Source organism: Cyprinodon tularosa, unplaced genomic scaffold (assembly GCF_016077235.1).
Source record: "Cyprinodon tularosa strain WSP-4 unplaced genomic scaffold, ASM1607723v1 ctg428, whole genome shotgun sequence".
Taxonomy (NCBI): Eukaryota; Metazoa; Chordata; class Actinopteri; order Cyprinodontiformes; family Cyprinodontidae; genus Cyprinodon; species Cyprinodon tularosa.
Genome location: NW_024039150.1, coordinates 702,501 through 832,500, shown reverse-complemented (window position 1 = coordinate 832,500; position 130,000 = coordinate 702,501). Strand labels below are relative to the sequence as shown.

Genomic DNA, 130,000 nt, shown 5'->3' with positions numbered 1-130,000 from the left:
TCTACAACATGAAAGCATGGATCCATCCTGCCTTGTATCAACGGTTCAGGCTGGTGGTGGTGGTGTCATGGTGTGGGGAATATTTTCTTGGCACTCTTTGGGCCCCTGGGTACCAATTGAGCATCGTTGCAACGCCACAGCCTACCTGAGTATTGTTGCTGACCATGTCCATCCCTTTATGACCACAATGTACCCAACTTCTGATGGCTACTTTCAGCAGGATAATGCGCCATGTCATAAAGCTGGAATCATCTCAGACTGGTTTCTTGAACATGACAATGAGTTCACTGTACTCAAATGGCCTCCACAGTCACCAGATCTCAATCCAATAGAGCATCTTTGGGGTGTGGTGGAACATCATGGATGTGCAGCCGACAAATCTGTGGTAACTGTGTGATGCCAGCATGTCAATATGGACCAAACTCCCTGAGGAATGCTTCCAGCACCTTGTTGAATCTATGCCACGAAGAATTGAGGCAGTTCTGAAGGCAAAAGGGGGTCCAACCCGTTACTAGCATGGGATACCTAATAAAGTGGCCGGTGAGTGTACAACAAAACACACAAAATTATATAAATATATACACGTATAACTCTTCTAGAGATTGATGGTCACAGGTAGGAATGATTTCCTTTGGCGCTCTGTGGTGCATCTGGGTAGAAGGAGTCTTCTGCTGAAGGAGCACGTCTGCTGGACCAGTGTGTCATGGAGAGGATGTGAGTCATTGTCTAAGATGGACTGAAACCAGGACAGCATCCTCCTCTCTGCCACGGTGGTCAGGGTGTCCAGCTGCTCCCCAACAACATTACCGGCCCTCCTGATCAATTTGTTTAGTCTGTTGTTGACAGCGACCCTCAGCCCACTGCCCCCAGCATGTGACAAGAAAGAAAAGCATGCTAGCAACAACATTCATAAAACATCCTCACAGGTGTTTTTGTCCTCCTTAAAGATGATAAATACAGAATTCATGCTCTTTTCAGAACTAGATGTTGTGTTTTATTGGGTAAAGAGAAAAATGTGTGTCTCTGCAAGTCATCTAGCAGTCTTCAATAAAATCATAGATAAATAACTATTTTAATGAAAGCATATTAAATAACCAATTCATGTAGATATTAGTACATGTAAATATCAATTTAATGCATAATAATTACTGATAAAAGTGGGTAAGTAATGACAATGGAAAAGATGTTCGCCCAAAACACAAACCTGAAAGAATTTTATCCACTATACGTTTTATGTAGAAAACACGGATATTTGAATATATTCCTCTATTTGTCAGCAAAGGCTGTGGGAAAGTATAGTTTGTCTTTATTTAGAAAATATGGATGTTTTGCTCGTTCATTTTCTGGTTGGAACAGTGTAGATTGACCGTGAGGTTTTGGTGCCTGTCTACTTATGTCCACCCCTCAGTGTACATTGGTTATTGCCTGGCCACCCTTATAATTTTTTTTCCGGCTATGCCTCTCCATTGTAAGTGTGCAGTGGTGTCAAAGGTACACACATTTGTTACTTAAGTAGAAGTATAGATACTGTAGTTTAAAAACACTCTGATAAAAGTTGAAGTATTAACTTGACCTCTTTACTCAATTACAAGTGAAAAAGTATGTCCTCCAAAGACTACTTAAAGTATCAGAGTATGAAGTAACCTTCAGCCAGATGCCACTACATGAATTGAAAGCATAATTTTTTGACTATTTCGGAAAACTCCTGTGAGGTAGGGCCAAGGATGAGGGAGGTCTTGTTGGTCTCCATCACCCGATACGGTCTCGCCTGTGTCCGACCTTTCAGACATTTCAACATCTTTTTCTGAATCTGACATTGTAGCCAGGGGCGGAGTTAGATGGGGGGCCAGAGATGGCAATGGCCCTCCTTAGCCAATCATTGGCCACCCCCTACCATTTTTTCCCCTTCTAATACAGATGGTGGCAGCAGTAATACTCTCAAGTGGAATATTCAAAACATTTTAATTTTTCATACATTAACAATTACTTCACACAAAAAAAAACACTGTTATTAATTATGCACATCAATGTACTAATGTTAAAGACGATAAGTACAGAATTCATGATCTTTCAGAACTAGATTTTGTTTTATGTGGGGTAAAGAGAAAATTGTGCGTGTCTGCAAATTGTCTAGGAGTCTTCAGTGAAATTATAGATAACTATTATAGTAAAAACGTATTAAATAATCAATTTATATAGATATTAGTACTTGTAAATGTTAATTTTATGCATAATGATTATTAATAAAAGTAGATAAGTAAAGACAATGGAAAAGATGTTCGCTCCAGAACTCAAACCTGAAAGGATTTTATCCACTATACCTTTAATCTAGAAAGCACGGATGTTGAAATATATGTGTCAATTTGTTAGAAAAAGGCTGTAGGAAAGTAAAGTTAGTCTTTATTTAGTGAATATGGATGTTGTGCTTGTTATTTTTCATTGTTGGAACAGTGTTGATTGACCCTGAGGCTCTGGCGCCTATGCGCTTACGGCCACCCCTCAGTGTACATTGGTAATTGCCTGGCCACCCTTATAAAATTTTTCTAGCTACGCCTCTGATTGTAGCATGGCATAGACAATTCACGTTTACAGTTTAAAGAACACCTGCTTGCTTCTGATGATTTCCTTTAGCTAACCAATGTGTGTTTGCGTTAAATTACTCATCAAATCACACTAGTTTTCACTAGATGTGGATGGAGCCAATGATCTGCATTGGATGGCGCACATGACGTGAAATAAATATTTATAAACATTAAACCCAAGCGAAGAATAATGAGTAACGTTTGTTTTAAAAAATAAAGGACTAGAAAGTACAGACACTTGTGTGAAAATGTAATAAGTAGAAGTCAGAAGTAGGTAATAAGTAATAAGTAATGGAGTAAAGCCCAGATGATCAGAATCAGAATCAGAAATACTTTAATAATCCCAGAGGGAAATTACTTTTGTTACACGCTTTAGTTACAGTTTTACATGATACATACACACATCCATCTATACAATATAATAAAGATAAAAAATAAGAATAAAAAGAGATAAAATATATATACACATATAGCTCTTCTGTATATATATCTGTACACAAACACACAAAATTATATAAATATATACACGTATAACTCTTCTAGAGATTAATGACCACAGGTAGGAATGATTTCCTGTGGCGCTCTGTGGTGCATCTGGGTAGGAGGAGTCTTCTGCTGAAGGAGCTCGTCTGCTGGACCAGTGTGTCATGGAGAGGATGTGAGTCATTGTCTAAGATGGACTGAAACCAGGACAGCATCCTCCTCTCTGCCACAGTGCTCAGGGTGTCCAGCTGCTCCCCCACAACACCACCGGCCCTCTTGATCAGTTTGTTCAGTCTGTTGTTTTCAGCGACCCTCAGCCCTCTCTGCTGTTCTCACCACTTTTCTCACTTTCTTCCAGTCTGAGGCGCTGCAGCCTCCACCCCACACAGTGAGACAGCTGGTCAGAACGCTCTCTCTCTCTCTCGCTGTAGAAGGTGGTGAGGATGGGTGGGGCTCTCCTCATCCTCACAGGAAGTACATGCGCTTTTGTGTTTACAGTCCAGGTGAGGGTGTCTGTGATGTGCACCATCAGGAATTTAGTGCTGCTGACCACCTCTACAGCTGAGCTGTTGATGACCAGTGGAGGGTGGTTAGGCTGGTTCTTCCTGAAGTCCAAGATGATCTCCACGTTCAGGATCAGGCTGTTTGCACCTGCCCACCGGCTGCTTCACCTCCTCGCTGTAGTTCTGATCGTTTTCGTCTCTTATAAGGCCCTCCACCGTGGTGTTGTCTGAAGTTTTCAGACAACACCACGGTGGAGAGCAGCAGAGATGGCGTCCTTGGTGGAGTGGTTCTATCGGTAGGCAAATTGGAATCGGTCAAATGTTGGGGGGAGACTTTATAAGTGGGGGGGGGTGCAATATATTTTTTTTTATTATAACTAACTTCAGCGTGTTTGACTGTCCAATCATAGACCCCAATTCAGTGGCGCATCAGATGTTTGTAAGGTGAGCTTCTCAGGAGTGACGGCGATGACAGCCAATCACAAAAGAAGTCACAGTGAGCCAATCGGGAGCTTTGGGGTGGTCTTAACTCAGGGAAGTGGGCTTCAGCTTGAACTGTGATTTTCCGCATGGTCCGAATGCTCAACGATCGTCTGTGCACTTTAGTGTACCATTGATTTTGGACAGTAAAATGTGCATGGGACCAAAACGGAGGATTGATAAAGTGCAGGGGACATGACCCCCCCCAATCCCACCCCCAAAACTACGTCCATGGTCCATCTATTTATATAAATTAAGCTATAATATAAATCCAATTTTTAATCTTGTTGCTCTGAATCTACATTTTGATTTAAACATTTTATGATTCCTAACAGGTTGTTAAAATAAAATAAAATAAATAAATACGTACATTTTTAACTGTCTAAGAAAAGAACAACAACGGCCAAGTTAATGGTAAAAACTTTCAAAGATATAAGTTCCCTACAGTTAATTAAATTTTGTCGTATAAACTCAATATTAGAAAAAGGAAGTTTTATTTTGAAAAGCATCCACATGTTCTGCTTTCATTGCCTGCTCGGAAATCAGAGTTCCAGGTGTCATTTTTCAGAAGGAAATACCCCCTAGATTTTTTTTTGTTTGTTTATGTTGTTGTTGAACTTGCTTAATCTTGTATATTCATTAATTGAAATAAATAATAAAGAAGAAGTAAGGAAGGTGGGACCTCAAAACGGAACACGCCGCGCACGCAGCCCTGCGTAATCAATCACGTCTTTTCATAGTTGAATGTTTTTCTGGTCTGTTATGGTACCTTTTATACTGTAAGAATGTTAAATGAGGTTAAAGAAAAATCTAACTACAGTAGTTTAACTTGAACGACCAGTCCGAAGTTATGGGATTTCTGAGGTACATTGAACGCAGCACCGGTTTTGCTTCCGGGTGTTTGGGGTTACTGCTCGCGCTGCTCACGTTTCGAAGAACGCTGGTGGACTTCTCCATCTCTGAGCTGAGAAACTGTTGTCCTGGAGCCCGGTGCCGTTTCCATGGTGAAAGGAACGTAGCTTTTTCGGAAAGTTCGGGAACCAACAGGAACCCCGCGTGGTTCTGTTCAGTAAAAAAGTGTGAGTACAACCGGGGCGTGTTGAGAGGGTCCAGCAGGAGGAGCAGCAGAGGTTCTGACTAGACCTGCAGTTCTGCAGGATTCTGGTCCTTTGGGTTTTCTACTAGAACATTTTAGAGAACTTTCCGCCTCCTTCTTTTGAGGAGTTTCATAGAGATGCTAAGTTTATTTCCCGCAGCTTTCGGTACCGACCCAGTCCGCCAGAGGTACCGAAAACTGCTTTCGTCACTATGGTAACAGAGTAAATTGGACCGAGACAGAACCCGACAGAGAAAGTGTTGATCAAACAGTGTGGGCTCAGTATCCGAGTCCAGATTCTGTTCAGTAGAACCACATTTCTATCAGAGTCCAGATTCTGTTCAGTAGAACCACATTTCTACCCAAGTCTAGATTCTGCTCAGTAGAACCACATTTCTATCCAAGTCCAGATTCTATTCAGTAGAACCACATTTCTATCCAAGTCCAGATTCTGTTCAGTAGAACCACATTTCTATCAGAGTCCAGATTCTGTTCAGTAGAACCACATTTCTATCAGAGTCCAGATTCTGTTCAGTAGAACCACATTTCTATCCAAGTCCAGATTCTATTCAGTAGAACCACATTTCTATCAGAGTCCAGATTCTGTTCAGTAGAACCACATTTCTATCAGAGTCCAGATTCTGTTCAGTAGAACCACATTTCTATCCAAGTCCAGATTCTGATCAGTAGAACCACATTTCTATCCAAGTCCAGATTCTGATCAGTAGAACCACATTTCTATCCAAGTCCAGATTCTGTTCAGTAGAACCACATTTCTACCCGAGTACAGATTCTATTCATTAGAACCACATTTCTACCCGAGTACAGATTCTATTCATTAGAACCACATTTCTACCCGAGTACAGATTCTATTCATTAGAACCACATTTCTACCCGAGTACAGATTCTATTCATTAGAACCACATTTCTACCCGAGTACAGATTCTATTCATTAGAACCACATTTCTACCCGAGTACAGATTCTATTCATTAGAACCACATTTCTACCCGAGTACAGATTCTATTCATTAGAACCACATTTCTACCCGAGTACAGATTCTATTCATTAGAACCACATTTCTATCCAAGTCCAGATTCTGTTCAGTAGAACCACATTTCTATCAGAGTAGATATTCTAGAACCACATTTTTGGGTTTGCTGTCAGTCCAGATGCTCAGAAGTGGATAAATCTCAGTAAACGATTGATAAGCTGATGAATGACCTCTGATGATGGTTGATAGATTCTTCTTCTTCTTCCTCAGTTTGTCCTCATCCAGATGAAGAACAGAGGAGGAGGAGGCTGGATGGACACTCGCCTGAAGCAACGAGTGGAGCAGGTCTGAACATTAGCAAAAAAGAGATGATGTGTTCTCCAGGAGTTCGCTGGTTTAGAGCGGCAAGGTGTATGGAATGTGTCCCTGTTAAAAGACACGGAGGCAGATGTCTGGTTTTGTGGTGGATTTACTGTGGCTATACAAAGGAATACAAATAACAGTCAGTGCAGAACACACCATTCATAATATAAATAAAATATTTATATCTGAACATAAAAGACTGTATTTAGCAATGACACATATATGACTCTATTGTGAATGAGAATACAGCACACTTCGAACATGGTGAAAATAAGCTTAGTAGCTGAACATCTGCAGCATAGAATGCTTAACATTAGACATATAATCTAATTTTTATACAATATAAAAATATGCACATAACACCATACAGCACAATAAAATACCATTAAACTACACATATAAAGGAAGGATGTAATGAGCTACACACTGCTGCATCAGTAGGAAAAACTCAGCCATCTCACATGCAGGTATGGTGCGTTCAATGGAGTTTCGAACGTCTATGGTGCGTTCATGAGCGTCAGCCATCTGACATCTCACCAAAAACACAATATAAAGGAACAGTTTCCAATGGAAAACATCTAAACAACATGGGCTTTCTAACACTTAGAAACGGTCGATCCGATGCTAGATAGAAAAATCCATCCTAGAAGAAAAATCAGTTCTGGCAGAATCTCACCTGTCTGATTAAACACTATCTATATTTATGGTGACAGATCAGTTCTGATAAAACGATCTGTAATTCCCCAGAACTAGCAGAGGAAACCTTTCACAGGGTTAGTGTAGGATAAAGGGTTAGTGTTAAATAATGGTGGATACTGAGTAATAGGGAAAGCTTTATGGTGATACGTTATTCAGACGCATCGCACTGCCCTAGATCACCGTTTATTTGTTTATCAGTGAAGCCAAACAGCATGAGATTAAATGTTGCTATCAGCTATGGAAATGATTAAGCTGATGGAGAACAGGAAGTCTAAATCAGTGGCATCCAGATTCAGTCCTAAGGGTTGCTTTCTGCCATGATGGATGAAAAACAGGATTATAAAGAAAAATTAATCATAATAAAAAAGTAGTTAAGTACAGTAATTATGTAAATGTATTTGGTTATTTTCCACTACTGCTAAAAACTGAAGACGTTTTCTCAGAATGGTACCAGAGATGCGGTTTATGACCACCTAGAAGAATCAAAGCCATCAAGATGTTCCTGCAGCTGGTTCTGACCGTGCTCCATGTTGACTTTGCTTTCAGTATATGGCCTCCAGCAGCAGCGAATATGTGGACCTTGCAGAAATGGCCGTGGACCTTCAGAGACAGTTCAGGTAATGATTCTCAGGTAGTCTCATCTGGACCCCGCTGGCCGTCTCTGGTCCATCAATTATCTGTGGATACATCTTTAGCAGCACTCCCTGCCTCCTGAGTGGGTCAGCCGGTCCACTCCCTGCTGCCTCAGTGGGTCAGCCGCTGAACACTTCTGTGGTTCTGCCCTCAGGATGGACTACGGACGGAGAAACAAGACGGCCTTTAGGATCCAGGTGGAGAAAGGTAAGAACCGGACCAACATGGTGGGCCGTGTCCAATGTGAGGCTTATGAGAATCTAGACCCAGGAGGATCAGTTCTGTGACAGGGACTTAACTGCTGCTGTCCATCTGCATGTTGAAGTTTTCAAGGCCGTCAAAGAGGAGGTGGAGCTGAACGACCTGGAAAGCAAACATCTGGCCAAGAGAGCCCGGAGCAGCTGCAATGAGACCCGGTGAGCGGCCCTCCGTGACCCGCTGAAGCTCTAAAACCATTCATAGCAAAGAACACATTCGAAAAACTTCTCAATCCAAAAAGATTTTTCTCAGGTTTTCTTTTTGTTAAAAGCTTCTCAGATTTCTATTTTTCACTTTTTGTTTAAATCTGAGTTTTCTGAATTCCCATCACGGTCGCGGTGGGGCCTAAAGGCACCTAAAGTCCATGCACAAAGGCCCCGGGCCGGGAATTGAACCCAGATCCTTCTTGCTGCAAGGCAACAGTGCTAAGAACTGCTCTATTCTGCAGATATTATGAATTTAATATCTTTGAAATCCCGCTTTTACAGATTCCCCTCTCTGCACTTCTGGCTGGTCTGTGTGCAGACCGATAGAAATGAGTCTTTACTATAGTCATTCTTATTGGTCGATACACAGACCAATCAGAAGAGGAGAGCGGGAAATCTGTAAAAGCAGGATTTGAAAAAAAAAAAACTGAAGGTACTCCAGCTTCCTTCCACAGTCCAAAAACATGACCGTTAGGTTAATTGGCTTCTCTAAATTCTCCTTAGGTGTGAGTGTGTGAATGAATGGTTGTTTGTCCTGTGTGTCTGTGTTTTGCCCTGCGATGGACTGGAGACCTGTCCAGGGTGTACCCTGCCTCTCGCCCATTGACAGCTGGAGATAGGCACCAGCACCCCTTGCCACCCCAGCTGAGGTAAAGCGTGATGGAATATGGATGGATGAAAACAATGCAAGTAATCTTAAACTTTTTTGATTGAGAAGTTGATCAAATGTGCTTTCTTGAAATAGGGGTTTTTGTTTTATCAATATTGGGATAAAGTTCTTTCCATACTGCCGTGGTCCATATTAACAGCATTCTGCAGGACAGGTTTAGCTCTGAGATTAGCTGCTTTCCAGAACTTCATGAAGTCTCCTAGATCAGGGTCTGAAACCTCTGAGCTGCTCTCCTCAGTGCAGGGAAACCAAAGCAGCAGCAAACATTAGCGGACCCGTTGGAACAGACGTTCTGATAGGAGTTTCCAATCAGTGGTCAAACATGCACTGTTAAAAGTAGCCATAAACCACAGGCGTAGGTTTCTGAGGGATTGTTTTGGACATATCCCTAAACAACTTTGGCCTGTTTGAGACATGTCCCCACCAATAAGTTAGCCTTTTTCCCCCTTTCCACTCATTTACTTTAGCCAAAGGTAACAGAGGTTGGGTGCTGCTGTCTTCATTCAGAGCGTTTTGAGTCAGTGTTTTTTTTCCTCTCTTGTGCTGGTCCTGTGTTCTGCCTCTCGGTGTAACATCATCGGATCTGTCACTTTGAGACACCTGATTTGCGGCCGCATATCACTGCGTACAGAGTAGCTACGTGGTTGAAGGAGAGACACACAGCAGCACTCAGTGAATATTAACCAGCAGCTACTTCGATTCTTAGTAAGTAAAAGTTAGGAGACGGGTTGGTTAAAAAAGTTAGAGATCATACCACAGAAAAATCTGTTCGACAGACATACGGAGCTTTTTCAGCCAAAACTGCAACAGATTATAAGTTTATACAAGTTAATATTATAATGCAAGAAGCTTGAGAAAACAGTTAAACTACAGGTTAAAATTAACATGTTTTCTTATTGTGTTGAGAGAAATAGACTGCAGAGCTTCTACACATCTTGAAATGTCATTTCTGGCATCATTATATTAGTAAAGAGGTTCATAAATCTTAAACAGCACAGAGAGAGGTAGGGAGAGCTGCAGATTTAAAAGCGAAACAGATCCACTGGGACATGCAATAAAATAAATCTCCAAGTTTACCAGAAAGTTTTAAAATAAAAATAAAAAGCTATTCTATATTTATAATGCAGCATATCTATATTTTTCTGGATGGCTGGATGGAATTGAAATTGTTCTTCTAGGGATGCATGATATATCGGTTTTAGCATCGGAATCGACTGATATTTGTTTTTTTTTGTTTTTTTATAAAGTAATGTTTTAGGGCCCTATATATGTAATGCACTAAAAGGCATCTCTCTTACTATCTATTAATAGAAATATCAGTGTATAATGGTTCTCTTGTGTTCTCAACAATAGAAAAGCATTCAATAAATATATGTTTGAGCTAATTTTTGGAAACTACAAAAACCTAATGAATGCGTTCGGGTCTAGTAACTGTAGCTCCATCAGCCACTACCCGAGTGTCCCCACAAACGTTCGTCACAAAGTTACACCCTTGCCATAAACTTAACATTTATTATGTGCTAAAATAAGCTGCTGCAGTATTTTCAGACAGAGGGGAGGATTTCCTCATCAGACTCGAACCAGAGCAAAATGCGATCATTCAGTCAGAGCCATCTTCTTGTGCTGAACGGTTGCCGTGGTTTCTAGAGTTTATTATTCAAGATTTTCACCTATTCTAGAGATTTAAATGTTACATTTGGATTTAAGTAGCACCTCCCCTATTTCAGAGCAGCAGCCACCTAACCTAATGACTAGGTAAACCACACCACTTTTCTGGTGATTAAAATGATGATCTTTATAGGGCTCTGGTGAGAATCCCTCCATCGCCATCGGGTTTCTGAAGGATCGCAGCTTTTTGCTTTAACCTACTGAGCTAGCACCCAGCTTTATATGCTGTAGATGGGAACAGACTGGGAGAATCAGCTTCTCTACTAGTTGAGAATGTGTTTCTAGTCAGAGTCCAGAGACTGAGCATAAAGCTACCTTCAGTTTCACAGGGATTCAGGACATTAAAACTACAGCTGTCTTCTCTCATTGGTTATCTTCTCTCCCGCTGGACATTAGCTGCTCCTTCAGAAGCCAGGGTTGAGACATAGCAGCTCTCTGGAGGACAGCATAAATTCTTCAAACCTTCAAACCAAAACCATTTTCTGATCCTGTGTTTTCAGGGACAGCAGCAGCAGCTCGGAGGACTCCTCAGACAGCGATGAACAGGTGCTGGGAAACACGGTAAGAGAAGCCAAGACAGTTCATATTCAGAACCGTTCCTCTGCTTTATTGGCCAATGTCTGTCGACACACAATGGCTGTGGGAATCCATAGGATAGGTCTTCAAAGGACGCTGTCTACCTGGACTGGATCCTTCAAAGTCCTCAGCCATTTCTCAATACACTGTGTGCAGAATTATTAGGCAAATGAGTATTTCAACCACATCATCCTTTTCATACATGTTGTCCTACTGAGAAACAGCAGACTGAGAAACGAGAAGCTTCCAATGCAGCGCTCACAGAGCTCAGAGCAATAAGTTAAAAGTTCTCTTTTCTGTTGGTTAATAAAAGTACGTTTTAAGATCATTTGAGGCAAGAACATCATAGTTTAAGTGTTACTGTATGGCCCATTTACCAGCGAAGCTCCGGGGGAAACGGCAGCCATGGCTAATCCTAGCCCATCTGCAGCAGCTATCGCTCGGCATAGCTGTGTGTGAAGGGCTGCTGGGTATGAAGGGCGATTTTTATGTTTTATTTGGCAAAATGTTCTTTTGATTTGTGTTTATCTGACTGTGTTAATTATTATTCCCCCACTAAATGGAAAAAAGTTAGAATTTATTATTATCTAGAGACTATTAATAACAGGAGGAGAAATGCACGTTCTCTTTTTCTCACCACGGAGGCTCTGGCCTTCACTATTTCTGCACGTTGAATCTTTAATCTACTGATATTGAACGGATCCAGGAAGTCATTAAAACAACTCTGATTTAGGCCCCGCCTTCTAGTCATTGCCGATCATTAATCCATCTTTGGAGGAGGAGAGACGTTGGACCACGTGTGAGAAAGCAGAAACCAGGGATTCTATATTTCATATCCAACCCGATATGAGCGCAGTAGAATTTAAACTGTGGTTAGCATCTTAGCAATTAGCAGCTAGCATCATCTCTATGAGTAATTTTTATAGAATGTCAGTGTTAGGCAGTGTTAAGGTTTGACTTTTTAAATCCCTGTAAGATGAAGCAGAATAGGCCCTCCTGGCATCTTCTGACTCTCTTTGACAGCGTCTTCTTCCCTCAGCAGCACCATCCCCACTGAAGGTTTTTTGTGGTGCAACCTGCTTACTTTCAGTTTAATTATGTCCTGTGGCTCTTTGTGAGACAAACAGATCTGGTTCCTATCCTGAAATATATAAGGGGATCAGTCCATAACCAAACGCAGACTGAATCAGAATCAACCATCCTTTTTTAATTTTTTTCTGGAGAAATCTTGTCCTATTTTAGTGAAGATTTAATGTTTTGTGTTTCTTTCCACAGCCCAACAGTTCAGTTACAGCCCTGTACCGTAAGGGCCCTACTGCAGCAGGCAGAGCCAACCCAGCTCAAAATGAAGGCACCGTAGTTTCCCCTGGAGGCTGGTTCATTGACAAAGGCAGAGGCCCCACGACACGACCCGTCTTCATCGACTTTTCGAAAGACGAGTCAGTGGACACACAAGCAAATGTACGTAGTAACTGAGGGCAGCATGTAGCCTGGTTGTACCCTGATGGTAATCTGATGGTAACCCTGTGGTAACCTGATGGTAACCCTGTGGTAACCCGGTGGTAACCTGATGATAATGGTGGTAACCTGATGGTAACCTGGTGGTAACCTGATGGTAACCCTGTGGTAACCCGGTGGTAACCTGATGGTAATGGTGGTAACCTGATGGTAACCTGATGGTAACTCGGTGGTAACCTGATGGTAACCGGGTGGTCACCCTGTGGTAACCTGGTGGAGACCCGGTGGTAACCTGAAGGTAACCCGGTGGTAACCTGGTGGTCATCGGGTGGTAACCATGTGGTAACCCAGTGATAACCTGATGGAAACCCAGTGATAATCTGATGGAAACCCGGTGGTTACTTGATGGAAACCCATTGGTAACCTGATGGTAACCATGTGATAACCTGATGATAACCCAGTGGTAACCCGATGTTCCTGATGGTAACCCGGTGGTAACCTGATGGTAACCATGTGATAACCTGATGGTAACCATGTGATAACCTGATGGAAACCCAGTGAAAATCTGATGGAAACCCATTGGTAACCTGATGGTAACCATGTGATAACCTGATGGTAACCATGTGATAACCTGATGATAACCCAGTGGTAACCCGATGGTAACCCGGTGGTAACCTGATGGTAACCCAGTGGTAACCCGATGGTAACCTGATGGTAAGTAGGTGGTCACCCTGTGGTAACCTGGTGGAGACCCGGTGGTAACCTGAAGGTAACCCGGTGGTAACCTGGTGGTCATCGGGTGGTAACCATGTGGTAACCCAGTGATAACCTGATGGAAACCCAGTGATAATCTGATGGAAACCCGGTGGTTACTTGATGGAAACCCATTGGTAACCTGATGGTAACCATGTGATAACCTGATGATAACCCAGTGGTAACCCGATGTTCCTGATGGTAACCCGGTGGTAACCTGATGGTAACCATGTGATAACCTGATGGTAACCATGTGATAACCTGATGGAAACCCAGTGAAAATCTGATGGAAACCCATTGGTAACCTGATGGTAACCATGTGATAACCTGATGGTAACCATGTGATAACCTGATGATAACCCAGTGGTAACCCGATGGTAACCCGGTGGTAACCTGATGGTAACCCAGTGGTAACCCGATGGTAACCTGATGGTAAGTAGGTGGTAATGCTAACTTGATGGTATTTTCATTTCCATTCAGTTTATTTCTTTAGCTCCAGTCTTCTGAGATCACTTTCTAGATCCAGTTCAATCAGATCTTCCAGAACGATTAAAGGTTCAGTTTCTATCATCATTAATAATAGATCCTCCATCAGTGTTGATTTGGCCTTTGGCAGCGGCAGCTGCTGGTATGGAGGAACCTGTTTGGAACACCTTGGGGATCAGAGAGCAGCAGTTAAACTCCTTCACCTTCTGCTGTCTCAATTTCTACACAGAGAGGTGCATCCCAACTGGAGCCTGAGACCAAGAGGTCAAAGAAGAGGTCAAAGAACTCGGCCCATTCTGCAGACTCCCAGGGAGTGATCAAGAATAAGAAAGGTGAGCATACCCCACTGAGCAGTTTGGACCCGATCCACAGGCAGCATGAACCTGTGTAGGAGGGGGCCAGTTGGCATATTCTGGTTTTATTAATATGTTTTGTGCAAAGTCTATAGGTCTATATTTTGTGTTTTTATGCTGACCCTGTAACACAGTCAGAACCTTTTTTACAAGACTTTTTCAAACTAGTCACAGAGTATGGGAGCAATATTGTTGCAGAATTATTTGCAGATGCGTCAGTTGTATTGTCTGTATCTAGATTTGACTAGTCATACTTAACGTTGAGATATCTTAATTATAATTCCAGATGTGTGAAACTTTCAATGATGAATCAGGCGATGCCATTTAAGATATTTCTAAAGGCATTTTGACTCTCCAAAATGTGATTGATTGATATCTTGAATTTTTATTTTCACTGGTCATAATATAATATCAGATATCTTAAAGTATCATTTACGATGTTCAAAATAATTTTTTTCCAAGTCAAAACTTTTTCTTTGATATCTTAGAAGTAATTACGGATGGTCAGAAAAGCTGATTTTAAACTGCCACAATAAGCCTGCGAGGCTGCGCTCAGGGTAGCAAGTCAGGATATTACACATACAAATCCTCTCTACACATTTGCAGATCTCACACGGCAGAAGTGTAGCAAAAATCACATGTGTAAAGAGAGGCAACAGAGAAACTTCTAAGCAGGCTCGGACTGTTTATCACTAAATACAGATTTGTGGATTATTTTTACACATTTGCAAATAAATTACACACAAGTTATTTTACATATTTGCAGATACTCGTACAGAGAGACAAATCTCCTCACACATTTTCAAACCCCACTGCACACACACATCTAGATACAGACACACAACTTTCCACACACATTTGCAAATAATTTCGCAACAGCATTGCTGCCATAACAAACAACACCAGGTGGCAGCACTGAGGACCACCAAGCTGAGGGTTCCTTGGAGGGCCCAGTTAGAGGTCCTTGTTTCCATGGATACTGTAGCTGAAAGCTTCACGGTCATCTCCTAGATGGTGTTCAGCGTGTTCTCTCGCCTCCTAACTTCTAAAGCACCCCCATTCCCCACCAGGCTGATAGTTCAGAGCATGTTTGGTCAAAACATCAGACTTGTTATGTTGCATCTAAAGATTATATTTCTTTTTTTTTAAGCAAAGTCCAAGTCCCCAGAGCTGCAGTATCCCCACCTGAGGTTTGAGGATGTTGGGGGTAATGAGGAGATCCTAACGGTCAGTGCCTTCACCTTCTGCTGACCTTCTGCAGGGCATGGTCTTTAATTCTGTGTCTGATGTTTTACTGCAGGAGGTGTGCAAGCTGCTGGTTCATATGCGCCACCCAGAGGTCTACCAGCACCTCGGGATGGTTCCTCCCAGGGGCTTCCTGCTGCACGGACCTCCTGGCTGTGGGAAGACCCTGCTGGCCCAGGCTGTGGCTGGGGTGAGCCGGGCTGCAGAAAAGCGATGTGTCCGTCTGGTAGCTGGGTTCATTTAGCAGAGAATGAGAGGCTGTGGATGTGTGTTTCAGGAGCTGCAGATCCCCATGCTGAAGGTGTCTGCTCCAGAGCTGGTATCTGGGGTGTCAGGAGAGTCGGAACAGAAGCTCAGAGAGCTGTTTGAGCTGGCTATGGTAGCGCTGCTTCTTCTTCTGTTCATGATCTGAAATGGTGAGAGTCAAACTGGTGACCTCTGACCCTTCCTCTGCAGACCTCCAGTCCATGCATTGTGTTCATCGATGAGATAGATGCCATCACGCCTAAGAGAGAGGTGGCCTCCAAAGACATGGAGAGGAGGATCGTGGCCCAGCTGCTGACCTGCATGGACGGTAGGAGAAGGCGTCTTTAGAATGCGCTTCTAGAGAGGAGCCTCATGCAGTGATAAGCAGCCATTTTCTGAAAAAAAAAACAGTTTTCTCTTATATCAAGAAGATGTTTCCAGAACATAAAGGGATAAAAAATGTTTCCATAATGCTGAATATATTAAAAAAAGGATTATTATAACAATTTATTGTTCTAGCTATATTAAATCCTGACTGAATAACCAAAAAGATTTTCTTACACATTATTAAACGTATTTATAAGATAAAACAAAACAGGAACCTTTTAGGTTACGGAATAAAAAAGAAGAATAAAATATGTAAAACATTTATAATTTCCAATGAACAGAGATGTAGAACAATCATTAATAGACTGGGTATGTCGCTCTGATATACTGTCAGACTACTTTTCACTTTCATTAATGAAGTGGACACTAACAGATTTAGCTCTTTGTTTAATCTTAGGCTGCAACTAACGGATTATTTTGCAAATTTATTAATCCGTTGATTATTTTTCTGATTAATAATCAGATAGGCAAAGGTTGCAAGGCAGCAGTGGGTAGCACTGCTGCCTTGCAGCTATAAGGTTTTGGGTTTGATTCCGGGCCCAACATCTTTATGCAAGGAGTTTGCATGTTCTCCCTGAGCATGCGTGGGTTCTCTCTGGGTACTCCAGCTTCCTCCCACAGTCAAAAACATGACTGTTAGGGCTTCTCTAAATTCTCCTTAGGTGTGAGTGGGTGCGTGAATGGTTGTTTGTCTCTGTGTTGCCCTGTGATGGACTGGCAACCTGTCCAGGGTCGACCCCGCCTCTCGCCTGTAGACAGCTGTAGATGGGCACCAGCACAGAAAGAAATTCCCTTTTGATGGACATTAACAGTTATCCAGATGGAACTGATATATGTTTTATTCTAAAGTGCGCATGCGCTGAGTGGACGCTGGCGCGTTTTTGCAGCCGCTGCTCTCCGCTACCTGTTTTTAAGTATTTTTCAACGTTTTTACGACACTTTGGGCCGTGTACTCACATTCAAGTGAGAGCAAAGACACTTGCCTTCGCTTTGATCATCCTAACTCCCGCTGCCATCCCGTTGTTTTTGTGTCTGAGTGTGTTTAACTAACCTCACTCTCCAACTGTTCTCCTGACTCGACGCCGTTGCTGCTGTTGGTTAGCCACCCGCTGCCGTTAACAATGTCAACCTCCAAGTTCTACATCTGGTGTATCCTCCTCTGGACTGTCCTCTCCATTCTACACCGACCTGGGGCTGGTCTGTTCCAGTATTCGGCTGCTGATCTCCTCCTGCTCCGTGGGCTTCTGTCTGCGCCTCCACCGCCAGTTCTCCAGCTACACCCGGAGATCATGCTCCTTCCCCGCCGGAGATACATCCACCGCGGATCCCGTCGGAATTTCCACATCGATGACTCCAATCCAATACCATCATTCTGGTCCACTTCACGCCGCTCTCGCCGATATCCCGGTCGGACCGCTGACTTCAGTTCGCTTGCTAGCCTGGCTAAGGCAGCAAGCCCCGCCTCCGGTCATATCAACTCTCCTGTCAACTTTGGACTCCTGAATATCCGCTCTCTCACAAACAAGGGTCAGCTCATCCAGGATCTCATCAATGACCGTAAGCTGGACTTCCTCTGCCTCACGGAGACGTGGCAACAACCTAAAGACTTCTCCCAGCTCAACGCCTCCTCTCCACCTGGGTTTGTTTACCACTCTCTTCCTCGTGTTTCCGGTCGCGGGGGAGGTCTCGCGTTACTTCATCGCGAGAAGTGGAAGTTGTTGCCTGTTTCTATTCCTGTTTTCCGCTCTATGGAATGCTTTGCATTTGAACTGCCTGGCCCTACTCCAATATTTATTTCCATAGTCTACCGTCCCCCCAAACCACATAGTGACTTTTTAAACGAATTATCCATACTACTTACCCACCTGACTACTCTCTCTCCTAATGTCATTCTCCTCGGTGATTTCAATATCCATATGGACAATGTAAACCTTTCACTCACCAGAGACTTTTCCTCCTGCCTGGACAGTTCTGGATTCCATCAGTATGTTGATTTTCCCACCCATATAAAAGGACATTCACTGGACTTGATTTGCTGCTCTGGTTTAATCCCATCTAACTGTTCTGCTGATGATGTCCATATTTCAGATCACTTTCTTTTATCCTTCAACGTTTCCCTGTCTCTCTCCATAATCAAGCCTGTCCGCCAGATTTCCTTCCGCAATATTAAGAACATAAACACAGACATTTTATCCTCCCACATTGACAATATCCCAATCCCTGCTCTTTCCTCTCCGGACCACCTTGTCACCCACTACAACTCTGGGCTTTCCAATATTCTCAATTCCCTTGCCCCTCTCAAAACCCGGTCTGTATCCTTTTCCCGCTCTGCCCCTTGGTTTACTCCTGAGCTCCGCCTCATGAAAGCCAAAGGTCGGCAACTGGAACGCCTCCACAAAAAAACTGGTCTCTCCATACACAAAGAAATGCATAAAACTCATCTACTTCAATATTCAAATTCAATAGCCATTACTAAATCAAATTACTATTCTGACCTTATCTGTTCCAATGATGGAAATTCCAAGTCTCTCTTTTCCATAATGCATAGGATCTTTGACCCCCCTGACACCCTGCCTTCTTACATGTATTCTACTCAGACCTGTAATTCTTTGTCAACCTTCTTTAATGAAAAAATCTGCTCCATTCACCAGCAATTACATATGACCGCCTTGCCTCCCACTTCCCCTCCGCCCCTCCCCCGTAGCCAGTCATTTTCCTCCTTCCTACTGCCCACTTCTTCTGAAATTTCTGACCTCATTCAAAAATCCAAGTCCTCTACCTGTTCTCTTGACCCCCTCCCCACGGCTCTGGTCAAAATCTGTCTTACCTCCCTCCTCCCCTTCATTACTTCCATTATTCATTCTTCACTCTCTTCTGGTATTGTTCCTTCACTTTTCAAAACTGCATCTGTCTCCCCGATTCTGAAAAAACCTGGTTCTGATCCCACTAACTTTAATAATCTTCGTCCCATTTCTAATCTTCCCTTTATCTCTAAAATACTTGAAAAAACTGTGTCTGCTCAACTCCACACCTTTCTTACCCTCAACAGTCTTTACGAACCTTTCCAGTCTGGTTTTCGCCCCTCTCATAGCACTGAAACTGCCCTAATAAAAATCACAAACGATCTCCTTATAGCTGCTGACTCTGGACTCCTCTCCATCCTCATCCTTCTCGATCTCAGTGCAGCCTTTGATACCATTTCTCATCCCATTCTCCTCAATAGATTATCCTCTCTTGGCATCTCTCACATCCCTCTTGAATGGTTCCGCTCATACAGTATCTCTCCGACCGCACTCAGTTTATTCAGCTCAAATCTTTCACTTCGCACCCTTCCCCTGTCACTTCTGGTGTTCCTCAAGGCTCAGTTCTTGGCCCCCTCCTCTTCATCACCTACCTTCTTCCCCTTGGCAGTATTTTCCGGAAATTCAACATTCACTTTCACTGTTATGCGGATGACACCTAGCTTTATTTATCCAGTAAACCCACTTCCTCTCTCCCCCCCTTGTCCCTTACTAACTGCCTACTTGAAATTAAAGACTGGTTCACCTCAAACTTCCTTAAACTAAACAGTGATAAAACAGAACTCCTCCTCGTTGCCACTAAATCCATCCTATCAAAAATCAAAAGTTTCTCACTACCCATTGACAACTCCTTAGTCTCCCCCTCCCCTCAGGTCAAGAGTCTGGGTGTCATCCTCGACTCTTCCCTCTCCTTTCAGTCTCACATAAATAAAATTACCAGGTCTGCATACTTCCACCTTCGCAACATTAACCGTCTCCGTTCCTCCCTCACCACTCATACTGCCTCTGTCCTTATCCACAGCCTCATCACCTCCCGTATTGATTATTGCAATTCTCTTCTTTTTGGCCTCCCTCATAAATCTCTCCATAAACTTCAACTTCTTCAGAACTCAGCAGCTCGTGTCATCACCAGAACCCCCTCCTTCCATCATATTTCCCCTGTTCTTCACCAACTCCATTGGCTCCCAGTTCAATTCAGAATTCAATTCAAAATCCTTCTCTATACTTTCAAAGCCATCCATAACCTTGCTCCTTCATATCTGTCAGACCTCCTTCACATTGCCACCTCCTCCCGCTCCCTTAGATCCTCCTCCTCCATCCACCTCACTGTACCTCCAGCTCGACTTGTCAACATGGGGAGCAGAGCCTTCAGCCGCTCTGCTCCACAGCTCTGGAACTCACTTCCTCCCGACCTCCGCAGTATTGACACTCTCCCCTTATTCAAAGCCAGACTCAAAACCCATCTGTTCCAGCTCGCTTATCTGTGAATACACTGCTCTTTTCCCTATCCATAATTGTTTTTTTGTTCTCTGTTGTTTTATGTTCCTGTATCTGTATTTTGTATTTTCATCTCTTTTTATTTATTTTTTGTATTATTTGTAAAGTGACCTTGAGTGTCTAGAAAGGCGCTGTTAAATAAAATGTATTATTATTATTATTATTTAATCTTACAGCTAATTGACATTAATTTTAAGTCAATTGTTTGTGTTCTAGTTCTAAGAGTTTGATGAATATCACCGTAGCAACTCAGTGACGTCTCTTCATCTGGGTTGCTTTAGATTTGAACAGTCTCACGGTGACAGCTCAGGTACTGGTGATCGGCGCCACCAACAGGCCGGACTCCCTGGATCCGGCCCTCCGCAGAGCCGGCCGGTTTGACAGAGAAATCTGTCTGGGGATCCCTGATGAGGGCGCTCGGCTCAGGTAAGAATCTGAAAGACAGAGCGACTGGCCAACCTGCTGCTTTGGTTCAGTTTTATTCAGCTTATTGGTTAGTGAATCTGGTTGCCGGTTGGTTTAACCGTGTGGATGATTAAAGCGTCCGGGTTTCCTCTGCCAGGATCTTGAGGACCTTATGTCGGAAGCTGACACTGCCCGCGGATTGCAACTACCAGCAGCTGGCCCGGCTCACTCCAGGCTACGTGGGAGCTGACCTCATGGCTCTGTGCCGGGAAGCTGCTATGGCTGCCGTGAACCGGGTTCTGCTGGAAACCAGGCCATTGGCCCAGACTCCGCCGGACTGCCCTGAACAACCGTCAGGAAGTCCGGAGCAGATGGAGGCTGGGACGGATGTGGTTGTTAGAACTGAGCAGGTCCGTTTGGCTCCGTTCAGCCCGCATGTTTTAGGTCAGAATCTGGTTGCTCTGAGGGATGATGTTCTTTCTTTTAGGAGGGAGAACTTCAGCAGCTCCTTGGCATATTGAAGAACACGGACACGCTGTCAGAGCAGGAGCTGGCTGGACTCTGCATCCTCATGTCCGACTTTCAGGACGCTCTGGGCCGGGTTCAGCCTTCAGCCAAGAGGGAGGGCTTCGCCACAGTACCAGACGTGACCTGGGAGAACGTAGGAGCTCTGCAGGACATCAGGGAGGAGCTCACCATGGCAATACTGGTAAACGCCACCTTTCCCAGATTCCATCTGCTCCACCTGTTCTCTCTGGTTCTGACCCATCTTCTGTCCCCATGGCGGCTGTGTGTCCTGCAGGCTCCTGTCCGATCTCCGGAGCAGTTCAGAGCCCTGGGGCTCAGCGCACCATCTGGGGTTCTGCTGGCCGGGCCTCCAGGCTGTGGGAAGACCCTGCTGGCTAAGGTGAGCATGAGATGGAGCTCAGCAACATGCAGGGACTTCCTTAGTCACACCCCATTAGACTCGTCTCTGGTACCAGAGTATACGCATCGGTTGAAATAGAAAATAAGAATCATTTCCTTTCCCATTGAGTTCCGTCCCAGTGTTCAAAGGGATGGATGTCTGTGTCTACAGCAGGCGTAGAGCTAACAGAACTGGCAGCGTTGCGAGGCAAGGGCTCAAACATGTACGGCTGGAAGCCTTCTACACCAAACCAAGCTTCTGCCGCCCTGGCGTCCTCTTCTACAAATCTTCGTCCCCGCTTTCCTCCTCTAAATAAAAAATGTATGACGGAAGAGACTCATCCACGACCTCCGACACTAAACTCTCCTCCTCTTGCATGTTTCCTCTGTCCATAGCGTTCCTTGACAATGTCGATTCTAAGTCACCAATTTAGTGCTTCTTGGTCCCAATGGAATTTCCCATTGGGAACCTACTAGCACTAAGTTGCTAACTGGTTAGCAAGATGCTTCTAACAAACCGGCCACAAGCAAAAGGCTTGCAAACCTTACGCCACAACAATCCCGCCCTCTTGATAAACGACCATTCACATTCACTTTATTCACTCGTGTAAGTCGTGCACCTATCGGGAGAATTCGAAAATGCAACGGTTGGAACAGCCGTTTCCCTACGACTTTAAGGTCTCACTTTGTTCTCCTCTTCTCTCTCCTGCAGGCGGTGGCAAATGAGTCAGGCCTCAACTTCATCTCCGTCAAAGGTCCAGAGCTGCTAAACATGGTCAGTGAGTGAAGAGCCTTAGAGTTCCTGCCCCGTTCTTGCTCTCCGTTTTTCCCAGAACTAATGCTTCACACCGCACACGATTGAGCAGTAGAAGCAGCTGCTTTACAAAGTCAATGGCTGACACGCATCAATGAGCATCAAAAGGTTCAGCAGTGTCTAGAGCAGCTGAATCATGATGGCAGACCAGCTCCTCTATTTTAGTAGAATAGAGATTTGTAGGATTGCTCTGAGCAGAGGTTTTTAAAAATGATAAAATAATCTGTTTTCTAAATAGCATTATATGTCTCTGTCAGCAACCATGTCTCTGACGTGGTTGCTAACAGCTGGATCTTTGCTGTGTGCAGTATGTGGGGGAGAGCGAGCGAGCGGTCCGCCAGGTCTTCCAGAGAGGACGCAACTCTGCTCCTTGTGTCATCTTCTTCGATGAGATTGACGCCCTGTGTCCTCGCCGTTCAGGCCACGAGGTGAGGAACACGGGTCGGTTCTGCTGCCTCCGCCCTCTTATCAGGCAGCAGGGCGGTAGGTGCTTTATCTGGTTTCTGTCAAATCTCTAAAAACACTGAACTGTTTGAAATGTTTGTGGCTGAACGAGATAACCTCTGTCCTGACTGTCAGGTTAGACGCATTATCATCCCCACAACTTGACCAGCCGGTATCTGAGCGTACATCTCTAACTTGTTTCTGCTTGTCTTCAGTCAGGAGCCAGTGTGCGGGTCGTCAATCAGCTGCTGACAGAGATGGACGGGTTGGAGACGCGAAAACAGGTCTTCATCATGGCTGCAACCAACAGGCCGGGTACACCATCCGTTTTTGTCAATATTTCACGTGCACCTCACTGCTGCAGAACCAGCTCGCTATCTCCAGTCCTAACTCAACTTTATTTATAAAGCATTTTAAAACAACCACAGCTGCCAGAAAGAGCTGTGCATATCAGGTAAAGTTAAAATTGGATAAAAACAAGATAGAGGTTTAAAGGAATAAAACAAATATAATAAAACAAAATCAAATAAAACCATTTAAAAAAAGAACAATAAAACATCAACAATCTAATGCTGTGTTAAAAGCCAAAGAATAAAATTAGGTTTTAAGACGAGTTTTAAAAATAGAAGGTGAAGAAGATTGTCTAATGCGGACAAGGAGCTCATGCCACCATGTTGGAGCAGCAACTGAAAAAGCTGCTCCAAAATTGCCTGAATGGCATAACACGATCTCATGTTAAACCATGCAGGCGTTCAGTCTGCACTGAGGAAGGTTAACTTGTTCTTTGACCACTCTTTTCGACTGCATCTAAAATATTAACATGTCATCTCCAGATAAACAAGGATAATAGAACTTGGGAAGCTGCTGTAGAACCCTATAGTAGAACCCTTGGACTCCCTACAACCTTCATACCCCGACACACACACTGCGTATCACATTACTCCACATACTTTCTCAGTTCTTTCCCTAGCAGACATTTACTAAAGTTTAAATCGAATATTCAGAACCAGATTGGTTGCGTGTAGAACTCTGGTTTAGAGTTTGAGGTTGATCTAAGCTTAGCTTCATTAATCTGATTGGAGAAAGGAAGGACGATGAATAGAACCTTTAAGCTGATTGGCAAAATTACACCGCTCTTTGTAATATTTAAGAGTCAAATCCTGATTAAGAAACCCATTTCAGGTTTAAGTGGGAGGGGAACTAGATGGGTTTCCATGTGTTTGGGAATGCACAAATCCTGTTTGCAGACAGGGTTTTTATGAGCTCACGAAAACGTGCCATTGCAGTGTTTCCATCAAAATAGAAAGCCAAAACAACATGGCATGCCACCATCCTCCTGCTACTTCCTGCAGCCTTCTCCGTGTGTTTAGCCACTAGTATCATCTGGTTGTTGATCGTCGGACTCTTGTGATGTGAAAACGTTTCCTTTGCAGATTTTCCAAATAACGCACTTTTGATTTGACCAAAAAAGGGATGCATCTCAGTTTAGGAAATTAATGTATTTTATTTGTGCAATTTGGTTGTCAATGGAAACACAACTACTGGTGTTCCAAAAAAACATGCTTAATTTAATTTCTTCACATGCAGAGAGTTTAGATGCACCAATAGACAGGTAGGCGGCAGTGGGACTGGGAGCATCAGTCTAGAGAGGTTCTCCCACCGGTTGCTACTCTGGAAGCTTAATTTCCCTCTGTTTGTTTGACCCAAACCATCCCTGATGTTTGTTAGTGAAAGCTCTGTTTTCCCACCTTGAAGCTTTCTCTCTCTGGTTATTTTCCTGAAAAGAGATCACTCAGGACAAACTCTATAAATAACACCTCATAATGTTTATGTATTAAATAACCAGGAGATAGGACAACAGATTCTGACAGAAATTATAATCTTACTCAGATCAGAGAAGTTGCTTAGAGTTACAGAAACCAGCACTTACTGACCGGGGTTAACATCTCATGAAGTGGCCCTGAATCATATTTTATACAACTCCTCTGCCACATCATTGCATCGTCACATTTTAGCAGATGGTTAGTCATCCAAGGCTCCAGCCTTATCAAAATATTACACTTTGTTCTTAGCTGAAGGAAGCCGCTCTCATTCCATTTTCAAACATTTGCCATGTTCATAATGAAGATGATAACTGTATATCCTGACAGAGGAACTGTCCTAATTAGATAAACTTCTTGGGAAAACATTAGTTTTGACTCACATCAGGCAGGTAATATTGGGCAATAAACTCACACATCACCAATGATTATAATCCTAACATGTTGTACAATCTTATCAACTCACATGTTATCGTCTGATCCCCCGGCTTATCATGATGTCGTGACTCTTCACTTATCTAAGTTTGTTTATTTTTTTCCCAGACATTATTGATCCTGCCGTCCTGAGGCCTGGGCGCCTGGATAAAACCCTATATGTCGGGCTGCCGTGTGCCGCAGACCGCCATGCCATCCTGATGACTGTTACTAAGGTAACTAGATCTGCCGTATTTTCTGGAGCCACTCTATTTAAAGCTTTAATGATAAACAATAAATCGTTATATGGATCCTAACATGAACAGGAAGCAAGTCCAAAATTGAAGGCGATAAATTAGTTTTAATTTACGATGTATGGCAGTAGCCTGGGGAGGGTGAAATAAAAGCATCATCCAAATTCTTAAAAGATAAAAGCAGTTTTACTTTGGATAAAAGAGAGTTAATTAAAGTTGTTTTTACCAAGCCTGGCCAGCCAGACTAATTTACACGGTGTTGACGGCATATCAGCCTGGAGAGGAGAAGGAGAGCCCCATTTGAAATGCAGGACTAACAGAGTCAAAAAGGTTAGAATCAGAGGTGTCAAGTAAGACATACTTTTTCACTTTTACTTGAGTAAAGAAGTCAAGTTGATGCTTCAACTTTTTACCAGAGTGTTTTTAGACTACAGTATGTGTGTACTTTTGACACATCTGGTTTGAAGCAATAAGATGAATAGGGATGAGATCAAAAACTGCCCATTGTTGAAATTTTAGCAGATTTCAACTTTTCGGGAGTAATAAAGGGCATCCATAAAATATAGCTCTGTTGGAGCTGCAATCACTGCTATGGTTACAGAAAAACACAGCTGGATCATGGCCCCGCCTCTCGCTCCATGATTGGTTGAGTATTGAGCCCAGCCAGAGTAGGCTTTACCAACAGCATTGATGTGTTTGTGGAGTATAATATCTGCATGGATACTGACACCGAGGAGCTGCCATTCTTCAGCAAACAGTGGGTCCAAGTGGTTCAGCAGGTCCATGAGTCCAAATACTAGAATATACCATTTAAGATTTAGGAATTTCTGAGCTGTCTGAGCCTTGATGTCACCAAGATATTAAATGGCCTGTACTTATGTTGTACCTTTTTTTCAAGTCAGCAGACTTAACCAAAGCGCTTTACACTACATTCACTCACACACTGATGGTGGCAAGCTGCATTGTAGCCACAGCTGCCCTGGGGCTCACTGAGGCTCACTGACAGAAGCGGAGCTGCCATACTCTGGCGCCACCGGGCCCTCTGACCACCATCAGTAGACAATGCAGGTGAAGTGTCTTGCCCAAGGACACAACGACACTGAAAGTCGGAGCCAGGGCTTGAACCGTCAACCCTTCGATTTCAGGGCAAACTCCTACATCCGACGCGACTGTCGCCCCGATATGAGGTCTCAGGGAGCTGTTACAGTCTTTCCTATCAGCTTATACATGTGGCTAGAATAGAATAGAATAGACTATTATCCCTTAAGGGAAATTTATTATGGACTCCAAAGTGTGTAGTGCATAGTAGTACCTGCCATTATAAACATTAAAGACTCATATAAAACAAAGACCAGCTAAGGACTCACACACAGCCTGCATACACACTCAATAATAAAAATATTTTTAAAAATCAGTAAATAATTCTCCTTTTATGCAGATGACTAAGGGATTGGAGATGGGTATAAGAAAGGATAACTGCCAAGTGCCAACAAAGACATAGGTTTAGGTGTCTGGGTTGTGAGTGTGAGTCAGTGTAAATAAATGTAAGATTTGTATTCGTTGCTTGTCGTCACTCGCACATTCATCTGACACCACATGTTCCAAGTTACTAAATTACAATTTTGCATCAATAGAGCATTAATCTAAAACTCATAACTTTGGGATTTGTAAAGTTGTACCGTGTATTCCTGACTTCTAACCTTGTTTTCCTACAGATGAAACATCCGTCTCATGGATTTAAAAGTTGAAAACAGGGAACAAGTCTGACATTTACTGACAATGACATTGAAGCATACATTTTTATTGATGCCACACTGCTGAGAATATAAATGCAAACAGCACAGGTGAAAGAACAGAGCCCTGAGGGACTCCATGGGAAAGATAGAGCTACCCAGATCCTGGAACCAGAAACTGGTGCTACAGTAGCATCGCCTTTCTGTCGGGCCAAACGAGAGCATATCGAGCGCAAGTACATGAGGCGGTGGATTTAACTACAGCGTGAGGAGCGCTACTCTACAAGTGTTTGCAATAACTTTGCTGAATAGTTGCAAATGTCACAACTTTAACCTGGTAAAATCATAAATGCTTGTACGGCAAAAAGAAGCATCCTTGCTACTAGAACTTTGTCCATCTTGGCTGCTTTGCTTGTTTCATGGTCGTCGTCTTCCTCTGCTTTTATTTTCGGTGGACTTTCGTCTCCGTTTGAATAAATCTGACGCACTGACAGAGCTGGGAACTGGCTCCTTGTTCGTTGAAAGCAGCATTTTAAGTTCCAGCTCCTGTGTGGCTGAAAAGGACTAATACCCCTTTCTCACCGGCTGAAAAACCTGTTTAAACTTTGGAACAATGGGCTTTTAGTGGCAGTGGGAACAGCTCACTGATGCGTCTCTACCCGGATCAAACGACTCAGCAAACGACCCGCGATAAAATCTCCTCGGCTCTGATCGCCATGATGTGGGAACACCAGAGCCGGGTTGACCCACTAAATTCCATGATACCATTGAACGCAAGGTACGGACGTCAACACACTCGCTTCTGATCTAACAAGCAGAAACAACTCTGTTATAATTGGATTAACATGGACCAGCGGGATTATTATTTCTGTTATCTGTCAGAGGGATTCAGTCAGATAATAGAGAAACAATAAAGCACACTGATTACGTCCTGGCTTCCTTCCATACTGCTCTCCATTGTTTACTTCCCTGATTTCTGTTGCACTGCTGACATCATCAACGCTAACCTAGCGTGATGATTTCACCAGACACGCAGCAGGGGAAAGGAGGCCATGCAGCTGCCATCGAGGTGTTAGACCAGCTTATTAGCCAGTTGGAAGGAAGCTGATTGTCGGCGGGTCGACCATGTTTGAAAAACATGTGTTAACCCCGATAATTTCAGTGTGAAAGAGGCTTAAAGAGGTTCTGGTCGTTATGAGAGGAAAACAGGAAGGTAAACCAGTTGAGTGTGACAGAACTTTGAGCTCATGACTCAAACCCAGGTGGTGCTGAAAGCCGTTTGAGGTCCAACCTGGGAGGATTTACCAGAGACACTGGGTTTCAGTAAAGTAGCTTAAACTCTCAACTAGATAAGATCCTTGGATGGTTCCTAACATCCAGGTCTAGGTCAGATTCTCCAGGCAGACTTTGGTTCCCTAGGGGTTTTATTTTTTGCACCCACTGCGTCTCAGTCTAATGCTCCACCTGTGTGTTACAGGGTGGGACCAGACCTCAGCTGGAGCAGGACGTCCGCCTTGAGGACATCGCCTTTGATGAACGCTGTAGTTCCTTTTCGTAAGTCCCTGCTGAAAACACCAACAACTTCTAACCAGTCTTTCATTTTAGAAGCGGATCAGAACACTATGTTTACTGCAAATTCAGGCTTTGGTTGAGTGAGCCCATCTCCCATGTTTTCAATGTATGATGCTAGCTTAGTTGTTGGCCTTCATTAGAAGCATATAGGTGAGTTAAGGCCAGAACGCACCCAATCAGATTTTGCATCCGATCTGACAGAAAATTGTGTTGGACAATTTTATGCAAGGTGGCAGCGTAGCTCTGAACCCAGGTCTATTTTAAATTCAGCAGCAATTTCATTGGTCTGACAGGAAGAGAGATGCGTTACAAAGTAAAACACATCCGCTTTGGGGGAAAAAACTAAATCTGTTAATCTCACAGGGAAAGAGTCAGTTTGGAGTCGCACATTGCATTTATAGAAACGTATAAGAAAAACTAGTATAAACTTTGCAGATCTCTCTCTGAGAATTACCTCTCTGCCTCAGTCAGCATAGAAACCGCCCCACAGCGTTTACTGCTGTGTTTTTCGTTTCTTTAGGCGTAGATCTCATTATGTTTTTATTATATAAACACTCTCTATCTGTTCTGGTTCTAGATGCTGCACAGACTCGTTAAGTAGAGCATTGCTTTATAGAATGCACATAAATGATTTTATTAGATGTTGTAAAGTTAACGATTGGGATTAAACTCGTACGTTTTTCCTACAGTATAATAATAAAGTATTACAGCTTTGTCCTGCAGTGTGTTGAACATTAAGATATTTTAGTTTGAAAACCAAAGATTGTGTCCTGCAGTTTTTATTTTCTGTAAGAGTTTCAAATTCTCATTGGCAATATCCCTCCCTCCTTGTTTCTCCTTCCAGAGGAGCTGACCTGACGGCGTTGGTGAGGGAAGCGTCTGTAAACGCCTTGAAGGTCTTCATGAAGTCCCAGCTTTCTGGTAACTTGCTCCTCCTCTGATCAGTAACCTTCCTGATCATTTTATTCCTGTCGTCTTAGAGCATGTTAGAGGCGAACCTTTTTAGAAGGAACTGTTTTATTGTTTTTTAATGTGACTTCCTCATGCGGTCGGCTGCTGACAGATGCTCTGATATCATCAGATGGTTGAAGTTTTTTTCCCCCATCCTACATACAGGATGTTTAAACAGGAAACTGTTTCGTTTCTGAACTTTATGTGTTTAAACCATAATCAAAGCTGCTTGTTGTTGGGATAAGGACTTTACCTTTGCTGCTGTTTCCCTCTGCCTGCAGGTCAGACCCACCCCTCTGGCTCCACAGCCGATATCAAGGTCACCAAACAGAACTTTGAGGACGCCTTCAAGACCATTCAGCCATCCGTGTCCAAAAAGGTGAAAGTGTTTTATCAAATCCTTTGGAGATAAGCTGCTGTTTTTAGAGCCCAGCGGGAAGCTTTCTCTGTGAGGCTCTCAGACCTGGCGGTACTGTGGTGCAGTGGTTAACTCGATGGCCTCACAGTAACAAGCTTCCAGGTTCCAGTCCTGGATTAGGCCTCTCTGTGTGGAGACTGCTTGTTGTGCCCGTTTCTGCGTAGGTTTCTTCTCAGGCTCCTCCAACTGGATGATGACAAATAAAGCATCCCGTGACTTCCCCCACCCTTCCCATAAAAATAAAAAATAAAGTAAATTCAGTTTATTTCTATAGCGCCAATTCAGACATAGAAAAAGAAGCGTAGAAACCAATAGCAACTGTAAAGCTCCACAGGAAACACAGCACAGGAGCTGTGTGTCAGAGGATAAAAGAGAGCACATCCAGTTAGTCACAGTCAGAGAAACAGGACTACACTGAAAAACAGGCCGAGCTCCAACATCTAGAAACAAAGGTGTTGATGGCAGCAGCACAGCTGGTATTTCTCTCCAGGATGGAGTCACAGCCAAACAGGAACAGACCAGATGAAGCTACTATGAGAAAAAAGCAGAGACAGCAGAACATTAGAGATTGAACTAACAGATTCTGCAGAGTGGGAGAATAGAGATAGAATGATCAAATAGGGTCCTCCAGTAGTCTAAGCCTATAGCAGAATAACTATAGAGATAGCTCAGGATAACCTGAGTCACTAACTATAAGTTTTATCAAAAAAGGACGTTTTAAGCCTACCTTTAAAAGTAGACAGGGTGTCTGCCTCCCATTCTATTTTTAGAAATTCTAGGAACCACTAGTAAACCTGCAGATTGAGAGCGAAGTGCTCTGTTAGGAACATGAGGAAGAATCAGATCTCTGATATAAGATGGAGCTTGGTCATTTAAGGCTTTATATGTGAGAAGGAGGATTTTAAATTCTATTCTGGATTTAACAGGAAGCCAATGAAGAGAAGCCAGGATAGGAGAGATATGATCTCTCTTTTTAATTTTCATCAGAACTCTGGCTGCAGCATTTTGGATCAGCTGAAGACTTTTAACTACAGTTTGTGGACTTCCTGATAGTAAAGAATTACAATAGTCCAGCCTTGAAGTAACAAATGCATGGACTAGTTTCTCAGCATCACCCCTGGACAGGAGATTTCGAAAGTTTGCAATATTCCTCAGATGAAAGAAGGAAATTCTAGAAACCTCTTTGATGTGGGATTTAAATGACAGGTCCTGATCAAAAATAACACCAAGAGTTTTTACTTTATTATCTGAGATCAGTTTAATCCCATCCAAATGAAGTGACTGGCTAATCAGCTTCTTTTTCAGAGACTCTGGTCCAAAGACTTTACAGGTGCTGGTCATAAAATTAGAATATCATGAAAAAGTAGATTGATTTCAGTAATTCCATTTAAAAAGTGAAACTTGTATATTATATTCATACATTACATACAAACTCATATATTTCAGATGTTTATTTTGTTTAATTTTGATGATTACAAATGACAACAAATGAAAATCTCAAATTCATCATATCAGAAAATTAGAATATTACTGAAGACCAATAAAAACAAAGGATTTATAGAAATGTTGGCCAACTGAAAAGTATGAACATGAAAAGTATGAGCATGTACAGCACTCAGTATTTAGTTGGGCCTCCTTTGGCCTGTATTACTGCAGCAATGCGGCGTGGCATGGAGTCGATCAGTCTGTGGCACTGCTCAGGTGTTATGATAGCCCAGGTTGCTCTAATAGTGGCTTTTAGCTCTTCTGAATTGTTGGGTCTGGTGTATTGCATCTTCTTCTTCACAATACCCCATAGATTTTCTATGGGGTTAAGGTCAGGAGAGTTTGCTGGCCAATTAAGAACAGGGATACCATGGTCCTTCAACCAGGTACTGGTAGCTTTGGCACTGTGTGCAGGTGCCAAGTCCTGTTGGAAAATGAAATCTGCATCTCCAAAAAGTTGGTCAGCTGCAGGAAGCATGAAGTGCTCTAAAACTTCCTGGTATGTGGCTGCGTTGACCCTGGACCTCAGAAAACACAATGGACCAACACCAGCAGATGACATGGCACCCCAAACCATCACTGACTGTGGAAACTTTACACTGGACTTCAAGCAACGTGGATGAAGTGCCTCTCTTCTTTTCCTCCAGACTCTGGGACCTTGATTTCCAAAGGAAATGCAAAATTTACTTTCATCAGAGAACATGACTTTGGACCACTCACCAGCAGTCCAGTCCTGTTTCTCTTTAGCCCAGGCAAGACGCTTCTGACGCTGTCTGTGGTTCAAGAGTGGCTTGACACAAGGAATGCGACAGCAGAAACCCATGTCTTTCATACGTCTGTGTGTGGTGGTTCTTGAAGCACTCACTCCAGCTGCAGTCCACTCTTTGTGAATCTCCCCCACATTTTTGAAGGGGTTTTGTTTCACAATCCTCTCCAGGGTGCGGTTATCTCTCTTGCTTGTACACTTTTTTTCGACCACATCTTTTCCTTCCCTTCGCCTCTCTATTAATGTGCTTGGACACTGAGCTCTGTGAACAGCCAGCCTCTTTAGCGATGACCTTTTGTGTCTTGCCCTCCTTGTGCAAGGTGTCGATGGTCGTCTTTTGGACAACTGTCAAGTCAGCAGTCTTCCCCATGATTGTGTAGCCTATAGAACTAGACTGAAAGACCATTTAAAGGCTTTTGCAGGTGGTTTGAGTTAATTAGCTGATTAGAGTGTGGCACCAGGGGCCATCAATTTTGAACCTTTTCACAATATTCTAATTTTCTGATATGATGAATTTGAGATTTTCATTTGTTGTCATTTGTAATCATCAAAATTAAACAAAATAAACATCTGAAATATATGAGTTTGTATGTAATGTATGAATATAATATACAAGTTTCACTTTTTAAATGGAATTACTGAAATCAATCTACTTTTTCATGATATTCTAATTTTATGACCAGCACTGTAACTTCTGTTTTGTCTGCATTCAGAAGTAGAAAGTTAAGAGTTATCCAGGTTTTTATGTCTTCAAGACATGCCTGTAATCTATGTAATGGGTTAGCTTCATCTGGATTTATAGACAGATATAGCTGGGTATCATCAGCATAACAGTGGAAATTAATCCTATGCTGTCTAATAATTGTACCGATTGGGAGCATGTATAAAGTAAAGAGAATTGGTCCTAGCACTGATCCCTTTGGTACTGCACATGAAACCCTTGAGCAAGACAAAGATTTATTATTAACATGAACAAACTAAAATCGGTCAGACGGATAAGATTTAAATCAATCCAGTGCTGTTCTTGTTTCCTCCTACAAAATATTCAAGTCTTTCTAAAAGAATATTATGATCAACTGGATCAAAGAGAAGTCCATTATCTGAGGCCATGAAAATATCATTGGTGATTTTCCAGCTTTTTTTATTGTCATTACACTTTCACAAGTACAGACCAACGAAATGAACTCTCTGCATTTAACCCATCCCCTTGGAGAGCAGTGAGCTGCTGTTGTGCAGCGCCCGGGGAGCAGTGTGGGGTTAGGAGTTTTCCTCAGAGACCCAGAGGTGGCAGCCTGTGGGAGTGGAGCTCGAACTCAGAACCTCAGGATTCCAAGCTCTACGCCCTAACCACTAGGCCGCCACTCACCTATCAACAGAGCTGTTTCAGTGCTATCATGAGCTCTGCATTTAACCCATTCTACTCTAATTTTAAAGTTTTTCTTTTTCAAAGGGTCTACGTCCAAGACAGTAATATACAGTAAACTAGTAACCCCATCAACAAAATCAGCAATTTGTAAAGCAGAATAAATTAAATGGCTGCCCTCTGCAGCACTGCTCAGCGACACAGAGGAAAGTGAAACAGATTCTTTAAAATTTATAATTGCATTATCTAATTATCTGCTAAAATTGAACCTTCTTTTAGGGGAGGAGAACTCTGTTAAAGTAATCCTGAAAGTTATTAAAAAGTGGTCAGAGGGGAAAGGGTTGTGAGGAAATACTGTTATTTCTTCACATTTGATGCTATATGTCAGCACAAGATCGAAAGTATGAAGACGAGAATGTGTGGGACTACTCACATTTTGAACAAAGCAGATGGCGTCTAAGATAGCATTAAATGCTGCACTTAAGCTATCGCATTCAATGTCAGCATGGATGTTAAAATCCCCCACTATGATAACACTGTCAGTATTTAACACCAAATCAGAAAGGAACTCTGAAAACTCATCTAAAAATTCATAGTAAGAACCTGGTGGACGATACAAAGTTACAAAAAGAAGAGATTTTCTTTCTTTGCAATTTGGATGAGGGAAACTAAGGGTTCAATGTTTAAAAGAGTTGTAATTATTAACTACCTTTGGAGTAATCAGTAAATTAGACAGTATTTCTGGGTATTTGAAAATTTTAATGACTAGAGGGAGTTGACTCGTTTATGCTCAATTATCCTCTTGCTACATTTGACATTAAAGGTCTTTTAGATCTATGTGACATACATCTAACATGACTGGGTTGGTCATGAGTTGATGAGTGAGTTTCATCTGAACACTACTGTAGTGGAAATGTTTCCCACTCAGTATGGAGCCCTGTGGTCCTCCGTAACCAACTGCTGCAGATTTATCAACCTGGACTGGATCTGTCGACCCAACACGACTTACCAGAACTATCAGGGAAACTTCTACACTCCAGACTCCATGTCTTCAGAGGTTTTCAGTGAATGAACAAATGTCAAGTGCCACTTCTGATGGCAGATCTATGTTGATCTGGTCCAAGATCCCCTTTCTTACGATGCCTTTATGCTCTCTGCAGGACCAGCTGATGTATGAGAGGCTCAGGGAGTCCCTCAGCAGATGACCACTGAACCAGAACCAAATGTTTGCTTTCCCACGGAAGAATCGCTCTTCATGCTGTTTTTTTGGTTTTAAAATAAAATCAGGACTCAAACTTCTCTACCCTGGCTTTGTTTGATCCAAAACTGATAAGTTCTACTATTGGACCTGGCTTTGAGTAACACAACCAGGTGTGTTTTGTTTTGTTTTTATCAGGGTCTCCTCCTCATGAGGGAGGTTCTGTTCCTGTGCGCAGGGGGAGATGGTTTGGTTCTGGTTTAATTCGTGAGCCACATCTAAAATGGTGCTAAAAATTAGGGGGTAAATTACAACAAAATTGTCAAATACCTGTAAAGAGAAGAAGGAAGAAACACGTCAAAGTTAAATTCAACAGCTGGTTTTCTTGCCCAGAGGAACATGTCGCTGGCCTTTTATCCCAGAAACGATTCTGCTGCCTTCTTCAGATCCGTCTCCTGTGTCTGAACTGGTTTCTCATCGTGCTTTGACTAGGCCACCTTAATATGGATCTAAACCTTCCACTACAGCTCTGGATCTGCTGATTCACTCTGGCAGAGGGGGGACCAAGTCATCCTTTAAAATTCAAATTTTTTTTTCTTTCTCATATTTCATACCTAAAATGAAAATGATTAAAAAGGTTGTTTTTTTTTTTAAGTAGAAAAGTCTATTTAGGACCTGATTGCAGAGCATGACCACCATTGCTGTCTAATCCCCTTCAACCTGCAATGAGTCATGGCAGCCAACAGAGCATCAATATGCACCAAATGCTCAATATTAACATTGGATTTATCTGAGATTAGGCTAATAGTTTGGTCAAAGGTTGCTTTTTAATGACTCTAAACACATGACAAAGCCAGCACAGAACCTTTACTTCTAAAAGGGAACTTTTCAAAAGAAAATCACTACGTTTGTTCTTCTTACAATTTCAAATGCCATTCAGTTCTGATTCTCTTCCCTTAAACATTACATTTAATTTTGAGTAGTTTATATAATAAAAAATAAAACAAAAATAAATACTCTGCATGTCCTAATTTAGCCAGGATGAGTTACTGAAGTACAGAATGTGAGCACTCTGACATTAAAGCACATCAAAGTACATAAAATTGGGTTAAAAAACAACAGGATAGACATGAAGTTTTTGCCTTGAATGATAAGAAAAAATTAAAGACTACATTTTAAAACCTATTTATAACAGAAAACAATGTCTCCACAATAAATAGGTTCATTTTCCCCTTTTGCTCCCTATGTTAAAATGTCAGGCAGGATGATATAGATTGAGCTGGACAGAAGTCCTGCAGAAGCAGAGCTCTGCTGTTTTCAGCATTAAAGCTGCAAACAGCTTAAGCATGAAAGTAGAACTTGTAAAGCAATTCACAAGTAAATATAAAAGCCCATAAACAGGTAACAGATAAGGAATGACTGCGTCTCAGAGTCAGCTGCAGCATTTCCAGCCTCTGTCTTCTCTGAACTAACTGGGCTCCAACCGCCCCCATTTCATTACCTAAATGTGAAGACGTTATCAGGAAGGAGCAAAGCGTACTGATTGGAGTTCAAATGTAGATTCCAAAAAAAAAAACCGCTACATGAGTAATTATACTCAGTTATTTTTCACCTTTAATAAATGTTGCGTTGTTATAATAGTTTGTTTTTTTACTCTAGATTTTGGGTTAAAATCTCATCAAAGTCTTAGCCTTCAATTCTTTGAGCCTAAATTAATAAAATAACTGGAGTTCAGGTCGCGTGACCAACATCCCCAGCAAATAGGTTCCTTATTGCTGGCAGAGGGTCTGCATGGTGAGGCTTTAGTCTGTAACGGCGCAGCAGGAGAGGCCTTAAAGAGAAATGATTGTTTTTAGGCTGCTCAAAGGTTGATTTAACGTGTTGAACACATGATAAAGCAGCACAGAACATTTACTGATAGAAGGAATTTCTTAAGTTTGCAAAAGAACCTCGTAGTTTGCGCTTCATTAAATTTAAAGAGATTCTACAAGACAGTTTAGCCTTAAATGATAAACTATTTTAAAATGGATTCTAACAAATCATAATTAAACATCCTGATTTGAACTGTTTTATATTTCTAGGTGTGCAATCATTAATCATTTTTCTTCATTCTACAAAATAGTTTTTCCCTTTGTAAAAATTGTATTTTTATTCTGTTAAAGCAAATGTTTCACTGGGCTTTTAAAAAAAAATAAAATCTAAAATGTGACTGTGAAAGGAAAAGGCTGCAGAGCAAAGTTTGGTCTCATCCCAGGACAGAACCTTCTACCTACCATTCTTCTTGCTTCTCTAATCTGGAGATTAGAGGTCTATCCTGACAGAGATTGTTCTGGAACCAAACCTGTATGTAAATGGACCCAGAGCTTCCTTCCTGAACCGTCTACATGAAGCTTCTCTGGGTTCAGAACCTGAACAGACTTCTGGAGGTTTAGATGTGTGTTATTGGGGGGGTTAAATTAGCATAAAGGGATTAAATGTTAAACCTGATCCTTCTTTTTGGCTCGCTCTGTTCTCACGCTGCTGGACGCGTTCAACATGAAGGAACAAACAAAGACAGAAGCCGTTTCCACTGTAGGAAAATAAGTATTTGTTTTATTGCCTTGAGTTAAAAAGCACAATACTGAGAATAAAATCAAAGTGAACAAGCAGAGCACCGACAGCGGAAGAAGAAATTAAAAACGCGTTCATCTAGAACTTTAACAGGCACAGCGAGGCTTAGTGCAACAAATACATGACCTAGAGTTTAAGTTTGACACGGAGGAAAGCCAACGGCTGGTTCTTAGTACAGACTGGACCGAACCGGAGGACTTACAGCAGCTATCAGACATAAAGAGCGATGGACGTCACCCCCTCAGCTGGGCGGGGGGAGAGCTTATGGAATGCATCAGTAACTGTTGGTGTGTCCCAACATTCCGAACCTTCGGCTCCTGGGTGGCCCCAGGAATACTTCATCATCATGGAGACACGTTTGACCTTCGTCACACCAGCAGGGACAGTTAGGACACCAGGAGCTGCATCAGTGAGGCCTGCAGAGCGTCTGAGCCTTAGGTTAGAGCGGATCGGTTCAGCCAAGAAGCAGATTCCATCCTCAATAAGGCTCCATCTGGCTGGAGGGGCCGCTTCAGAAAGCCGCTTTGTGTCGAGGACCACAGCAATCTCTAACAAGTGGATCCAGAAGCTTCTTTCAGGACACACCCGTTAACATTTAGCGTCATGGCAACCAGCTGTCCAGAAGCTTCTTCAGCCAAGCTGTGGTGGCTGGTTAGAATATGGAGAGAAATAAGTTCCAGTATTACTGAAACCTTTAAAAAATGGAAACGTGAAAATACAAAAGTTTAGCTACATTTTTACAGCTTGCTTGTTTTTTTTCAGATTCCTTTTTCAGGCTTCATAAAAAAAAAAAAAAAAAAATAAATAAAAAAAAATCTTTTTTATAGGAGGTCGGTTCTGATTGGTCTAGGCACAGACTAATAGAAATGCTATCTAACCTAATGGCTCTGGTTTCATCCAGAAAGGTAGAAAATGGGAAAAATTTGAAAAGAAAAGATGCAACTCCAAAAAAAAAATCTCATAATTAAAATCAAAAAGAAACAGCAAACTGTAAAAATATCGGTTAACTTTTGCAAACACCAGATGCATTTAAAACATTATTCTATATGAAGAAAGTTCCTTAATTTCCATTCTTTACCTTCAGGAATTTTGGCCCAAATTTCTCCCAATAAGAAAAGTCTGACTGTAGGATTTAATGTCCAAACAGAAAGGACCAAATATGGCAGTGAGAGAGAAAGGATTCTGATTTTATTTTGCTCATCTGATAGTTAAAAACCAGTACAAGGTAGCTGGGATGTTTACTGCTAAGCTAAGACATAACCCCCATTACCAACCAAGCTGGCCTGAAAGGGAAGAAAGATTTGGTCACATTCCAAACCCTGAAGGTAAAAATCTCAGTAACAAACGTTACCCCCCCCCATGAGCTGAACTTGATGCAGAAAGAGTTAGAAAGTCAGAAATGTGAGAAGGCCTCAGTCATATGGATTCTATAGCTCTGGTTTGGAGAAGCTCTCTGTTACTCCTGCTTGACGTCTCCCTTTAACTTCCTCTTGATCCGAGAGTACGGGCTCAGCTTGTCGTCCATGATGAAGTCGTACAGCACCCTCACCCACGACGAGTACTGAGGCAAGTCATCGTAGTATTCTGAGGCGATTTTCTTCACCTGGAACATAGAGCAAAGGTGGGATCAGCAAAGGAACAGGCCTCCTCCTCTGCAGGCGGAGGTGGCGTGGAGCCGTACTCACCAGAGGAAGCCGTCTCCCAGGGATGCTGGGGAAGTCATGGTGCTCGTTGTGGTAGCCCACGTTGAAGGTGAGGAGGTTGAGGCAGCCGTAGTACGAGTAGGTCTCGTGGCCCTTGAGGAACATGTAGTGCTCAGCGATGAAGTGGCCAGAGATGGGGTGCAGGCCCATCCCCAGCATTGAGCCGGCCAGCATGTAAACCACAGGCTTAGCCCCCCACATCCAGTACAGCAGGAAGTTAAAGCCCACCTGGACCGTCACGTTGATCAGCTCCAGCTGGCTGAGCGGTTTGGGGTTGATGCAGAGGGGCCGCACGGCATAGAACAGCGGCTGCAGGATTATCCAGACGAACTTACGAAAGCGTGTGCAGAAGAACCAGCCCTCAAAGTCTGTGGGAATGTCTACGTCCACGCCGTCGCCGCCCAAGTAGCGGTGGTGGTCCAGGTGGTAGCGCTTGAAGGAGGCGGAGTAGGGCAGTCCGATGGGCAGGTTGGCGAACATGGCGAAGTAGCGGTTCCACGTGGATTTGTTGTTTCCAAAGGCAGTGTTGTGTGAGATCTCGTGGATGGCGAGGGTCATGGAGTGGTTGATGCAGCTGCCGAACGCGTACGTCCAAAACAGGACCCATTTCCAGTCCAAGTCTTTGACCAGGTAGAAGGCTAAGAACTGGGTCACCACCATCATGCACACAATCCATTTCAGCCTGGGGTCAGGACCCATCAGCGACTTGATTTCTGGATATTTAGCTGAAGGGGAAATGAGGCAAAGGTCAGATACTGACAGAGAAACCATGACGACACAAACCTAAGCATCTTCAGCAAATCTGTTCTCACAGCACCTGACATGATGTTATGTAACCTGACGGGACGCCAACCATTCCCTTGGCCTCCACTGGAGCTCATGGCGTCATCATGACTACCTCTGACAGTTGGGTGTCTTATCACATTTTACGAATATTTAGACCAACATTAATTAGTGCTGGGCAATTAGACACAATTTACCAAAACGCAACTTTAAATACACTTTTTAATCTGAAATTACCAAAATTTAGGAGTAAAATAAACAAGGATGTAGAACCATCTCCTCACCAGTAGGAGGCAGTAATGGACCTAAAGGGTGTTCACCAATGGAAAGAAGATGAACACAAAACCATCGTTCAAACTTTATATCAGTGGCTGTTTCTCAATTCAAAAGAACGCCAGTATGGACTTGTGTCCTCGCCAAGTATGTTCTTGAGAAGGACCCAAGAAAATGTGGACTCGGGGAGAACGGCAGCACGCAGCATAAATATGGGTCAATTAGAACCGTACTGATGATATCACATGCCCAGCTCGTCTAGAGCTGCATTTCTCCTCCTGTTATCAATAGTCCAGATAATAATAAATTCTGACTTTTTAATTTAGTGGGGGAAACTGCAATTGCAGTTGTGGGCTGCAATACTTGTGTGTTCTCATGTGCTCGTGAAACATCATCATCCTCAGCACTAGCACTGTTCCATTTCACAAGAATAGAAGACCGAGAACTGACTATGGCTGCGTCTCAATTCGCAGGCTGCGTACTTCCGAGGACGCAGCCTACCTAGCCTCCGGAGGACCCAGACTTGGTAGGCTGCTCCGGAGGATGCTCAGCCGTTGGTAAATGGGACGGTCTAGCCTTTGGAGCACTTCCTGGTTGCGACACGACGTCATCGCGTTTACCCCAAACACAGCGCGAAACAAAATCCGACAGCTCGAGAAATACGGAAAGAAACAACAAAAAAATAGATATGGAAATTTTTATTTTTTTTATTTACTTGTTATTGGAGGAGGAGAGTCGCTTTGACGGCTTCGGCGGCAGCAAAACCTGCGACGGATTTTTCTCAGGCTGGCAGAGCGCAGTGGAGAGGTAAGATCTACCTGCTATTATTCTAACCCACAGGGGCCTGCTAATGATCAGAATATACCAGCTATTAAATAAACGCTTGTCAGCAGATTGATGAATATGTTTAAATATCAAAGTTTTATATTTATTTGTAAGTTTGTGATTTATTTGTTTAGTAATTTGAATTGAATAGTTAAATGTGTACAAACCCTGTAAAGAACTGACTTAAATCACTACTTTCACCATCACTAATGTTGTGTTGAGAAGCCAAACTGTTGAGAAATAAATAATTTTTGTCTAAATTATTATCCCCTTACTGCCTGATTTTATTTGCAATTTTATATATATATATATAAACATAATACGGGGAAAAAAAATCTAAATATAAAAACGAAAAAAATAAGTTAGTGGATCTAGATGAAGTAAAATGGAATTTCTAATAAATCATGTAATAAAGACAAGGAAAAAAAGATAGATGACTGAATAAAAATAAATATTTTTGTCTTTTTTTTTCTACAGGTCATAACAGCCCCAGAGGATGAAGAGCAGGACGACATGCCAGAGGATGAGGAGGGGGAGAACGTGTAGGAGGCAGTCAGTGGTGCTCCATGGCGGGACCAGCTGTCTGCCGAGGTGTCTGCTCTGGAGGAGGGTCTACCTGACCACTTTTACATTTAGATGGCAAGTAGAATCACATTTTAGCTGTTCTCATTTCAGGGTTATAAAAACAGTTTTAGTAAATTCATTATTTTCTGCGTCTTTTTGAACATTTTTAGTAACATGGCAGCCATCGATTGGATCAGCAGTGGAGAGAGGCAACCCCCACCCCCCAGATGATGTCCCACTCGCAGTCAGAAGACTCCAAGCTCATCTGTGTGGCATCCCATCCATTCCAGCACCACCAGGGACTCCTGCTCAGTCACAATTATATATATATATATATATATATGTTCTCTAATAATATTTACTGTATATCTTCTGTAAATGGTTGTAGTAGTTAATTTTAAAATCTAATGTCAATAGTTAAAAATGTTTAATAGTTTATTGTAAATACTTGCTTCTCTAAAAATAAACTGATGTCACTGAGAAGTTGTTCTAAGTTTACTTAAAATACAAAGTGATGAAACAGATAATGTAAAAAGGTTAAAAGACTTTAAGAACACACCGACAGCAATAACTTTTATAAACAATTTAATAATTCAATTTATCCATAACAGCAACACAGAACTTCAACTTGTTAAAAAAAACACCAAAAAAAATAACAACATCTGTCCACCATCCTCTCCAATAAATGAAATAATCTGTCCATCCTTTCCCGCCTCCCTCTGCCATCTGATATCCTCACTGATTAAATCCACCATTACTTCTTCTCTTCCTCCTTTCCCTCCTCCCTCATCCTCATTCTCTTCCTCATCGTCACCCTGATGCTGCTCAGCCTCTGCAGCACCTGGCCCTGCTGTGTCCTCAGGGATGGAGGCAATTAGGACAGGTGGGGTAATAGAGGGCCTCTGTCCTAATACCTCCTCCATGAGGACAAACCAGGGCCAGGTGGCAGCAGTAGGATTCCCACTGACCCGCTGCCCTGTCCAATGATCTTTGCATTCCTAAAGTAGAGGAAAACTATTTTTATCAACAGATGCTATTTTCTATAGTGTTTCTTTAAAGCTAGAAAAAAGGAATGTTTCATGATTTGGACGGATTGATGAAATTCTACAGAAAAAGACTTTGGAATGGTAACCTGGAGATTACTTTTTCAAGCTTACTCAAAGTGTAAATTAACATGAATATAATAAATGAAAGATGTAATTTCCCTACACATACATACATATATAGGTGTGTGTGTGTGTTTCATTACATTATCCAAACCTGAACATACTTTGTATTTTTTTTTTTTAAGTTGTCCCACACAAGGATCACTTCTATCACAAATATGAGATTTACAAAAAGTGGCATCTGAGCATCATTTGATGTGATCAAAAGATTATATTTGTATGTTGGTGTTTGAACAGGACTTCTTTTAACTTGTGTGACTTTTACATAGAAATGCAACATGTAGATGGAATTCTGCCTCAACTCTTCCCTCCATCCGACTGCAGCAGTATTTTTGGCCCCGATGATAAGGTGGTCATTTTATCCACTCCTCTGTCTGCTCCCTGGAACAAAATTACATGTAAAGCATATTTCTGTTAAGTCAACAGGCAAAATAACTGTTCTGTATAATTATGCCTGTATTGTTCTTCAAGCGAATTATACTTTAAACCTTATTATACTGTACTGTAAATAAACTATACGTTATTGAGTATTAAAACAAAACGTTTGCAGTATTAACAGCCCAGTACAGCTGGACTAATGTTATTTCTTCAGCTGCATTAAGCTTTAACAGCTCTAATCCTTTGTAATAAACTGATTGGGAATAAAATGATCTGATTGGTGAGGGACACGGCTATCAGTACAGTAAGATGTAGGTTAAAATAAAAAATAATGACATTTGTATGAAGGCTTTTAATTGTTGATGAACATCACGTATCAACAGGTTAGCTCTTAGCTTTAGCTGCTCCTACATATTCCGGTGGCTCCGTTACCGTCATGTATTTTAATAGATGTTCATTAAAAAAAAACAAAAAAAACACACTACTTACATATAAAGGTGTTCTCCGCACTACTGTCGGCGCTGCTGCTGCTTTCGGTTGTCCGTAACTTGAAGAAAATCCGACTTTCTTCTTCTTCTTCTTCAACTACTAAAAAAAAAAAAGAAGCGCGCAAAGCACCTCGGGAAATCTAGTGGGAGGCTAGGCCACTAAGGACGGTAGCGATGCGTCCTCAGAATTCGGGGAAAAGGAGGACGCATTTTAAGGCTGCATTTTAAGCGTCCTCAGAATTTTTGCCAAATGGGACGGCCTCCGCGCAGCGTTGTGACGTCACCGGCCTCAAAATGCGTCCTACCAAGTACGCAGCCTGCGAATTGAGACGCAGCCAAAGTCCCCGGATGATGTTCTTGCCACTCCCTCTTTACCCAGAATGCATCAGATCAGACATGTCCATTCTTGAGATCGACTAGCAGCCCTCTCTCTGCATAGCCGTGTGTGAAGGACCGCTGGCTCTGATGGCGAGTTTTTTTGTTTTATTTGGAAAAATGTTCATTTGATTAGTGTTCATCAGACTGTGTTAATTATCATTCCCCCAATAAATGAAAAGAGAATTTATTATCATCTGCAGACGAGCAGAAAGTGTGATGACATCACACGTACGCTTCTGTTCCAGTTGAGCCATATGTATGCAGTATGCTCCCGTTCTCCAAGAGTCCACAGAACACGAGTCTGTACTCGCGTTCTAGTGAATTGAGAAACGCCCATAGTTCTGTGTTTAATTAATCAGTTTCCAACCACTTCCCATTTTAAAGGACGGTTCATACAGCCTTTAGGCGCATTACCGCCACCTACTGGTAAGGAGAGTTACTGCCTCGTCACGGCTGGTCTTGGCGTGGTGACATCTGGGTTCTGTGACGCAGCAGAGAATGACCGGGGCGCAGTTATTCCTGTCTCCACCTGATGAATGTGTGATTTCAAAGCAGCCATCTTCCCTCATAACCCGCATTAAGCCTCTCCTGTTGGGGTGTGGTTCAGCCCCCCCTCCCTGTCATTCTGTAGAAATGTTATTCAATTCCTGCGTGACGGACATGAAATAACTCAGCAGCAGCAGCAGGGAGCAGCCATGTTTATTTAACATCCCTCAGGCCACAGACCGTTAGTCTGAGCCGCCCTGTTAGCTTAAACCCTGCGTGATCGGGACCGTTAGCTTTGCTCGCCGGAGCGGAAACCCGGAACTTCCCACTAAACCCGCAGCTTGTTGCATAATAAAACAGAAACCGACGCTACGTATCGTAACGACTTTAAACCTGAATTCAAAACCCTGTAAAGTTTCCTCTCCGGCTGAGAGGTTGCTAACTGGAAGCTAGCTCACCCAGGATCTCCTTCCTCCTGTCCGCGTGCGGCTGGTCCGTATACACCCATTCGTAGTCCTCGCGGCCCACTCGGTTCCCCATCTTCTCTCGCGGCGGCACCAGCAGCGGGCCCAGCCTAATGGTAAGGAGAAGGTCCAAAAGTTCGGCTTGGATTCGGAGCGTCCGGGGCGTCCTTGTCTCCCTACAGCAGCGGTTTAAGCCCCGCCCTCTCGCCGCGTTACGTCAATTGTTGCGTCTCTGTTACCTAACATGGGTTCTGTGCAGCAAGAGAAAATGCAGGAAAGAGAATAACCGCAGCTTCTGAAATTGCTTTAAATCACTTCCTGATAGTCATCTTTACCCAGAGTTCATGTCTGCAGGCTGTTCACTCTTCTGGGTTTTAATAAAAGTTACATAAAGATAATAATCATCAGAACTAAGAGTAGAGTAAAACCTGTGCCAGTCCTGTTCTGGGGGTTTTTCCTCAGAGGTTCAAAGATAGAATCAATCATCAATGAGGAGGGATTAAGTTTCACCAGTGATTACATCACAGGAAGAGTTCTCTCAGTTTCTGATGATTTTAAGAGGTTAAAGGTCAGCATGGTTATCAGTCAGTCTGTGGATAGTGGATTCTGCCTACTGGGTGATGCAAACATCAAGCAGCTGGAGAAAGGTTGCACACCCCCTGGAAGTAGTGTTCAATCCAATCATCCATTAATTTTCTGTCACGCTTTATCCCCGCTGGGATGGCGAGTGTCTACGGGTGAGAGGCGGGGTACACCCTGGACAGGTCGCCAGTCCATTGCAGGGCAACACAGAGACAATAAAAAGATTCACATTCACACCTAATGAGAATTTATAGAAGCCAATTAACCTAACAGTCATGTTTTTGACTGTGGGAGGAAGCCAGAGTACCTGGAGAGAACCAACGCATGCTCAGGGAGAACATGCAGAAAGACCCCTGGCTGGGAATTGAACCCAGAACCTTCTTGTTGCAAGGCAGCAGTGCTGCGCTTCTGAGGTATTTAGTCTTATTGCTGCATAAACAGAACCAGCAGAGAACCAAAATGGAAAAAATAAATTATTGCATAAACTGAGTCTTTTATTTTTTTCTAATTTTTATTTAGCAGTAACATATAAAGTGTGTTTTACACAGAATGTAGAACCAAACTCTTACAGGTCTCTCATCAGTTGATCATCTTTCTATATGATTGTCCAACAACCAGTATCTCTTTTTTTGTTTTTTCTTTCCTATCTAACTCTCTACTCTCCTTTTTCCCATTTCCTTTTGCCCCGTTATTCCCTTTTCTAACTCTCTGCTTTCTTCCTTTTATCCCCTTATCCCTCCTCCCTATTCAATCCCTGCATCTCCTCTCTGAGCTAATCAAAGTAGGCATAGACTGCTAACAAAAGACCTAGATATAAACAAAAGAAAAAATGGGGGGAAAAAACAACATAATAAAAGGAGGAACAGACATATTGAAACATCATTTCAGTAAATTAAAGAAACAGAGTAGCTGTGGGCCTCATGAAGGTCAGCCGTAGAGTCCAGCATCTTATCGTGATCCAGATTCAGTTCTTCCATTTGGATTATCTTCTTCTTGAACAGCGTTAATCCAGGCTTCCAACTTAGATGGTTTATCAGTCATGAACTGAGTTTTACTGATAAACGGAGAACTGCCAGCAGAGGATAAACATTTCCAAGGTTGATAAGGGATAATAAAGGAGTATAAAACCATTCCACTTCTAAATAAGAGGTCAGCAGATTATGTCAGACGATTGGAAAAATAGGCAAACCTTATGATCTCAGAGGAAGTTTGGTTACAGATCTGGAGGAATGTTTTGTCTATTATAAATTCTACAATCAGACTTTCATTTTGTCCCATTTTTATCACCTTAGAAAGAGTTCTGCTTGATGTTCAGTAAAGAACTGCTGTAATCCTGGAAATAAACCTTTCCTTTGTCTCTGTGTACCTTGGTGTGTGGCTGTTCTTTCTTCTGCGCTTAACCTCCTTTGTGTTTTTCCACTTCAGAGCATTAATACAACATCAGTTATATCACTTAAGCTACTTGGTAGGTGTAAACCTCGCCTGTCTGCTCAAATAAAGTAAATAAAACTGCCTGGATTGAATGTTGTGGAGTCGTCTGTTCAGCTGCTGCATGCTGAGATAATGCAAAAGGCAAGAGAAAATGGCAGCTGTATGGAGGCATTTTTATTCCATTATCATAGCAAGCAAAAAAAAACGTTTTTTGTTTTGTTTGTTTTTTACGGAAATATATAATATATGCAATCTAGATATTCAGCTTTTAAAAAACATAATTGTAAAAGGTTTTGAGAGTAACTTTGCTGTTTGTCATTTAATGTTTTAATTAATTTTCAGTTACAGATTCAATTTTAGGAATTGCATTCTTTTTAGATTGGGATTTCCAGATCAGCTTCTCATCTGGGGCGGGGGTCTTTCCTCTGGAGCGCCAAGCAAAGATGGGTTTCTGTTGCCCTGCTGTTAGCAACAACATTTTTATTGGTGAAAAGCGATCATCTGTTTGGGGCTTTAGGGCCATGATTTGAAAATAATGCGATTCCTTAACTTCATTTGAGAAGAACATTAGAAGATAAAAATTTGAATATAAAAACATCAACAATAAAACTAGTGAAAACAGCAAAGTTTCTCTGAAAAATTCTTTTAATTAAGACCTTTTTCAAAGTTTAATTTCTGGGATGTTTCTCTTCAAATTTACATTAAAAAAAAAGGAATCTTTGCTTGCTTCCTTATGAAACATCATGGCTCAGTTTGGTTCAGGCAGTAAAGGACTTAGGTCAAACCAAAGGATACCAACAGCAAATTAACCTCCAGATTATTCTACTATAAAGCTTGACAATTAAGTCTTATCTAAGTAATAAAGCAATAAAAATGAGAGAAGAATTTCCTGTTTGCTTTCTCTTAGAAATCATCCAGTGATTAATACAGGCGCGTGAAAGAAATAAGTAAAGGTTGTAAATCTGAGCGATCTGTCGAGGGAAACGATTAAAAGAAAGAAAGACATTATATTTGAGCACAATAAAGGTTTCTGTTGTTCTCCCAGACGGCAAACTGTCATGTGATGCTCCGTCCTTTCTGTGTGCTTTGCAGGCGGAGGTTTCATGTTGCAGATAACTAGGACACATTCCTGCACACAGAATGAGAACTAGCAGATTCAGATGATTATTAAACCGTGTATAAGGAGCTCCAGAGCTTCCTGCACGCTAACCATCACTCTTCACAGCTGACTGCTGTAATTCATGACTAAATGCATGCAGGCTTGTGTGTTAGTGGCACAGAGGACTTAATAAACCACTAGCTTCCATAGAAATCCACACACACTGATCTTTATGTATGAAATCAGAAAAATTGTTATCTAAAATTTGACATAGTATTAAATTTTTAAATGGCTTTCCGTACTTTGGGTGAGGAAACTGATTCCTTTTTACAGGAAACAAACATTTTCACCTCTGAACCAACAAGCAGTCATAAATACAGAGGAGTTAAACAGTATGATGACCATGACAACAGACTGGCTCAGACCCCCTGAATGGATATCCTCCCCCTCTGTGTGTCTCCTAATGACTCCTAACCTACAGGAGATAAGGCCTCCTGATAAGGTCAGCTGCAGGATCCTGGAATGTAGAAAATGTGCCTCATGTTTTAGATTTGATCAGATGGGCTTCAGGCTGAGAGCCAGCTGGTTGTTTCAGCATGATGACAGATGATCTCAGATCACCAGTTTCTGGTCCATCACAGTGCATATGCACGTATACTAAGGAAGCCTGTGGTGCTCATCTCCTGACGTCAGGTGGAAGGAAGAGTCTGGTCACTGCAGCATCCTGTGGGTTCAGTCATCAGGATCACTTTACAGTAACACTACAGAACCGTTGACCCCAGTGTTGGTTTAACTAGAACTAATTATTTTCCAGCTCAATATTCAGCACTGTGTGTGTATGGAGTGAATGTTGTTCCATTATTGTTGCTGGCAAGCTCTATGTTTTGTAAATTGAATTGGAAAAAATCTGTAAATGAAGTTTTGAAAAGAGAGAAGAGAGAGTAACTTTTCCGTTTTCTCAGATTTCTATCACCAATGCAAGCAGTCACTATCTGTATTTAACCTTTGACCTATTATATTATCAGGCTCCTCTCCTGTGGAACCAACTACCAGTTTTAGTCCGTGAGGCAGACACCCTGTCTACTTTTAAGGGTGGGCTTAAAACTTCCTTTTTGATAAAGCTTAGAGTTAGAGTGGCCCAGGTTATCCTGATCTTTCTATATAGTTATGCTGCTATAGGCTTAGACTGCTGGAGGACATAGGGGCCCCTATTTCGTCATTCTATCTCTATTCTCCCACTCTGCAGATTCTGTTAGTTCAATCTCTAACGTTCTGCTCTCTCTGCTTTTTCTCATAGTAGCTTCATCTGGTCTGTTCCTGTTTGGCTGTGACTCCATCCTGCAGAGAAATATCAGCTGTGCTGCTGCCATCAACACCTTTGTTTATGGATGTTGGAGATCGGCCTGTTTTTCAGTGTAGTCCTGTTTCTCTGACTGTGACTAACTGGATGTGCTCTCTTCATCCTCTGATATGGGAGCTGGCTCGGAGCTCGTCTGCCTGGCTGTGCGTTTCCTGGACAGGGCCGCCTATGGAGCTGGTTGACAGTTGCCTTTCGTATCTCTGCTTCTGTCTCCTTGAACCCCAATATGCTTCAGCAGATGGCCGCTCACACTGAGCCTGGTTTTGGAGGATCTTCCTGGTAAAAATGAGTTTTTCCTCTCCACTGTCGCTAGAAGTACGCTTAGTGTGAGGGATTGCCTAAGAGTCAATGCAATCAACTGTTTTTCGTTAGAAAACTTTGAACCAATCTGACTGGATGATCTGGTTGAATTGTCTCTAAAGCTACCATGATGTGAATTGGCGCTATAGAAATGAACTGACTTGAATTGCATTCAATTAATGCTTAAATAAAAAGCATTAAAGGGGAATTTAAACACAATAAGCTGAATTAACATTAGCAATAGTCATAGGGTGGCCCTGCCGTGGCCAGTGCCCCCCCCTAAATACCAGGTTATGACTCCTTTATAAAGATTACATCTGACTAAAAAATCACACTCAAAACAGACAAACCTGAGCTTCACAGCTGCTGATATTTAATAGGTTTGGTTTAAACATGGAAACAGTAATATGTGCAACAAAACTTCATAGTTGGACTCAAACTTGCCAACTTTAAAGAATATTCTTTGTTTTCCAAACATGAAATAATCAACAATCTACATCTTAAAGTACATGGAGATTACAGTACAATTGCTCTCATTAAGCCACTAGATTACAGCCCAGTGTTACTATAATACACACAAGTGCATTTCCAGAGAGTCATGCCATGAGTGGTTCTGCTCATCCCAACCACACAAATGAATGTTAAGAAGCCAAACAAGCGAGATAAGAGTCCTGGAGGAGCTGAGAGCTTCTCTGCAGACCAATCAGAGCTTCCTGTCACTGAGCCGAGGCCAGGAGGTGCTGCTCAGTTTTAAAAACGGTGAGTTAATAACCTGACCGGCAGCAGGCGGCACCGGCTCTCCTTTAACTAGGCCGTATTTTACTGAAGAGGAACCACAGGTTTTAGGGAAAGAAAGAGAAATTCTTTTTAATGACACTTTGATGCCGAGGCTCAAAATAGAGAAACCTTCCCCACACCTTTCAGATTTACAGCCATCCACTCAGAGCTATGGAGAGAAATTTGTTGCAGAATTATCAACAAAAATACATGTAATAAATCAAACCTAGGAAAACTTTTCATTCTAAAATAGCTTTTGTGATTTATTTATGTGTATTCAAAAGTTTACTTTGTTATTTTATTGTTTTGTTTTTCAGATTTTATTCTATTTTTCAGATTCTTGGAGAGGATCGAAGTCCATCATCTTTCCCATCCAAAAAAAAAACAATCAATAAATAAATCAGTCAAAATAAAATGTGGAAAAAATATAAGAAAACCAGAAATGAATGTAACCTAAAAAAAATCTTTTTTGTTGTTGCAATTATTAGAAACAATTTCTCTCCATATACCTCCAGGCGCAGTATGTTGCAGGCTTGAATCCGGTGGGGGTGGGGGGGGCTATCTGAAAGGTGGTACAGCTCGCCACCATAACCTCCACAGTTCCACAACATCCACAGAAACATGGAAAAATGTCTAACATGACCTGAAATGTAGAAAATCTGGTGTGGACGGTGAGAAGCACCATCTATTCCCACTGCTGCAGCTGCAAAAAAAAAATCTGCCATGTTTGTCTCAGTCCTTCCAGAGAGTAGCTGCTTGTTTAATAGCATCTTAACAAGCCGACAATAGCGGCCTGCAGCCAGCTGATGGTCTGTGTGCAGCAACACGCGGGGGTGGGGCAGCTCTGTTCTCTCTCTTTATGCCAGATTGATCTGGGTTGAACTAACATAACAATGTTTTTAATGCTGGTAACTATAGAAACTATAGAGAGAAATGTTCCAATATTATTGAATGCAAAGAACATTTGAATTAAAAGCCAGAAAATGAAAACAAATTAATTTAACGGAAGTTTGAGAAACTTCTAAAATGAAGAAACGTTTTTTTGAGATTTTTTTTATGCAAAAGCGTGGAGCTTGAAATCTGGATAGAGATTTCAAAATAATGTAAAAAAAAAAGGGAAAAAAAAGAAAATGAAAAAAAAAAATATCGACTGAACTTAGAAATTAGAAATCATTTCTTCACTTTGAAGTTTACTTTTTCCTGTTTAAAACGTTTTCTTTACCTTCAACAATCCTGGAGAAAATGCGTCTCCAAAGCAACCGAGCCATGAACTATACAGAGGTTAAAGGTCAAAGGGCAGAAGGAGCTTCTTGGCGTCCAGCTCAGTCTCCAGGCTCAACAACAAAAATAAAGACTTCATCTTAAAATCAAAGACCGTCTGGATGTCTGCATTCAACAGGGATGAACCTCCCAGACGGAGACCTTGACCTCCATGAATGTTCTCTGATGTCAGCCTTCAACTGTCCACGCTGAGCAGCAGCCAGTTCCAACGGTCCTCTGAGGGACGTCCTGACGTCAACCCTGCAGTCCAAAGTCCAGGCCCGCGGCCTCGGGGCTGCAGCTGTGTAGGTCAGGAAGTATCAGAAGAGGTCAAAAGTCCAAACGCCACAGGAGGTGTCTGTGACACGAGGTGAAGGGCGGGAGGAGGAGGCGGATGGATACGGAGTGTGGAAAACTGACGACTACATCTACATGGTGAGGAAGAGTCATTTCCTGCTGCGCAGCCGCTTGGACTGTCGGGGGAGGTCGGAGCTCTTTCTGCTGCGCTTCAGCGAGGAGCCGCCCTCCGCCTGCGGGGCCGCGCCGCCCGCCGGCGTGCCAGCAGCGGGGGAGGAGGAGGAGGACGGGGCGGAGGCAGAGGTAGTGGAGGAGCTGGGCTCGCCCATGGCGGCGGCGCTGCTGTCCATGAGTTCCCTCAGCTTGTGCTCCAGCTCGGCGAGGCGGGCGTTCTGCTCGCCGATCACCTGGCTCTGCTCCAGCAGCTTCTGCTCCTGGTCCTGAAGCTGCTTCTGCTGCTCCAGCTGCTTCACCCGGATTTCCGTCATCTCCCGCCGCAGCACCGTCATCGACGCGCCGTTCACCTTCACCTGCTGCTGCACCTTGGTCATCTCTGAGCGGGAGGGGGTGTTCTTAGCCAGCAGCGACATGGTGGTCAACGACGTGGAGGGTCCAGCCACTGGGGAGACAGGACGGACGATCAGAACCATTTCATGCCCACTAAAAGCCCTGGATCCTTGGTCCACAGTACTGAGGGGCAGGCGGACGTCAAAATATTTACACCCCCTCAAACTTTGTTCATCACTAACCAGAACATTTCAGAAATTGAAGCGGATCAGAGCAGCAGAACCTGGAGAAACGTCTCCTCCAGCTTCAACCACCTCCAGGCAGAACATTTCTGCTCAATCAGGGGCTCTGAACATGAACTTAGGTTTGGACTTTGACTAGGCCATCCTAAGCCAAGAGTCTGCTGTGATCTCTGGCTGGTTTCCTTCCTTCAAACCGAGCTGCTTCCCTCCAACTGCTGCAGGCAGAAGATGTTGGACCAGCAGAAAGCTGTGAGACTGAAGGACAGACCGGCAGAGGGGAACAGGCCCCTCCCCCAGCCTGCGTTTTACTGGACGGTCCAGTTTTTCTGCCTGGCTCCTCATCAGACGGACTCACCGCTGTAATGCTTTATTTTAGGGAGACAGCCAATAACGTGAGTTCATGTCGGTTTTCTTGTAACTGTTCTGACCCAATCACTGGCTTTGAAATGATGCAACTACTTCTAGATGGTTACATTTATAATGCAGCTACACAAAAAATATGAATATTTTTATAGGAACTGCTTTGTCAATGTCTGGAGAGTGATGCCTGAAGCCAGACGGCTTCCATGTCAAACATCTTTTTTTGGGTTTTAAACCGACCTGGTGCAGATCCAATGAGACGTCCAGACAGATCAGTCCCTGGAAGCTTCTTCTTTAGGATAGGAACGATCTTCTCATCAAAGTACTCCATGGCCATGGAGGAGATGTCCCTCAGCTCCTGCAGGACCTCATGGGCTCGCTGGGGGGCTCTGGTGGAGTTCACGTAGCGCAGCACGCGGTAAATCTCATCGATCACCTAAAGGGAATACAGAGCAGACGGTAACCTGAAGCCTCTCTGATCGCTGCAAGTCCGATCAGGACGTTCCTGCTGACACAGCTCTGCCTGCAGGGGTTCTGCAGAAGTTCTGAATGACGGGCAGCAGCTTCTTCCAGATTCTACAGGAAGCGTTTTCACGCCACTAAATGGACTCTCTGCCTAAAAGAAAGGAACCGAACCATCAGAAAAGGGCCGTCTTTTCTCCCTCTGGGTCCCCTCACAGGTCCCGCGCTAATTTAGCCTGATTAGCTGTTAGCACCTAGGACACATGATGGGTCGGGTCAACAGGGTTTGATTTTTAATAGCAAGACGGACCAACTAAAAAAACGCTTTTATTTCTCAGTTAATTTCGTTTATTTCCAAGAATCCGGTTTATAACATGTTTGGAGAAAATAGTTTTCTAAGGAAAAGCAGCTAATTGTGATCCAGACCTCAGCTTGCAGCAGATGTGGGGACATGCACGCAGTAACAGTGGAGAGGAAAGCTCCTGTTTAACAGGAAGCAACCTCCAGAACCACTGTGCCGAGGCCAGCCAGGGTTCAAATCTGGAGAGAAAAACGTGTTTCAATATTATGCAACTTTTTAAAAGTGGAACTTTAAAACACATTTCAATCCAAAAATAACGCCTTTGTGTCTTTGCAAAATTTTACTACGTATTTTTTTAAATGTTTGATTTTCTTTCAAAAACGTTTTTTGTGAGACTGAACTGAACAAACTTCATTCTGTGTGTGGACCAATAGAAATGCTCTGCTTTAACGATAGCAACAGCGTTCCCGTTGGTTCACTTACAGAAGTATAGAGGGAGGAAAGCTGGAAAAAAAGAAAATTCATAAACATCAGCCTCAGTGATAACGTGTCGAACGTTATTTCAGTTCTACAGGTTATTAATCTGGTCCTTGTTTGATCATGTGCAGTGAGCGAGGTTCAGGTAAATCTCACCAATGCCAACTGAATTTCAAAGGTTTGATTTTCTCCTGACCTAACGATTCGTAATGGAGATGTGGTCATCAGAGGCTGATCGCTCCTCGTTACCTCCTGTACACTACACGATGCACGATGAACCCCAGCCCGGATCCAAAGAAATCCTTACACAAGAAGCGGCCAAAAAAGATAAAAACTCGTAGAGTTTAGCGAAGCTTAGAGAACCTGTGAAAAACCTGTGAATCAGAGGAGCTCTGAAAGAAAATCCATTGAGTCAGGGAAAGCTAAGCCCATGTCTATGAGAGAAACGGGTCCAAACACTTTGCAATACTTGCATGTAAAGTCCACTATTTTTAAAATTCATCCTTATTATTATTATTTTCCAACACCTTGGCAAAACATGTTTTCTTCCAGATTTTTGCAGATTTAACTGGAGCAGAACCAAAGCAATGTTTCATGCTATCTTTGCAGATTGTTTTTGGCGCTCCTTCCCTGGATGCCCTGAGCCTTGACAGCTGCGCTCCATGCGCTGGCTGAGTTCTGCCTTAATGAGGGAGCATAGGCCTCAGGTTTACAGCATCACAGAGGAGGCTTTCATTGGAAACTAGCAGCATCACCATGGCTACCAACCATAAACTCACAACAAGCAGTTTTCCTCCAGAAGTTCTGGTGAAATCTCATCACTGATCCACTGCCGAGACAGAAAGTCCCTGATTTCAGGTGGTGGGAGGCATAAAGGTTTAACATTTTCAAAGCAGCACATTGAATAAAAAACAACTTCTTAAAGATTTCATTTCATTCCTGACATTTTTCACATTTCCAGCTGCAGACAGCAAACATCCGCCCTTTAATATCAGATGTCCCACAGTCGCATGATCACAGGGGCGGAGGACGGAAACAGACCAGTCTGGTTACATTCCAGTAAACTCTGCTTCGTAGCAGACTTTCAATGGTGTTCTTCTACTCTACAGATAACCATCCAGACGGTCGTCTGTAGAGATAACCATCCAGACGGAAGTCTGTAGAGATAACCATCCAGACGGTAGTCTGTAGAGATAACCATCAAGACGGAAGTCTGTAGAGATAACCATCCAGACGGTAGTCTGTAGAGATAACCATCAAGACGGTCGTCTGTAGAGATAACCAACTAGACGGTCGTCTGTAGAGATAACCAACTAGACGGTCATCTGCAGAGATAACCATCAAGACGGTCGTCTGTAGAGATAACCATCCAGACGGTAGTCTGTAGAGATAACCAACTAGACCGTCATCTGCAGAGATCACCATCAAGACGGTCGTCTGTAGAGATAACCATCAAGACGGTCGTCTGTAGAGATAACCATCAAGACGGTCGTCTGTAGAGATAACCATCAAGACGGTCGTCTGTAGAGATAACCATCAAGACGGTCGTCTGTAGAGATAACCATCAAGACGGTAGTCTGTAGAGATAACCATCCAGACGGTCATCTGTAGAGATAACCATCCAGACGGTCATCTGTAGAGATAACCATCCAGACGGTCATCTGTAGAGATAACCATCCAGACGGTCAACTGTAGAGATAACCATCCAGACGGTCATCCGTAGACATAACCATCCAGACGGTCATCCGTAGAGATAACCATCCAGACGGTCATCCGTAGAGATAACCATCCAGACGGTCGTCTGTAGAGATAACCATCCAGACGGTAGTCTGTAGAGATAACCATCCAGACGGTAGTCTGTAGAGATAACCATCCAGACGGTAGTCTGTAGAGATAACCATCCAGACGGTAGTCTGTAGAGATAAACACCCAGACGGTCAACTGTAGAGATAACCATCCAGACGGTCGTCTGTAGAGATAACCATCCAGACGGTCGTCTGTAGAGATAACCATCTAGACGGTCAACTGTAGAGATAACCATCCAGACGGTAGTCTGTAGAGATAACCATCTAGACGGTCAACTGTAGAGATAACCATCTAGACGGTCAACTGTAGAGATAACCATCCAGACGGTAGTCTGTAGAGATAACCATCCGGACGGTCGTCTGTAGAGATAACCATCCGGACGGTCAACTGTAGAGATAACCATCCAGACGGTAGTCTGTAGAGATAACCATCCAGACGGTAGTCTGTAGAGATAACCATCCAGACGGTAGTCCGTAGAGATAACCATCCAGACGGTAGTCCGTAGAGATAACCATCCAGACGGTCAACTGTAGAGATAACCATCCAGACGGTAGTCTGTAGAGATAACCATCCAGACAGTAGTCTGTAGAGATAACCATCCAGACAGTAGTCCGTAGAGATAACCATCCAGACGGTAGTCTGTAGAGATAACCATCCAGACGGTAGTCTGTAGAGATAACCATCCAGACGGTAGTCTGTAGAGATAACCATCCAGACGGTAGTCTGTAGAGATAACCATCCAGACAGTAGTCTGTAGAGATAACCATCCAGACGGTAGTCCGTAGAGATAACCATCCAGACGGTAGTCTGTAGAGATAACCATCCAGACGGTAGTCCGTAGAGATAACCATCCAGACGGTCATCCGTAGAGATAACCATCCAGGCGGTCATCTGTAGAGATAACCATCCAGACGGTCGTCTGTAGAGATAACCATCCAGACGGTCAACTGTAGAGATAACCATCCAGACGGTCGTCTGTAGAGATAACCAACCTAACAGATTAGCTGCTGTAATCTGGGCGCTGCTCCATTGGTTCATTAGGCTGTAACTTTTAATAAAAGTTTTTATTCGAAATAAGGCAATTCAAAGTTTTCGTTTTTTTCCCAATTTTGTTTTCATTGAATTGTTAAATTGAAGTAGAAGCAAAGAAATTCACTCTCTGCACTTAACCCCTTCCCATTTAAGGAGCAGTGAGCTGCACACCCGGGTGCAGCTGGAGATAGGCGCCCGCTCAAACATCAACGCCACACTAACATTCAACTTTTTATGGAGAATCTACTGCTGATCTCCTCCGGCCCGGGGTCTTTCTGCATGGAGTTTGCATGGTCTCCCTGTGCATGTGTGGGTTCTCTCCGGGTACTCCGGCTTCCTCCCACAGTCCAAAAACATGACTGTTAGGTTAATTGCCATCTCTAAATACTCCTTAGGTGTGTATGTGAATTGGTTGTTTGTCCTGTTTGTCTCTGTGTTGCCCTGCGATGGACTGGCGACCTGTCCAGGGTGGATCCCGCCTCTCGCCATTTGACAGCTGGAGGAGCGTCCCTCACGAGCCGATGGAGGGATGGATGAACTGTTACTATCTTACAGGCTTCATGTCTACATTTCCCCCAAAAAGTGATTAGAAATGTATCCATGGAAAAATGTTCCCCATTTAACACCTTTCAAAACGTAATGGTTTTAAGTAATTTATGAGTATACAGAAGTGCACTGTATTTTCCTTTTTTTTAGATTAGATTTTTTTTTCTCGTTTTCTTTTTCCAAAAATGTTTTTTTTTTCAGATGTCATTTTCCAAATACATTTTGTTCAGATTAACTTTTTTTTTTAATCTTCCAAATTCCATTCTAAGTTATCCAGAAGCTAGAAACAGGTCGGGTGGAGCCAAATGGATATCCTTGGTAACGGAGGAAAACCTTGGGCGAGTGTGTGATCAGCTGACCTTTCCAGGTATGAAGCAGCACAGGTTGGAGTCCACATACTTCATGAAGGTCATGTTAAGCAGAGAGAGGCGCGTCTCCACAGCAGCCAGGATGTCAGCATGACGGGCCAGCGAGTGGTTTCTCCTCTCCGACTCCCGCCTGAACACATGAGGAAAACAGAACGCCATAAACGGGACACATCTGGCTGTTTTTGATAGACTACCCTCGAGAGTCAAAGGTCAGGAAAAGTCTGCATCAGTGTGTAGGCCCAGAGATGCAACCCAGTCAAATAAACCTGATTTTTTTTTCTTCTTCTGAGTGATAAATGCATAAAAGGCCCATGGCGGTGCGCATGGAGTTCACCCAAAAGGCCTCTGGGGGACACAGAGCACGAGTGACCAGAGTCTCTGGTCTGATGACCCAACAATTTGAATATGAATGGCATCTCTGAAGGGTCTGCAAAACGGAAACAACTAGAAACCGGAAAAACCCAGAACTTTCTAAAAACACATGACCCAGGAGTCCTTATCAGCTGTGCCGTTTTACATTAGAAGAACGGAGACAAGCCCGTCTCTCTGTGGAGCTGATAGTGCGCCAGTTGTTCTGTAAAAAGTCTGAAACACTGATGGGTGAGCTAAGCTGGCGGCATCAGTAGGAGGAAACATATCCATCAGTTAAAACCTACATAGAGCTGAATTTTTAAATGAAAGTCAAACATGTGAATACATTTAAGAAATCACAAATTTACAAGCAAAAACCAAAAAAAAATCCTCATAATAACTCAAATTGTGGGAGTTTGATTCAGAAATGAACCCAGATAAAAGCCGTTCCACCCCTCGACAGCTTTGTTTTCATATTCTCACTCTTTTTCTAATCTGCATTAGCGCCACCAGCTGGTGAGGAGGGTCACAGCTTCATCAGGGCTGTAGTTTCATACAAGCTTTCAATTTAAAGTTGTTGAAACTTTGTCGTTTGGATTAATAACTTCTAAACTTTTATTTTCACAGATGAAACTTTTGCAGCTGACAAATTAAAATTTATTGACGTACATTCACAAATTCACACATCTTTTTATTGACAGTTATCCTTCCCCATATATCAGAGTAGGAAGGCAGGGAGGCTGGAAATGCTGCCAAAGGGCGATTTCTAAAGTGACCTACCTCTAAAAGATCGGCAACCACCTCCAAACCTCATCATCATAACCGCATATCTAGTGTAGAATTTAGAATAACCAGATGAACTTCATCTGAAACATGAGGAAATGTGGGCGGGGTGCAGCTCTGGGAAAACTTTCCATATGCTCTGCATTCTGACTACTGAACTTCTGCAAACTTTTGGTTTTGTTTCACTTAAAAGCTTTTCTAATTATACCTCCTTAAACCACACCCTGCTAAGGAAAGAGGAAGATCAGATAAAGAGAAAACAGGCTGTTGACCTCATGAACTGTTTCCATGGGCGGTTCTAGACAGGAGCCAACGGGGCCAATGCCCTGTAGATCATGTCTTGGCCCCTGTACTAAAGACATAATACTAAAAGAAATCCAAAGGATGATGTATGCTGGAACAGAGAAGTTTTCTAATGGCTCCTTTGGATCGATTTCATTTTTTTTTCTTTAAAAAACAAAAATTAGAATTATTTAAAGACAGGTGATAACTTCAGCGGTATTTAGACAGGATCCCAGTTTTCTTCCACTAAATGTTTTTTTTTCAAAACAAATTTAAAAAACACTCTAATTTTTACAGCTGAATATATCAGTTTTTCTTGAGTACTAATTCTGATTTTATAGAAAACTGTAATTTACTTTAGCTAAAAATATGTATAATTCCTAAATGATAAATGTATATTGACCTAATATACCAAATATTGAGTTGCTTTTTTGCTATGCTAAGGATTTTTATTTTTATTTGAACAATAATCCAAATAAACATTTTCAAGCAAAAAATAAATATTTTCAGTAGGAACATTTTTATAAAACCTAATTGAATTGAAATTTCAATTCATGCATCTCCTTTAATGTATTTGAATCCCTTGCCCGTTTTTTTTTTTTTTGCTTCATGCTTTTCTGAGCCCCCATGAAAATACACTGCCCCCCTGGAACATTTAGTCTAGAACTGCCACTGACTGTTTCTTAAACACTGAAGGTATTGAAAGCTTTTCCAGGGTGATGAGCTGCGTCTCACATAGGCTTGTCCCGATCCGATCCATGTATTGGATCGGACGCCGATATTGGCAAATAAATGCGTATCGGCAAAGCATGTAAAAATGCTGATCCAGACTGCCGATCCAGTTTTTAAAAAAACCGGTCCGTATTTTCCAGTTTCACCGATTGAAACAATCCACTATTTTGCGCCAGTGTTCCCAGAATCCGGTCCGTATTTTCCAGAACACCTTCAAAACACACAGGTCTTTTTGGGTCTGTCTCCCGGCCTAACCATTAAAACAGGTGAATTGGAAGATAGCGGGGAAAATGTCAGCCGTGTGGGATTATTTTATCCTGCACGATGTGTAGATGGAGACTAGGTGTGGAGGACGTTGGGGAGTATAAGGCATTTTTGTGTAACTATTATTTGCACAGATTTTTTTAAAGCAGTGTCTTTTTTCAAGAGTAGAGTCCTGATTCTAAGTTAATAGACTATTTTTCACTCTTGTCTGTTTTGCATTTTTATTAAAACTTACAGTAGTATAGCACCTTTAACTGTTTACGGTTTTACTGTTCACTGTGCAATATTAGATTGCTATTCATAATTTTGTCCAGTTTGTGTTTATCTGTTAATAAACAGGTAAGTTTGTTGTTACCAAGCATTGTGTTTTATTCAATCTCACCTAATTCAGCTGGCTAGATGTTATCAAGAGTACTAAAACCCTTTTCAACATGAGTCTTACAACTAAGGCTAAATACTAAAAACTTAAACTTAAATACATGCTCGGATAGGCTGGCATCGGCCAGTATCGGTATCGGATCGGAAGTCCAAAAACAATATCGGTATCGGATCGGAAGTGTCTCTAGTCTCACATCATGATGGGCTGTTTAAACCCGAACATAACAGAGTTAAATATGAGCCTCTTATGCAACCGAACCAATTATAGCAGCAGGAGGGTCTTTTCTCAGTAATGGAGGGATGTTGTTATAAGAATAGAAGGTGGGACAGTTTTTACCAGATGTCTGCGTTTGATGGCAGGTTAACATGGCCGGGGTACCTTTGGGTCAACCATAATAATTACTTTAAACAAAAACCTAGGGCTGAAACAGTTATTCAGATTAATCATGACTAATCAATTATTGCTGACAGAGACCCACTTAGAGCAGCAATCATAAACATTTTGCAAGATAAGATATAAACAAAATTGTTGATCAATCTGCCCTATGCAGCCCCTCCAGAGAAAAAGCTTTAGTTTGAACTGGTTAGATTTAGTCAAAAGTCTTCTTTAAGGAACTTTTAGCTGTCTGATTATTGATCGATCAGTCAATGAGTGAAATAATTAGTTGCAGCTCCACAAAAATCTTCTAACTAGGAACAGAAAACCATAAACTCTGATGTTTAATATAAGGTCCAGCTGCTCCATTGCTCGTAAGCTCCTTCCTCCCGGGTACCTAGTAGGGCAATTCAATTCAATATATAATATATTTAGCAAAATGCAATTTTCAAATTGCAGAGGCACTCATTTATAGTCACATTCCATTTAACAGGAGTAAAATGAATTAGGTACATTTCTCCCTGCAGCATTTAGTAATCTAGTAATCTGTTTAGTAATCTACTTAAAATAGCTTTGCAGAACACAGAAGACACTGATGCGGAAAGTAGGAACATTTTCACATAAAGTTTACAGTAAAGTCCTGCAACAAGAAAAAACTGAAAGCCTCAATTGAAACATCTACATATTTGTTCTTAGTGTCAAGGGGAAGAAAATCACAATAAAATCACAATATAGATTTTTGGAAAAATGGTTCAGCCATAGTACCTAGAGGCATTGAAGGCAACGTTGGTACCAGACCCGTAAGGATGGGTCAGAACCTGATGGGATTATTTTCCCAAAACATTTTCTTGGGTTTTACAACTGAGTGCGCTATAGCAGCGGATGAACCCACTACTACCGCTTTGCACTGCCCGAAAAACCTGTTTAAACCAGACAACAACGGGCTTTTAGTGGCAGTGGGAACAGCTCACTGATGCATGTAAGTCAGGCGGGGCAAAGCACAGGGCAGCGGCTGCCCTCACCGGGTCGGGTTCGGTCGCTCCATCCTCCGCTGGCTCCTCCCCACCGTCCGTCGGAGTTCCCGGACCAGACCCGGAGCTCACGGCTCAGTTCTGCTCCACTGTAGTCGACCAAAATCCCGGACGAATTTGAAAATCTCCCCGGACATTTTTTAGGTATTGGATGTTTCAGTGAGTGAGTGCTTATTGCTATGAGGCGTCTTTGCTCAGCAGCTTCGCTCGTTGTAAACCAACCAATCAGCGCACAGCTCATCTAAATATTCATGATCATACCATAAAATGAAGAAAACCTGTAATGTCATTCTAGGGTTTTTGACTAGGCTTGCATTAGGGCTCATAGAACAGCAAATATACCATTTTCAGCCCAACCAATGTTACACATTAAGAGACCTTAAGGACCAAATACCCTATAGAATCATCCTATGACCCCTTTAAAATAAGATAATTAGATAAAATGCACTTGAAATAAGGCAATGTAATTGTCTTTTATTTTAAATGTAAGCTGTCTTGTTCCTTTGGCAAAATGTCTTTTTTACCTCCTCAATCCAAGAACAAATGCACTTATTTTAAGAAAAAAAGAAAAAAGACTTCTCTAGATTTGGATTTTTTCCAGTGGGACTAACCTGGGCAGCTGAGCTTTGACCTGTCTCTGGCACAGGCTGTGGTACCTCTCCACCTTCAGGAAGCCCTGGTTTAGAACACGCTGGCAGATCATGTCCATGCGTTTGCAAACCTGAAGGAGACAGATCAAACAGTCGAGTTTAACATCTACGGGATGTACAGGTGCTGGTCATAAAATTAGAATATCATGAAAAAGTAGATTGATTTCAGTAATTCCATTTAAAAAGTGAAACTTGTATATTATATTCATAGATTACATACAAACTCATATATTTCAGATGTTTATTTTGTTTAATTTTGATGATTACAAATGACAACAAATGAAAATCTCAAATTCATCATATCAGAAAATTAGAATATTACTGAAGACCAATAAAAACAAAGGATTTATAGAAATGTTGGCCAACTGAAAAGTATGAACATGAAAAGTATGAGCATGTACAGCACTCAGTATTTAGTTGGGCCTCCTTTGACCTGTATTACTGCAGCAATGCGGCGTGGCATGGAGTCGATCAGTCTGTGGCACTGCTCAGGTGTTATGATAGCCCAGGTTGCTCTAATAGTGGCTTTTAGCTCTTCTGAATTGTTGGGTCTGGTGTATTGCATCTTCTTCTTCACAATACCCCATAGATTTTCTATGGGGTTAAGGTCAGGAGAGTTTGCTGGCCAATTAAGAACAGGGATACCATGGTCCTTCAACCAGGTACTGGTAGCTTTGGCACTGTGTGCAGGTGCCAAGTCCTGTTGGAAAATGAAATCTGCATCTCCAAAAAGTTGGTCAGCTGCAGGAAGCATGAAGTGCTCTAAAACTTCCTGGTATGTGGCTGCGTTGACCCTGGACCTCAGAAAACACAATGGACCAACACCAGCAGATGACATGGCACCCCAAACCATCACTGACTGTGGAAACTTTACACTGGACTTCAAGCAACGTGGATGAAGTGCCTCTCTTCTTTTCCTCCAGACTCTGGGACCTTGATTTCCAAAGGAAATGCAAAATTTACTTTCATCAGAGAACATGACTTTGGACCACTCACCAGCAGTCCAGTCCTGTTTCTCTTTAGCCCAGGCAAGATGCTTCTGACGCTGTCTGTGGTTCAAGAGTGGCTTGACACAAGGAATGCGACAGCAGAAACCCATGTCTTTCATACGTCTGTGTGTGGTGGTTCTTGAAGCACTCACTCCAGCTGCAGTCCACTCTTTGTGAATCTCCCCCACATTTTTGAATGGGTTTTGTTTCACAATCCTCTCCAGGGTGCGGTTATCTCTCTTGCTTGTACACTTTTTTCGACCACATCTTTTCCTTCCCTTCGCCTCTCTATTAATGTGCTTGGACACTGAGCTCTGTGAACAGCCAGCCTCTTTAGCGATGACCTTTTGTGTCTTGCCCTCCTTGTGCAAGGTGTCGATGGTCGTCTTTTGGACAACTGTCAAGTCAGCAGTCTTCCCCATGATTGTGTAGCCTATAGAACTAGACTGAAAGACCATTTAAAGGCTTTTGCAGGTGGTTTGAGTTAATTAGCTGATTAGAGTGTGGCACCAGGGGCCATCAATTTTGAACCTTTTCACAATATTCTAATTTTCTGATATGATGAATTTGAGATTTTCATTTGTTGTCATTTGTAATCATCAAAATTAAACAAAATAAACATCTGAAATATATGAGTTTGTATGTAATGTATGAATATAATATACAAGTTTCACTTTTTAAATGGAATTACTGAAATCAATCTACTTTTTCATGATATTCTAATTTTATGACCAGCACCTGTACATCTGATCGTTTTCCCGTAGGGAGTGTCTGTTCACGTCTGCAGCAGCAGATCACTGGAAAACTCACAGAGAAACTTTCCTTTCATATTCAGAACCAGGCACACAGACATTAAAACACATCTGCTTTTCCTCACTCATGATCTGATCCAAAAGGACCTCTGTGCAACATCTGGATGTGCAGGTTCATCAGGATGTCCAGCTGATGGAGCAGGTTAAGCAGGGCTGATTGTAGTGCTCGACTTTATAGTTTGCTCTATACCTCCTCCCCTCTCAAAGAGACCTTCACTAAATATGGTATAGCCTACCATTTCTATGCAGATGATTTTCTAATTTTTTTGCCAACTGCTAAAAACAACCACTGCCATCTGACACCCCTACTGACTGTCTGGGTGACGTCAAGGCTTCATTATTAAGAGTTTCTGAAACCAAATGAGAGGAAGACTGAGGTGATGGTGTCTAGCAGAGCCATCTCTGACTCGGGACCTTTGAAGGATTTTGTACCTTCCAAAGTAACCAGCCTTGGTGTCGCCATTCAGCGATTATAACCTGGACAAACTAATAAATCACGTTTTAAAATCATCAACGTCTTTTATCTTTTAACCTCTTTGAACAGGTTTTAGACTTGTTTATCTCTAGCCATCTGGACTACTGCAAAGCCCCTTTTCTAGGCATCAGCAAATGATCTCTCTCCCGTCTGCAGTTAGTCTAAAACGCAGCGACTCGTCTTCTAATGGGGACCAGAAAACATCAGACACATTAAACCAGTTCTCTACACTGGCGCCATGTTGGTTTTAGAATTGATTTTAAATAAGCTCTGCCCTGGTGGTTACAGACTGCCTGAGTAAGCTCTGCCCCGGTGGCTACATATTGCCTGAGTAAGCTCTGCCCTGGTGGCTGCAGACTGCCTGAGTAAGCTCTGCTCTGGTGGCTGCAGACTGCCTAAGGAAGCTCTGCTCTGGTGGCTACATATTGCCTGAGTAAGCTCTGCCCCGGTGGCTGCAGACTGCCTAAGGAAGCTCTGCCCCGGTGGCTGCAGACTGCCCGAGTAAGCTCTGGTCTGGTGGCTACAGACTGCCCCAGCACGCTCTGCCCCGGTGGCTACAGACTGCCCCAGTACGCTCTGCCCCGGTGACTACAGACTGCCCCAGTAAGCTCTGCCCCGGTGGCTACAGACTGCCCCAGTACGCTCTGCCCCGGTGGCTACAGACTGCCCCAGTACGCTCTGCCCCGGTGGCTACAGACTGCCCCAGTACGCTCTGCCCCGGTGGCTACAGACTGCCCCAGTACGCTCTGCCCCGGTGGCTACAGACTACCCCAGTAAGCTCTGCCCCACTGGCTACAGACTACCCCAGTAAGCTCTGCCCCACTGGCTACAGACTGCCCCAGTAAGCTCTGCCCCGGTGGCTATAGACTACCTGAGTAAGCTCTGCCCCCGTGGCTACAGACTGCCAGAGTAAGCTCTGCCCTGGTGGCTACAGACTGCCCCAGCACGCTCTGCCCCGGTGGCTACAGACTGCCCCAGTACGCTCTGCCCCGGTGGCTACAGACTGCCCCAGTAAGCTCTGCCCCGGTGGCTACAGACTGCCCCAGTACGCTCTGCCCCGGTGGCTACAGACTGCCCCAGTAAGCTCTGCCCCAGTGGCTACAGACTGCCCCAGTACGCTCTGCCCCGGTGGCTACAGACTACCCCAGTAAGCTCTGCCCCACTGGCTACAGACTACCCCAGTAAGCTCTGCCCCACTGGCTACAGACTGCCCCAGTAAGCTCTGCCCCGGTGGCTATAGACTACCTGAGTAAGCTCTGCCCCCGTGGCTACAGACTGCCAGAGTAAGCTCTGCCCTGGTGGCTACAGACTGCCCCAGTAAGCTCTGCCCTGGTGGCTACAGACTGCCCCAGTAAGCACTGCCCTGGTGGCTACAGACTGCCCCAGTAAGCTCTGCCCTGGTGGCTACAGACTGCCCCAGTAAGCTCTGCCCCCGTGGCTACAGACTGCCCCAGTAAGCTCTGCCCCGGTGGCTACAGACTGCCCCAGTACGCTCTGCCCCGGTGGCTACAGACTGCCCCAGTACGCTCTGCCCCGGTGGCTACAGACTACCTAAGTAAGCTCTGCCCCACTGGCTACAGACTACCTAAGTAAGCTCTGCCCCACTGGCTACAGACTACCTAAGTAAGCTCTGCCCCACTGGCTACAGACTACCCCAGTAAACTCTGCCCCACTGGTTACAGACTGCCCCAGTAAGCTCTGCCCTGGTGGCTACAGACTGCCCCAGTAAGCTCTGCCCTGGTGGCTACAGACTGCCCCAGTAAGCTCTGCCCTGGTGGCTACAGACTGCCCCAGTAAGCTCTGCCCTGGTGGCTACAGACTACCTGAGTAAGCTCTGCCCTGGTGGCTATAGACTACCTGAGTAAGCTCTGCCCCCGTGGCTACAGACTGCCAGAGTAAGCTCTGCCCTGGTGGCTACAGACTGCCCCAGCACGCTCTGCCCCGGTGGCTACAGACTGCCCCAGTACGCTCTGCCCCGGTGGCTACAGACTGCCCCAGTAAGCTCTGCCCCGGTGGCTACAGACTGCCCCAGTACGCTCTGCCCCGGTGGCTACAGACTGCCCCAGTAAGCTCTGCCCCAGTGGCTACAGACTGCCCCAGTACGCTCTGCCCCGGTGGCTACAGACTACCCCAGTAAGCTCTGCCCCACTGGCTACAGACTACCCCAGTAAGCTCTGCCCCACTGGCTACAGACTGCCCCAGTAAGCTCTGCCCCGGTGGCTATAGACTACCTGAGTAAGCTCTGCCCCCGTGGCTACAGACTGCCAGAGTAAGCTCTGCCCTGGTGGCTACAGACTGCCCCAGTAAGCTCTGCCCTGGTGGCTACAGACTGCCCCAGTAAGCACTGCCCTGGTGGCTACAGACTGCCCCAGTAAGCTCTGCCCTGGTGGCTACAGACTGCCCCAGTAAGCTCTGCCCCCGTGGCTACAGACTGCCCCAGTAAGCTCTGCCCCGGTGGCTACAGACTGCCCCAGTACGCTCTGCCCCGGTGGCTACAGACTGCCCCAGTACGCTCTGCCCCGGTGGCTACAGACTACCTAAGTAAGCTCTGCCCCACTGGCTACAGACTACCTAAGTAAGCTCTGCCCCACTGGCTACAGACTACCTAAGTAAGCTCTGCCCCACTGGCTACAGACTACCCCAGTAAACTCTGCCCCACTGGTTACAGACTGCCCCAGTAAGCTCTGCCCTGGTGGCTACAGACTGCCCCAGTAAGCTCTGCCCTGGTGGCTACAGACTGCCCCAGTAAGCTCTGCCCTGGTGGCTACAGACTGCCCCAGTAAGCTCTGCCCTGGTGGCTACAGACTACCTGAGTAAGCTCTGCCCTGGTGGCTACAGACTACCTGAGTAAGCTCTGCCCTGGTGGCTACAGACTGCCCCAGTAAGCTCTGCCCTGGTGGCTACAGACTGCCCCAGTAAGCTCTGCCCTGGTGGCTACAGACTGCCCCAGTACGCTCTGCCCTGGTGGCTACAGACTGCCCCAGTACGCTCTGCCCTGGTGGCTACAGACTGCCCCAGTACGCTCTGCCCTGGTGGCTACAGACTGCCCCAGTAAGCTCTGCCCCGGTGGCTACAGACTGCCCCAGTACGCTCTGCCCCGGTGGCTACAGACTGCCCCAGTACGCTCTGCCCTGATGGCTACAGACTGCCCCAGTAAGCACTGCCCTGGTGGCTACAGACTGCCCCAGTAAGCTCTGCCCCCGTGGCTACAGACTGCCCCAGTAAGCTCTGCCCTGGTGGCTACAGACTGCCCCAGTAAGCACTGCCCTGGTGGCTACAGACTGCCCCAGTAAGCTCTGCCCCCGTGGCTACAGACTGCCCCAGTAAGCTCTGCCCTGGTGGCTACAGACTGCCCCAGTACGCTCTGCCCTGGTGGCTACAGACTGCCCCAGTACGCTCTGCCCTGGTGGCTACAGACTGCCCCAGTACGCTCTGCCCTGGTGGCTACAGACTGCCCCAGTAAGCTCTGCCCCGGTGGCTACAGACTACCCCAGTAAGCTCTGCCCCGGTGGCTACAGACTGCCCCAGTACGCTCTGCCCCGGTGGCTACAGACTACCCCAGTAAGCTCTGCCCCACTGGCTACAGACTACCCCAGTAAGCTCTGCCCCACTGGCTACAGACTGCCCCAGTAAGCTCTGCCCCGGTGGCTATAGACTACCTGAGTAAGCTCTGCCCCCGTGGCTACAGACTGCCAGAGTAAGCTCTGCCCTGGTGGCTACAGACTGCCCCAGTAAGCTCTGCCCTGGTGGCTACAGACTGCCCCAGTAAGCACTGCCCTGGTGGCTACAGACTGCCCCAGTAAGCTCTGCCCTGGTGGCTACAGACTGCCCCAGTAAGCTCTGCCCCCGTGGCTACAGACTGCCCCAGTAAGCTCTGCCCCGGTGGCTACAGACTGCCCCAGTACGCTCTGCCCCGGTGGCTACAGACTGCCCCAGTACGCTCTGCCCCGGTGGCTACAGACTACCTAAGTAAGCTCTGCCCCACTGGCTACAGACTACCCCAGTAAACTCTGCCCCACTGGCTACAGACTGCCCCAGTAAGCTCTGCCCCGGTGGCTACAGACTGCCCCAGTAAGCTCTGCCCTGGTGGCTACAGACTGCCCCAGTAAGCTCTGCCCTGGTGGCTACAGACTACCTGAGTAAGCTCTGCCCTGGTGGCTACAGACTACCTGAGTAAGCTCTGCCCTGGTGGCTACAGACTGCCCCAGTACGCTCTGCCCTGGTGGCTACAGACTGCCCCAGTACGCTCTGCCCTGGTGGCTACAGACTGCCCCAGTACGCTCTGCCCTGGTGGCTACAGACTGCCCCAGTACGCTCTGCCCTGGTGGCTACAGACTGCCCCAGTACGCTCTGCCCTGGTGGCTACAGACTGCCCCAGTACGCTCTGCCCCGGTGGCTACAGACTGCCCCAGTACGCTCTGCCCTGGTGGCTACAGACTGCCCCAGTAAGCTCTGCCCCGGTGGCTACAGACTGCCCCAGTACGCTCTGCCCCGGTGGCTACAGACTGCCCCAGTACGCTCTGCCCTGATGGCTACAGACTGCCCCAGTAAGCACTGCCCTGGTGGCTACAGACTGCCCCAGTAAGCTCTGCCCTGGTGGCTACAGGCTGCCCCAGTAAGCTCTGCCCCCGTGGCTACAGACTGCCCCAGTAAGCTCTGCCCTGGTGGCTACAGACTGCCCCAGTACGCTCTGCCCTGGTGGCTACAGACTGCCCCAGTACGCTCTGCCCTGGTGGCTACAGACTGCCCCAGTAAGCTCTGCCCTGGTGGCTACAGACTGCCCCAGTAAGCTCTGCCCTGGTGGCTACAGACTACCTGAGTAAGCTCTGCCCTGGTGGCTACAGACTACCTGAGTAAGCTCTGCCCTGGTGGCTACAGACTGCCCCAGTAAGCTCTGCCCTGGTGGCTACAGACTGCCCCAGTAAGCTCTGCCCTGGTGGCTACAGACTGCCCCAGTACGCTCTGCCCTGGTGGCTACAGACTGCCCCAGTACGCTCTGCCCTGGTGGCTACAGACTGCCCCAGTACGCTCTGCCCTGGTGGCTACAGACTGCCCCAGTAAGCTCTGCCCCGGTGGCTACAGACTGCCCCAGTACGCTCTGCCCCGGTGGCTACAGACTGCCCCAGTACGCTCTGCCCTGATGGCTACAGACTGCCCCAGTAAGCACTGCCCTGGTGGCTACAGACTGCCCCAGTAAGCTCTGCCCCCGTGGCTACAGACTGCCCCAGTAAGCTCTGCCCTGGTGGCTACAGACTGCCCCAGTAAGCACTGCCCTGGTGGCTACAGACTGCCCCAGTAAGCTCTGCCCCCGTGGCTACAGACTGCCCCAGTAAGCTCTGCCCTGGTGGCTACAGACTGCCCCAGTACGCTCTGCCCTGGTGGCTACAGACTGCCCCAGTACGCTCTGCCCTGGTGGCTACAGACTGCCCCAGTACGCTCTGCCCTGGTGGCTACAGACTGCCCCAGTAAGCTCTGCCCCGGTGGCTACAGACTACCCCAGTAAGCTCTGCCCCGGTGGCTACAGACTGCCCCAGTACGCTCTGCCCCGGTGGCTACAGACTACCCCAGTAAGCTCTGCCCCACTGGCTACAGACTACCCCAGTAAGCTCTGCCCCACTGGCTACAGACTGCCCCAGTAAGCTCTGCCCCGGTGGCTATAGACTACCTGAGTAAGCTCTGCCCCCGTGGCTACAGACTGCCAGAGTAAGCTCTGCCCTGGTGGCTACAGACTGCCCCAGTAAGCTCTGCCCTGGTGGCTACAGACTGCCCCAGTAAGCACTGCCCTGGTGGCTACAGACTGCCCCAGTAAGCTCTGCCCTGGTGGCTACAGACTGCCCCAGTAAGCTCTGCCCCCGTGGCTACAGACTGCCCCAGTAAGCTCTGCCCCGGTGGCTACAGACTGCCCCAGTACGCTCTGCCCCGGTGGCTACAGACTGCCCCAGTACGCTCTGCCCCGGTGGCTACAGACTACCTAAGTAAGCTCTGCCCCACTGGCTACAGACTACCCCAGTAAACTCTGCCCCACTGGCTACAGACTGCCCCAGTAAGCTCTGCCCCGGTGGCTACAGACTGCCCCAGTAAGCTCTGCCCTGGTGGCTACAGACTGCCCCAGTAAGCTCTGCCCTGGTGGCTACAGACTACCTGAGTAAGCTCTGCCCTGGTGGCTACAGACTACCTGAGTAAGCTCTGCCCTGGTGGCTACAGACTGCCCCAGTACGCTCTGCCCTGGTGGCTACAGACTGCCCCAGTACGCTCTGCCCTGGTGGCTACAGACTGCCCCAGTACGCTCTGCCCTGGTGGCTACAGACTGCCCCAGTACGCTCTGCCCTGGTGGCTACAGACTGCCCCAGTACGCTCTGCCCTGGTGGCTACAGACTGCCCCAGTACGCTCTGCCCCGGTGGCTACAGACTGCCCCAGTACGCTCTGCCCTGGTGGCTACAGACTGCCCCAGTAAGCTCTGCCCCGGTGGCTACAGACTGCCCCAGTACGCTCTGCCCCGGTGGCTACAGACTGCCCCAGTACGCTCTGCCCTGATGGCTACAGACTGCCCCAGTAAGCACTGCCCTGGTGGCTACAGACTGCCCCAGTAAGCTCTGCCCTGGTGGCTACAGGCTGCCCCAGTAAGCTCTGCCCCCGTGGCTACAGACTGCCCCAGTAAGCTCTGCCCTGGTGGCTACAGACTGCCCCAGTACGCTCTGCCCTGGTGGCTACAGACTGCCCCAGTACGCTCTGCCCTGGTGGCTACAGACTGCCCCAGTACGCTCTGCCCTGGTGGCTACAGACTGCCCCAGTACGCTCTGCCCTGGTGGCTACAGACTGCCCCAGTAAGCTCTGCCCCGATGGCTACAGACTGCCCCAGTACGCTCTGCCCCGGTGGCTACAGACTGCCCCAGTACGCTCTGCCCTGGTGGCTACAGACTGCCCCAGTAAGCACTGCCCTGGTGGCTACAGACTGCCCCAGTAAGCTCTGCCCTGGTGGCTACAGACTGCCCCAGTAAGCTCTGCCCCCGTGGCTACAGACTGCCCCAGTAAGCTCTGCCCCGGTGGCTACAGACTGCCCCAGTAAGCTCTGCCCCGGTGGCTACAGACTGCCCCAGTACGCTCTGCCCCGGTGGCTACAGACTACCCCAGTAAGCTCTGCCCCGGTGGCTACAGACTGCCCCAGTAAGCTCTGCCCTGGTGGCTACAGACTACCTGAATAAGCTCTGCCCTGGTGGCTACAGACTACCTGAGTAAGCTCTGCCCTGGTGGCTACAGACTACCTGAGTAAGCTCTGCCCTGGTGGCTACAGACTGCCCCAGTACGCTCTGCCCTGGTGGCTACAGACTGCCCCAGTACGCTCTGCCCTGGTGGCTACAGACTGCCCCAGTACGCTCTGCCCTGGTGGCTACAGACTGCCCCAGTAAGCTCTGCCCCGGTGGCTACAGACTGCCCCAGTACGCTCTGCCCCGGTGGCTACAGACTGCCCCAGTACGCTCTGCCCTGGTGGCTACAGACTGCCCCAGTAAGCTCTGCCCCGGTGGCTACAGACTGCCCCAGTACGCTCTGCCCCGGTGGCTACAGACTGCCCCAGTACGCTCTGCCCCGGTGGCTACAGACTGCCCCAGTACGCTCTGCCCTGGTGGCTACAGACTGCCCCAGTAAGCTCTGCCCCGGTGGCTACAGACTGCCCCAGTAAGCTCTGCCCCGGTGGCTACAGACTGCCCCAGTACGCTCTGCCCTGGTGGCTACAGACTGCCCCAGTAAGCTCTGCCCCGGTGGCTACAGACTGCCCCAGTACGCTCTGCCCTGGTGGCTACAGACTGCCCCAGTGGCTACAGACTACCTGAGTAAGCTCTGCCCCGGTGGCTACAGACTACCTGAGTAAGCTCTGCCCCTGAGGCTACATACTGCAGACCTCCTTATCAGGAAGACAGTAGATCGTTTTGGCCACAGAGAAAGTATTTTAAGGAAAGCCTTCTCAGGTGCCAAACATCAGAGTTTGATTGAACTGTAACCATGGCAACGGTTCCCAGCGGGGTAGGCGCCCACCCTGTGATATATTTATAATAGTCCTGACATCAACAGAGGAGCTTCGCTTCCCGTTTGACGTCTGAAACAGGAAAGAGGTGGAAGTTCCACCATCCAGCCTGCTGGTTCTGACCCACTGGTCCTACAGGCCCCAGCAGATCAGAACCCGGCTGTCGGACCGGACCGGACCGGGTCAGGGCCGGTTCGGCCCTGCAGCTGTGCTTACCGAGCGCAGCATGCTGATCTCATCGTAGGACAGGAAGTTCAGGATGGTCTCGATGGCCACGATGGGCAGACCCAGCAGGGGGTTGTTCTGGTGCGGCTGCTCCTGTGGGGAGCTGGACTGTCTCAGCGACACCGCGTCCGGGTCCGCAGATCCAACACATCCATCAACTCTCTCCATGACGGCCGCCATCTTCTTCAGCTACGGAGGAGGCGGAAGTGACGTCTCAGATCTAGACGTTTGCTATTTCCGACATGCCCTGCAGTGGTTAATTAAATAAAATGACTAATTAGAGAGAAAATCACAAAGTGTCTTCATCGGACTCCACAGAGTGTCCGCTCTGACCTGAGGGCCAAACACGCAGAGGCCAAAAACTAAAAACAGGCCCCTGAGCAGCTGCTGCCGCGTAACATCTCACACCCAGGGCGTTCCAAAGTAGGGGGTGGGGTCCCCCGGGGGGTCGCGAGACACCAAGTGGACGGCCACATGGAGGGCCAAAATAAATCATGAAATACATAAATGTCCAATCAAATAAATAGATGTAACATTTATTCATTGACTTATTTATATAATGCATAGTTCAATGTTAAAGTTGAATCCGTTTGCCAAAAATATTACAGATCATCTAAATTGGTACGGAATAAAAGCTTCATTTTCATTGAGAGAAAAATACTATATAATAATTTCTTTTACAACATTTGAAATGTCCAGGCACCCTGCCAGGGGCGGAGCTAGATGGGGGTCCAGGGGTGGCCATGGCTAACATTACCCAATCATTGGCCACCCCTGTGGCCACCCCTACCCTCTAATGCTACGTTCACACCGGACGCAGCAAAAGCAGCAAAATCACGTCTGCTGCTTCATTTTTGCTGCTTGTACCAGTTAGTTCTGACACGCGGCTAAAGCAGCTTTGCTGCTCTGGCTGCGCGGTGCAAAAGTGGGTCTGACGCGCGTCGGGTGGAGCTGCCCTATCCTTTCTCTGCCTTGCAGCTATATTTGCTGTGATCAGTGGGAATAAAGTAGTTTTAATATGTTTTTAAGTGAGAAAATACACCTGAAAACTTCATCAGTCCAGTCATTTCATCCAGATTACAATCCCACCTTCCAAAATTATTTCTGTCGGAGCTGCTCAGACCCCCACATACCGGCGGTGCGCTGTCAGTAGGAATCCCTTCAACAGCAGCCTCTGGCCGGGTCGCCTTCTCGCGGTTCACCACGGCAGCTGGAAGGTGGTTTTCATCTAAATAATCCGATCTGCAGGCACCAGGATTATAAAAGCGAACATATTCTGCCAGCAGATTTCTGCATTTTAAGTTAATTTATGCGTCAATAAACTGTTTCAGAGGAGTGATCACAGCGCTCTCCCAGATCAGCTTCTCTGATTAGTTGATGCGGCGCGTCGAGCAGCAAAAGTAAAAATTTTCCATCTCGAGCAGCAGCGCGTTTGCGGCGCGCCACGCGCGTCAGATGCTTAAATGCGCCCGACGCGCTGCGCCTGCTGCTCAAAATGCGCTGCGGGACCTTTGGCTGTGCCTTGAAGCACATCAACCATTGACTTTGCATGTAAACTCGCTGCCTCTGCCGCACCTGCTACGTCCGGTGTGAACGCAGCATAATACAGACAGTGGCAGCAGTAATACTCTCAAGTGGAATGTTCTGACTTTATTTAACATTTTCTATGAGCAAACTATTACCTGACAACAAAAACCCCGTGGATAATTATGCACATCAATATACAAACATTAAAGATGATAAATACAGAATCCATGCTCTTTTCAGAACTAGATTTTGTCTTATATTGGGTAAAGAGAAAGTTATGTCTCTGCAAGTCATCTAGGAATCTTCACAGAAATCAGATAAATAACTATTTTAATAACAAGTAATCAATTTAATGTAAATATGTAAATATACATTTCATGCAGAATGATTATTAATAAAAGTAGGTAAATATTGACAATGAATAAGATGTTCACCCAGAACTCAAAACTGAAAGAGTTTTGTCCACTACACCTTTAGTTTAGACAGCATGGATGTTCAAATATATACGTCTATTTGTTAGCAAAGGCTGTAGGAAGGTATAGTTTGTCTTTATTCAGAAAATATGGATGTTTTGGTTGTTCATTTTCCTGTTGGAACAGTGACCCTGAGGTTCTGGGACCTATCCGCTTTCGGCCACCCCTCAGTGTACATTGGTTATTCCCAGGCCACCCTTATTAACATTTTCTGGCTAAGCCTCTGCACCCTGCAGCCAATCAAAATTGAGTATCCACCCAAACCACAGCTGTGTTCGATTTCCGCGGCTGCCTCGTCCAAGGATCCGGTCCCACTGGACTGGGTCCTTCCAAGTCCATGAAAATAAGGAGGTTGGAACAGTTTGACTATGGATTCAAACAGGTCCAGCCTTCTCTGGCTTTCACCGCATATGATCTGTTGCCTAGCAACCGTGGACAATTAACACCTGAAGCAGGCGAAGAATGGATGCCGAACTTCTCATTGCTGTTCTGGGTCTTGATAACATTTCGGAGGAGCTTCAGCAGCAGTACCATCGTGTCAGATATCAGATTTATAGTCCCCACCCTGCAGAGATCAAGAAACTTGAGTGGAGATTATTGGTGGGGACTGTCCCTGCCAGACCAACGTTGGTGGGGACACGTCCACACCAATCCTTTAAAAAGTTACACATGATCTGGATCCTCTTCAGTGTTGAGAAGCTGCTCCTCTCAGATTCTGCTGTGGTCACGGGAGTTGTGATGAGGAGCCAGAGTATCTGAGAGGTTGTCCTGAAGATTATTCCCCATGCAGAGCTGCTGCAAAGCCTCAGCACCACTGCAGCGCATCCTTGTTGTAGATCAGCTCAGTTTAATCCATGCTGGCTCAGATTCTGACGTTTGAAAAAGGAGGCAGGGAAAGCAGAATAAAGCCTTAGCCTTGCTGCATTCAGTTAGCCTAGCCTTGTAGCTGAACCAGGTCCTGGAAAAAGGCAGAGTGAACTGTCTCCATCTGTCTTTGGACTGCTGATTCATTTTGATGTTCAGCTGATCAGTTCCAAACGGTTTCACCTCCAGCTTCTCTTGGTGAGTTTGCTTCCGTCAATCAACCAAACTATGATTGTGACATCAGTTCCTGTCAGCTCTGGGCACCAGAGCTGCTCCCCAGGATGCTTCTATCTGTAGCACTGAAGAGGAGCTACTACACATGGACAACTTTTAACCAGAGGGAAGATTTTTTTGCCCCATGGTGGAAATACATCACAAATCAGACAATGAATGAAACAGCTTTAAGGGCAGATTAGACTTCTGTAGCCGACCACATCAAATGTTGCTTGGGTCGAACCAGTTTTGCTGGTATGCTTCTGCACCGTTGGTCTGGAATTTATAGGGACGCACAGCAGTTTCCTGCCAAAGCACAAAGGGGAGACTATTCAAGAACTGGCGAGAACTTCAGCGGATGGTCACGAGAACTTCAGGGGGCGCCGGCGGGAGTGTTTATCTTCCAAAACAACAATGGTGCGTCTGCAAGATATCACAGTCATGGAGATGGATCTAGAGTTGCTAGACATCAAAGAGGATATATAAATTTATATAATTTGTCGGAGGCATCGTACAAGTGGTTTTATTTCCGAACCCCCTCGCTTAACCTTTCGTCGTATCCTATCGACCAATTACAGCTGCTTCTTGTCTGCGCACTTCCGTTTGAGGTTTGTGCAGGTTTGCAACCGTCCGACACCTAGTCAGGAGATTCACCCACCAGCACAGAGACAGGTGGGTGGGGCGCACCGCCTAGCACCCTCTATTGGCCAGCTGCCACTGGTTACAATTATACTGCATCACAGCAGAAGCGTTTTAAGTGTAAGTAATGCTAAATGCAGAAATTTGGACGCAGATGCTGGATCAAACTGTGGTTCAGCTGCTTTCCTGCTCGGCTCGCTGGTTTATCTGCTCCGTTCTGTAGCTTCAAGCTAGAGAGCAGCTTGGCTTTATTTACTTTATGAGTTGGAAAAATAGTTTGAAACTGAGAAAATCCACCTCCAAACATCCTCTGTTCATCTTTTCATCAGGATAATTCTCCGACTAAAATCTGCAGTTGTTGTTGGGAGCACTAGACCTCCAGCAAAGTGCCGTGCCCCACATATTAGGGGGAAGGTGCTCAAGTATGAAAAAAGGGGAATTTGTGTGGAGCATAGCATCGCTCGCCTATTTGACATCATTAACCACATCCTGTCTGATAAATGTCTTTGATAATATTGAACACTCTAAACTTGGTTTCACGAAAAGATTGGTAACTAAAGAACACAGTATAATGAAACATTAGTGTCTATAAAATAATTAACTATTACAAACCAGTTTTGGTGGGGGGAAGGGGGGGGGGGGGGGTTTGTTGTGCCAATGTATAAAAGTTAGCGGTTTTTGTAAAAAATCCAGAAAAAAATAAATATTGGCACTTCTGTTATTCAGTGCTAGAAGGGCAGGTGCTCTAGCACCACATAGTGTATATCTGTGCACATCCCTGCTCCAGCATACCGCCGGGAGGCAGCTCTAGATATCCCTGCTGAAAACTCTCTGCTGCACCAGCCTGTGGGGGATTTCCTGCTGCCGTTCATAGAGGCTGGAAGTGAATAGAAATAATTTTTAAGGTTTGTGGTAAAAACTGCAAGAACCAGAATATACAATCCAATATTCTTCATCTGCAGGTTTTAACATATCTGGTTAATTTGCGTATTTATAAACTGTTTCTCCATGGTTCATTAAAAATGTTTTAGTGCAGCAATAATGATCAGAGCTCCCTCTCTGCTCCTTCTACATAACAATGCATTCTGCCAGCTTTTAACCTTTGGAGTTTATTTATTTTTCATATGCAGAATGTCTGCAGAAGCGATGACAGCTTGCATGTAGAGTCTGTCTCCCTAAAAATTCGCTCTAAACTGTCCATCATAGTCTTATCAGACGCTTTTACGCCCATAACATGCACAGTTTGAATGCAGCATTATAGTCATGGTAAAAGAAACTTGTCCTTTTTTTAAATCAATGGTTTTACACACAGCAACTTACAAAATGAGTCACAACTCCTTGAACTATGTTCATGTTTTGTTGTATTAAAACCAGAAACTCGATCATCATCCTCCTGGAAGGAGAGGAGTTCAGCCTGGTCTGACATCTGGCAGAGCTACTCAACTGTGTGCCCACATCATAATACTGCCACCACCTCTTCCACATGAATTTGATGATCTGCATGGGTCGTGGTAAACAGCAGAGAGGACTTTTTTTTTTACTTTCTTCCAACGACTCCCCAAACTGCCTGCTCCTGTGAGTGTCCCCGTCAGCACATTAACCAACTGAGCTGTAAATCCATGCAGTTCCTCCAGAATCACAGCTGCACGTCTTCCCTGCTGTCAGTTTAAGGCTGACAGCCACTGGTTTGGCTTTTTTCACTTTTTCCCCCGTATGGATTGCGTAAACGGTGCTCTGTGAGATATTCAAAGTTTATGATGTTACTCTATAAGATTTCTGAGTTATTCAGGAATGTTTTCCAACAAGGAAGAGGAAGGCGGAACTACTTTCAGCTGAAGTAGGACACATTTCTGTCCTTTCAAGAGAGTCCAATGGAAAAATGAACACAGCTGAGGTAAAACTGTGGGCAAAGTCATAGATGAGGCGCATCACCAGGATTCTGCAGCTTAACAGTCACATATAGAGCTGGATTGAGTTTCATCTAGTCAATATAAACTGACTTTTACAGCTTTTACTTCAAAGTAAGAGCTTGAGCTGCAACTAACGATTAATAATCAGACAGCCAAAGATTCTTTATAAAAGACTTTTGGCAGAATTAAACCATTTGAAACTTAAACTTTTTTAATTTGAGGAGTTCTGCATAGAGCTTACTGACAAATGAACAATCTTAAATAAAAAAAAATGTTATATTTATTTTTACAATATTTGTAAAATTAAAGCTGTAAGTGGGTTCCTCTGTCAGCTAAAGGCATGTTTTCGATTCTCTACACTCCAGTTAATGATTAATGGATTACAAAATCTGATTAATAACTACCGTATATATGATTGTGATCATTATTGTACCTCTATGGTATATTGTAAATAAAATGGCTTCACAGCATTGGCGTAACCAATGTTTTATGAGCAAAGCGCTTTCTTTGGAGCTGGATTTAACATCCATGTAATCAGGCTGTTGAAGGTGACTTCCACTGCAGCAGAGGGCAAAACCCCGATACAGATGGTTCAAAACCTGCTGAGCCATGACCTCGGCCTGACTGAACACCTTTTGGATGAATTAGAGCAGCTGAGAGCCACATTTTCCCACAAACACCCTCCCAGAACTAATGGACTGAGGTCATATCGCCTGTTATTTCCATAGCTGCAATCATCAGACTGTGTCATCTAAGGTCACTTTCCAGATCCAGTTCAGTCAAACCAGCTGAATGCACCCAGTCATTGACCTTGTAGGATTCTATTCTCCTGAATGAGCAGGCAGAGACAATAGATATAAGATTGACAGTACAGCAATCCCTCACACCAAGTATGCATATAGTGACAGTGGACAGGAAAACTCCCTTTTAACAGGAAGAAACCCCCAGCAGAACCAGGCCCAGTGTGAGCGGCCATCTGTTGAGGCCGACTGGGGTTTAAGGAGACAGAAGCAGACAGAAAACAAACATAGAAGCACTGATTTATAATAAAAAAATTCTATATTAATAACGGTGAACTAGCTCCATATAGCCAGAGCTGCCATACTGACAGGCAGTGAAAATGTCCCATCAGTCTGGAAAAGAGCTGGGAGAGCTCATTTCCAAGGCGGGACAAACATGATCGTCAGCTTGGAACCAACCAGGTAACTTCTCATGTGAAGCAAAAACTCCTTGAAACAAGTCAAGCTGTTGAAGAAACTCCAGTTAATGATTTCTGTCTGTTTTCCCTAAAGTAAATCATAGTATATAAGGTGGGCTCTCTATTATGTTATTTTCATTGCAACATCGCTCCATTGTTATATTGCCAGCTGCATTATGGGTAATTCTTCCGCTGATGGTGGTTTACCAGACTGCTCCATGTAATCCAGTCTGGCTGGGATCCATAGAGGTCTCTGTCTGGGTGCGATTTAAAAAGACTGAAAACAAAACTCAACACTGATCCATTTGTCCAGGAAGCAGAGCCAGCCTCAGTTCAACTGTATTAATCCAGATTTTCATCCTATGCAACTTTGAGTAATCTAACCTCTCAGCCGGAAAAATATTAAATCCTTTAAAAATTAATCTTTTTATTGGAGCAGAATTAACATGACTTTTATCGTTTTACTGCTCCTACTCTATTAGTTTCACTGTAGCTGTGTTTTATTTACTTTATGGATTTATTTCTATTTTATGGACCTGTGATGGATGTTTGAACTGCTCTATAAATAAAGATCCACTCATTGAGAAAAAGCCCTGCATGAATCCAGCCCACTTACAGAGCCGACGCAAATTTAAAATTTTTTTTTAAAGATTAATTTCTAAATAAATCGCACAATTTCACTTTAAAGGGATGCCTTTTTTACATCTAAACATCTTTAACCAGATAGAGGTCATTGCATGAAAAAAGCTGTTCTTGCTGATAGATTGACAGATGAGGGACAAGCCAAACTATCAAAAGTTTGATATTTTAACTTCTGTTTATGCATAATTTATTATTTAAGCTTTTTTTTTTTTAACACACGGGTTATTTTTGCACATTGCTGTTGAAACCAAAAAATTAAACAAAGAGAACTTACTATAAATAAACTGCACAGTAAAGGGTCCCAAAATCAGACTCTGCTCAGGGCCCCTTGGAGGCCGGGGCCGGCCCTGTGCACACCGATACGACTTTTTAACAAACAGACATTACCAGATGTGTCAAACGGTCTTCATGCAGGAATGAGGTGTTGAAAACTTAGGTGCTTCTTGATGTCCGTGGGACAGGACGCCATTAAATGCTGCTTAAAGATGGAAAGAATTGTTTGCATCATCACTGAAAGTAATTTATAGAAAACACAGTCAAGAATTTCAACTTTTATTTCTTGTAATTTTGACCATGATGACTACAGGAAGGGTTAAACCCAACATTCACATGAGATTCATCAAAGCAGGATGTTTCCAGTTTCTGTGGTTTGCCTATGAACTCTTTATGGTTCTGATGAGGTCCAATAGAAGCCCAGGAAAGTCCGGTGGACCAGAACAAGCTGATGACATGTTACTAAATCATCATGGAAATCTTTACAGTCATGATGGATCTAAGGTGGGTCTGGAATTGTTCTAAACATGATTCCGTGCCCACCTGGGATCTGGTTTTGGGACCTTAAGCCCGGAAACAACAGCTTTACTGAAGGCTGCAGACCTAAAAACCAGAAAATGAGCAGAATAAAACATTTCTGAAGGGAACAGAATTCCAGGTCATGGCAGAACAAAGATAGTCTGCTGGAGGCTCTTTAGGATCTGGCCCGACCGCATTCAGCGGGGGTGGGAGAGTTTCCAGGATTATGAGGAGCTCAGAAAGAACTAATCATTTTATAAAACTATGCACTCGTCTACGTGAAGGAATCTGACCCAGTTTGTTGCAGAGGTTCCAGTAGAACAAATACCGACGATTGCATCTTTTTCTTTTGTTTATTTCATCAACAAACATCTGATCCTAAACTCAGATGTGGGAGGAGAACAATGCTTCTCCATCAAGAACTCCAAGCGGAAAACACATTACAGAAGGACAAAAATAAGGTGTACAAAATAAAAGAGGTCATCTGTAGCCACCGGAACTGCATCGGCCCAGAAGCTCGGCTTCCAGAGCAGAACCCGATGCCGTCAGAAGAATCGGAGCACAGCAGGAACATAGTTAGTTTACTCCATATCCACAGTGTTCATCTCGTTGAGGAAACTCTGACATTTCCCCATCAGGACTTTGATGGCCTCTGTGACTAAAACGTCAGGAGGCAGGATGCCCGTCGACTCCACAGTAACTGGAAGAGAACAAAAGAACAGGATCAATCCCTCAGAAAGAGAAGCTTTTCTCATTCACTTTGCAGAAAACTCAACAATGGCAGAAAATGAGGTCAGGAGCTGTAGAGCTCCACCCAGTGACCACTTCTGGTTCAACTAATCTGCTGTTTTCCGGGTTCAATATTTGTGCAGCTCAATGGAACTGTGGAAAAATTTGCAAAGATGTCTGAATTTGTACATCTAATTTAATAAACATGAACAAATGTTTATTAACTTATTTTTAACAGGACTACAATGAAAACAACTAAACATTATATTGTGCACAGAAGACATTTTAGCAAAGCTATGATGACCTTCTTGTTTAAAGGAGGTTGGCGAACCGTGGTGTGCATCAGCTCCACCATCTGGTGGTTCAAACCGGAATTCTGACCTGGAATCAGATTCCTATTGTTCTGACTTCTTATTTTCCCACATCTTCAGTAACATAAATATGCAACAATTTTTTTTCTAATCAAAGCTGAAGTAGAGAACCTAGACATTTTTTTTTTTTTATAGGCAGCGGGAGGGGCAACAGGAAAAATCCAAAATGACCACAGAGCACAGGCGTAACTTTCTGAAGGACTGGTGTGGACACTCCCCTCCAATAATCTCCGCTTTTTTTCCCCTTTCCGTTCATTTCCTTTTGCCAAAGGTAACAGAGGTTGTAACATCGGAGTAACATCAGATCTGTTGCTTTGAGACATTTGATTTGTAGCTACGTGGTTGAAGGAGATACACACAGCAGCACTCAGTGAATATTAACCACACAGCTACTTCGATGTTTAAGTAAAAGTTAGGATATGGGTTGGTTAAAGAAATTAGAGATCATGCCACCGAAAAATCAGTTTGTTAATCATATGGAGCTTTTTCTGCTAAAAATGGCAACAGAATGTAAGTTTATAACGCAAGAAGCTTGAGAAAACATAGTTTGTTCTTCTTTACTAGTTAAAAAAGCTGGGATACTGGGATATGCAGCATGCAATAAAATATATCTCCAAGTTTACCAGAAAGTTTACAGAAAAAAAATATGCTATGCTATATTTAAAATGCAGCATATCCATATTTTCCTGGATGGAATTTAAATTGTTCTTCTATGGATGCATGATATATCGATTTTCGCATCGGAATCGGCTGTTATTCCTTATTCTTTTAAACATTGTTTTTGGGCCCTATTTAAATAACGCCCTGAAAGGAATCTCTTCAAGTGTCGATAAATATCAGTGTATTATGGTTCTCTTGTGTTCTCAACAATAGGAAAGCATTCAATAAATATATGTTTGAGCTCATTTTTGGAAAGTAAAAAAACCTAATGAAAGCGTTAGGGTGGAGTAACCGTAGCTCCATCAGACCCCACCCTTAGAGTCTCCCCACCAACTTTCATCACAAAGTTACACCCTTGCCACTCTCACATTCCCTCATTTCTTTCTATCATATTTCTATCGCTTTGTAAAGTCAGGAAGCCCAGAGCTAAGATGGAGTAGGGGACATCATTCTGCACCAATGTCTCAGTGGAACAGAATATCATTATCTTCCTGATTCTTCAGCTGCTTCAGGTTTATCCGTTTCTAATCTCCTTCATTGTGAAGGCTAATAAAAAGAATAAAGCCCAGAATACACCAAATCCCATTTTGCGTCTGACCGAACAGAAAATCATGTCGGACAAGGTTGTTGCATTTAGCATGATTTCCTGCAGGGGGCAACGTAATTCCGGCTGAGATAAAGCGCAGGTCTATTTTAGTCGGACTACGCAGCAATTCAGCAGCAATTTCATGAGTTTGACAGGAAGAGAGACGCAATTACAAAGTAAAACACATCTGCTTTGGGGGAAAATACTAAATAAAATCTGTTAATCTCACGGGGAAAGAGTCAGTTTGGAGTCACACATCGCGTATATATAGTAAGCAGGACAGACTGGTGCAAAAAGAATGAAGGAAACATTAAAAAATATAAAACTTTCCCCATGATAGGAGTTCGGGAGGACAGAAACGGATAAAGTAGTGATCCTCTTTGAGCCTCACAGAAACCAAAATAAGGAGGGTCAGACAGAGCAGGTAAATGCAGCGTATCTCTCTCATCTCTTTATGAAAAAAGAAAGAAAAACTTGAATAAACTTCCCAGATCTCTGAAAATCACCTCTCTGTCTCAGTCAGAATAGAAATTGTCTTTTCTTTAACGTAGATCTCAATACGTTTTTAATATATGAACATTCTCTATCTGTTCTGGTTCTAGATGCAGCACAAACCCGTTAAGTGGAGCTTTTCTTTATAGAATGTGCAGTGATTTTTTATTTATTTTTATTTTTTAATACCTTTTCATAATCTGTCCAAGTCAAATATGGGAAATAGTTTTAATGTGTGTATAGCACAGGATCTGCTCACCCTGCCTAGTTGGAGCCTCTCTATGGGGTTAGTGTGACATGGAAACATATCTGATCACAGATTAAAAAGTCATACACAGCCGGTCTGTTCTGGGCTTAATGCAGTCAGGCTTCTCCATCAAATCTACTCTGCAGAACAGAACCAAAGATGGAGGAGCAGCTTTAAGTTCTCATGCTCTGGGTTAGGGAAAAGAGCCTCAGTTGCTTTAAATCCAGGATAAAGCAACTTTGACTGAACACTGTTAGTTTTACATCAAAATCTCTTCATTCTTAATTAACCATTTTATCTTTTTTTTCAGTAAAATCATTTTAAAGTCATTTTAAGTACCTTTCTGAAAGGAATACTGACTGAATCAGACACCTTTAAAAGGTTCTAAATCCAGCGGTCAGTCATCGATGGGGATTCGTATTGACATTTTTATATTTCCTGTTTTTGTTTCATTTTAGTTTTGAGCCAATCAGGTTAGCAAAGCAGAAACTATTTCCTGGAGTCTAGTTTCCTGAGATCAGAGCTGATACTACAGCAGGTTAATTAGTCAGAGATGTTAACAGACGTACAGATGAAATGGTCCCGAACTCTCCCCAGCTTTACGGAGTTCTTCAGGTCGCTGTGCCGGAGAACCTCCCTGCTGCACGTATCCAGGCGGCTGTTCACCACCTTGGCCACCTTCTTTCCTGATAAAAAAAAATAAACAACAAAAATATTTAGAAACCCCCTCGATTTCAGATCAGGATTCTCGCTCCTCAACCTTTACCCCGAACGTCCTCCAGGTCGATCACCCCCCCGTGAGAAGCAACGCTTCAGGCGCTCCGCCTTCTCGCCCTCCACCGGCTCCAGCAGGGTGATCTCTGGGAGGAGGCGGTAGCTGGCTGTTGCCACAGGAGAGAACTTGGCATGGTCCTTTCCTGGAGACAGAACCCCACCGGATCGACTTATTGTTCCCTTTGTACATTTCCATAGAGACCATTTTAAATGTCCACGCCCTGCTTCATCTTACCGACTCCTTTTACGCAGTGCATGACGATGTCCAGCTCCTGTCCCGGTCGCAGCTGAGCTATCAGGATGTCGTCGTGCACAGGTCCGATACGGGAGTCTGCAAACACATCCGCCTGGTTTCCAATGGGGACCCATTCTATATCTTTGGAATAAACTGAGACAGAAAAGGACTTTATTTTGGTGACTACCTGGACTTGCAGGCAGTACTGGTTAGTTGCCATGAAACCAAACAATTCCCACTAAATGCTGACCAATCAAACTCACCCATGTGGTTGAGATAGAGTTCCCGCGGGTCAGAGGAATCTTTGCTAGCTCGGGGGTTCCTGCTGCATTTAATCTTCAGCTGAAGTTGAATTGTGTTGATCTCTGAAGCTTCTTCTTCGGCAGTCTCTTCACCTTAAAGGTAAATAAACAAAAAACCAAAACATTCCTTGGTCCATCAGCTTGTTTACACTACCATGGCCACTAGAGGGCAGTTTTGACTGTTAGTTTGGAAAGGACTGCTTGGCCTCTCCATTCAGGAACTATTTCTGCCCTAATTAAACTATTTTTTTTAGCTTTTAGACTGCCATAAACTAGCACAGGATCTGCTCACCCTGCTTAGTCGGGCCTCTCTATACACAGTCAGTGAAACATGGAAAAAAATCGTATCAGAGATTAAAAAGATGTACGCAGCCCGAGTGTTCAGGCCTTATTGAAGCTGTTTTCAGCTCAAAAATAACATAGCCAAAGAATAAATACCTTTAAAAAACACACAATCGTTCCACTATGCATTCATCTAGAATGTATAGTGGATGATATGATTGGCTGAATTTAGGTATACAAGCTGACATATAACTAACTTGCCTGCATAAGATAACGAAATCAAAAGACCCCTCAACAGATTTTAAGACAGGATTTTTTTTTTTTTATCGAAATATTTAAATTTTGGGACAATATGGTCGGATAAAGTGTACACTTATATACATGTTTAAGCCAGAATGATTTGATATTTAATTATGATTTCCCTACCACTTTAATAGTTTATTTTATATCTAATATTTGAATCAATGAAAGGGCCTTGAGACGACGTGTTGTGAATTGGCGCTATATAAATAAACTGAATTGAATCATGTATCCATCTATTATTTCATGGGTTATTTCAAGGGTCACATTCTGGACCTCTACTTTGAGAAACGCTGCTTAAATTGATAGATTTGTAGAGTGTACATTATTTACACTATATTTATCAGGAGACCTGGTAAAGATGTTTAGAAATTATATTTAGATTAATAAATCCATCTTTAATTGAATTGAATTTATTAAGTGAAGAAGTCGGGTGTCATTTTTCAATAAATCACATAAATATATGTCCTAGAAGTCACTAATGACAGAAACATTGGTCCCCCCGGTAATACAGATCAATGTCAATTATTGTGTCAAAGCTAATATCTAGTGGAATAGTGTGAAGTCGCCAAGGATTCTGGGAATTGTTGTTTTACCTGTATTCTTGAACTCAAACAGACGAGGGTCTGCTTTGATGGGGATGAGGCCCAACCTGTGGGCTAGAACCTCATCCTGGACGATAGATGTGTTGTTATAGATGAACACTTTCTCTATAGCCATGGTGGGCACCTGGAAACAGATAGAGAGGAAAGCTTTACAAAAAAACATAAATTATGTCATGCTTCTTTTGTGGTCTTTAAACTGGTTTTCCTCTGTGCCTCAATCTCTAAGTTTGAATCATTGTTACTTTATAAATTCAACATCTTAAGTAATAAAAGGCACAGAAACTTTGGAAATAAACAAGATTTCTTTATGTCTACTACAGATTACTTTGAGTAGATTTAGTTTAGCCCTTAAAGCCTACAGTAGCAAATATGCATCGAACTGTTTTTATTAAGCAAACAGACAAGATGGAGTCTGGTTTCCTCCTTTTACACATTCAGCGCAGACCTAGGAACCTTTGGCAAACACTTGTTGCTAGTAGGACTGCTGCTGACCAGAGAGCTCAGATCTGGAGCCAAATAAGACAAAACAGTCAGGAAATAATGAGCTATTTTATACATTAGCTAAAAAAGAATCTCTTATTTGTTATTGAAGGCTTCTTGATCCAATTTTCTCAGATAAACTCTGTATGTTTTTTTTAAAGTTATAAGTTTATATATTTGCTACAGTAGGGAAATGAGGTAGATCTGAGAAAAGGACTGATTTTAGGAATACTGACTTATTTTTCATGATTATTTTCAAATATTTTAATAAAAATAATTGACTAGGATACAGATGTCAGTTTTAATAGAGTTTTCTTGTTTTGCCATCTTGAAATCATGACTGCTTTTACACATTTGCACCTTGGTGAATGTTATTTATTCAAAATAGACTGTTACAATAGAAGAGATGTACTATTTGTTTTCTATGGATATAATCTGTTTATTACAGTTTTATTATTGAGTGTTTTTATTCTGACAGATATATCTGTTGTTGCAAAGTGGCTAAAAGCCTGATTTTCTACTGCTTTAATGTGCAATAGTCAAAGAAAACATCTTAATTTAGTATCTACTGAAAGTAAAAGACACACACAAACATTTTAATACACATGTCACCACTTGTAAAAACAAAACTATTGTTCCAATTTCCTTCTTAAATTGAACAGAAATGGGCAAAAACAAGAGTTTGGTTTTACCGGTTTTCTTCACAACCAAATAAAACATTTCTTTATGTCCGTTATTTTAAAGAAACGACTGGTAATTAATTCAAATTACTCCAAAAAAACAAAAGGTCAAACTAATGACTGGCATTGGGCCCCATTTAGAGATGATAAGCTTACATTTATTATAAACAATGGGAATAAACAGACCAGGCTGTCACCTCTGCTAATAAGATTCTCCTGAAGGCGTTGGCAATGGCAGCATCGATCCCCACCATGTCAAACTCCATGCTGTTCTCATCTAGATGCACTACATCAATCCGGAAGTTCTGCAAACAGATGAATGGATTTGGAAGAGAAACCAGGAAACATTTCTTCAAACACTGCAGCTCTGGAAATTCATGTTAAAATACCACAGTTCTGCTCATAATTTACACACTATTAAAATAATAACCCCTTTGGTCTGAAAGTTCTGCATTTTATCTAATGAAGAATACATTTTCACTCAGTGCAAAATCTTTCCACACAACTAACAGACATAAAGAAGCAGCTAAAGAGCAGACAGACAGGACAGTCTCTATACCAGGGGTCTGAATAAAGAAAATCATCAACCAGTAAAGGTCCGGAGACATTTTTGATTATAATCTGTTACTCTGAACAGAATTTAACACTGAAATAAAATGAGGTTTTTATGCATCCATGTTATACAATTATTTTTTTTTAATAAAACATATATAACATATATATATATATATATATATATTAGGGATGGAACGGTTTTTGAAAACCGTCCGAACTGTTCGGTTCGACTGTCTCGGTTCGGTTCGCGTGTGTTTCGTTCGGTTCATGCGCTGCTCCTTTTTCTCATAGAGGAAGTGATTACACTCCAGAGCAGAAGGTGGCGGTACTGCGACCAAAGCCAACAACCAGTAGTAAACAAGAAGAAGAAGAAGCGAAGCAGCGTAGCCGGGTGTAGCAGAAAAAAATCAGTTGTTATGGAGAATTGTGTGGGTATGGCGAGTGGGAATGAACAGGAGTTGGAAGACGCTCCAGCAGCACTTTATAGGTCTGCTGTATAAGACCGCTTTGCATTTAGAGTGACCTACGATGACAGCGGAAAGAAAGCTGTGGATAAAAGTGCAACAGTGTGCAAGCATTGTGCAACACCTTTTGTTTATTCTAACAGCAACATGACCAACATGTCAGGCTAACCCTGAAATCCCTCATACTCCGTCAGCAACCGGCTGCTCAAAGCAAAGCCTACAGCCCCCACTGTGGCTCCCGTCCACTCCGCTCTGAGTCCCTTGGAGATGGTAGAGAGCATGCGCGGAAATGATCCAGGGTTTCCGCGGATCATTAAAAATAATTACAATTCATTAATTTTTTTGGATTTTTGCATTAATTTCATTTTTTTTTTTTTCATTTTATAATTTTTTTTATTTTTCGGTGTAACAATAAACATAGACAATTTATAGGTTTATAGACAATTTCCTGATTCACATATTTTATAAAAAGCCTGAACTAACCGTTATTTTCTTTTTTCTGTCTTAATGTTGGCAGTGGGCTTTATGCTGCCTTGCAAGGCTTTAAACGTGGTTTGAATGGAGACTAAGCCATTCTAAAGCACATATCAAGGAGCTCATTTTGAGCCTGGATCCATATTTATTTTTGATTCTGTTCATGGTGGAGAATCCTGCTTCACAGCAGCAGGTTGAGCCAAACATCCTCTAAATGTTCAGGGTCATCTTTGAGCACCATTTCACTTTTCTTTCACCAGTTCACCACAGTTCTTCCAGCAGTCCACACTTTCTCTGCTCTCTTTTTCTCATCATCTTCTCCTTCTTTCCCATCGCCCGGCTTGCCACAGGTTTGCCTGCTGTGTCTAAAAGCAGCAGCAGCAGCAACCCAGACTGACAGTAGCTCATGTGATTATTTGGATCACATGCAGCCTGGTCCAGGAAGCTCTGGAGGGCTTTATCGTATTAACAGGAGAAGCGGCGCAAGTGAAATTAGACACTGTCGTTGGACAACATGCTGTAATTTATAATGTTTTAAATCAGGTTGGGTCCGGATTAGCCAGCAGGTGGGTCGGGATCGCGGTCCGCTAATCTGTGACCTCAGCTCTATTCCCTCCATCTACAGCACACAGCCGTCCATCATGTCCATATCAAACAAACAAAACAGAACGCTTTTTTCCGATATCCGGACGTTTTCCTGCACCATGCAGCCATCTGTCTATGTTTTGGGGTGTGGATTTTAACCAGTCATTAATTTGGTAAAATTTAGCATCATTCATTATCTGCTGAACCTGAGAAAAGACTAAAGACTAGAAGAAGGATCAGAAACATGATCACTGGGCTGTAGGAATAATGGAAAATCCTCAGAAAAGAATGTTAGGTTCAATAAAGTTTTACCTAAACATCCTTGTATTCATTTGTTTCCCTCAAATGTTAAAAAACACCAAAGTATGAAAAAGAAGTGAATCTGATGTTTAAAACGATGCGTTCACAGACCTGTAAAACGTACCTTTTGAAATCGTTTCATGTCCCAAGTGTCATCAAAGCCTGGGTAGTTTCCAGGAAAATCTGTTGTATGAACCTGATACAAAAAAAATCAGAATTAATAAAAGTTTATTTAATTCACATATTCCAAACTAACTACCATTAAATTATTACAGCAATGAAACAAAATTTAAGAAACAAGTTGTATACAACTTATCTATCTTATATATGAATTAAATAAATAAATGTGATGCTTGCTGTACTTTTTACTGAAAATTTGCTGCACAACTACAAGTAAAAAGCCTTAAAAAGGAGAAGCAAAAGTAAAGGAGATGGATCAGCAGTGCTTGTGAACAGATTATCTTACTGTAACACTTTTTCTCTGCCCAGACATCGAACTGCTTGCGGCTCAATACCAAGAGGGAAAGTTTTCATCCATATTGTTCACCAGTGTTGTGTGTATATATATATATATATATATATATATATATATATATATATATATATATATATATACAGGTGCTGGTCATAAAATTAGAATATCATGAAAAAGTAGATTGATTTCAGTAATTCCATTTAAAAAGTGAAACTTGTATATTATATTCATACATTACATACAAACTCATATATTTCAGATGTTTATTTTGTTTAATTTTGATGATTACAAATGACAACAAATGAAAATCTCAAATTCATCATATCAGAAAATTAGAATATTGTGAAAAGGTTCAAAATTGATGGCCCCTGGTGCCACACTCTAATCAGCTAATTAACTCAAACCACCTGCAAAAGCCTTTAAATGGTCTTTCAGTCTAGTTCTATAGGCTACACAATCATGGGGAAGACTGCTGACTTGACAGTTGTCCAAAAGACGACCATCGACACCTTGCACAAGGAGGGCAAGACACAAAAGGTCATCGCTAAAGAGGCTGGCTGTTCACAGAGCTCAGTGTCCAAGCACATTAATAGAGAGGCGAAGGGAAGGAAAAGATGTGGTCGAAAAAAGTGTACAAGCAAGAGAGATAACCGCACCCTGGAGAGGATTGTGAAACAAAACCCATTCAAAAATGTGGGGGAGATTCACAAAGAGTGGACTGCAGCTGGAGTGAGTGCTTCAAGAACCACCACACACAGACGTATGAAAGACATGGGTTTCTGCTGTCGCATTCCTTGTGTCAAGCCACTCTTGAACCACAGACAGCGTCAGAAGCGTCTTGCCTGGGCTAAAGAGAAACAGGACTGGACTGCTGGTGAGTGGTCCAAAGTCATGTTCTCTGATGAAAGTAAATTTTGCATTTCCTTTGGAAATCAAGGTCCCAGAGTCTGGAGGAAAAGAAGAGAGGCACTTCATCCACGTTGCTTGAAGTCCAGTGTAAAGTTTCCACAGTCAGTGATGGTTTGGGGTGCCATGTCATCTGCTGGTGTTGGTCCATTGTGTTTTCTGAGGTCCAGGGTCAACGCAGCCACATACCAGGAAGTTTTAGAGCACTTCATGCTTCCTGCAGCTGACCAACTTTTTGGAGATGCAGATTTCATTTTCCAACAGGACTTGGCACCTGCACACAGTGCCAAAGCTACCAGTACCTGGTTGAAGGACCATGGTATCCCTGTTCTTAATTGGCCAGCAAACTCTCCTGACCTTAACCCCATAGAAAATCTATGGGGTATTGTGAAGAAGAAGATGCAATACACCAGACCCAACAATTCAGAAGAGCTAAAAGCCACTATTAGAGCAACCTGGGCTATCATAACACCTGAGCAGTGCCACAGACTGATCGACTCCATGCCACGCCGCATTGCTGCAGTAATACAGGCCAAAGGAGGCCCAACTAAATACTGAGTGCTGTACATGCTCATACTTTTCATGTTCATACTTTTCAGTTGGCCAACATTTCTATAAATCCTTTGTTTTTATTGGTCTTCAGTAATATTCTAATTTTCTGATATGATGAATTTGAGATTTTCATTTGTTGTTATTTATAATCATCAAAATTAAACAAAATAAACATCTGAAATATATGAGTTTGTATGTAATGTATGAATATAATATACAAGTTTCACTTTTTAAATGGAATTACTGAAATCAATCTACTTTTTCATGATATTCTAATTTTATGACCAGCACCTGTATATACACTATATTGCCAAAAGTATTTGCTCACCTGCCTTGACTCACATATGAGCTTAAGTGACATCCCGTTCCTAATCCATAGGGTTCAATATGACGTCGGTCCACCCTTTGCAGCTAGAACAGCTTCAACTCTTCTGGGAAGGCTGTCCACACGGTTTAGGAGTGTGTTTATGGGAATTTTTGACCATTCTTCCAGAAGCGCATTTGTGAGGTCGCACACTGATGTTGGACGAGAAGGCCTGGCTCTCAGTCTCCGCTCTAATTCATCCCAAAGGTGTTCTATCGGGTTGAGGTCAGGACTCTGTGCAGGCCAGTCAAGTTCATCCACACCAGACTCTGTCATCCATGTCTTTATGGACCTTGCTTTGTGCACTGGTGCACAGTGATGTTGGAAGAGGAAGGGGCCAGCTCCAAACTGTTCCAACAAAGTTGGGAGCATGGAATTGTCCAAAATGTCTTGGTATGCTGAAGCATTCAGAGTTCCTTTCACTGGAACTAAGGGGCCAAGCCCAGCTCCTGAAAAACAACCCCACACCATAATCCCCCCTCCACCAAACTTTACACTTGGCACAATGCAGTCAGACAAGTACCGTTCTCCTGGCAACCGCCAAACCCAGACCCGTCCATCAGATTGCCAGATGGAGAAGCGCGATTCGTCACTCCAGAGAACGCGTCTCCACTGCTCTAGAGTCCAGTGGCGGCGTGCTTTACACCACCGCATCCGACGCTTTGCATTGCACTTGGTGATGTATGGCTTGGATGCAGCTGCTCGACCATGGAAACCCATTCCATGAAGCTCTCTGCGCACTGTTCTTGAGCTAATCTGAAGGCCACATGAAGTTTGGAGGTCTGTAGTGATTGACTCTGCAGAAAGTTGGCGACCTCTTCGCACTATGCGCGTCAGCATCCGCTGACCCCGCTCCGTCAGTTTACGTGGCCTACCACTTCGTGGCTGAGTTGCTGTCGTTCCCAAACACTTCCATTTTCTTATAATACAGCTGACAGTTGACTGTGGAATATTTAGGACGAGGAAATTTCACGACTGGATTTGTTGCACAGGTGGCATCCTATCACAGTTCCACGCTGGAATTCACTGAGCTCCTGAGAGCGACCCATTCTTTCACAAATGTTTGTAAAAACAGTCTGCATGCCTAGGTGCTTGAATTTATACACCTGTGGCCATGGAAGTGATTGGAACACCTGATTCCAATAATTTGGATGGGTGAGCAAATACTTTTGGCAATATAGTGTATATATAAATATATATATACACAGTGAGAAAAATAAGTACTTGAACACCATGCTTAGAAAACATGGAGGGGTCTGAAATTATTATCGTAGTTGCATGTCCACCGTGAGAGACATAATCTAAAAAAAATAAATCTAGAAATCACAAAGCATGATCTGTTTTTAACCTATTTATTCGTATGATCCAGCTGCAATTAAGCTTTTGAACATCTCTTTATCAGCTAGAATTCTGACCCTCAAAGACCTGTTAGTCTGCCTTCAAAATCACCACCTCCACTCCATTGATTATCCTAAATCAGATGCACCTGTCTGAAGTTGTTAGCTGCATAAAGACACCTGTCCACCCCATACAATCAGTAAGAATCCAACAACTATCATAGCCGAGACCAAAGAGCCATCCAAAGACACTAGAGACTAAATGATTTAGATCCAGAAGGCTGGAAATGGCTGCGGGGAAATCACCAAGCAGCTTGATGATAAAAGGTCCACTGATGGAGCAATCATTAGAAAATGGAAGAAGCTAAACATGACGGTCAATCTGCCTCAGACTGGGACTCCATGCAAGATCTCACCTGGTGGGGTCTCACTGATCCAAAGAAAGGTGAGAAATCAGCCCAGAACTACACAGGAAGAGCTGGTCAGTGACCGGAAAAGAGCTGAGACCACCGTTTCCATGGTTACTGTTGGTAATACACTAAGACGTCATGGTCCCCTGCTTAAGCCAGCACATGTCATGGTCCGCCTTCAGTTTGCCAATGACCATTTGGATAAACAGAGGAATCATGGGAGTTGGTCATGTGTCTGCTGGATGACATAGGGACCCCTATTTCATCATTCTGCTTCATTCTATCTCTATTCTTCTACTCTGCAGAATCTGTTAGTTCAATCTCTAACATTCTGCTCTCTCTGCTTTTTCTCATAGTAGCTTCATGTGGTCTGTTCCTGTTTGTCTGTGACTCCATCCTGGACAGAAATATCAGCTGTGCTGCTGCCATCAACACCTTTGTTTATAGATGTTGGAGATCGGCCTGTTTTTCAGTGTAGTCCTGTTTCTCTGACTGTGACTGGCTGGATGTGCTCAGAGCTTGTTTCCTGGATGGGGCCCCCATTAGCAGCTGCTTTTTGTGTCTCTGCTTCTGTCTCCTTGAACCCAAGCAGTCCTCAGCAGATGGCCGCTCACACTGAGCCTGGTTCTGCTGGAGGTTCTTCCTGTTTCAAGGGAGTTTTTCCTCTCCACTGTCGCTACAAGCATGCTTAGTGTGAGGGATTGCTAAAAAAGTAAATGAGTCGATGCAATCAACTGGTTTTCCTTAGATAGAAAACATTGAATAAACTGTATGATCTGGTGAACTGTAAAGTGCCTTGAGATGACATGTGTTGTGAATTTGAGCTATAGAAATAAACTGAATTGAATTAAATGTAACCACAGGCGTAACTTTCTGAAGGATTGGTGTGGAAAGTCCCCACCAATAATTTCCACGCAAGTTTCTGTCGGTATTCAGAGCTTTTTCAATAAGTCTTTTTTATTCTCTCCCTCCTGCTGCTCCCGAGCCCCGCCTATCTTTCTAACACCATCGAAACTTCCCTTTGAGACACAATATTTTCAGTTGTTACTTACTGCATACATAGTAGCTACGTGGTTGGAAGAGAGACAGCACACAGCACACAGTGCATTTTAACCTGCAGCTACTTGTACTTCCATATGTCTAAGCCACCGAAAAAAAAGTTTGTTCTTCAGTAAAAAAAAAAAAAAAAAAAGTGTATGTTTGTACAAGTCAGTATTATAATGTAATAGGTTTGACAAAACATAGAGTTTAGATGTTGTGAGTTAAAAAAGTAAAAAAAAAAGCTGGGCTTATCAGAGGACCATGACTCACAATTACAGGTTAACACCTTTCTGTGGTTTTGTTATTAAACAGACAGAATCAGAATACAGAGCTTCTAGAAATCTACAATATTCTTTATTACTTCTATATTAGTTGACAGGTTCATAAATCTGTTTTTAAGCAGAACACAGAGAAACAAGTAGGCACAGCTGCAGAGTTAAAGGTGAAAAAGATTCACAAAAAAAGGCTATGCAACATTTAAAATGCAACATTTCTTTTTTGTAATTCAGCAAGACTCTGTAATAGCTGTGGCAGCAAACCCACAGACAAATACAGAGTCCGACTCACAGGTGAGACAGACTTAAAATTGAAATATAAGAAAACAGAATTAAAGCACAAATAATAGTAAAAATCAGTCCATCAATAATTTATGAAATATAACTTTCAATACATAGACTGTCAAAGATATGTGGGACAAAATTCTAAATAAGATTTTGCTGCTTATGAAGGTTGATAATCACTGATGCATCTTAAAGGGAAGCCATCCATCTATCCATAGACTGACAGACAGACGGACAAAAACCTAATGAAAAGCATTTTGGTCGCGTAACTGTAGGTCCATCAGCCACCACTAGAGTGTCCCCACCAACTTTCACACCCTTGAATATAAACAATAAAAAGTCTGTCACCATAGCACAATGAATGAACCCCACCTTTTAGTGCAAATTAGCCGAACAAACTGCAGCGAACCTACTTAAGCCAAACCTGTGAGCCCAAGTAAACATGTCATGGTGGACAAAATTAAAAACCAAGCGGTCTACTTTGACGCTGTCTGGATCGTGGGACTTTTGCAAGATATTTGCAAATATTCCAGATTCCACTTTAATCCACACAGTTTAACACGGACACAACTACTCGCAAGCAGTGGATTATGTTTGCATGGCTCATTCACATTACAATGATTAGCTTTTAGATGCAAAACCCGATAATGCATCGCAACATATTGTTGCTAAATATTCAAACATAAATTCGACAAATATAAGAGGAACACTGTAGTTTGGTTTAACGAAAGCATTTTAGCTTTATTATAATTTAGTAGTAGAAAATGACACCGTTTACCAACGGTCACTAGGATGTGCATGACAAGGAAGGCCTATATATACTGCATGCATCATTTAAGTAGTTAACATTGGATTACTTCTTGAGCTCCTTGAGTTATTTACTGTCAGAGGTAGGGGCTTTGGCCGGAGATTAAATGTTGGGACCGGTATGATTTAAGGAGGGCCGGCCCTCGCACAGTGAAATTAGTGCCGGCCCACCAGTATCACAGATTACCAGTCCGAGGCTGAGAGTCACAACATTGCACCAGTCACGTGTGATCTAACAACTCTGCTGGGATTCAGTAAACATGGAGCAGCTCTGTTTAGGGGGAGTCAGATGGATTAAAAACACTGATTACTCTCTGGCTCCATGTTCCTCTGCATTGTTTACTTTCCTGATTTCTGTCACACTGGTGACATCATCAAAGCTAACCCAGCATGATGGCATGACCAAACATTATGATTAACTTCATCACACTGTTGAAGAACAATGTAGTGTCTTTAGTCAGAGGCTTCTATAGACTTTGCTGTGACACAGACCACTACAGGACCAGGTATATCCAGCTATAATAGAAACCTGTCAGAGAACAACATTTCCTCTACAATAAAACTAAAGAGTTTTTGCATTGAATTGAATCAAAATAAAATAAAAAATACTTTGATTTTCAAACCAAAAGCACTGCAGACCCGCCAGCAATGGCAGATGAATCGTTTTCAAGCCGCTAAAGAATTTTACAGCAGAATAACTTTTGCTCAGCTGATCTTTTTTATGCAAAATTCTTCAGGGAGAGTTAAAAATGAATAAGGCTACCATCCATCCATCCATCCTCCACCCATCCATCATCCATCCATCCATCCTCCACCCATCCATCATCCATCCTCCACCCATCCACCCATCATGTCAAAGGGCTGGTTACTCTTCTAGCTGGTCCATCTTCACGGGTTGTTTTCCACAATGGTGGTCATACAAACAAAACAAGCCAGTAAGGTACCAATCAGGAAATAGGCATAGTGTAGAGCGGATGTAGATTGACCAATCAGAGGCCTCCTGTCTGCGGCCACCTATAATTTTGGAGAGGTGCGCCATAGTGATATTGCATATCTGCTTTCACTGTGACACACACGCAGACGACGTGGTTTCTGAGTATAAACCAGCTTTTACAGTATTATCTTAATATTTGTACTTTTTCAGTTTTTCATATATTTCAGAACGGATGGATACAACTGAAATTGCATCGATACTATTGATGCATCATATATCGATGGTTGCATCAGTATCGCCTGTTATACGTCATTCTTTTCATATATTAATGTTTTTGATAGTGTTGCACCGATACAGATACCAGTATCGGACGGGGCTCCGATACTGCCCTAAAATGGTAGTATCGAGGGCACCGATACCATTTTGAGAGCCATACGTTTATTTAACTATTGTCACCCACTCCTGGTAGGCAATATAAAGTTCTACTGGATTCACTTTGTATTAGATTTTTTCCTGCTTCACAAAGGTAGGCAGCAGCTTGACAAAGCCATGATGGCAATTATTTTACATTATTATGGTATCGGCTGATATCGGTATCAGGGCCAAAAAATAGCGCAACACTAGTTTTTGAGCCTTTTATAAATAACGCACTAAAAGGCATCTGTCTAACAACCTATAAGTATAAATATCAGTGTATTGTGGTTCTTACGTATTCTCAACAATAAATATCTGTTTGGATTCATATTTTGGAAAATAAACACTTATTAAAGCATTTAGGTAAAGTCTCTTTTCTATACTAGAAATTGGTTTTAACTGAAGTTTTTGTTTTTCTTGTCCTTTCATCGTTGCTGTTATTTATTTTTTTACATTTAGAGCAGTTTGGATGTAAAACTGCTTAAATAACAGCGAATATATGAAGTTAAACAGATTTCTCAATTTATTTATGGATTATTTTGACGCTGAGAAGAAAATCCAAGAGAAAACCTCGCCAGCTTCCTCTAAATACAGTTTACCGTTTAATTTGAACATGTCCTCATGAAATAGACTACAGATTTATCTTGGGTAGAAGGGAACTGATGACAGGTAAACTGAGGCACTCAGACCCGGGGAGTGCGGGACCTACGGCGGTGGAAACACGAACATCTAATCTACAGAGAAAGTCTGACGAACTTACATTTTTTACTCCAAATTCTCCCAAAATAACCCGACTGCGAATTTCCTCCACGTTACTCATGGGGGCCGCCATCTTCTTTTTCTTCTTTTTCGGAGGCACCTAGGTTTGTTGCAGAAGCAGATTTCTGCCTCCCTCTGGCCAAGTACCGGTAGTGCATGTAGCGTCCACCATCCAAAATAGAAAAGGATGTCTAATTACTGTCCAATTAGTGGTAGTGCAACCGAAAGCTACCATCCAATGTAGAAAAGCTGCCCCTACTGTCCAAGTAGCGGTAGTGCAACCGAAATCCACCAGCCAATGTAGAAAAGCTGCCCTCTACTGTCCAAGTAGCGGTAGTGCAACCGAAATCCACCAGCCAATGCAGAAAAGACAGAAGTCTGCCAATTATGACACCTGGCTGAAAACACTGCATAGTTGATTTCCTGTCTAAACTGGAGTCATAAAATTTTGAAGCCGTTTGTAAAGTTAAGCAGTGAAATATTAATGACTTTTTATTTTTCAATATGTCATTCATTCATTTATAAAAGTCGAAGCTCCAAACTAAATATTTAGATTGCTGTTTAAAAAATGTGTCAGCAAATACTTAGTTTGGACCTAAATATTTAGTTAAGTAAATAAAGATTTAGTTTGGAGTTAAATAGCTAAATCAGATCTACAGAAACTCTCCCTGGTATTGTTAATAAGGCAGGCTTCTGTTTAGCAGTGCTTTGCGCTGAAGCAGCAGTAACTGTAGAAAGTGAATGTTGAAATGATCTTTTTAAATATCTTTCAATATTTTTTTTTCACAAAATTAAGTTGGCGAGGATGCATTGTCACTGCTGGAGGATCTTGGAGCTGGAAAAATCAGGAGATAGAGCCATGATGATGACTGGCCAGTTGGCCTATGTCTATTTACCCCTCATTCAAACAGTCCAATATCCATGAGCCTTTCTTGTCATTGCAGCTCTGTTACAGACAGCTGCCTTTGTTGGTCTGTCAGATATATGGATTAAGTAACTATTCACATGCTGATGGTGGTACGCTACGTTTCCTCCAAGCGGGAAAAGGAGCCTCTATGTTTCCTGTCGTAGTTCCTTTACCTTAGAGATCTTGAAAAGTCTCTCCCTGGCAACAAGGAGCTGTAAGGAATCCCACAATCCTTTGTGTGTCATGACACTGATGATTCTCATCAGAAGTCATCAGGATCAGATGTGAAATTTTAAAAGTTAAAGCCTCTCAGAATTTATAAAATTGGTCATTTTTATCTAAGTTGCTCTTAATATTGCCAAGAAACTTCCAATTTCCAGTTGCTGATTGCACTTAAGGGTGAAAGTAGGGCACCCCTTCATTCTTCTAACCAAGTAGCATGAGGATGTGATGGGGAATTTCAAAATAAAAGCCTCTCAGAATTTGCTAAATTGGTCAATTTTTTTCTAAGTTTCTGTCACTATTTCAAAGAAATCCTTTTTCCAGTTAATAATTTCCCTCCAGCATGATAGTAAAGCACACATAGATGCTTCTCACCAGGGTTGGTTAAGGTCTAATGTGGAATTTCCAAATAAAGCCTCTCAAATCACAGCGGATACTGCGCTCGGTGCATTGCACCATAACAGTGAAGTTGTAATTTGACCCATAACAATCCTAAAGACTGACGATGGGTTCATGAGGCGTCATGAATCGTTTGAACACATTGTATTGATGCTGTGTTGATACTGAATACGGATATCCAAGGCTCCGGAGGATGCAGCAGCAAAAAGAAACCGACAAAAAGAAGGCTGCATGTATCGGCCGTATAACGAGGAGTCTTCCCATCAGGACAGGCCACAGCGCCTCTCTATGATGTAATCGGCACCGAATCTGGCCTTTGGAGGACGTAGGCCCTTGACTCAAACTCAGCACATATCCCTAGAAGCAGTCAGGACCTTCTAATGAGCTCATACTAGAGTCAGGTTCATCAGTGTTCTGTTAGTAGCCGTTTATATTCCAGCACTGCACATGATGTAATCAGTTCCATTGTTAAGCTAAATACACAACAGTCAAATGCATTTTTTGCAATAACTGGTGATTTTTTTTTCCACACCTTACTCTCTGCTAGACCTCCAAATTTCCTAATATTTTTCTGCTACTGCATCAGATAAAAAACAAAACTTTGGACTTGTTTTATGCAAACGTCAAGGACTTCTGCATCTCTGAATTGAAACCTACACTTGGGGGAATCGGATCACAACATTGTTTTCCTCTGCTCAGAGTATAAGGCACTTTATAAGAGACAACATGCATTATAAAGAACTGTAAGGAGATAGTCACAGGAAGCTGAAGAAGCCCTGCAAGGTTGTTTTGAGGCTGCAGACTGGGATGCACTGGGATGCACTGTATCAATGAGTATGTGACTGATTACATAAACTTCTGTGTAGATAACACCACCCCTACCAGACCAGGGAAATGCCTCCAAAACAATAAACCATGGATCACAAGTGATCTAAAGAAAAAACAAGCCTTTAAGAAGGGAGACAGGGAATTAATGAGGAGAGTAGAGAAGCCACTTAAGGTTACGATAAGAGAAAGCAAGGAGGCAAAGAGGAAAAGGCTGGAAAACAAGCTCCAGCAGAACAATATCAGGGATGAAGATCACAAGCCTTCCATCAGACAGATGGAAATCTGGACAGAGCAGGTGAACTGAATCCATTCTTCAACAGGTTCAGATCAGGAACAAGCTCAGCGCATTTCTCTCCTTCCCCCAGCTGCTCCCTCCACCTTCCACCTGTCTATCATTAAAAGTCAAGTAAAGAGGCAGCTGGAGAGACTGAATGGTAATAAGTCAGCAGGTGCTGATGGTGTCAGCCCCAGAGTCCTGAAGCTCCTGAGCACATGTGGGGATCATGTTCTTTTATTTCTCCGATCATTTAAAGGAAAGGTCTGGTCATATTCAGAATTAAAACTTCTGAAAGTACTTTAAATATGAAATTATTACATACTGTTCAATAAATGATCAGTGTTTTTAATGAAGAGTAATGTTCATGTGAATGTGCTTTACTGGAGACATCCGTGTTTGTCAAAGAACACTACTGCCACCTACTGGTTTGTGACGTCACGGTGCGGTATCGGCTGTTGATCAAGTCCCAGTGCTGTATCTGGTGTTTGTCACAACGCGCTATTATCCAAGTCATCTTGAAAACATTCTTCTTCCAAATGTTGGCTACATATTACGTGTTTTTTCGCTGGCCAGAAGGTCGATGGCAAATCCTCCGTTTTCAAGTTGGCAATCCAACGACCAACCTGTCCATGGAGGATCGTGGAATGGAAAGGTAAAATAACTCATTTTTTTCCCAACTTTTACCCGATGTATTTCAACATCCAGCTGCCATGCACGTGGGCATTGTCAGTTTCACTATAGCTCTGGTGAATTTCAATGGTGAAGTCCTCTGGAAATCTTCAATAATTGTTGTTGATTGCAGATGTGTCTAGTAGTTCCCATTGATTTTGCTTGTATAGCGGGGAGAATGGCGCTAGGCTTACCGCACCGTGACGTCACTGCTGGAAGATGGCAGGAGGGAGGGGTTGTTATATATGGGCAAAAATGGCCGCTCCCAGACTCCGTGATCGTGACAAAAATTATTGTTCTTTTTTTTACTTATTAACGCTAAATTGATTAAATCACAGCAAAATTATTCCTTGCTGACCGGACTTTTCATTTAACACCAGTCAGCCTGACTGACTTTGTGGGAAACTCCAGAAGACTCAGGTGGATGCATCAACAATCACCTGGATCAAAGACTACCTGACAAACAGACCACAGTAAGACTGAAGGCTCAGCTGTCTGATCAAGTAATCAGGAGCACAGGAGCACCACAGGGGACGGTATTCTCTCATTCCTTTTTCCTCTGTTCACCTCTGACTTCCAGGACCAGACAGAGTCATGTCATCTGCAGAAACACTGGGATGACTCTGCAGTCACTGGGTGCATCAAAGATGGACAAGAAGCCGAGTACAGAGAGCTGGTGAACCGTTACGTGGCATGGTCTGGAAACAATCATCTGATCGGGAATGTCAACAAAACAAGGAGATGATTGTAGATTCAGGAAGAAACGGGAACAAGTTGGATCCTATTAATATCATGGGCGAAGAAGTGGAGGAGGTAGAGGAGCAAAAATACCTTATTGTTCACGTGGACAACAAACTAGACTGGAGACATAACTGTGAAACCATCTACAATAAGGGACAGAACAGACTGGACTTCCTAAGGAAGCTAAGGTCCTTCAGCGTTTGCAATATGATGCTACATATCTTCTATAAGTCTGGTGTGGAGAGTGATCTCTTCCTCCATCAGCTGCAGGGGTAACAGCATCAGAGCTAATGACTGAAAGAAGCTCAACCAGCTGATAAAGAATGGCAGCTCTGTTCTAGGAACTGCTCTAGAACCTCTGGAAAATGATTTCACAAAAAAAAAAAATTCTTGATGAAGTGAAGATAATTATGGACGACAGTAAGCATAGACAACAACAGCGAGTCATCAGTCAGAGGCTTTTCCAAGGCAGTCTTCTAAAGAAGATCCTTCCTTCAGCCTTCAGCTATCAACACCTAAAACACCTGTTTAAAAAAAACTAAAGGCGTATGAGTTACCACAACATTTAATATCTCTTTGGAATATATAAAGAATTTTTGAATTGTAATGAATTGAATTGAATGGAACTGAATATCAACCGTGCTTCTCTCCACGTAGCTTCACCTACTTGGTATACACAAAATAGCAATTGGCATCCAAACCTTTAATAATAATAATTTAACTTTATAGATCTCACACAGGGAAAATTTACCTCTGCATTTAACCCATCCCCTTGGGGAGCAGTGGGCTGCCATTGTGTGGCAACTGGGAGCAGTGTGGAGTTTAGGGTTTTGCTCAGGAACCCAGAGTGGAGACTATGGGTATCGAGCATTTACAAGCATTTACAGTTATACTGAAAGTTGTATTTTATAAAACAAACTTATTTATATACAGTCTTACAGACACACCATACAAGGAAGATGTAACACAAACCTTTCCCCTCCTACCCCCCAACCTCCGTTCTCATACGGTTCTTAAAATCCTTTCATTTCTGCACACAACACATCCATCTGAGCACATTCATCTCTGTATAATTCAACACACTACTTCTATAAAGGTACATTAGTGAGGAAGTTATATAAGGTGAACCTGCAAAGGGATGATTTGAAGCCGGTCCAGAAAGGCTCACTCCACTATAGACAGATGCGTCCAGAGAGGGCAGAATGTCTATGATGGGGCCCAGATTTTTTTAAAGCTTGCATGTTTTCCTCTAACATTATACAGTATCTTTTTTAGGTGTGCAGTAAGATACAAGCTCATTGATCCAGTGTCTTACTGACGGGGAATTTTCAGATTTCCAGTTAACCAGGATCCATTTCTTCACTGCAGTGCTCGCAAGTTAAAAAAAGTATTTCTTGTAATAACTTACATTAATAGCGCCTGTGTCCCAGAGAATCCATAGTTTTGGTTCTTGTTCAATTTGCACTCCTATTACCCTTGAAGTTATCACAGACACAATGCAAAGTTGTTTTAACCTCCATTCAAATGTTCAACATGTTTAGACAATGTTGGGTTGGCAGATTCTCCACTCATTATTTATTGCATCCCTATAGTTAATATTATGCTTTGTTATTACGGCCACGCCATCATGGTGGACGGCGTTAACGGGCAGCGATCACGTGACTGCATGTCTATTCCATTTTGACTGGCCTCTTCACTCCTTCAACCTGGGTCACAATCAGTCCGTGAATGGTTGATGCAGCGCAATTTCACAGAAAACTCCAGATTTTTTTTAATGCTCTTGTAGCCTATTATTTTTTAAAGTAGGCAGACAGGAAGCAGGATCAAAGAGAGGGGGGAAGACATGGGGCAAAGGTCCACTGGGTCTTGAACCTCTGACAGCTGCATCAAGGCCCAAAGCGTATGTACATGGGAGCTGCGCGTAACCCCTGTGACACTGCGTTGCTCCAGAGAAGTTGTGATTTATAACTACAGTGGTGAACATTTCACTGTTGTGGATGTCACTGCTGGCTCCTTCGCCGCTCTTGGTTTGCATGTGGATACACAGCATTTGGTAACCAAAGCTTTGGAACCAAACCTGAGCTTTCCCATTTCTTTCACAAAAAGGAAAATAAACCAAACATCAACAAATAAGAATCACATAGATAACTCAGAACTCAAAGTCCACACTGCAAAAAATATAAATCTCAATAAGTTATTTTTTCTTAAAATAAGTGTGTTTTTCCTTGATTTGAGGAGGTAAGTAAGACACTTTGCCAATGGAACAAGACAATTTCCTTTTAAAATAAGAAAAAACTATTTTATCGTCTTATTTCAAGTAAATATTATCTAACTATCTTATTTTAAGAGTGAAAATACTCATTCCATTGGCAAATCATCTTATTTACCTGCTCAAATTAAGGCTAAATATACTTAATTTAAGCCATTTTTTACTTATTTCTGGATTGTTTTTGCAGTGCAAAAGGGGAGAACCATACACTGCAAAAACAATCCAGAAATAAGTAAAAAATTGCTTAAATTAAGGATATTTAGCCTTAATTTGAGCAGGTAAATAAGATGATTTGCCAATGGAATGAGTATTTTCACTCTTAAAATAAGATAGTTAGATAATATGCACTTGAAATAAGAAGAAAAAATTTTTTTTTCTTATTTTAAAAGGAAATTGTCTTGTTCCATTGGCAAAGTGTCTTACTTACCTTCTCAAATCAAGGAAAAACGCACTTATTTTAAGAAAAAATAACTTATTGAGATTTCTATTTTTTGCAGTGCAGAATCATTTATCTTCCCCCTTTTCTGTCACTTAGATTTCCTACTCACTTCTTTCTCTCTTTTCAGAATTTCCCTGAAGGAGTACTCCTAAGGGATAAATAAAGTCTAGTCTAAGCCTAAGGCTTTCAGAGCTCCTGGTTTGAAGCTCCATCGTCACCCGGCGGATACACGCGTGAATGACGCTGGTCATATTGGGACAACAGCCATCAGGAAAACAGTCACATAGGTGTAGCAAAGGGATGAAGCTCTGCATTAAAGAGCCAGAACATATAAAGGTGAGGACATTAGCATGTCTCAGTCAGAGTACAGTGAAGAAATAATGTACTGTTGTTAAACTCTGTGAGGTGGGCTGTGCGTCTGTGCCTGTTCATCCTGTCAGAAACAGGACTGTGGGAAACCGTACAGCACTTAGTGGCAGCAAGGGATGTTATTTCTGCGCTGATGTAGCGAAACATATTGGTTCCTGGTCTTAGTATTAATCGGATACCACTGATAATGGCGACCTCAGAAGCACTTCCGCTCTGGCTTTAGTGTCATTACAGATTTGAACAACCTGGAGCTCAACGCTCTAAAAACAGTGGAGATGGTTGTGAACTTCAGGAAGAACTCATGCCCAGTTATTCTCATCACCTTCTGTGACTCCAAAATTGACACTGGAGTCTTTCCGCTTCCTGGGAACTATCATCTCACAGGATCTAAAGTGGGAGCTGAACATCAACCGCCTCACCAAGAAAGCCCAGCAGAGGATGTACTTCCTGTGGCAGCTGAAAGAATTCAACCTGCCAAGGACAATGATGGTGCACTTCTACTCCTCCATCATTGAGTGCATCATCACCTCCTCCATCACCATCTGTTACGTTGCTGCCACCGCCGAGGACAGGTGCAGACCTCATCGTGTCATCCGGTCTGCAGAGAAGGGGATTGGCTGCAATCTTCCATCTCTCTAGGATCTGTACGCCTCCAGGACTCTGAGGCACGCAGGGAAGATTGTGCCTGATTCATCGCACACCAGCCGCAAACTATTTCAAACACTGCCCTCTGGCAGGAGGCTGCGGTCCATAAGGATACAAAACATCACGCCTCAGGAACAGTTTCTTCCCATCTGCTACCAGCCTTATCAACAAGCCCAGAGACCCCCGTGACACTGCCACTGCCTCTCTCCCTCCCCCGCTCAGGACCTAGAAGATACACCAACGTAGCATCTCCAGACCTCATGCGTTACATTAACACACTGCCACTGTGTAAAGCTATATATCAGAGGTCAGGGATTAGCGGACCGGGTTCCGGATCTGGATCAACCTGCTAGCTAATCCGGACCCAACCTGATTTAAAACATTTAGAAATTACAGCATCTCGTCTGACAAAAGTGTCTTACTTCACTTGCGCCAGCCAATGAGCTGCTGTCGGTCTGGGTTGCTGCTGCTGCTACTTTTAGACACAGCAGGCAAACTTGTGGCAACCCGGGCGATGGGAAAGAAGGAGAAGAAGATGAGAAAAAGAGAGCAGAGAAAGTGTGGACTGCTGGAAGAACTGTGGTGAACTGGTGAAAGAAAAGTGAAATGGTGCTCAAAGATGACACTTCAAATTTAGAGGATGTTTGACTCAACCTGCTGCTGTGAAGCAGGATTCTCCACCATGAACAGAATCAAAAATAAATATTGATCCAGGCTCAAACTGAGCACTCTGATATGTGCTTTAGAATGGCTTAGTCTCCATTCAAACCCAGGTTTAAAGCCTTGCAGGGCAGCATAAAGCCCACTACGAACATTAAGACAGAACAAATTTAAGAAAGAAAAAAGTTATATTTTTTAAAAATATTCTTTATATAAAAATTCAATGTATAACATGGATGCATAAAAACCTAATTTTATTTCAGTGTTAAATTCTGTTTAAAGGAACAGATTATGATTAAAAATGTCTCCGGACCTTTTTTATTTAATTCAGACCCTGCTGATTTTTAATTGGTTACCCCTGCTATATACTATATATTTTACATAGTATATTGTATGTTTTATATTGTATGTAACCATAGATCCTGTATTTTGTGTAACATCAACACCAAGTCAAATTCCTTTTAAGTGCAAACCTACTTGGCAATAATCTTGATTAAGATTTATTTGGATTAAGCCTATGAATGGAAGAAAAGATGTATTGCTCAAACCAAAATGAAAATTGAGTGGATAGAAATACAGAAATGGACTAAATGTGTGCCTATGAATAAAAAAAAAAATGTATTTGAATTGATCAATAAATGTATTGAAAGTTCTAAGGTTTCATTTTGACCAGATAAATAAACCAACATGAGGGAATAGGAATTATACACTTTAAAGTGTGGACATGATTTTGGCATATCCAGACATATGCATAGCATTCATATTTTTTATTGGATATTTTTTAATATCTGCTTAGTGCTCCCCAGGTACAAAAAGTTGTACTTTTTAACCATTCATTTTATTTCTTTATATTCTGGAATTGTTATTCCAAATTATATTTTACCAAATATATTTGTGTCACCTCAGATTTTATCTGTAGCTCTCATCTTATGTGCAGCATGCTACTTCCCAACAAAGTTTTTTTCTTTTCTTATAAGTCTATGCAGGCTGTTCTGTTAGACAGTATGTACCTTTATGACCTTTGATGGTGAAGACCTGACTCTTAAAACCTTTTTACAATCAGAGAAACACTACATTGCAGCTACCCAGAATTCCCTTTAACTAAATAGTAACTTTTTTTAAATTGGCGGCTTGTTTTCTCGGTTCTATGTTTAGATATGACAAATATAGCCAAAAGCTTTTGCCTTTGGTTGAAATGCCCATCTGCTGATTGTTCTGTAATTAATTTTAGCAGAACATGTGATAAATGTTTTGTTTATAAACACGACAAACTGGGATGGATGTGATGACTGGTTGGTTTTACTGTCAATCATGTCAGAATGACCAAACTCCTGATAAGTTTCCAATCACATTAGTTATAAAGCCTTTTGGTTTGCCTAGCAATGGAACCTAATTAATTCTGATAGGATAAAAATTATGGTGCTTTCAAATGAGTCCGTAAATTTGACTACTTACTGAGTGGCTGTTTTAATTTCTTCGCAAAATAATTAAATAGAATAACTCAGGTAACTGTGAGATTTTGTTCTGTAAGGTACTTTGTAGGCTCAAATCTGTTCATGACAAAGTAATATATATTAAATATAGGCCTACGAAAGTATTTCTGTAAGTAGGTATTTATTTAAAATTACGCTCATCCTCCAGAATTATATAAAACAAGGAATTGAAAGAGATGGAGATTTTTCACCATGACCGAATGAAGAAGAAACAAATAAGATTACAGTAAAACCAAATCATAAGAATATCATTAAAAAAGAACCAAAGAAGGGGAAAGTAAATCTAACAAATCAGAAATGGGTTAAATTTTCTATTTGATCGCAGGATTGGAAATCATGCTGTTTGATCTCTCCCGGAGGTGTGTTTATAGGCGAAGGTTTAACTGTTAATTACAGGAGAGGATTAGGGCAACTAAAACAATAAACAATTTAAATGATTTTTACATTTTATTGTATTATAATATGAGAAAAAAGTATGACTTTTTTCTTACAATTCTGAATTTAATCTCAGAATTCTGACTGAATTCTGACATGCTCCCACATCTCTTCCTTCATGGAGCCCATCTACATTACAGTTTTTCTGGATTGTTTACACACATTTCTGAAAACATGCCTCGTATTCTCAGAACTCTACACACAAATCCAACAAACACACACACAATGGGCAAAACCCTTCAATTCTCCTGCAAAATGAAACTTTACATTCAAAACAGTTTTATCTCTTCACAAAAGGCCATTTTGTGTTCAGATGACACACACAAACTATCATATGAACAGACAATTAAAAAAAGCATTTAAACACTGATGTGCTCAGTGTAAAACACCATTCTCCATTCATCATAATGACTTTTTGTTCAGTGTTACACTTACTACAGACATTAAATACATAAGTGCGTTGTAAAATATTTTAGAATATTGTTTTTATACTCAGAACACTCAAATATACTGTAACAAACATGTTTTATTTTTCCCACAAAACAATGTACACAGTGTACATCCCAACTGACACAAAGTTGCACATACAGTGCAGAAGATTTTACTGTATACAGTTACAGTAATAAAACAAAACAAAATAAACTATGCTGCATCCTCTCTTCTGTTTCGGTCTGGCCACAGCACCTCATCTACATCACAAGCAATGTTTTCCCTGGCCAAGCAGCGGGGGAAATATCGCCTAGCATGGCGAATCCAGCCATGAAAAGCATCAACTGCTATATCTCCACATGCGTCTTCCATAGCTTGGAAAAGGGGTATACGCGTTTCTGAATTTAGGTCGTACACTTTCCATCTCCAGGCAGAAAAAAAATTCCTCAATAGGATTGAGGAATGGAGAATATGGAGGGAGATAAACAACTGAAAAGCGTGGGTGGTCAGTGAACCAGAGCAGCCCGGTGGAAGCTTACGTTGTCCCAAATGACAACGTACCTGAGCTGCTCTGGGCCGTCTATCTGATCTGGTGGAATGAGTGTGTTGTGTAGGGTGTCCAGGAATGTGATCAGATGGGCAGTGTTGTAGGGGCCAAGGGTAGCATGGTGATGGATGATGCCATGGTCGGTCATCGCTGCACACATTGTGATGTTCCCTCCGTGCTGGCCAGGGACTTCAACAATGGCACGCTGGCCGATTATATTCCTTCCCCTCCTTCGTCTTTTTGTGAGGTTGAATCCAACCTCATCAATGAAGAAGAACTGGTGCTCCACTGCATCCACCTCCAGCTCAAGGACTCTCTGAAACACACATGACAATATCAGAAGTAGACATGGAGCGGTCTCTATTGTGAAGCACAATCATTATGATTACAATATAATAGAAAGAAATATGTATGATTTATACAATGTTGACAGTATGCATCAAAGGTGGGAATGTACTGTATAGGACGTACTTGCACATAGTTATATCGCAATTCTTTGACCCTTTCTGAATTGCGCTCAAATGGCACCCTGTAGACCTGCTTCATCCTCAGTTTATTTCTGTGCAAGACACGGTCCAGCGTTGATAAACTTACCCTATCAATATTTTGAAATATCTCATTGTTTTCTATTATTTTTCTTTGTATTTGTCGTAAGGTAATGGCGTTATTTTCAAGAACCATGTTCATGATCTCTGTTTCCTGTTCAGGAGACAGAAGACGGCCCCGTCCACCTCTTGTTGGTAATCTTTCAGTTCTGCAATACAAAGAGTGCAATACTGTAAATACTGTGTAGGAATACATTTCCCAAATACTCGAAACACAATGTCCTACAGAACAGTCCACAGGTAATACTGTACTACTGTACTCATTGAGTACTGTATTGATATGCAGTACTGCAGTTTTGTAGTGAGAGTAGATTTCTTACCTATTCTCATTGCGGAAAGTCCGGATGATGGATGCTACAGTGTACCTGCTCAAATTTGGCTGTACTCTTTGCCCAGCCTCCCTCATTGTTAGGCCATGGTTGACCACATGGTCAACCAAAGTTGCTCGGATCTCATCAGAAATGATTGTCCTTGGCCTTCCTCATCCTCGTCCTCCCCATCGTCCTCCTCTTACTCTCACTCCTCTGGCTCTGGCTCTGGCTCTGCCTCTGTTTACAACATTGGCCTCCATTGCTCCAAAACAGAAGAGCTCACCTGTTGCCCTTCTATGCTAAAGCTCTGATTGCTGAGTGGAAACATGTGTGTTAGGTGTTTGCCCATGTGAGGAGTCAGTGTGCATAGTAGGGAAATTAACTTTAGAGTTTTGAATAACAGTGTGTTCCTTGTGAAAACAAAAGATTTTCTTCATGACAATTGTGTGTAGAGTTTTGGAAAAAGTGTGTTTTAGAACTGCAATTTGAGTGTAAAGCAGGAATTGTGCTTGTAGTTTAGCAGAATTGGTTCAGGGGGTTGGTGCATGAGTTACATTTTGTGGTCATTGTGTTTCAAGTACCAATATATGTGTGTAAACAATCGAGAAAAACTGTAAGATCCAACATTCTGAGATTAAAGTCAGAATTCTGAGAAAAAAGTCTGTATTCTGAGCTTAAAACTGAAACTGTAATTTCCCTATGGGATTTCAAAGGATGTCTGATTCTGATTTTGATTCTGATTAAAGTCTAAATTCTGGGAAAAACCTCTGAATTCTGAGAAAAAGGTCAGAATTCTGAGATAAAATTTAGAATTCTGAGAAAAAAAAGTCTGATTTCTGAGATTAAAGTCTGAATTCTGAGAAAAAGGTCAGAATTCTGAGATTAAAGTTAGAATTCTGAGAATAAAGTCTGAATTCTGAAAAAAAGGTCAGAATTCTGAGATTAAATTTAGAATTCTGAGAAAAAAGTCTGAATTCTGAGAATAAAGTCTGAATTCTGAGATTAAAATTAGAATTTTGAGAAAAAAAGTATAAATTCTGAGATTAAATTTAGAATTCTGAGAAAAAAGTCTGATTTCTGAGATTAAAGTCTGAATTCTGAGATTAAAATTAGAATTTTGAAAAACAAAAAGTCTAAATTCTGAGATTAAGTCAGAATTCTTAGATGGAAGTTAGAATTCTGAGAAAAAAAGTCTGGATTCTGAGATTAAAGTCTAAATTCTGAGATTAAGATTTTTTTCCAATATTAAACTGAAATAATATTTAAAAATCAGTTAAGTTATTTTTAATTTTTTCAGTGGCCCTAATCCTCTTCCGTAGAGAGTAAAGCCTCCAGTTCAGCATCATCTCCAGGCTGAATGTAGGTTAGAGGGTTTAACCGGAAGCTGGGATCAGCTGATGGAGGAAGAGCTGGGAAATAGGTGAGCCATCTTCCCCCGGCAGACGGATTCGGACTCGAAGCTTTGGTTAAAGACATAAGATCAGAAGGAGGTCGGTGTCATTGGAAGGAGACGGACGGGTTTTAAAAAGGAAAGATAACCGGAGGAAACGGTGAAGGAATCTGGATGGAGCAGTTCTGACAGAGGGATATACCAGCTGATTATATTCGACACAAAAGCCCCGAACAGCATTAACAAAGAACTGCTAACACGTACCAAATGGATTAATAAGGAATTATGGCCCAGCTGTATCCTGTGTAATTAAAGAATGGCTCCTTAAAGCCGCTTCCGGTCGCTGCAGTACACAGTGTGCAGCACGAGCCTGTAAACAAACAGCTAGCTTCAGTTAGCCGACTGCTGCTTAGCATCCAGGTGCTAATACACTGAGCTAAAGCTGCGGGCTGAAGTAGGGAGAACCGAGATAAACGGAAACAAACTGTCTCAAACTAGACACCGCGTCTCCAAAGCTCTTTGGGTTGGATGGGGTTTGTTTACGACATCCATGTTTGCATTATTTATAGAGAAGTTAGCTTTAGAGTTAGCCTGGTACAGTTAGCTAGCCGTTAATATTTAACAACTGCAAACTGAGCGTTTAAAGCGGCTTTATGCAGCTCTGAGGGGTAAACATGTCATGTTAAAGTCTCTGGTCCTGACACCTGTTGACACACTATTGACAGAAACTGTTAGCAAAGCAATGCAGCTGATTGGCTGAGCAGAGGGGGGGATGAAGGAAAACAGCTTCCTGAGTTTTTAATTAGTCTCTGCTGGAGGACTGAAGGGAGAATAATAATCCAACCTGACTGATTGCTTAGGAGGGGAATTGATTTATCCTTTTAACTGTATCAGTTTTCCCTGAAGCAAACCAGAGCAGCAGGTTAGTGAAATGCTGCCCTGCTCATTATAAGGAGACTCTTTAATTCAAACAGGTTACTTTTATTGTTCTAAATATATTTCATTGTTTGAGCTTGAGCACAGCTTGCATAGTGTTTCTGCCATGTAGCTAGCTGCGCTTTGGGCCAATTAGGAAGTTCTAGTAGCCAGTGGGCCACTGACCTCCTGCTGCAGCTTCTAGCCACATTCATCCAGATCTACAGCTTTCACAACACGAGATGGAACTAATGTTTGCTGAGTGGGAGGACGGGGAGAGGTTCTCCTTCGAGGATTCGGACAGGTTTGAGGAGGACTCCCTGTGCTCCTTCATCTCCGAGGCTGAGAGCCTCTGCCAGAACTGGAGAGGATGGAGGAAACAGTCTGCTGGGCCCAACTCCCCAACCGTCAAGATTAAAGGTCTGGAAACCCATTCCTATCAGTGTCTAAGTGTGAAAGATGTCTCTGCATTAACATTGTTATTGGATGATTTTAGTCATTTTATTCCAAAAAAAATTAAAACAATCCACTAAACTTGGTTTCAGAGTTTAAAGACGTTTCCAGGAAGCTTTGTCAATTCAAAATGTCAGAAATAGTGTTGAGTTCTAGGTTTTATACAGTAGCCCAAGAAAGCCTTGTTTTTTTTATTGAAAACATGCAATTAAAACGTACAAAGGGGTCCACCCCTTTGGATTTGGGGTCGTTTGGCTTCTTTGTAAGCCTGCAATGCCCCATATCCGTCTAAGTGTCTGAAAGGTCGGTCGTTAAAGCTGAAGTCTGTAAGTTTTTAAAAATCACTTTTTTGTCATATTGGCTAAAACTGTCCCTATGCCCAGACAGCAGTACATGTGATATGTAACCTGTGAAAAAAACTGCTTCAATTGGTCCCGCATAATGCCTGTATTGCAATCTGGAAAGAATAATTCGGGACGAGTCAAAACAACCAATCACAGCCAGAGGAGCGTCTGATGGAGTGTCAATCACAGCTCCCCCCCCCTCACCGCTTAACCTGCCGCAGCGCCCGGCTGCCGCAGTCAGGAGGACGAGTGTGGAAGTCATGGCGGAGCGACCGCCACCAGCGAAAGAGAAACTGCCCTTACTGCCCCTGCCGACAACTGCTTACACGGCAAACTTCGGTATAACCAGCATCTTATATCTAGCTGCTTGGAGGTGAGTGTTATCGCTCTTACCGGTTCACACTCCATGACGCGTATGCTGCTTGGACGCTTGTGGTCGCATGCGGTAGCCGCGCAGGTGCTGTGAGAGGGGTGGAGCTTGGAGGTGGGGCATGAGTGAAGCATAGAGGGTGGGGGAGTGGAGTGAAACCTGTTTTTCTTCAAATTTTCAGTCGAGGTCTGCTCTCTTCTCAATGTTGCAGACTGCAGCTTTAAAGGGGAAATTTTCAAAACAAAAACAAGCCTTTGTTCTGCTACTGTTTAAAACCTCAAACTCCACACTATTTCTGATATTTTGAATTGAAAAAGCTTCCTGGATGGGAAGCGAAACGTCTTCAAACTCAGAAACCAAATCCAGTGGATTGTTTTTAATCTTTTTGGAATTACTATGACCTGGATACTGAGAACCTTCACCAGCATAATCATTTTATTAACATCATTATTGGTCCTGTTAGACAAACTCGGCTGATAAGGATGTTTAATTGGATTATTTCCATTGTTCTCCACCAACAATGGAAGATTAACCATGATTGTTATTCTTTTAGTTTGTGTTTTTTGAGGGTCAGCAGATGAGTTAGTGACCCTCATAATACAACCCTCCCACCCCGACACGCACGCACACAGTCGTTCTGCTATATATAGTGGGGACCATGTGTTTACTCACATTGACTTCCTTTGATTTTCACTCATTTTTCATCCCTTTTTATACCCTAGCCGTAACCAGGTTGATACCTTAGCCCTAAACCCAACCATTAGAAAAATGGCATGTGAGGACCTGCAAAATGTTCTCACAACAACTGGTCCTCAATTTGATGGTGAAATTGGAAAAATAGTCCTCACTTTGAGGGCTAGACAGGTACATCCCCACACTCAGTATCAGTACTGAAACAATTATGAGATTAATTGATTATTGAAATAATGGTTTACTAGTTTAGTAATCGACTGATCGTTAACCGTTTAGAGACTGTAAATAATGCCTTTAGCTAACAGTGACCCACCTTGAGCAGCAATTATACCAAAATTGTTAAAAAAATTTAAACATTTTGCATTTTAGATAAAAAATATTTTTCGTCTGTCAATCTGCTCTATAATCCAGAAACCCTCAAGTGGAAAAGTTTGAGTTTCAACTACATTAATTTGGCAAAACAAATCCTCTTTAAGGAACCTTTTGCTGTCTCAATATTAATCGATTAATTCAAAAAGTTATCAGAAGATTAATTGATTAGCAAAATAATCATTAGTTTGCAGCCCTAATTTGTAGATATAAAGGTTGCACCATTTTAGTTTTCCGTCTGATCAAAACTGAGCTACTTACATTTTCTTAAGAAAAGATGTTGCAAGGTCAAAATCAGGAAACAAAAACCTGAGAAAAAATAGAAACTTGTTTTAAAAGCCCAATATAATACTTGCAAATATAAATAAAAACCTTAGAGCTTTTTTGACAGTAACTGATTTTCAGACCTTTGCAGAAGTAAGATAAGGAATTAAGTCTGGTTTCGCAGTAGTATCAGATAATAATTTAATATTTAATCCCCCGTCATAGCCCTAATATGTATGTGATGGTAGATTCACGGGGTTTTAACCAAATCAGTTTGATCTTTTATTTCCACAGAAAGGGATGACCTCAAAAAACTTTTTATTTCCAATGCAGTATTGGAGATATTGCAACTTTGATCTCTGATCCGTATTGAAATGATTCAATATCAGTAGAGATCAAAACAGGTTTCTTAAGGCTAATTTTAGTAGCGATTATGGTTGATGTGATTACGGAATCCGTTTATCCATTGCTCCAGCATAAGGATTCTTCTCATTTAGAGCAATCGGATGTACCACAGGTTTTTGCTATTGGTGGTACATGATATGTCGTAGTGTGGAGAGTCCAGCCTCGCTGCGAAAAATGTAAATCTAAATAAGTCTTTTTTTTTTTTCTTAAATTGAGGAGCAAAGTGAGAAAAGTTTCCAATGAAACAAATAAAATTACATTTAAAATAAGAAAAAAAACAATTACTTTGTCTTACTTCGAGCGCATATTATCTCTTATTTTAAGAGATAATTGGACGTTTATGAAATACACGTCCAATGGTTCCCATTGGACGTGTATTTCTTTCTGACCTCTGCACCAAAACTTAACCTCCTTTACAACAATTTTTATTTAGGATTAAAACAAATGCCTAACTTAAATTAAACAATGTGATTTATTTGGGTTTTCCTTTGCACCAACCACAAGCTTTTAGATGTTTTATTTTAGGGTTTCAGTTTTTTCGCCACCATGAAAGTTTGTGTGTCCAGAGTTTATTGTTGCAGGAATTAACTGTAACCTTTGTGTGAATGAGAGTCATGGGTACTTGTTGATGGCATTAAAATTTTGTCTAAGGGCATTAAAAATAATTAAATTAGAGTTATTCATTCCTGTATAAACCCTGTAATCGAAAAATGAATCAACACGTTAATCGATTTGCAAAATAATCTTAGTTGCAGTTGGTATGGATTGGTTAGGAAATGTGTTTGCGCCCATTGCACAGCATCACAGTGCCACACTTCTGAAGACTAAACAAACCCCAGACCTATGGAGAGCTAAAATCTGATTTTAAAGTGTTGCAATGTGCAGATTAGTTACTAAAGGTGCAAATGGAGCTAGAGTTTTAGCTGGATTGGCTAAAGTGGGCATTTATTTCCAGTGTTCTAACACTGCACAGTTAGGATAGGTTGAATGGGCCTCCTGATGTTCATAACCTCAACCTGCTCGTTTTCACAGGAGGGGGAGGGGCTGCTGCTCAGACAGGTTTCAGCCCAAATACCACTTTGCACCTGCTGCTGATAAAAGAAAAGCATTAGAACATAGTAAAAGGAAAAAAGTTGATTTTGGAGGATTTTAGCCCTTTAAAATTGAGATGAAATAAAAAGAAATCAAGACAATATATATACCGGTAAACTGAAAATTTTAAATTCTATCAGTTTCTGCGGGTCACTAAAAAAATCATTAAATGTGATTATAGTGGCATTTAAAATGCTCTATACAAACAATTTTGTCAGATATATCAGATATCTGCATGCCTGCGTGGAACTGCTTACAGAAAAATGTTTGGAAAAGAAGCTTGAGTGTAAGTAAAGGCTAGAGAATGGGGAAAATGACAATTTCAACAAAAGTAGCTGGAAAACGAGGAATATTTGAGACATGGCTGCAGCCTGTCGACGGTAAAGATGACAAAGGATTTGCCATGTTTTTATATATATATATATATATATATATATATATATATATATATATATATATATATATATATATATATATATATATATATATATATATATATATATATATGTATATGAGAATCATAGGTACTTGTTGATTGTATTAAAATTTTTTCTAAGAGCATTAAATTACAGTTACTCATTCCTGTATAAACCCTGTGAACTTACTGATGCAAATAATGCTCTAAATCTGCACTCGCTGAACTCTTCCCTCCAAAAACTGATCTAAAAATAAGTAAAATGTCTTAAAATAAATGTCTTTGCCCTTAAATAGAGCAAACTGTCTGTGACGCTTGGAATAAGCTATTGGGGCAATTTTTTTTTGTCATGTTGATTTACTTGATCAGATAAAGGGGACTGGACCTTTTTTTCTATGATAAAGAAGAAAAATAAAATGAATAGAACGGCTAAGTGGGAATTGAGTCTAAGTTTTATATGGTTCCTATCTTAGAGGCTAATTAAAAGCAGTCCCACAGCAAAGCTTCTGCCTCACCATCACCACTCGTGTCCAATATAATGACCCTTTAACAAAAATGCAACCTTCTCATCACGCAGTCCTTTCTCTGCTCACATTTCCCAACCTGTTTAATGTGAAGCTGCTCTAAGCGACAGAGGAGGAGAGAAACAGCAGGTCAGAAATCAGACAGCAGCAGCTGCCACTTAGAGACGGTATCAGCCTTATCAGTCAGCACCATAGGAGCCTCAAAATTCAACTGTTTTTATGGATTACTTTTCTGTATCTAAAAGGGTTTTGGCCATAATGGGGATTTTTGTTTCTGATCAATGCTGAATTTTTAACCCCAGTTTTGAGAAATTTAGTTGGCTTTTAAAACTGCTACTTGAAGCTTGGCCATTGGATAGAAAGGAGGGATGTTGTTTCTTCTAAGAGCTGCATAAAAACAGACCTCTGCTGAATTGGACTGCAGCTGTCACTTTATTTAATAACTGCCTAATTTAGCGATTCCTTTTTCAGGTTTCAGGGTTTTTCATCTGAAGCGCAAAATATAGTTGATCCAGGTTTCTTGGTGGGGTTCTTTCAGCAAATGTCAGGTTGTAGAGTCTGTGTACTCCAGCCCCCCAACTATCTGATTAGTCATCAATAAACCAGGCTTCCTGTAGATCCTTAAAAAGTCTTAAAAGGCATTGAAAACTTCAGTATAAAACTGAGGCCTTAATTGGTATTAAAATGTCTTGACCGTTTATAGGGTCCACATTAATATACTTTGAAAATTCAAATTTCAAGGCAATAGTGTTAGTGGAATCCAGTGCAAGATCTTATTACCTTTGTAACATAAATAAAATAAGGATATTTTGATGGCAAAAATAAATGTCGATGTAAAAACAAGAAGCGCCAACTCGCCCGAATATATTAAGATAAATAACGAAAATGCTTCTATAAGAAATTCATGAAAAACACTGAGGGACTCCATTTGTAAGGGGTATGCAAGTGATCAAAAAATGGTTAACTTGCCCTATAAACGGTTAAAATGGTCATAAATAACATTTCGTTTTTATAATCCATATCAAACATTAAACTAAATGGCAATCATTTTTTTACATTTACTGAACGGCTCGCTGGAACCATTAGTGGTTCCAACCCGAAAGCAGAGCCAATAAAAACAATGTTGCGGCTGGATTTCCTTTTGTTTCCCTAGATGAGTTCATTGCAGGATAAGAGATGATAAATTCAACGTAAAGTAAATTTACACAGCCGAGAGTTTTCTGCACGGCTAAAAACAGAACCAGGGAATGTAGATGAAGTACGATGGGAATCGAGGGAGTGGAGTCACACGTGTGAAGCGTCAAAATCAACTTCTGGAGAAGCAGCAGGTGTTTCTCCGTTCTGTTCCTCCCTCGTCTCTGCAACGCCTCCACAGCATCTCCCACATCATCAGCAGCGCCACTAGCACCAAACCTCTGGATAATGATTGGCGGTTCACCAACAATGGAAGCAGAGCGATTGTAGACTTTGAGTCGGGAGCAAAACAAAGTCGGTGAATTCAGTTCAGTAGATTTTAGAAATAGATCTGTTATTTGTGTGTTTTTAGCTTCTTCCTGTTATGTGTTATGTCTTCAGTACAGGGGCCAGGACATGATCTACAGGGGCACTGGCCCCCGTTGGTCCCCCCGTATAGAACCGCCTATGATTCTAAACTTGGATGAGAAGCTGGTGGATTGAGACTCAGCCCCTTCCTGTCCTTCTGTTCCTCAGATGGCCAGGTGACTCCCCTGGTGGAGTTGTCAGCGAAGCAGGTAGCCTTTCACATCCCTTTCGAGGTGGTGGAGAAGGTTTACCCGCCGGTTCCAGAGCAGCTGCAGCTCCGCATCGCCTTCTGGAGCTTCCCTGAGAATGAGGAAGACATCAGGTGAGAGAATAAATCCTGCCATGTGCAGATGGATCGTACCGTTCGCTGATTTTCCTAATGCTGGTTGCTAACAACCAGAAAAATCCCTGGAATTCCAAACTTTCATTTATTTTAGTGATGAAGACTTTATTTTTATTTATTCATTTTTTTTTTTCAAACTTTTTTTGCCCAAATTTGCAGAAATGATTCCCTGCACTGCAAAGAATGTTGAGAAAATGAGTAAAAATCTTTTGAAATTGGTGCATTTTCCCTTCAGCTGGGAAGAGAAAATATCTGCCAACAAATAATTATTTTATTTTAAAATACAAACAACTACTGAATGCTATATTTATTTATTTTATTAACTTTATCTTTATTTTTTTAACAACGGCAAAAATAATCAGGTAAGGGCTAGAGCACTCATGCAGTTTATAGAACAGTGTAGGATTCAGAAGAATAAAATAACAGATATAGACCAAAACCCAGGAGCAGGGTACACAACTAATGGTGAAAAGATATTTTTTCCAATTCACCAAAGTAATTTGTTATGAATATCGGAGTAACTGTTCCATTTTCCCAGAGTCTCTCTCCTTTCTCCTTCTGGAGACGCAGGGAGAAAGTCACTGTTTCCATTTCGTGGATCTGGTGTATAATGCTTATGAAGAGCCTCAAGGGGGCTTGAATGGAGCCAGCATTTGGTGATTTCCTTCTTGCTTGCAATCAAGAAAATCTTTAGTAAATATTTGTTACTTGAACTGAGCCCTTCAGGGAGACTTCTCGGGTAGAAGGAGGTGAAAGAATAGTCCGACACTTTGTCCAGGGTTTCAAAGAATATCTGCTTAACATTGTGCCAAAAGACCTTCAATTTAGGACAGGACCAGTAAATACGCACATAATCTGCAGAAACCACCCTGTGCAGCACTTAACCTAGATTTCTGCGCCTGATAAGTTTCTCCCAGCCAAAACCCCGCCATTCTGTAGAGTTAGTAGTTGAAAAGGTGTTTTTCCACAGTTGAGACCAAAGTTCCTCTGAGATTGTAATGTTGGCTTCCTTTTCCCACCGCTGTCTGATATAATCTGTTGACCTTTTATTCATAGTTGTATATAAAGCTTTCCAATTATGCCTTTTGTTTTAGTACCAGGGGCCCACAGCCTTAATTTATAGACTAGACCATGCTGGAAAAAAGCATGGATGGTACTCAGGCCAACTCAACACTCCTATTTTTGCAAATTATATTTTCTTAACCACCTCAGACCACTTTTTCAAGGAAATGTTGTATTTATTTTAAATATGGATTAACATTTATTTCCACTTAATGGACCTGGATTGCTGAGATTCTCCACCAGCATTATTTTTTTTCTTCTTAAAAGAAGCGGAATCGTTCAACTTCCAACGAGATCCAACCCTCCCTCCGATGTCACCCGGATGTCATTGATCACTTGTTGCTCTTTGTTTTATTTTGCTTTCCTTCAGAGTTAGAAAAGCTAAACTAACAGATGTAAAACAGTTTCATAGGCCTGTTAGGCAAGGTGTGTTAATAAGCTCCAATGTTAAAATTTAAATCCACATTTTTATGTTTATATGATAATGATTGGAGTTTAAAGAATGTTATATTTCATTATAAATTTTCTTACTACATTTTGTGGACTATTTTTTTATTCTTTTTTTTTCTGAGGCTAATTATTTTCTTGAATCGAGGAGGTAACTGAGACACTTTTCCAATGGAACAAGACAATTTACAATCAAAATAAGAAAAAAACAATTAAATTGTCTTATTTCTAAAGCATATTATCTAATTATCTTATTTTAAAAGTAAAAATACTCATTCCATTGGTAGATCATCTTATTGACCTGCTCAAATTAAGGTTAAATTCACTTAATGTATGACATTGTTACTTATTTCTAAATCGTTTCTGCAGTGTAGCTGCCATCATTTCAGAATAATCTAAACATACACTGCAAAATGATCTAGAAATAAGTAAACATTTTTAGAATAAGTGTATTTACCCTTAACTTGAGTAGGTAAATAAGATGATCTGCTAATGGAATGAGTTTTATAAATAGATAATAGGCACTTGAAATAAGACAATAAATGTAAATTATCTTCTTCCATTGACAAAGTGTCACACCTCCTCATTTCAAGAAAAAAATGCACTTATTTTAAGAAAAAAAAGACTTATTCGATTCCTATTTTTTGCAGTGTAGGGATCTGCTACGCTGAACTACGCTGGCGAGAACCCCAATTAATATTAGTTTGAAAGTAGGCTGCACATTCAATCCATTTGTTTTATTGAATCTGATCCAACAACCTCTGTGCCATTAAGTGCTTTAATTGGACTGACATATCCTTAAAATTATTTATTCCATGTTTATTTATACATGTTTCATGCTGACTTTGCTTTGCCGTGGCTGCAGGTTGTATTCCTGCCTGGCTAATGGGAGTCCAGATGAATTCCAGCGTGGAGAGCAGCTGTACAGGATCAGAGCCGTCAAAGACCCCCTTCAGATTGGTACGTCCAGCGTCTGCTCGGGTTGAACTCTACATCTTTCAGACTCGTTTGAAGATGTGTCTCTTAACTGGTCTCTCTCTCTCTCCAGGCTTCCATCTCAGTGCTACAGTCGTCTCCAGTCAGTCGGGTCAGTCTAAAGCAGCTTACAACGTGGCAGTCATGTTCGACCGCTGCCGCATCACTTCCTGCAGCTGCACCTGTGGTGCTGGGGCAAAATGGTGCGCCCATGTGGTGGCTCTCTGCCTCTTCCGAATTCACAATGTGAGTTTGTTTCCCTCACAGAACCTCTTAGATCTAAGTAGCACTAGAAGACCAGTAGATGACTGCAACCTTTGAGAAGCGAAGAGAACCGAGGAGTTGAACCTTGTTGGCAGCAAAAGGCACATATGGAATGGGTGTATAACATTCCACTTTAGGGCTTCTGGGTCATAAAGTCAGATCCAACTAGAAATTGAAGCGCTGCTCTACTTCTTGTTAAGGAAAACCAAAACCAATCCTGTAGTTGGGAAGTTGTTGCTTCCCTAATCTGACTTCAGCAGAACAAACCAGAAGCAGGTTTTAATCTCCGTAGAGCTCAGCATAGTTAATTGGTGAATTCTGTTCAGTTTATTTCTAAAGAGCAATTCACAACATATGTTAGAAAAATTTAAAAAAAGGGGGCTCATTTTGGACAACGACTGGACATGCTGTGAGTTAATGCATTAGTACCAAGTGCCAACACGTAAATGATGTCTTTCCTACGTGTTTGTAACACAGGCCCATAACTTTGTTATCTCCATCATTACACCATTATTATTCCAGGGAAATCCTGTGACTTAAGTGACGCATTATTTTTAGATGTTATTTTTAGAGCCACTATAATAGAAAAGACGTTTGTGTTCCATTTCCTGTTATGAATTTTGAATTCAACTTTATTGTCATTCCACTGTCACAAGTACAGAGCAACGAAATTAACTCTCAGCATTTAACCCATCCCCTCGGGGTGCAGTGGGCTGTCATTGTGCGGCGCCTGGGGAGCAGTGTGGGGTTAAGGGTCTTGCTCAGGGAGCCACAGTGGCAGTCTGTGGGAGTGGGGCTTGAACTCAGAACCTCTGGTATCCAAGCTCTATGGCCTAACCACTAGACCGCCACTCCACCACATGGGATGTTAGAGCGTTGCATTGGCTTTGAATTCCACCACGAAGCTCTGCCGCATGTGGTTACTGCTGAGACTACGTCTCTCATTAAACTCGTAACACAAATTATACCTGCTCTGTCCAGACATTACCGTTCGATAAGCCGTGTTATCAAAACCGGAACGTCAGTGCATGTCTCAATGCTCAGTGCTACCTAGATTAAACAGCCCTGCAGGTCTGTTGGATGTTTGCATGAGTTGGAGTGTTTCTTAGACTGAAAAGAGTTGTTCAATAGATTTTATTTTGACCTTTGAGAGTGAGAGTAACTTCGGCAAATGCTTAGCACTTAGGAGTAAAAAAGAATAACTTTAAAACGTTTGATATATATGGTCTCTGACCTAACAAATAAAGTATTAGATCTTTGTTAAAAAAGTAATGGAATGGTGAGGTATTCAGATCCCCTCACCTGCTCTGATCTTCTTGTTGCAGCTACGCAACAACAGGTGGACCCAATTTAATGCTAGTAGAACTAACCATTAAGGCGGGATCAAACGATATCGGTGCGTTCCAGTTGACTGGACATCAGAGTTTCCAACTTCTTTGGATAAATGAAGCAGCTTCTGGCATCATCAACAGGAAGCTCAAATTAAAACTTTTTTTATGTTACAAGACACACGTAATGCTACGCTCACACTGCACGCGCTATAAGCAGCAGAAACAGCAGGTTTACATGGAAAGTATATGGTTGACGTGTATCAAAAGTTCCTGCAGCGTGTGTCGAGCAGCAGGAGCAGCGCATCTTGACCTTCTGAGCAACTGAGTCACGCTTCACTAGCAGCAGATGCTGGAGTTTGTAAAAACTGAACTTTTGCTGCTGGATGCGTCGCATCAACCAGTCAGAGAAGCTGATCTGGGAGCATGCAGGGAGACAGACACAGCACTGCTGATGTAAAGCACTATGATCACTCCCCTGAAACTGTTTATTAACACCTAAAATTAACTTAAAATGTTGAAACCAGCCGGTAAAATATGTTCACTGCCACCAACAGTAGGGGAAAACCCCCAAGAGGCGAGCGATGAGCTGTCAGATCAGCATACCCATAGTCAATACGCATGCGCAAGACAACAGATTTGTGTTTATCCCTTTAGTTTTGTACGAAAAATAGACATTAAACTACCTCTACGGGCATGTATCCCTTTAGTCATGTACAAAAAAAATTATTTAAGGTCAGATCGCTATATGCTTTAAAAAACACCAAAAAGTAAGTAATACATTTTTTTTTTTTGTGCATGACTAAAAGGATACACGCCCTTTGAGGTATTTTTAAGCCTATTTTTCATACGAAACTAAAGGGATAAACGGGTATTGACTAAAGGTATGCCGGACTGACCGGGTATGGCCATCTGACAGAACACCGGGCCTGAGGCAGCTGCTGCTGGGGATTCCCAGTGATGGCGCACCGCCGGTATGCGGGGGTCTGAGCTGCTCTGACAGAGAGATAATATTTGAAGGCAGAATGGTAATCTGGATGAACTGCACAGACAATGTTTTTCAGGTGGACTTTCTCTCTTAAAACATATTAAAACTACTTTTTACCCTCCGATCAAAGCAAATCTAGCAAAGCCGCTCTCTGCCATTGAACACAGGAGCAGCAGAAGCATCAGACTCATCTGGACACACTTTACTGGACGTCTATCCTTAATATGGACAAGCATCAGAAATGAAGCAGCAGATTTGCTGCTCAAATCATGTTTAGTGTGAACATAGCGTTAGAGTGTGTACCAGCTGCAGCTCTAAACTGACCAAATTAAAGGCGGAAAGTAAAGCATTGAGCAACGCTCCTAAGAGGTGCCACTTCAGCTTTCCATGTTGGAAGCTGTTAATGGGTTCTGTGCTAACAGGAACATTTAAACGTTGAATTAAACATAAACCATTGAAGTGATCATTTCTATCTGCAGAGGTATGAGTTAAGATTTGATGTAATTTCTGTGGATCTTAACTCATGCTTGTCTGTTTACACCCTTATAGGCATCAGCAGTTTGTCTGAGGGCTCCAGTTTCTGAGTCTTTATCCAGGCTGCAGAGGGACCAGCTCCAAAAGTTTGCCCAGTACCTCATCAGTGAATTGCCTCAACAGGTAAGAACATCCACCAATGGGTGGAGCTCTCTAAAGACAGGATCCAGGAAAAGTTTTCCACCCTTCAGGTGATTCAGATTTTCTTATTCAGGATCATGTGACAACAGGCTGCAGCTGCTGCAGAGATCTCTAAAATTTGAGATTATGGAGTGAATTTTGTTCCATTATTATTCTGACAAGCAAAGAACACATTTTAAAAATGGAAAACTCCCCAAATGAATCTTTGAAAAACTTTTTAATCAGAGTAAATCTGCTGTTTTCTCATTTTTCTGTTGTTCTGTTATCAACACTTACTGGGCTGTAGTTAATGCGCACTAGCTGAGGCTAGCCTCCGGTCCTATTATCGGAGCACCTGTATGGATAGCACTTGGATCTGGTGTCTGACCTGATGCTGGCTTTATTTCTTGAAACGGGTGACTTGGCATGTATTTTTAAAGCATGTGACGCATTCATGTAGCATACAGGTGACTTTCATTCCTTCAGAGGCGAACGCTTTACTTCTTTTACCGAGCAGAGGTTTCAAAAGTCCATTCCTCTATTTTCCGTCACGTTTTATCTCAGCTGGGGTGGCGAGTGGTGCTGGTGCCTATCTTCAGCTGTCTACCCAGAAACTTCTTGCTGCAAGGCAGCAGTGCTACACACTGCCTCACTGTGTAGCCTCTGTGTCCAAAGTATTAATATTTATAGTAACTGAAGTATAAATATAAATACTATTTAAAAACACTTCTGTAGAAGTTAGTGGATCAACTTCAGCTTTTTAATCCAGTAGAAATGTAAAAGTACTTGGTGTGTAAGTGATAACTGTTTTGCATTGATGCATCTAATCAACAGCCGACGATCCGACGCATCAACACGTCCGCAAGAATATTGATTCATGTTTGTTTTGTTTTTTTCCCTCCGGTCTGTTTTTATCCATTTGCTCCTGGACGTAATTCTGACTCCCGTGCTGCGGTGGCGGCAAACCTATTTTGACCCTCCTACCTCGCTTCCTTTAGCCACTACCCTCTCTCCGCATGCAGTATTTTGTGTTGCAAGGCCTATCAGAATCTATAACACATCGCCATGATGGGTGTGATTTACAGCCCTAAAAAGTACCATTTTTAAAACTACTAAAAGTATAAAAGTAAAAGTGATGCGGGAAAAATGTTAAGGCCAGAAGCTTTAGTGCACTACCCTATTAAAGGAACATTTTTCTACAATTCTGGATCATAACTTCCTTAAACTTCATATTCTTAGTTTTATAACTAATGGTAACAGTGTCAAATTTAACTTTGCATCATCTGGAAAAACTGGACCTCTGACACTAAACTCTCCTCCTCTTGCATGTTTCCTCTGTCCATAGCGTTTCTTGACAGTGTCGTTTCTAAGTCACCTATTTAGTGCTACTTGGTCCCAATGGAATTTCCCATTGGGAACCTACTAGCACTAAGTTGCTAACTGGTTAGCAAGATGCTTCCGACAAACCGGCCACAATCAAACTTGTTTGCAAACCTTTCGCTACAACAATCCCGCCCTCTTGATAAACTAACAATCACATTTCACTTTATTCACTCGTGTAAAGTCGTGCACTACTCGGGAGAATTCAGAAATGCAACGGATGTAATAGCCGTTTCCCTATGACTGTAAGTGCATGTAAAACAAATCTAGATGAATGGATAACTTTTGGTCACAAAACTTGCAAAGTAACAACCGTGTTGAAATACTGGATTGAAACATAACAGGGAAGCACCCTTAGGGGGAAAACCCACCAAAGAAAACCGATCAGGGAATTACATATTTAATACAGAAATGATAATTCACTAACAGCCTTTAAATGGTAGTAAAACTCTTTCTTGCATCCTCAGATTTCACCAGCTTTCTTTGTCTTTCATTTCTTGTGCTCTTCCTGCCCCCAAACCTCCCCCCACCTTGTTTAGCCTCTCAAAACCCACCGCTTTAAAGCGTTCACAACTAAGAAATCAGAATGCATGGAAATTCTACCTGTAAAATGTTTACCAATGCCAAGTTCATTTTATGGACATAGCGAGCACCAAAGCACAATTAACACAGATATAGCAGCATGACAAAGCAGCCAAAACAAGTAAGCATGTCTTTATTACTGCTGTTCAAAAAAAGACCTCATATTTTTGAGAATGAAAAACAACTTTGAGTCATGTTTGCACTGATGCAGCTTCGGCTGTGTTTTACTCACCCAATTTTCAAAAACTAGAAGGTGTTAGCTTTCAAATAATGTATCACACATGTAATTTGGGCTTACAGTTCCTAAGTTATTTACTTTTCCATTGTGGGTATGCAAAATAGGCGAGAATTTCCCAAAATGAGGTGGATGTTATAGAATCCCACCTCCAGGTTGTTACTGGGTTTGGGCCCTGAAGGCAAAATATTACCAAAAGAAACAAAACTTGCCAGTAAATTTGACCTTCAAAGTTTCTTCTGGAAGAAATTATTTCTTCTGGTCTGAAAAAAAAAAACCCTGGAAAAATCCTGGGGGAATAAAACACCATCCAGAAGAAACTTCCAACCCTTGACGAGGTGAGCTGGGATCCCAGCAGGTCATTACTGTCATTGACTACCCCAATGAGCTGCAGCCAGATGGCTAATATAGCTGCAGACATTCTGATCCAGTAGAGGTGAATATTTTGTGTCTTTATCTCCTCGTTTTTCTCCAGATCCTGCCCACAGCCCAGAGGCTGTTAGATGAGCTCCTGTCTTCTCAGTCCACAGCCATCAACACTGTGTGTGGAGCTCCAGGTACGGCCCACAGCATGCTAGAATGCTTCTTGTTTTGGATCAGTGGCAGTGCAGGAAGTCTTGTTTCCACCTAACATGAGCTAGCTTAAAGGAAAACTAAAGAATGCTTGTGAAGAGCCTCCATGGGTGTTAGCTAGCCTCTCTGAAAGTGTATCCCTGGTTTTAAAAGCAGAATCTCTCTGTGTTCCTTCAGATCCAACGGCGGGACCTTCAGCATCTGATCAGAGCACCTGGTATCTGGATGAGTCCACCCTCAGCGATAACATCAAAAAGACCTTGCACAAGTTCTGTGGGCCTTCTCCTGTGGTCTTCAGGTACACGTTGTCATGGTTATTGCACTGTGAACTGAAACAATAAGCTGCTGTTGATGTTTCTAAAAACAATGTCAGTCATAGCCTCTCTGTGCATCGATGTTTCTCTACCTGATTGAGTTGAGTTTAGGGTCGATTCTGTTTAATTGTTGGTTTGTTTTTACCAGTGATGTGAACTCCATGTACCTGTCCTCCACCGAGCCACCGGCAGCTGCTGAGTGGGCCTGCTTGCTGCGCCCTCTT

General features: G+C 42.7%; 6 protein-coding genes across 7 annotated transcripts in view; 2 read left to right on the top strand and 4 right to left on the bottom strand.

The window, feature by feature from the left end:
* The first annotated feature begins 4,883 nt into the window (after nt 1–4,883).
* Nucleotides 4,884–35,079, top strand: nvl (nuclear VCP like). Of its 2 annotated transcripts, none has more exons than XM_038299401.1 (24): nt 4,884–5,127; nt 6,407–6,481; nt 7,745–7,815; nt 7,894–8,038; nt 8,157–8,247; nt 11,134–11,194; nt 12,485–12,670; nt 14,136–14,238; nt 15,410–15,486; nt 15,560–15,694; nt 15,782–15,883; nt 15,961–16,078; nt 20,717–20,861; nt 20,998–21,250; nt 21,328–21,549; nt 21,643–21,747; nt 22,459–22,521; nt 22,869–22,988; nt 23,220–23,319; nt 25,368–25,474; nt 28,703–28,779; nt 29,642–29,718; nt 30,030–30,127; nt 34,941–35,079. In XM_038299401.1, the coding sequence occupies exons 1-24, from the start codon at nt 4,899–4,901 to the stop codon at nt 34,983–34,985; spliced, it is 2,805 nt and encodes a 934-aa protein (XP_038155329.1). In that variant the 5' UTR covers nt 4,884–4,898; the 3' UTR covers nt 34,986–35,079. The 2 variants fall into 2 exon arrangements, with proteins under 2 accessions (XP_038155329.1, XP_038155330.1); XM_038299402.1 differs by having other exon boundaries at nt 4,988–5,127; nt 7,986–8,038.
* Nucleotides 35,080–38,748: 3,669 nt separating this feature from the next.
* Nucleotides 38,749–45,281, bottom strand: degs1 (delta(4)-desaturase, sphingolipid 1). The gene is made up of 3 exons (XM_038299391.1): nt 45,091–45,281; nt 39,274–40,016; nt 38,749–39,191 (listed from the first exon to the last, which is right to left on the bottom strand). Exons 1-3 carry the CDS (start codon nt 45,170–45,172, stop codon nt 39,045–39,047), a joined length of 972 nt encoding a protein of 323 aa, XP_038155319.1. The 5' UTR covers nt 45,173–45,281; the 3' UTR covers nt 38,749–39,044.
* A 4,938-nt stretch (nt 45,282–50,219) lies between these two features.
* Nucleotides 50,220–73,899, bottom strand: fbxo28 (F-box protein 28). The gene is made up of 5 exons (XM_038299403.1): nt 73,664–73,899; nt 63,112–63,221; nt 58,295–58,433; nt 53,552–53,747; nt 50,220–52,821 (listed from the first exon to the last, which is right to left on the bottom strand). Exons 1-5 carry the CDS (start codon nt 73,850–73,852, stop codon nt 52,352–52,354), a joined length of 1,104 nt encoding a protein of 367 aa, XP_038155331.1. The 5' UTR covers nt 73,853–73,899; the 3' UTR covers nt 50,220–52,351.
* Nucleotides 73,900–81,676: 7,777 nt separating this feature from the next.
* Nucleotides 81,677–99,835, bottom strand: polr1c (RNA polymerase I and III subunit C). Its single transcript, XM_038299374.1, is given in 10 exon segments — nt 81,677–82,630; nt 85,585–85,701; nt 85,782–85,812; nt 85,814–85,932; nt 86,025–86,177; nt 86,288–86,419; nt 87,505–87,637; nt 88,871–88,978; nt 91,176–91,247; nt 99,612–99,835. Coding segments are annotated over 10 exon segments (1,056 nt in total). The 5' UTR covers nt 99,684–99,835; the 3' UTR covers nt 81,677–82,511.
* An 11,039-nt stretch (nt 99,836–110,874) lies between these two features.
* On the bottom strand, nt 110,875–111,978 carry LOC119792648. The gene is made up of 3 exons (XM_038299375.1): nt 111,865–111,978; nt 111,411–111,693; nt 110,875–111,255 (listed from the first exon to the last, which is right to left on the bottom strand). The coding sequence occupies exons 1-3, from the start codon at nt 111,948–111,950 to the stop codon at nt 110,899–110,901; spliced, it is 726 nt and encodes a 241-aa protein (XP_038155303.1). The 5' UTR covers nt 111,951–111,978; the 3' UTR covers nt 110,875–110,898.
* Nucleotides 111,979–113,213: 1,235 nt separating this feature from the next.
* The window catches only part of zswim8 (zinc finger, SWIM-type containing 8), a 44,799-nt gene continuing 28,012 nt past the window's right edge, over nt 113,214–130,000 (top strand). Inside the window, exons 1-8 of the mRNA XM_038299413.1 lie at nt 113,214–114,580; nt 120,800–120,953; nt 123,349–123,443; nt 123,532–123,704; nt 126,588–126,695; nt 129,365–129,446; nt 129,640–129,760; nt 129,925–130,000. The exon at nt 129,925–130,000 is cut by the window's right edge and continues 126 nt beyond it. Coding sequence (XP_038155341.1) covers nt 114,403–114,580; nt 120,800–120,953; nt 123,349–123,443; nt 123,532–123,704; nt 126,588–126,695; nt 129,365–129,446; nt 129,640–129,760; nt 129,925–130,000 — 987 coding nt within the window. The 5' untranslated portion in view covers nt 113,214–114,402. The remainder of the gene's footprint in view (nt 114,581–120,799; nt 120,954–123,348; nt 123,444–123,531; nt 123,705–126,587; nt 126,696–129,364; nt 129,447–129,639; nt 129,761–129,924) is intronic.

Excerpts from the sequence above, each read along its gene's own strand:
- nvl (XM_038299401.1), top strand. The coding sequence starts at position 4,899 with ATGGGATTTCTGAGGTACATTGAACGCAGCACCGGTTTTGCTTCCGGG. Across the intron at positions 6,482-7,744 it reads TGAAGCAACGAGTGGAGCAG|TATATGGCCTCCAGCAGCAG; the intron begins GTCTGAACATTA and ends CTTTGCTTTCAG. Across the intron at positions 28,780-29,641 it reads GAACGCTGTAGTTCCTTTTC|AGGAGCTGACCTGACGGCGT; the intron begins GTAAGTCCCTGC and ends TTCTCCTTCCAG.
- degs1 (XM_038299391.1), bottom strand. The coding sequence starts at position 45,172 with ATGGGGAACCGAGTGGGCCGCGAGGACTACGAATGGGTGTATACGGAC. Across the intron at positions 40,017-45,090 it reads CAGGAGGAAGGAGATCCTGG|CTAAATATCCAGAAATCAAG; the intron begins GTGAGCTAGCTT and ends TTTCCCCTTCAG. Across the intron at positions 39,192-39,273 it reads CTGGGAGACGGCTTCCTCTG|GTGAAGAAAATCGCCTCAGA; the intron begins GTGAGTACGGCT and ends TCTATGTTCCAG.
- fbxo28 (XM_038299403.1), bottom strand. The coding sequence starts at position 73,852 with ATGGCGGCCGTCATGGAGAGAGTTGATGGATGTGTTGGATCTGCGGAC. Across the intron at positions 63,222-73,663 it reads AGATCAGCATGCTGCGCTCG|GTTTGCAAACGCATGGACAT; the intron begins GTAAGCACAGCT and ends TGTCTCCTTCAG. Across the intron at positions 58,434-63,111 it reads GTCAAAGCTCAGCTGCCCAG|GCGGGAGTCGGAGAGGAGAA; the intron begins GTTAGTCCCACT and ends TCATGTGTTCAG.
- LOC119792648 (XM_038299375.1), bottom strand. The coding sequence starts at position 111,950 with ATGAGGGAGGCTGGGCAAAGAGTACAGCCAAATTTGAGCAGGTACACT. Across the intron at positions 111,694-111,864 it reads ACTTTCCGCAATGAGAATAG|AACTGAAAGATTACCAACAA; the intron begins GTAAGAAATCTA and ends TTTGTATTGCAG. Across the intron at positions 111,256-111,410 it reads TGCGATATAACTATGTGCAA|AGAGTCCTTGAGCTGGAGGT; the intron begins GTACGTCCTATA and ends TGTGTGTTTCAG.